Raw genomic sequence first — 116,247 nt, forward strand, 5'->3', positions numbered from 1 at the left:
AAAAACGGCATTTAGAATGAGGTATGGGCACTATGAATTCACGGTAATGCCGTTTGGACTGACTAATGCCCTTGCTGCTTTCATGGACTTAATGAATCAGGTATTCAAGGAGTTTTTGGATCAGTTCGTCATTGTCTTCATAGATGATATTTTGGTGTATTCAAAGAGCCTCGAGGAACATGAGGTACACTTGGAAACGGTTCTACAAACGTTAAGAGAGCATGCACTGTATGCTAAGTTTAGAAAGTGCGAGTTTTGGCTAAACCGAGTAGCATTTCTTGGGCATGCAATTTCCGGAGAAGGAATCTCCGTGGATCCGGCAAAGATTGAAGCAGTGATGGATTGGCCGAGACCGACGACGGTTACTGAGGTTCGAAGCTTCTTTGGACTGGCAGGTTACTATAGATGATTTGTGGAAAGATTCTCGGCAATAGCCACTCCATTGACAAGGTTGCTTAAGAAGGAGACTAAGTTTGAATGGACGGAGAAGTGCGAAGAGAGCTTTCAGGAGTTAAAGCAGAGATTGATGACTGCGCCAGTGCTAACGATCCCTTCATGACCGGGAGGATATGAGATTTATAGCGATACTTCGCTCAAGGGATTGGGATGCGTGCTAATGCAACATGGAAGAGTGGTTGCTTATGCATCGCGTCAGTTAAGGCCTCATGAGATGAACTACCAAACTCACGACTTGGAATTGGCAGCAATCGTTTTCGCACTTAAAATTTGGAGGCACTATTTATATGGAGAAAGGTTCCAAATTTATACGGACCATCAGAGCCTCAAGTATTTGTTTTCGCAGAAAGAATTGAATATGAGGCAAAGGCGTTGGATGGAGCTTCTGAAGGACTATGACTGTGATATTTTGTATAATCCCGAAAAAGCCAACCGGGTAGCGGATGCCTTAAGCCGGAAATCGAGCATCGCGCAATTAATAGTCAAAGAGTGGATTTTATTGGAAGGAGCGCGAGACTCAGAGTTTAAGTTTGAGGTAGGACGCTTCTCCAGTTTGATGGCAACGTTAAGGAATGAACCGGAAGTGCAAACCAAGATTAAGGCGTTGCAGTCTATGGACCCTGAGATTCAGAAAATTCTGGAGATGGATGGCACTAAGAGGAAACCGGACTTCCAAGTGTCCGAGGATGGAATTCTTAAGTTTCAAGGACGTTTGTGCGTGCCCGATGATTTGGAGCTTAAGGAAAAGATTTTATCGGAAGCTCATAGGAGCAATTATAGCATTCATCCGAGCAGCACGAAGATGTACCGGAACCTTCGACAACATTATTGGTGGAATGGAATGAAGGTGGATGTGGCCAAGCATGTGGCCAAGTGTTTGACGTGCCAACAAGTGAAGGCACAGCATTGTAAACCTGGTAGAATGTTGCAACCGTTGGAAATCCCAGAATGGAAATGGGAGCATATTACGATGGATTTTGTAATGGGATTGCCAAGAAGCCAGAGGGGACACGACTCTATTTGGGTGATAGTGGACAGATTGACCAAGTCAGCGCACTTCCTGGCAGTGCGAAAGGATTTTGAGCTAGAAAGATACGCAGATTTATATGTACGGCAGGTAGTCCGATTGCATGGAGTACCGGTATCGATCACTTCGGACCGTGATCCCCGGTTTACTGCTAATTTTTGGAAAAGTTTACAAGCGGCCTTAGGATCAAAGTTGCAGTTTAGCACGGCCTATCATCCTCAAACGGATGGCCAGTCTGAAAGGACAATTCAGACTTTGGAAGATATGCTACGGGCGTGTGTATTGGATTTTAAAGGTAGCTGGGAGGAACAGTTGCATTTGATTGAATTTGCCTACAATAACAGCTTTCAGCAGAGTATTGGATGGCGCCGTTTGAAGCACTTTATGGCAGAGCGTGTAGAACACCCTTGTGTTGGGATGAAGTGGGAGAAAGAAGTGTAACAGGTCCAGAGTTGGTTCAGCAGTCGATGGAAACGGTAAAGATTATCCGGGAACGACTAAGGACAGCTCAGAGCCGTCAAAAGAGTTATGCGGACCGGAGACGTAGGCCGTTGGAATTTCAAGTAGGGGACCACGTTTTCCTCAAAGTGTCGCCGATGAGAGGATTGTCACGGTTCGGCAAGAAAGGAAAGTCGAGCCCGAGGTACGTGGGTCCGTTCGAAGTCTTAGAGAGAATTGGCACCTTGGCTTATCGTCTCGCGCTACCGCCGAATTTATCTCAAGTGCACAATGTGTTCCACGTGTCTATGTTAAGGAAGTATGAACCGGACCCGACCCACGTGCTGAATTACGAAGAAATAGACGTGGACGACAGAGTGTCGTACATAGAAAAGCCAGTTCGGATTGAGGACAGAATAGAAAGAGTGCTGCGGAACAAGAAAATTCCGATGGTCAAGGTGATTTGGGAGCACCATGGAACCGAAGGTGTGACGTGGGAAAGTGAAGAGTTGATGCGACACCAGTACCCCCATTTGTTTGAATAGTTGGGTTGGATTGTAAATTTCGAGGACGAAATTTTTATAAGGGGTGAAGAGTTGTGACATTCCGAATTTTGGCCCATTTTTGGGATTTATAAAACGTGTAATTCGTCAGTGTGCTTATAGTAAAATCTCGCCCGGGAACTGATCACTCTCGGTTATTTTTTTTAAATTAGAGATTTCGCTAGAATCGCACTCGATCGAATTTGGCCGTTATTTAGAGCCCAAACTTTGGTGTCGAATTTCTCTGAGTTCCGGGACGAATTTAATTGGACGGTGTCGATATTATTGTGGCCAGCGTCGCTATTGCCAGGAATATGTGAAAAGTGGATTTTTGACCGGGTGCGAATTTGGACTAGTAGACCTCCCTCGTAGTGTATTTTGGATTAATTTCTTTTGGCCCTTTTTCCTAAATTATTAATTAGAATTATTGTGGACCGTTAGATCGTTTTCGAGTTTGAACGTGGGCCGTCGGATCGCGATCATTAGGTTTGACTTTGTGGTCCTTTCTCTCTCTCTCTCCCTCTCCTCCCCCTTTGCCGCGCACGTTGGCCCCCCATGCACGTGTCCCTTCACGCGCATTTTTCCCCCTCCTGTCAGACCTTCTCTCTCTCTTCTCTCTTCTTCTCTCTCCTTTCCTTTTCCCTCCTTTCTTCTTCTTCTTCCTTCTTCCTCCCGCAACCGCTTCGCTCCCGCTTCGCTAGCCCTGCCCGACGCCGACCGAGCTCGCCTCCAGCCACGTCGCCGTCGCGGCCGTCGCCTGACCGCCGTCGCGCCGTCCGCCTGTCACCACCCCGACCGGCTGTTCTCTCTCTCTCCTCTGCGCGAGCAGCAGCCCGCCGCTGCGTTCGTCGCGGCCGAGCTCTGCCAGCCGCCGGCCAGCTCGTCCGGCCGCTCGCCTAGCACCGCCGCCCAGCCAGTCGCCGCCGGTTCGCCCCTCTCCCTCAGCCCCGATCTCTCTCTCTCTCTCTCTCTCTCTCTCTCTCTCTCTCCGTCACCACCCCCTCCCCAGCTCACCTTTCCTTCCCCTCCAGCTCGTCGCCGCTGCATCACCGTCACCGCCGCGTCGCCGTCGCCGCCGCAGCCCCGGCCGGCCAGCCGGCTAGCCCGGCCAGCTAGCCAGCCCCGCCGGCCAACCCCGGCCATAGCCGAGCAGACCGGGCCAGCCCAGGCCGTGGCCGTGCTCGCCCAGGCGACCGCCCGGCGCTCGCCCGTCCAGCCCGGGCGCGTCGCACGTCCGGCTCGCCCGTGAGCCCCGGCACGCTGTTCGACCACCGCGCCCGTGCGCCAAGCACGCCGTTCGGCCATCGTGCCAGTGTTGGCCGGTCAGCGCGCCCGTTGGCCCGCGCCCGCGCCTAGGTCGGCACTGTTCACCAGGGCCATTTTATGCCCGAGCCGATTTTCTCCGAGCCAAAACCAAGTAAGTGACCTCCTATTCTTTATTTAGGACTGTGGGTATTTTTAGACTTGTTTAGGATATGCTTGGTACCGGATTAGGAATTAAATTAGGCGTGGGCTAATTTGACTGATTGTGCTCAATTTGTGAATTATTGTGGCGGTAATTGTGTGGCTAATTTAGTGATTGACTGAGATAAATAGCATGACTGAATTGTCGTGGCGCTTGTAGGTTAATTGGATTAATTGAATGTGTTGACTTGACTGTCGGAATCGTGAGCTTGTGATTTGAAATTGGGATGATTGTGGGTGCATATTTGTGGCTATTATGGTGAGTCAATGATTGGCTTATCGTGGCGGTTGTGAGTGGAATTGATAGCTGAATGTGACCGACTTGAAGGTCGGGTTTGTGGAATATTGTGGTGAGCATGCCTTGAGTTTGATTGGTACGACTTGTGAGAATTTTGAATTGTGTTGTGGTGCATGTGCATGAGACAAGCCCGGATTGATCGGAGGGCTACGGACTTGGGACGTGTTGACGGCGGTCTGTGTGAAAGCATGAATGGCCGGTGTGCCAAATGGATGCTGGCTTGAGACGTGTTGACGGTGGCCCGTTAAAGGTGTGTTGGACCGAGACGTGTTTACGTCGGTTATTAGAATTGAGCCCAGATTGTGTGATTGAATTGGCTGGTTGAGCGTGTGATTGAATTGGCTGGTTGAATTAGTTGGATTGATTGAGTGCAAGTGTGGTTGGTGTTTGAGCGATTGTGATGTGTTATTTAATTACTATTATTGTATTATCACGTTGTGACTAACGTGTAGAGTTGGCATAGGCTTGATGACGAGGTAAGTACAATGATGCGAATTTTATATGTTATGGAGTAGATTGCATGTACGACTTGTCTGGGTACGCATTGGCCTACGTGGGGTATAGGGGGTTGCTTATTGAGACTCGTTCTCACTGTTATTATATAACCATTTCAGATCCGCGACCGTGATCGATTCGGAGATGCTGCTAGAGCACCACACAGGGATTGAAGGATAGATCATTTACCTTGTCTTTTGAGTACCTTTTGTAGAGGAGATAAGCTTGTCAACCACCGTCCCCTTTTGAAAATTGTGGTTTTAAATTGGTAGCCTGAGTTATCGTTTTGTATAGTGACTGCTTTATGATGGTATGCAATTATTGTTTCGTGCTATCCCTTCATTATTATTTATTGTCTGGGTTATTTAATTTCGCTTCCGCTTGCCTTTATTGTTGGGTGTTTCGTTTGGGTCGGCGACGCGTCCTGGGACGTCGCGTTCAATACGACCGTGGAAGGGGTGTCGCGAGCCCGTTGGGGTTCGGGGTGTGACATTCATCGAATCGCCTTCCTTCGAAAACTCCCCCCATATCCAAAGTTCTGCAGAATCGAAATTCCTGGTAGAAACAATATGACCTCTGAGTCTGAGAGCAACAACCATTACTGAAGTACAAGGGATAAGAACAGCAGTAGTGCCACAACTTTCGTACGGTGCTCACTTGAGTGTCATAATTTTTTCTTCACTCACTTGAGTGCCACATCGAAATAAAATCGATCATTTGAGTGCCACTTTTGACAAATCGTCCTACGTGGATTTTTTTTATTCTTTGTTTAAAAAATATTGATTATTTTATTATTTTCCTTTTTTTTTCTTTGTTTTTTTTTTCTGTGCATCAACCGGTAGCCACAAAGGCCTCGCCCTCGGCCGGCAGGGCCGCGAACGCCCTAGGCGAGGCCATCACTGGCTACAGGCGAGGGCCTTCTCGGCTAGGTTGCCTCACCCACGGCCGATGATGGCCTTCGCACCCTCGCCCGCGGTCGGCAAGGCCGCAATGGCCTCGCCTAGGGCCATGTCCATCGCGCCCTCGTCCAGGGCCATGTCAACCTCGTTGGCCGCAAGCGAGGGCGTGAAGGCCCTTGCCAGATCTGGGCAAGGCCAACAGCGGATTTTTCGGCAAGGCAAACTGCTGATGGCACTTAAGTGGTTGATTTTTCAAATTTGTGACACTTAAAGTGATCGATTTTTCAAATTTGTGACACTTAAGGGAGCAAAAAAATTACAAAAATTGTCCATGTCGGCGCTGACAGTGCTACGTAGGATGACCGGTGTCCACGTCGGATTTCCCAGCGAGGTAAATCCCCAATGGCACTTAAGTGATTGATTTTTCAAATTCGTGGCACTTAAGTGAGCGATAAAAAAGTTACGGCGAGTGAGCGCCGTACGAAAGTTATGGCACTCCTATTGTTCTTATCCCTAAGTACAAGCATCACGAGACTTTGAAGAAGCCCCATCGATGCCTTCTACTAGCGAAGATCAGCATCGCACAATTTTCAGATCTCTATTCACCTCACGATCCCATTAAATGGAAAGACCCACAAGCTCAATCAACTTCCCCAATACTACTAGAAAGCTCAGAACTCAGATCCCTAAATGGAAAAGTTGAAAAGCTTCAATTGGTTTTTTGAGCACATATGCCATCAGGGAAATTCCATGGCATTATTGAACCATACAGATTTCCGGAATCCACAACTATTTACTCTCCGAACAGCAAAGGGAAACAATTGGATGCTGAGTAGAAAGGAAAAGATATTCTCATATGGTCGTTACACAAACTCTTCCGACTCCATCCAAAAGCTCACCAATTTCATTCTTCCGAAAGGTCTTCCACGAGACCATCATCATCCTCGTCCTCATCTCCTGATGCTTCTCCTCACTGACGATCTGCTTTTGGTAATACCCAGGAAGGTCAGGGTTCTTGTCCTGCATGAAGATCCCGGACTCGGGACAAATCAGTCCAGGTAGAACCAGGACAGGCGAGCCTCGACCTCAGCGACGTTCGACACGGTGACCCTTGACTCTCCAGATCTCAGCTAACAGATCCACAACTATCGACCACCCTCGACAACCATCGGTGAAAGTTGGGGCAGAGCTTCAGACCGGCAACCCAATGTCGGCGTCCGTCAAGCTCTCCGATCTCCCAAACTCGGATCCCAGATTGCAGGAAGAGAAGTTGAACAGTGCTAAATTAAAGGGTCAAAGAAGAATACGAAAAATTGCCTACGGAAAATTGGAATAAAATTTTTATTTATGATGTGCTCCAGCATTCTGAAAATGCCGGAATGCCCAGTATTGGTCTATAGTGGCCTTGAAAGAAAGGTCTTTGGAAGATTTTGAAAATGTGTTGCACTTCTCCAATGGAAATGCATTGCATTGTCTAAGGACCTTTAGAGGCCTAAAGGACTTTGGAAATATGTTCCCAGATGCATCCTTAGAACATGGAAGTGAGATTTTAGGGATACTAGTTAACAAAATCCTTTGAAAAATACCTTTGAATCGAGTCATGGACACCTTATACTTTTGTATTTCTCATCCATTTTTTTCAGCAGATGCATCTATGGTATACACCTTATACACGCGGACCTATCACCTTCTCCTTTTCGTTTCTCCTATGGTTGTTTATTTTGATGCCACATGACAATAAGCGAGAAATTAGTGGGACGCTTCCAATCCTGATAAAATCAATTTTCACGATTATGTGGACCCTCACAAATTGACAATAAACATTACATACTTGCAAGGAAAAAGCCAATGAATCTCCACATCTTTTCCTATGAATCTACAAGTTTTACTTTGACTGAGGACTACTACTTTCGCATATAATCAGTCAATGTTGACAAATGGGACAGTCAAATTCTATGAAACTTCAGAACGATTTTTCCAATGCTTACAGCTGTAGGCGGAACACAAAGAAAATCTTGACGAATAAGCAAGGAAATTTAAAGATCCATATAGAAGTAGTCGGGAATCAACATGTGAAGCGATAGAAAACAGCAACCAAGATACACAGGATATGGAGGGCCAAACAAGCTACTTGAGTCTTGCACTATTAGGTTTCCTTCAGCTGGCCTCTACTATCGACACCTCCACCGGTGTACCCAAAGAGAACCCAGCAAAGGAAATGATTCAAGTCGGGCTAATTTTCAGCATGAACTCAACCATCGGGAAGGTGGTGAAGAGTTGTATATCCATGGCGTGCTCTGATTTCTATGATGCGCACCCTAACTACCGTACCCGATTGTCGCTTCTCACCAAAGATCCAAAGGATGATGTCGTCGATGCGGCATCGGCAGGTAAATACATGCACTTATTTCACTTGTGCCGGATATATTGGACTCGCTCTCATGAATTAGATTATTCACAATTTCAAACTCTTATCACCATTGATTCTTTATTCTTCAGAGCTTCAAATACGTTTCATCAACTATTTTAGTAGAAAATTTTTCCTTGTCTGATCGACGATATTAATACACATACGATGAATTGGTTCTTGTCACGCCCCGAACCCCCATCGAGCTCGCGACATTCCCTGCTGCGGTCGAATAGTTGCGACGTCCCAGGAACGTCGCCGACCCAACCCAAACATCAGAGCCACATGCGGAAGCGAGAATAAAAACCCCAGACAGAAAGATGACGACAACGGGGTAGAACACCACAACAATCAAACAACAACATCTTCATACAGCACCAAACATACAAACATCATATTACAGACATAAATACAGACGAACATACTCCGTCACCGTTTTAACAAAAGATTAAGGTTTGGTTAACTTAACTTCCCTATGGGTCAACCCGATTCACACAACCTCTAAAACCCTAGGGACAACCTAAGGATCGCCCTTCTCCATTCTGCCCCTAATTCATCTGGCTCAATCCTCCGGAAATCTCTTGGGCATCGCCTGCGAATCCTGGGTCTAAGGCTGGGGGTCTGAAATTGTGGATTATACAACTATGAGACGAATCTCAATAAGTGTACAACCCCAAACCCCACGTAGGCACTCACGTACCGCCAGACAGATCACGCATCTCACACAACGATCAATCAATCTAACAATCACACACGAACCTACCTGGAATTCCTCATGCATGTCCATGCACGTTAGTCAACCACACAGCCAGTATGCCACTAAAATACATCACAGCTGCGTGCGTGCCCCGATTATAGAGCAAAACTCACTTGGGCACGTCCCATACCATGCCTAGCAGTTTTTACCCCATAATAGAGCATCACACCGCGCAATACAAACACACTCGCACACCAACTCACACCACGCGTCACTTTCTCAAACCTCGCACCTCAAGCCAATTCCCGCTCATTCTCAACTTTTCCACCACCACTACCGCGCCCGCGTAAAACGCATCAGGCCAACGGTCTTCTGACCTCGTCAGGCATCGTCACCCCGTCGGGCCGGGCATCGTCACCTCGTCAGGGACGACATCGTCCCGCGTAAACGAACACGCCTCAGGACGGAATCCTACACACACTTTCCTTCTATCCCGCCCGCGTAAAACGCATCAGGCCAACGGTCTTCTGACCACGTCAGGCATCGACACCCCGTCGGGCCAGGCATCGTCACCTCGTCAGGGACGGCATCGTCCCGCGTAAACGTACACGCCTCAGGACGGATCCTTTCCAACCAATCCTACATTTCCGTACCCTCGTTCCACTCAAACCACACTTACACATGGCCAACAACACTCACGGTCATACACAACCTCACGCCTTACACACAATCCACCACGTATGGTTAAACATACACACCTCACACACATTTCACGATTACTCATTCTCGTCACACGAACACGCACACATAACCACACACTCTTGGTACACAAATTCATTGCACAATTACACTCCCATACTCACACACCTCGCGGCCACACACACGAGGCACACGGCCAAGCCACATTCAGTCCGAAACACACACCAAACCAGCCAACCATCACGAGCCACACAACCACATACAAAGTGCCATTCAAGGCATAATTCTACCAATCAATCGCACAATTCAGTCACAATCAATCCACAACACCTCAGCCATCATCGAGCCTCCTAAACCTCGCAAATTTCCTTGCCAACTCAGTCTCCGATTCAGCCCACAACAACCACACAATCAGCCTTCAATTTAGTCCTAAAATAGCCACATAAACTACCCGAACTAAACCCTAAACATGTCCTACGATACCCGAACTCCTAAATGACATTTGGGGAAAACACTTACCCAAAAAGGCGAGACAGAACGGGGCTGGAACGGGACGGGACAGCGGCAGCAGCGGGAGCAGTGTCGCCGGCGACGTACGAACGGCGTGAACAGTACTTTTCGTACGGACACCGTACGGACAGGGCTGGGACGGTGGCCGGTGACAGCCGCGGCGTCCGTACGGTCCGGCGTGAACAGCGATCCGTACTGACGGTGAACAGTAACCGTACGGACACTGTACTGACGGTGCTGGGCGGCGACGTATGGACGTGCTGGACGGCTGGGTGTCGACGGAACGGCGATTGGAGCTCCGGCGAAGCTCCGGCGGTACTGTTTGTAAAACAGAAAAATGAGAAAAGAGGGAAAAAGGAGAGAGAGGGCTATTTCTGGACTAAAACCGGGGCTGATGGTGGCTGCTCTTGGGTGAAACTAGCTGCTGGTGGTGCTGGCTCGGCGGGGACAGATCCAGCTGGTACTGTTCCGGCGTGAACAGTACCAGAATTCGCAGAAAGTGCACGGCAAAAACCAGAAACGGTGAGGAAGAAGAGAAACGAGGAGAATGGGCTCGGCAAATCAGGGAAATGCATGAGAAAGAGAGAGATTTCTGGTCAATTGGGTCAAAGATGGTGTGAGTGGAATCCATGTGTCTCAATCTAGGCCAATTGGACAATTTTGCCCTTGATCCAATGGCTATCTTACATTCTCATCCAATAATTTAGGGTTAAAATGGTCCTTTGTCCCTAACCAAGGGCTGACCAGACCTGAATTAAGTTAACTCACCTTGGTTAGAACCCCAAAAATTTTCTAAATTCGGAATTGTCCAAAAATGGCCTAGGGGCATTTTCGTAATTTTCCGATCCCGAACCGAAATTCCAATTTTCGCACATACGTGTTCCATATGTGCGTGGCCAACATAATATGGCGTCGGAATCGCGAAATTCATCGCGCAAGCCCTCGAAAATTCACGTCAAAGTCTCGGGAATAAAATAATATTATTTTTTCAATTTTTGTCGAAATTCCAATTTTTGGCCAAAACCACTCTGAATGTGCGTGGCCACCCCAAAATGACCTTGGCCGCGAAAAATAACCTCAAACGGCCTCCGAATCCAGCCTCGGTGCCCACAGGGGCAAAACCGTAATTTTTCCGGCCCCGGACCGAAATCCATTTTTTTGCAGAAATGGGTGGCCCCAAGGTTGGCCAAGCCAAAAACGTCATCGGCCGTCCAAAATTGTCACTTTCAAAATTCTCGATTCCCGGGCCCGAATTCTAAGAAATGACTAAAATTGAACAATCGCGACTTTAGCTTATCTCTGGCTAACGGGTGGTTCTCTGGAATTACGCGCTCTCGACCCGTGACCGACACTAAGTCAAATCACGTTTAAGTTTACTCCATCCGGGACGACCTCGGTTGTCATATAATTGTGAGGTCTGTCGCTAGTTCCCTTCGGACACGATCAATCAAGTAGACCGGTCTCGGTTGGCTCAAAACATTCACTCGTCAATCCATATGGTCGAAGATCGAACCCAGGTCGAGTTCTTTGATCGTGCGAACTCAATCCCGTAACGGCCCTACCCCTAAGGTTAGCATCCCGAGAATGCGCATTTCCGGGTGAGATCTCACTATAAGTGCATTGGTCAAATTCATTTCCTAAATCCCGGGAAAAATGATCGAAAATTCAGACTGTTACAGTTCTAGTGTGAGCTTTTAATGTAGAATAGACTGAAAAGTTGGCTTGAAAGGATCAATCCACATAGTTTAATGAATTCTAAGTAGGTTCTGATAGGGCATCTAACAGTTATAATATTAGTATTATGGTCCAATATAAGGCTCGTCATTGATGAATGGAAGGAGAGAAGAAAAAGATATCTTGCGCGACAGCAGGTTGAAGGGGTGGACTCACCGTAAGGTTTGTTTACCGAGTGATTTAGTCAGGGTTGATTAAAAATTTACCGTACTTTGTTGGGTTCAATTTTGGCCCGCGCCCCTTCTTTTCAAGCGTAATGCGAGAGATGCCCCCAAGGAATTGTGCAGGAAACTACAACTTGACCTGTAAAAAAAGCTGAGGTCAATTTTCTGTGAAAAAAAAAAAACAGAAAATGCACTTGACTTCTGGTCTACTCTTATCAACCGCCGTCGCATATTCCCTAGACTTCAGTAAATTCCTTCCGCATAGAGATAGAAATCGAATCATCGACTTTTCAAACGTAAGACTGACTCAAACAGTCAAAGTCAACTGGTTTCTACTCTTTCAACCACCACACGTGCCCTCCCTTTAGCTGCACTACCTTCCTTCACCATCTCTTCCCCTCTCTGTCTGCGTCTCAAACAAACAAAATGATTTTTCTACATAGGAAAAAGTACGAAAAAAGTTCTAAACTTACTATATTGATACTAATTCAATCCTAAATATTTCGATTGAACCAATTTAGTCATAAATATTTTCACATTAGTACCAATTCAGTCCATTCAATTTATTTAGGCCGGAAATTACTGACATAGACACCGACCGTTCCACGTGGCACGGCCGGCGCTAACATGGATAATTTTTTTATAATTTTAATAAATTTTCAAAATTTTTATTAATTTTTTGCTCTTTTTTCTTTTTTTTCCTTTCCTTTTTTTTTCTTTTCTTCGGCCTCTGGCCACAGAACGGCTGGCGTCTACATAAAAAATTTCTGGCCTTAATTGGCCAAATAGATTGAATTGAAGATTTAGGATTAAATTGATTGAAAGGTTTAAGACTATTAATACGATAAGTCTTTTCCTTTCTACATATGACAAGTTTATCTATACCAACTTTTCTAACACAAAACACTTTGATTTGGGCCTAGGGATAACAGGCCTGAAGCCTTCGGGGTCGGGCTTATATTTTACCTAAAACCCGGCTGGCCTGTTATCACCCTCTTTTCAGCTTTGCGGTGCTTTATTGCTAAAAAAGAGGTTTGTCTCTCCTCTCTTTATCTCTCCCCTCTGTTCTCCCTTTCTCTATCTTTCTTTCTCCTTTGCCTTGTCCCCTCTTCTCTTGCCGTCAATCATGGGGGCTCCTCCATGGTTGTCGAGATCTTGGTCTCGTTTCAATGCTTGCCACAATGGAGGAGCCGTCATTTCGAGACCTAGAGGCTCGATGGATCTGGAGAGAGAGAGAGAGAGAGAGAGTCCATGCAATCCCACTTTTTTTTGGTAGATCAATTGTTTAATCAAATACATCCTGTTTACAGTTTGGGACTTGATGGAGAATGGAGAAGTCCATGCAATCCTAGGCCCACAATGGTCCTCACAAGCCAAATTTGTAGTCGACTTAGGAGCAAACGCTCAAGTCCCAATCATATCCTTCTCAGCCACTAGTCCATCCCTTTCTCCCAGACAAAGACGCTACTTCGTTCGGACAGCCTATGATGACAGTTCACAAGTTGGTGCTTTAGCGGCTATTGTTCAAGCTTATGGTTGGAAAGAAATAACTCTCGTTTATGAAGGCACTGATTATGGCAACGGCTTGGTTCCATACCTTGTCGACGCGTTCCAAGAGGTCGATGCTCGGATCTCTTACAGAAGCGTTATTCCTCCATCTCCGAAAGATATCGACATCATACAAGAGCTCAATAAGTTGTTGGTGATGCAGACTAGAGTGTTTCTTGTTCATATGACTGCAGTGATTGGGTCTAGGTTCTTTGTTCTGGCAAGTAATGCTAAAATGATGAGCAAGGAATTTGCGTGGATCGTCACCGATGGCTTGTCGTCTTTACTAGACCCGGTCAGTTCTGAGGCTTTGGGCTCGCTGCAAGGTGTACTAGGTGTAAGGCCGCATGTACCACCATCGGAGTCTCGTAGAGATTTCGAAGAGAGATGGACAAAGCTTTATTCCGATAGAAATTCACATGACGAGATTGCTGATCTCAATCTCTTTGGCTTATGGGCATATGACACCGTTACAGCACTAGCAATAGCAGGAGAGATGGCATGGGAGCCTGCAAAGTCTAGATACTTAAAGACGAATACGAGCAGAAACAATCTCAACTTTTCGTCTATCGGGATATCGGAGATCGGCCCAAAATTGTTCGACAAAATTCTAAGCATCAAATTTCAAGGTGTCGGCGGAGAATTTAACTTGCCCAACGGGCAACTTCAGCCCATTGCATTCGAAATCTTTAATGTTGTAGGACAGACAGAGAAAATCATCGGATATTTGACCTCGGCGCAAGGACTTTCACCCGAATTGAACCCATCACCGAAGGCAGAGTATCCAGCTTCGGCCAACGATTTGAAGCCTCCCACTTGGCCAGGAGATACATTAAAGCCACCGAAAGGTTGGGTGATGCCGATATCAGGACAGAATCTAAGGATTGGGGTTCCGAAGAAAGACGGCTTTGGCGAGTTCTTCCAAATAGAGTGGGATCCGCATACAGGAGTGCCCAGCTACTCAGGATTCGCCCATGACATGTTTCTGGCAGTACTGGACGCATTGCCTTTTGCCATTCCTCACCAGTACGTTCCTTCCGTGAATGAGAGTAGGCAAAGTGCAGGAACCTACGACGATATGTTGTCCGAAATTAGACTTCAGGTTAGTCAATGCTTTATCTTCAAAATTTTAGCCCGCTGTTCGTTGATAAATGACTTGGTGAAGAAAAGGAATACATGATAGTCCTCATTATTAAGTGCATTCTTTCTTGTTCTTTTTTCAGCTTTTGTACTATTCATGTTAAAAATATCCTTGCAGAAGAAGTGGTCCACACAGCATCAATATGCACAATGTCATTGATATAGCTGGCTAGTATTTATGTATGATTCTTTTTGTTTTGTAGTAGTATAATGAGAAAACTATCAGATTTTACAATTAAATCAATGCGAAACCACCAAAAAAAATAAACAAGGAACAATAAAAAATAACAGATTTTTTCGTGATTCGGTCCAAGTATGGTGTTTACAAACAAAACAACTCAATTGGATGTAGCACAGCATAAATCTTCCTATGTTCGAAGAAATCCTTCGTGTAATTGAAGAAAGAATTCTCCACTGTGTGATCCTTTATCGTATACGGATTTAAACTCGAGACATAATATAACACTTTTGGTAGGCGTCGTCTCCACAAACATCATTAACATGTTTATTACGATAAAGTGAATTTGCCATGTATGTTGAAGTTCATGAGGACGTGATGATGCAGAGAGTCGATGCGGTTGTAGGAGACACGACCATAGTCGCCAATCGCTCGTCCTACATTGATTTTACGCTTCCCTACTCAGAATCTGGTGTAGCAATGGTAGTTGCCATTAAGGATGATGAGCGGAGGAACATGTGGATCTTCTTAAAACCATTGAGTTGGAATCTCTGGTTAACGATCTGTGTGGCCTTCATTTCTACTGGGTTCGTCGTTTGGCTCCTTGAACATCGTACAAATGAAGAATTTAGGGGTCGTCGTCGTCAACAACTCAGTGTAATATTCTGGTTTTCCTTCTCCACACTGGTGTTTGCCCATAGTAAGTTCTTTCAAAACTATCGTGCCTTGTTTGTTATTATGATTTTCTTCATGGTCTTCTGGTCGGTAACGGCTTCCATACTTTACTTTGCATTTGTTGTTTTAGCTCGGTCTTTTGTTAGCAATTTGCTATCATTTTGTTTAATGTAGGAGAGAAGATTGCAAACAATTTGACAAGGCTTGTGCTCATCGTATGGGTATTTGTGGTGCTTATCCTGACTCAGAGTTACACTGCAAATTTAGCTTCATTTTTAACCGTGCAACGTATGACGCCGAAGTTTGTGGACGTGCAAGACTTGATAAGGGATCGTCACTTCGTCGGATATCAGAAAGGATCTTTCGTGAGAGGACTTCTCGTGGGACAGCTCAAGTTTGATGAGTCCAAATTGATTCCTTATGGTTCGCCAGAGGAATACCACAAGGCACTTTCGAAGGGGAGCGAAAAAGGAGGAGTTGCGGCAATCTTTGATGAATTGCCTTACATACAACTCTTCCTTGCCAGATACTGCAACAAGTACAGAATGGTGGGACCAACCTATAAAGCCGACGGGCTCGCCTTTGTAAGTCTCTCTCTCTCTAGGCATGTTTACGGGCAAGTCCACACACAAAAAATCATATATTTACACTACACACGAGGGCAAAACGTAGTAGATAACAGATCACAAAAATACAGCGTACGTAAAATTACATGCACATATGGGTATATGTAATGAAAATGAAGGCCAAAACGTGTCGAAAGAGTAGATGAAGAGCGAAGATGGGTGCAAAGGAAACACCACGTGTCGACTTGGAAGAAGTTGGAGCTAAACCTCTACTCTACACAAAACACATATGAGCAAGAAAATGCACAAAAACATGAAAGGTATTTTCAGATAAAGCCATGAACTAACGTGGATAACTTTTTCATCAGGCCTTTCCATTGGGGTCCCCTTTGGTCTCCTACATTTCAAGGGCAATCTTGAAAGTCACTCAAGATAAAGCCAAAATGGACGCAATCGAAGGAAGATACCTCCGAGGTCAAAGCTGGTGCCAAGAACAAGATGCTACGATCTTTTCAGACCATCTTAGCCTGAGTGTGTACAGTTTCGGAGGGCTCTTCATCATCACCGGCGTCATCTCAGTATCTTCCGTATTGATATATGTGGTTCTATTCTTCCAATCCCATTGGCATTCTTCGAGCGCGATTCATCCTGGTGATTGCTCCCTTTGGTCCAAGTTTTTGGAAACTGCAAACATCTTCTTTCGAGAGCACCGGTTAATTGGTTTTCTGTGGAAAATTGGATCTAGGATAGCTCCGACGTCACAATTGCGAAGTATGGAAGCTTCCACGAATAATGATGTTGGAGTGATTGCAAGGACACCAAATGAAGGAGAGAGGCCAATACTGATTATACACGTTTGAGTTATGAAGACCAATTTTAAGAGAGGCTCATCGAGCATGACAACGATTTATCACATCTAGCTATTTATATACTTATTAGCAATAAACGGTGAATTTTTAGTTTGATAGATCTCACATGTACAATTTTGTTGTTGCTATATATATTGCTATAAAATAATACGGAAGCTAAGGATATTACAGTTAAATCAATGCGATAGATAAAACCACCAAAGGAAAACAACAAGGAACAATAAAGAGCATGAATAATTTAATTGGTTTGGTTCGAATGTCAGAACTTACTTTACGGTAAGAGCTAGCTGAAAAGAATCCATTAACCATTTGGCAAATTGCATAATTACAATTGTTCACATGCTCAAGTGTTTTCTAACCTAGATTATATCCAAATCCACAATATTTAGTCTAACTCAATTGCTTGATAAAATAAATCAGGAAGAATTGCCTCGCGACTTGAAACACTCACGTCTCTGCAAAGAAAACACCTCAATTGGATGTAAAAATTTTCTGCACAAATCCCAACGTTTCTTGGGAGCACCTGCCGGGCGGCCAAACAAAGGAGCTCCACTGTGCGGCACGAAAAAGTCCACAGACAAACCCACTGGTAAAATGTCCTCTGAACAGCAATAACAAATGTACGAAGTCCTTTATTGTGAGGTTGCAAAACAGAACCGTCCTTCAGACAAAATAACTCTTTTGTGTCTGTGTGTGTATATAAATGCCACCGACACAACAAATGCAAAATTGGATTGGAAAGTCGGGCACACCCATTTGAATAGAAATCAAAGTCTAATTGGGATTTTCCTTGAACGTCTAATTGTCTCTGCAATACGGACCAGTCTACATCCTTCCATCTAGTTGGTTTTGTATACAGGCTCAAATTTGAGACATCATATTACAATTCTCCACATTGACTCGACGCTTAACCAAGTCATAGTCCTCATTAGCCACGTCAGCTCTCCCATCGACTCAATGGACATTGATTCTCACCAAATATCAATTAAGCTCCAAGAAAGCTCGAGTTTTGCCAAAGGAACGGGCTTCGTCATTGTGTCTGCTGGTTCTCCGCTGTCACGATCTTCTTCACAACAACCTGGCCCCTTGCCACTATATCCCAATGAAATGGCACTTGATGTTGATATGCTTCGTTTGTTCGTAATAAATCAGATTCAACACATTGGCTATCACATCGTATGGCAGCTCTTTTCTACTCTAATCCAAAGTCCGAGAGCAAACCCTACCCATTTTGTCTCCTTCGTTATAAAGATTAGTGCCACGTACTCTCTCTCAGTCGATAACAAGCCAATACATTCCTATAAGGATGTGTGCCAACTCACTACACTACCTATTAGCATAAACAACTATCCCGCAAATGATATGTGCTCATCCAAGTCACTAGCGTGATGTGTATCCACATATCGTGTGGTCCACTGACATTGCCACCCCTTGGGTATACTAGACCAATATCTATAGTCCCCTTTAAATATATGAGGATATACTTCATAGCTTCCCAATAAGTTTTATGAGGATACTTTATGTAACGGCTAACGCTTACAGCTTGTGAAATTTTGGCCCTAGTGCATACCCAATATCTTCTTTACAGCACCTAAATATTTCATCTCAAAATCAGCACTTAAATGTCGCTTCCGCACATCAATATTAGACATACGCTTAGCCATTATCAATATGTTATCAACATATAATTATAGATAAATTAAAGATCCATCCTCCAATCTATTAAACTAAACACAACTAACTGACTTTTTGAATAGTCTTGACTATTCATGAAAGCATCAAAATGCTTATAGCACTGCCTAGAAGACCGTTTGAACACGTATAAAGTTTTTTCCAAAAATATGATGGCCATTTTGCAGAAATTCTTCTCCTATCAATCTAGGCAGCTTGATTTTCCTCAAGTGCCAAGATTGTCCATTCTCCTAGCCTTTTATGTCTTGATTTTTTCCTTGTTTATAATGGTTCAAGTTGGCAAGGAATAACGCCATACTTGACATGATTATCTGCCATTTCGACTAGAGAGTGAGCTTTTCCTTGGCTCAGCCATGGACCGAACCTCCTTCATGGGCAGCCCAGCACCAAGCTTTTTAGGTTCTTAAATGGGTCTTAGCTAGGCCTGTCTAGATTAGGGCCCTGGAAATTATCCACGCGTGAAAGGTCCCATTTTTATAAAGAATTGAGACGTCCGTAACCTCTAAAATCCCTGTTGACATTCATTCTGATGTAGGGTCAATGATCCTAAGATATATGCAAATGTTGCTTATTTCGGGTTGTGTTGATATAAGGAAAGCTTTATTACTATCAACGGCATCCAAAGTATGCCATGGAAAGACATGTAAATGTTGGAAGGATCTTAATGGAAGGTGAACAAGTCTAGGAGAATGAGAAGTTCGCAAAGACTTGGAAATACCATCATAAGGTGAACGATCGAATGAAGTCTTGGTCACGAATGTACTTGGGAAGACAAATGAATAGTAGTTGGTAAAGGTTATTGAATCATCGATAAAGGCAGCTCTCTATATCTATCCCAATGAACGCGTTTGTTACATGCTTGCGCAATCTGGATAAGAAGACCGAGATATTCCCTCAACTACTTTTACGAGTCAAAAGGAAATTAACAACTATCTTCAGGGCCAGGAATAATGGAAAGAAAGTTCGAGATAAATGAAATCGATTGTTACCTAATTTAGAGGAATGGATTATTACCAAGGATAGTCACCTCTATTTGGGGAAACCTCACAATTGTCAAAAGATTTGACTGTTTAGGCGACTATATCTCTCATGATTGTTTCCATCATTTGTAACGGCTAATTGATCCTTTTGCAGATTATCCAATGGGTAGATTGGAAAGTGAAGACTATATAAGAAAATCGATTCATGTTGAAGGATATATGGAAATAGAGAAAGCTACAAACACTGATAGAGTCACATTCTCTCTGTGAGCTTAATTTTGCTTACTTGTGCTTCTCTCTATTGAGAGTTCTTGTTGCTGACTATAATCTGTGATTTAAGGAGTGTACAAGTGTATTAGTAATGCTTGTTTATTAAAAGTGTGATCTATCTGTTTCAAGGTAAAGTAGCACATGCTACATTGTAACTACTCACATAATTACTAGTGGATTTCAACATTGTTTTTTTTTTTTTTTTTGGTAACCGAGGATCCGCCACCGTTCCCCGGGGACGAGCCCGCGCAGGTAATTGGGGCGCCTATACCTCGGGGGAGACTAGCCTAGCATTCCACCGCTAGGGCCCCCCACTTAAATTACAGAACTGAGCGGAGATTCGAACCTAGAACTTCTGAGGAGGGAAGGAAAGCGCCCACCAACTCGGTCATGCGCAGGTGGGTAAATTTCAACATTGTTGGTAGTTATTATTTTGGAAGAGTGGATGTAAGCTTGATTAAAGCCAAAACACTACAAGATCTGTATGCATTGTCTTCCATCTCTTTACTTATTTTTATATTTGTCTGATAGAAGCATAGTGCATATGATATTATCAACTGTGGTTGCATCTATCAATCTGCACCTACATATATCAAAACTTAACGTCAGTTATTCCGGCAAAAAAAAAAGTGTTGAGTTTTGGGAATAAACCTGTTCACCCCCTCCCCTTCTCTAGGTTGAACTGTTAGCCTCAACAATACTAAAATGCGTCCAATTTCTAAATGCAAGGTTATGCAGTAAAAAATAGGATGCGAGACTATGCAATGTTGATGTTTTTGTTTAGGGAGTATAAATCCTGATGTTATTGCTGGATTTAATCCGTAATTTTCACGAACTGAGAAGAGACCTTGGTGTCAACACTATATTTATGATTTTCTATCATGCTTTTCCACATCTTACTCTTAAATTAACTTGGTCGGGCGGCTTTCGTGCATAAGGTTTAATATATATCAACGTTGACCCATAATGGATGGCAACATGTAAAATAAAAGTTCAAAACAAACTGAAGTGGACGATTCAGTAGATCGTGCTTGGCTCGTGATCGAGTTATTGGTGTCACTCAATGAGAAGATGTCGTCTCTAGAATGATATCATGCTATGATTTATTAATAAGTTCGTGAAAGAGCAAAAGTGCAACAGCAAATGAAGTTGGAGAGCAGCCTCTAAGCAATGAGTGCTGTGTTAACCCACGGCATTCAAGCAAGAGCAATAATAATTATTTCACTCAAGGGAGGTTCACGGAGTTGATTAGTGGGAATAAAGTATGATATATCGCCTCTATATATCCTCTTTCTCAAGGAAAATTCATGCATATCAATATTGGGAATATAATAATAAAAACCATATATTCCTCTATTCTTATTATAGTCATTATTAGTGATATTAGGATATTTACTTGATTTTGCATGTCCCTCAGGATTATGCATTTATATCATTTAATAGTGCATATCCTTGATTGATTATATTTGATATTGTATTTACCTTATTACCTTAGATAATCATCTAATAAAGACTAAAATAGGCTCTCCATATGCTCTTTTTTATATATCAAATAATACAGAAATTTTTCCAATTCACTTTTCTGCATTATTCTCTATTGCCGGGATTGCGGATAATTTAATTAGTCAAAGAAGTCATTTCTCTGCATGTCGATAAACCCTTATCTAGAATGAGAACATCTAACGAACCATTGTCGCGATATTGGCAACAGAACCACCTAAAAACACATAATTCACTTGATTCTATGGTATGCCCACGCTCATAGTCGTCGTACAATTGAAGTTTTTCGTATGGAAGCCATTCACGTACGCATCTTTGTATATACCCCTCTATGATTCACACATAGGCTCTTCACGTAAAATATCGATTGACACGTGATAGATGTAATTCATCCATTTTGGAAATTAGAAGATGTTCCCACCAAAACCCTACATACCGACACCTCTCTTCGTGGGCGTCGCGATGCCTCGACTAGGCAGCGATGGGATCTTGTCTCCTCTGCGATGGAGGAGACTAGGTTTATTCTGCTTGGCCCAAATAAGCAATCAAGAGGGGGTGAATTTGTTTATCAAGAGAGCACAAATTAATGTTGTAGAACAAACCGTACTAAAAATATTACTTTTACGCGGAAAGTGAACTAACAATATGAATAACGAAAGTTAACGAATTTAAGAAAAGGGAAATCGTAAACGAGATTTATGAAGGTTTGGCTTGGGTGTGCCTACACCTCTCTTTCAACTCTAGTAGTCCAAAGAAGCTAAATTCCACTAGTTATGCTAAGAATACAAATACTATTTTGTTACAAGTGTAAAACCTGCTATTAGTAGAACCTGACTTCTTTCTACAGCAACTCCGCTATAGACTAAGTAACTATTGCACACTTCAACAGTCATTCTCACACCCTGTACACACAGCACAGTAGATCTTCTTCCCAAACTATTAACGACACCTCCAAGTATTTATAATGAGACTTTCGCATACTTTGTCTCTCTCCTAGACAAATATCTGCACTCTAAGTACAACCAATTCACTCGTGCATTTACAAATGGGTGTTACAAGCTTACAAAAGAGATAGACTGAAGACCTCTCAACAATGCTAAAATTCTTCTTGAGTAAAGGGAATTCGGATTTCGCATGGTCGGATTCATTACGCCCAAAACATGTGAGGTCTTTCATTTCACCTTCAAAAAGTGTTTGCTTCTATTCAAGCCATCATGCTTCTTGTAATTCATTCTTCCTTTGAAACTTTTACTTTGAAGTAACTTTCGTGCTACTTCATCCATGTCCTCCTCATCCGTGCTTGGAAACTCTTCCTCAGTGCTATCATCGTACTTTAAGGAAATGGACTTTGTCGTTTTCCTATTGACCTCATTTTCTTTGTCTACTTTATAATACGTTAAAGAGCCAACAACCTCTTCTAAGGTCATGGTAGTGAGATCGTGTCCTTCACGTATTGAACTTTTTTGGCCGTCCAAATCATCGTCAAATATCTCAACAGTTTTTTTATTAATTCGCCACTAGAATAGTCTTACCAAGACTGGTTAGACTGTAATGTCCTTGATACTTTCATCGGGCTCCATCTTGAACAATTCAATATTTGATTGTAGGATGCTGATGTTGTTCTTTTTCATGCGGTTAGTTCCTTTATAGGTGACCTCCAATCGATCCCAAATTTCTTTGGTCTTTTGACATGAAGAAATTTGATTGAATGCAATGGGGGCCAGTGCGCCGTAAAGAACACGCTTTGCCTTTGTGTTCAATGATACTCTTCTCATGCCATCCACCGTGAACTGACTTGATCTTTGCGAGCAATATTGGTTTCCCGTCTTCATTAGTACAAAGGGTCCTTTTTGCACAACCACTCAGAGTTCGTAGTCCATTAATAAAATAACATGACCATCCTATAGGGAAAAAGTACCAAAAAAGTCCTAAACATATTGCATTAACACAAATTTAGTCATAAATATTTCAATTGAACTAATTTTGTCCTAAACTTTTTCACGTTGGTACTAATTCAATCCATTGGGTCAATTTAGGCCGAAAATCGCTGATGTGGATTCCGATCATCCTACGGACATGACTTGCACTTACGTGGATATTTTTTTAATAATTTTTTTGAATTTTTTTTCCTACCCCTTTTCTTTTTGCTGGTGGCCCATGCCGACCACCCGCCACAGGTCATGGCCGGCGAGGGTTGCCCTCACTAGCCACAGGTGAGAGTCAACCTCACCGGGCCTTGCACAATGAGAGCAGAGCAAGAGGAGGAGGTTGTCGAAACTTCTCCTGGAGGAGGGGTCAGAGGAGAGGATGAGAGAGAGGGAGAAGATTGAGGGATAGTTGGAGAGGAAGGAGGAGAGGGCAGGGATGGGGGCAGTGTTCGGGGCGAGGCAGAGAGAGAGGGCGGTCCTGGACTCATGGTAGAGGCTAAGTGATCGCTTCGAGACGAGAGGCACCAAAGAAGATGACAATGATTGTGATGACGGTGATAGATGAATGACGATCTCTTAGAGAAGCTCATTGCATAAAACATTGTCCATGTTTCAGTGACTCTCGACTCTCTCACTCCTCTCTGTTTCTGCTTCTTCTTCATCTTCTTCTTTAGTTTGGTTGTGTCGTGCTTTGTTTGCGGTATGGTTTTCAAGCAAAGAATTTCGAGGTTGCCTTGGTCTGGGTGAGAGTCGACCTCACCAAATCTGGCGAGGGGGACCTCGTGGTGCTCACCCTTGCCCAGGCACGACCCGGGGAGACTGACCATCGCTGGCCATCGGCAAAAAGAAAAGGGAAAGAAAAAAACAAAGGAAAAAAAAACTAAAAAATTTATAAAAAATATATAAAAAATTTCCACGTTAGCACTTGTCGTGCCACGTAGGACAGCCGGTGTCTATGTTAATGATTTCTGGCCTTAATTGCCTGGATGGACTAAATTGGTACAAATATGAAAAGGTTTAGGATTAAATTGATCCAATTGAAAGATTTATGACTTAATTGGTACCAATGCAATAGGTTTATAACTTTTTTGGTACTATTCCCTCCTACATGTCTATGAAGATTAGTTAGCACCATTACACAATGGAGGATGGGTAATTGAGCTACCTAAGTTCAAGCTAGTACCAACAACGGTTGCCATCGATCTTTATCTCATAAGTATAATAGTTTTATGGAAAAGAGAACCAACTTTGATACCAATTTTTCTTAGGCCCAAATAAGCAACCCCAACCAAAATATTGCTTCCATGTACAAAGTGAAATAGCAGCATAAATAGGGGAATTAACAAGTTTAGTAAAAGAGCAATTGCAAACAAGATCTATAGAGGTTCGACTGGGATGTGCCTACTCCTCTTTTTCAACTCTAGCAACTCAAAAAGGCCAAATTCCACTAGTTATGTCAAAAGCACAAATATCGCCTTGTTACATATGTACAACCTGCTGCCATGCGGAACCTAACTTCTTTCAATAGTTAATTCGCCATAGATTAAGTAATTATTGGACCCTCCAATAGTCGTTCTCACATATTGTACACACAACACATAGATCCTCTTCCCAAATTATAAACCACACCTCTAATTGTTTACAAAGAGTTAGAGAGATAGGGGTAGAGGGAGAAAGTGTGCGTTTTCTTGGATTTATTTCATGCAAATTGATGCGTTGACATATTGTCACATGGCACATTCTAGCATACTCAACTTTTTGCCAGTCAGTTAAAATTTGCCATATGTGCACAAATGCTTGGGCATATACCTATGTACCATGTGAAATATAAGTTCATCTGAGAGAACTATAACGATATGTAAAGGGTGAATGTGCAAAAATATAAAATAGAACCCCTCTTTTGCTCATTTTTTTTAATATGAATGTATTAAGAGTGGCAGCATCGATACTTTTGAAATTTCTCAAGTTAAATTACGAAGATACCCCACAAATTCTAGTATCAAAGCCCTGTTCTCATTCGCTATGCCTCATTTAATTAATGTTCCAACTTGCGTATGGTGTTTTGTTTATCTCTTTCCCGTTGTTAATTACATGGGCGATACAATTGTCCCATCGTCCCACATATTTTGACTTGCACTTCAGGTGCAAGACGATTTTCCCATCACTCTTTGTTTAGGCTCGTATGTGAGAAGGGGTGTTAAAATACATCACACATCTCACTTAAATATGAAGTTTTAACATACCTACTCCACCTGATAACGCCAACTTTTGGGTTTCAAATTCTGATAAGATTTCTCATCGAAGCAACATATAGTCTCTGAGAGAACGACTTCAATCCAATCGAAGTCAATAAGTAATTAAGGAGTGGGATACAACTGTGGCAAGCTAATTTGTCACATTTATGCTAGTTGATTTACATATAGACTTAGTGGAGGAGTAGTTCCTCTTATTCTCCACTATTTAATGTGGACGTATTATATCTAAGGAACATTTGATGTCCTTTCAGAGCACGCGGGAGGAAAAGAGAGAGAGAGGGGTACCCACCACTCTATTCCAAAAAGGTGATTGAGATGGCGCCGATTTTCTTTCCAACTTCCAATCGTTAAAAAAAGGAACAAAGGTGGTTACAATCTTTGCTTGAACTAATCAATGCTATAATAAAGATAGGTTGAGATGCGATCACGAGGAAAAAGAGAAACTTATTTTGTAACAATTTTAGTACTAACATGTCATATAAGTCAATTTTTCTTCGAAAATGAGAGTGAGATGACGTTTTTGAGTTTTGGATACATAAACTTCAATTGATGAACATACACTACAAAAAAACTGATTTTTTCCAACGAAATTTCCAACGAAAAATTCTGGAAAATTCCAACAAATTTTCCAACGAAAAAAAATTCGTTGGTAATAGGTCGTTGGAAAATTTTCCGACGAAAAATTTCAATTTTCGTTGGAAATTTGCGACGAAAATATTTTCGTTGGAAATTTCGTTGGAAAACTCGTGACTAAATTCGTTGGAAACGAATTTTTTTTTCCGACGAATTTTTTTTCGTTGGAAATTACAAATTTTTTTTTGATCGAAAAATCGTGGAAAGTTTTTTTCCATCGAATTTTTTTTTTTTGGTCGAAAAATTTCAATTTCAAAAATTTTTTTTTTGGCCGAAAAATGGCCCTCGCCGCCGGCGAGGGCCAGCCTCGTCGCCGGCGAGGGCCGAGCTCGCCCAGATCTGGGCGAGCTCGAGCTCGCCGGCCATGGCGAGCTCGGCCCTCGCCATGGCCGGCGAGGCCCGCGGACCGGCGAGCGGCGGTTCCAAGCGGCTCACGCGGCCGAGAAAGGAAGAGAGAGATCGAGGTCGGTTGGACGGTGGCGGTGAGGCGGGATGGGTGGCGGCCTCGCCGGCCATGGCGAGGGCCGAGCTCGCCATGGCCGGCGAGCTCGAGCTCGCCCAGATCCGGGTGAGCTCGGCCCTCGCCGGCGACGAGCTCGAGCTCGCCCGGATCCGGGCGAGCTCGGCCTCGCCGCCGCGACGAGGCGTCGGGGGCGTCGGGGGCGGCCCATGGTGGCGTCGGGAGCGCCGACCGCCGCGGGGGCCTGGCCCTGGATGGCTGCAGCGACGCCTTCGAGGACGGAGCCGACGTCGCGGATGACCTGGATGCTGATCTTGGTGTCCATGGCACCGGAGCCGAGTCGGAGGAGGGGGGGGGGGGGGGGGGAGGCAGCGGGGAGAAGGTGGAAGGCGAAGGAGAGACCGAGAGAGAGAGAGGAGGAAACAGGGAGCGAGTCAAGCGTCGAATGGACTCAGCCGAGTTGAGGGAGAGAGGGACTCGGAGAAGGGAGGCTTGGGGGGAAGGAGATGAAGGAGACGGCCATGGCAGAGCAGAGGGAGCGAGCGAGAGAGAGACACTAAAATAATTGCCCGGAAAATTAAAATTCGTTGAAAATTTCCAACGAAAAAAAATTCGTTGGAAATTTCCAACGAAAAAAAAATTCGTTGGAAATTTCCAACGAATTTTCCAACGAAAATTGTATAAACTGAAATAATTGCCCGGAAAATTGAAATTCGTTGGAAAATTCGTTGGAAATTTCCAATGAATTTTCCAACGAATTTTAAAAATGCCGAACGGTACCGGTTTTTTTTGTAATTCGTTGGAAATTTCCAACAAATTTTTTTTCGTTGGAAATTTCCAATGAATTTTCCAACGAAAATTGTATACAACGAAATAATTGCCCAAAAATTGAAATTCGTTGGAAAATTCGTTGGAAATTTCCAACGAATTTTCCAACGAATTTTAAAAATGCCGAACGGTATCGGTTTTTTTGTAATTCGTTGGAAAATTCGTTGGAAATTTCCAACGAATTTTTTTTCATTGGAAATTTCCAACAAATTTTTTTTCGTTGGAAATTTCCAACGAATTTTCCAACGAAAATTGTATACAATGAAATAATTGCCCGAAAATTGAAATTCGTTGGAAAATTCGTTGGAAATTTCCAACAAATTTTCCAACGAATATGAAAAATGCCGAACGGTACACGGTTTTTTGGAGTTCGTTGGAAAATTCGTTGGAAATTTCCAACGAAAATTCGTTGGAAATTACCAACGAATTTTCCAACGAAAATTGTATACAATGAAATAATTGCCCGAAAATTGAAATTCGTTGGAAATTTCCAACGAATTTTCCAACGAAAATTGCACAAACTGAAATAATTGCCCGGAAAATTGAAATTCGTTGGAAAATTCGTTGGAAATTTCCAACAAATTTTCCAACGAATATAAAAAATGCCGAACAGTACCGGGTTTTTTGTAATTCGTTGGAAAATTCGTTGGAAATTTCCAACGGAAAAAAATTCGTTGGAAATTTACAACGAATTTTCCAACGAATTTTGTTTCGTTGGAAATTTCCAACTAATTTTCCATTGAAAATTTTTTCGTTGGAAATTTCCAACGAATTTTGCGACGAAATATAGTTCGTTAGAAATTTCCAACGAATTTTACGACGAAAAATTTTTTGTTGGAAATTTCCAAAGAATTTTACTTTTCGTTGGAAAATTTGTCGCAAATTTGCAACGAAAATTTTTTCGTCGCAAATTTTCGTGGCAAAAATCCAGTTTTTTTGTAGTGATATATGATAAGTTAATGAAAATGGACTCTCGTGTAAATCACCAATCAAAAAACTTCTCCCCCAAAGTTTTAGTCTATTGGAAAACATCCCTATGAAATTTTGATGATTCAAAAACTATCCTTAGTATAATATCTACTATGATGAATGCAGATATTCGCGGTGATATTTGAAAGACTGTGATGATATCCATGATAGCTGATGCGCTCAGTGAAGACTAGCTACGATGATGTAATTTTCAACATAAGGTGAACAAGTCAGACATGACGAGGTGTTCATAAGAACTTGGGAGGCACATGGTCGATCTATGAAGTCTTCGGAAGCTAATATGCTCAGAAATATCATTGGAAGTAAAATCCCAAGTCATTCTATATGTAAAGCAGCAAGAGATTAACGTTCTATACGCTCGCATACTATTATGATGGAAGGTCTTTGTTGATATTCTTTGTGACATGTACACGATTATATTATTGTTGTGATACACACATGTCATTCAAGCCATGTAATTGGTGGAATGAGAAAGCTAAGTTTTGCTTGAAATGCATTTTAGTTTTAATTGCAAACTAGGAATAATCATAAAATCATGTTGTGTGAGAGTATTGTGAACTCTTGGATTGAATGTTAATTCTTTCATAAATAAGAGTTTGTGGATTTGCCAATGATGATAATTGAATATCTCCATTGCTATTATGAAAAATGCCAAAAGATTAGTGCGATAATATTGGCACTGTCGTTATATAATTGTACATGATAATTGTGGTGTTATGATGATTTACATGTCAATGATGCCATGTGATGAAGACATTTGCCACGATCTATTCATCAATGAGCGAAAAAGATTAGTGTGATAATATTTGCACTATCGTTATATAATTCTACATGACAGTTGTGGTTTTATGATGATATACATGTAAATGAAGACATTTGTCACGGTCTATTTGCTAAAGAGCAAACTCTCTTGTATGAGTATGCATATAAGACTATGGGAAACGATAGATGTTTTACCGTCTAAAACGGGTCTCTACAAGGTTGAGAGGACATGAAGTCATATCATTAATACATGCAATGATATAGCTTGTGTAGCCTATGATGTAATATTATGGAATAGCCACCATCATGCGCTTGTACATTGGTGTATCTATTCTCGTTGATGCGGAGTACATTTGTGATGGATGGGCTGAGTGACGTGGCAAAAATGTGTTTATGATTCCGTCCCCCATGAGTTGGTGGTGATGATGGTGAATTAGTCGAGATGTTATGATTATGTTCCTCATGCGTTGATGATGACTATGCTTTGTTAGTTGAGATGAGTCTTGACTCGTGATAAGTAGGGAGTAGACACTCACCTATTTATATCGGTGAGTTACATGTGGTATTTGCACATCATGAGATTTGTATCTTTATCTGTGTGCAATTGAGGGTTTAACTTAATGTTAATTCACGGCACCTATTTTTATTCCTAACACACATGATTATCATCATAACGCATAGATTCCATTATCTTAAATGAACTAAAATATATATGTTTGGAAAGTGTATGTAAACACTCATTATTTTGAATATATTGATCTCCTAATTACTGTAGTGGGCAAGTGATGAAGGAAATTTTAGTGCTTGTAACTGATTTTATGATATGTGGATTTTTGATATATTTGTAAATCTACGTTATGATACGTGCACACAATTTGAATTGGTTAACATGTTAGATTGGTATAGATTACTAGCGCTTGAATCACGAGTATTACATGTTGTATTGCTCGTGTGATTAAACTATTCTATTATGAATATGAAAAAAGTTAAAAAGCAAACGAAATATATATATAGTACACTCGCTAAATAAGTAATTAGTATTTTTTGAATTATGTGATTCCTCGAAATGATATGTGACTCGTTGATTTTTACTATTTTCTTGTTATTGGTTCGAGTGGTGAGTAGATCTCTTATTTTAGACCTAGAGCTTTCATTTACCGAGCTTTGGCTCATCCAAATATTCTTTAAGGACAGGATTAGAGTGCGCAGCAAAAGTAGGGGTTTATATTTTATCCAGGGAGTTTTGATTGTGTATAGGAAAAAAATAGGTATACATCATATGAGGTTTAATTATTTATTTGGGGTTCAATTTGTATGGAAAATTCAAGTCTTGACACTCGCCCCCACCCAATAACTTCGGCTACTAGGTCTCATTAGGCCAGTCGCCCGGCCTTTTGGCCTGAGTGCCCGTTCATCCATCTTCCCACTCCACAGAGGTCGCCTAACTCATCTCGAACCTATCTCAATGTCCATATTTCAATCTTCACTTGAGTCTGTGGCCTAAACTTAAAATGTTCTCAACAATAGCTAATAAGAATAGTCTTATATGATTACTTTCATAACGTGAAGGTAAAAATGAAATGAAATAGCTCATGTTACACTTGTAGTGAAGTAATTTGTGATTAATACTTAAAATTGTGTATGAGATAAATAAGTGAAACAAAAGGCAAAAATAGACAGAGAAACTCTGTATTAACAAAAAGAAAATTTTAAAGTCAGATAACAGTTGATCGTACATAAATTAAGGGTAGATTTGTTGATATTTTTAATGGGAAAAAACAAGTTCATGCATTGCATCGCTCTTAAAGAAAATTAAATATACCATCCTCAACTTTGCTTCTCCAGATTAAATACCTCCTCACATTTCAAAACCTATAATTACCAACCTCATTTTTTGCATTGGATTTCAAATTGCATCTCCCATCCACACATAATTCACCAAGTTACTACTTTCTTTCCCAAATAATCCATTCCTCAAAATTGGATTTAACGTTTTGAGTGTAGATTTTGGGTGTGCATGGGAGCAAATAGGTCTTTTTAGGTTGGGGACACTAAAAATGTAGGTTCTAAATTTGACAAGGGTATTTGATATGTAGATCAAAGTCGATGATGGTTTTTGCGATCATTCCTTTTATTTATGTATTGGCCTATAAATGGTAGCAATTTTAAACCGACCCAAAAGGGTAGCAGATCAAAACTATTAATTTGAATTCGATTGATATTTTTTCCTACTCGCCTTATTTTCAATAAGGGTCTTTCTAAAGAGTGTTACTAGGGCAATTGTTTACCATACTTATATTGTCACCTTAAAATTGCCAAAAAAGTTTACCACCACTTTGGGAAAGACATTGGCTTTGTGATACATTGATCATATTAAGCAAGATATCAACTTTATAGTTATAACATGTTATTAAAATCATGCCTAGTAGGTCACGATTGGGCTAGGGTTTAGCCAATAGGAGGTTTGTCATGAGAGAAATCAGCATTGATCAATTGTATGGGAACTGACCTACCTTGGAACCGATCACCCCTGGATATGTCACTGATGAGAGTGATAGACCTATCACCTTTTCTCCTTTTCATTTCTCTACGGTAATTTTTCTCCTTTTCGTTTCTCCTACGGTAGTTTACTTTGATGCCACTAGACGATAAATGCGAAATGAGGGGAGCGCTTCCAGTCCTTACAAAAGCATGTTTTACGATCAGATAGACCCTCACAAATTGATCCTTTTGATTGGCTTATTGCTAATAAAGGAAAAGGTATTAAATATTTGCAATTAAAAAAAGACAATGGTTCTCCACGATTTTTCCAATGAATGTACCGGTTTTATTTTAACGTAGGACTAAGACTTTCGTATGGAATTAGTTAATGTGTCCACATCGCACAGTCAAATTCTGGGAAACTTCCTTCCAAAATTTTCCAATGCTTAGAGCTGGAAACAATGTATAAGTAGTCGGGAATCGAATGAAGCAATAGAAGAAAATAACCAAGAGAAGCTGAATATGGACGCCCACATAAGCTACTTGATTCTTGCACTAATATCTTTTCTTGGCCTGGCCTCTACTATTGAAAACTCTAGTGTACCCAAAGAGAACCCGGCAAAGGAAATGATTCGAGTTGGGCTACTTCATAGCAGGCACTCAACCGCCGGGAAGGTGGCAGCGAGTTGTATATTGATGGCGCTCTCTGATTTCTATGACGCGCACGATCATTACCGTACCAAATTATGGCTTCAGTTTAGAGATCAAGAGGACGACATCATTGATGCGGCATCCGCAGGTAAATATATGCATTTGTGGGGGTTATATTGGAAATTGCTTTCCTGAATAATATCACTTGTGTGAGACACGTTGTTCTCGTGCTCATAAATTAGATTATTCACAATTTCAAACACTTATCGCCAATGAAAATTGATTATTCAGGACGTCAAATACTAGTCATAAACTTATTTGTTATCTGCGTTCTCATTGGTTCTTTACCCTATTTTTTTCTATGAGGTAAACTACACCAAAGCCCTCATGTTTTCGGCGAAATTGAGGGGACCCATGTGCTTTGGAAAAGTACTACAATAAAAAAACTCTATCCAAATTAGTCTGATCCACCGTATTAATAAATATAAGGAAATTTTCAAATAATGGCCTGAAATGTCCTCATTTTCTCAAATAAGGCCTAAAGTGGACCTTAGTTCAAATAAGAGTTTGAAGTGACCATATAAGTCTCAAAAAAGAGCCTAATCTCACCTGCTAGCCAAGGGCATTTTCGTCCTTTATTTTTTGATTGTTTTTCTTTTTTCCTTTTTTCCTTTCTTTTTTTCTTGTTTTTTGTTTTTTCTTTCCTTTTCGCCGGTGGCCGATCTCAGGCAATAGCCGGCCACCGGCGATACCAGGAAAGGGCTAGGCGAGGCCGCCCTCAAAAGCCACAGGCGAGGGTAGACTTCGTCTAGGTGACCTCGCCGGCCACAGGCAAGGTCGACCCTCGTCAACGACTAGTAAGGGCTTGCATGCCCTCCCCAGGACTCGATTTTGTGTAAAAATCAAGTCTTTCCGCTAACTCCGTCCAATTTGACTGATGAAAAATACTGACTTGGTTTTTTTTAATATTTTATCTATCCCATATGACTTTAAAGTTAACTAAAGCACTAAAACGACGTCGTTTTGAATCGAAACATAATTTTTACGCAAAATCTTAATTAAATTTGGTTAAAAAATCCAAAATATTTTCTATAAAAAAGGCAAACTCAAAAAAGAAAAAAAAGGCTAAAACTTTTAAAAAAAAACCACAAAAAAATACCCCACCGCCGGTGGGGCAGCGGCCATGGCCAGCAGCCCTCATCGACTAGAGGCGAGGGCCAGCGGGCCCTAGCTAGAACTATGCAAGGGCTGGCGACCTCGTTGGCCATGGCCGTCGCTCCATCACCGATAGGGCAATGGCCATAGGCAAGAGGAGCCCCCCCGCTTGTATATTTTTTTAATTCTTATATTTTTCTTAATTTTAAATCTAATTTAATTGAAATTTAGGTTAGACAATATTGTCTTTGAACGAAAATGCCTTTAACCGGCCGGAATATTTAGCTAGTAAGCAAGGTCAAGCCCTTATTTGAAACTAGCATGGCCACTTCAGGCTCTTATTTGAAACTGTTATGGCCACTTCAGGCCCTTAATTGAACAAGGTTTTCTTCAAGCCCTCATTTGAGAAAATGAGAGTACTTCACGCCCTTGTTTAGAATTTTCTCATAAATATATTGTGATAGGGAATTTTGTTATAAAAAATGAGCAATCAAACACAATAATAAGCAAAGCAAGGTAATAAAATGGTGGAATGTACCTTGCGGGAAAGAGCAGCATAGGAATCCATTATAGAATTTTAGCGATGCAATGGAGATTACAGCCACATTCGAATCATTCAAATACTAAGTGTTTCCTAGCCTCCAAATATATCAAATAACTCACACAATGTTTAATTCTCATAATTACTCGCAAAACAATCTCTCAACCTTACAATGAAATTTACAAATATTACCACAAGATTTATTCAGTTCAAACACTCGGGATGTAATTCACCAACACATTGCACAGTCTCTCCTCTCTCTATCTCTCCCCTCTATTGTCTATCTTCCTCTCTTTCTCCCTTCTTCACGTTTTTCCCTCTTCTCTTGCCGTTGATCATGGGGCTACTCTATTGTTGCTGAGATCTGGGTCTCGTTTCAATGCTTGCCCCCATGGAGGAGCCATTGCTTCGATACCTAGATGCCCGCTGGTAATGGAGATCAAAGCCTTTTGGTCTAGAGGAGAAGCTCGACTTGATGCCGATCTCTGCAATGAGGGAGAGAGAGAGAGTGACAGGGAGGGAGTGAGAGAGAGTCCATGCAATCCAACTTTTTTTGGTAAGTCATTTACTTCATTAAATACATCGTGTTTACAGTTTTGGACTTGATGGAGAATGAAGAAGTCCATGCCAATCCTCGGCCCACAATGGTCCTCACAAGCCAAATTTGTAATTGAGTTAGGAGTAAAAGCTCAAGTCCCAATCATATCCTTCTCAGCCACTAGCCCATCCCTTTCTCCCACGCAAAGCCATTATTTCGTTCGGACAGCCTACGACGACAGTTCACAGGTTGGCGCTTTAGCGGCTGTTGTTCAAGCTTATGGTTGGAGGGAAATAGCGCTTGTTTATGAAGACACTGATTATGGTAACGGCTTGGTTCCATACCTTGTCGACGCATTCCAAGAGGTCGATGCTCGGATCACTTACAGAAGCGTTATTCCTCCATCTCCAGAAGATATCGACATCGTAAAAGAGCTCCATAAGTTGTTGATGATACAGACAAGAGTGTTTCTTGTTCATATGACTGCTGTGATGGGGTCTAGGTTCTTTGTTCAAGCGAGTGAGATGGGAATGATGAGCGAGGAGATTGCATGGATTGTCACCGATGGTTTGTCGTCTTTACTAGACCCTGTCAGCTCTAAGGCATTGGACTCGATGCAAGGTGTGCTGGGTGTTAGGCCATTTGTACCACCATCGGAGTCCCGTGGAAATTTCGAAGGGAGATGGAAAAAGCAGTACCCCGAGTTATATTCACACTACGAGATTGCTAACCTCAGTCTCTTTGGCTTATGGGCATATGACACCGTTTCAGCATTGGCGATAGCAGGAGAGATGGCCTGGGATCCTGCAAAGTCTAGATACTTAAAGCCGAATACGAGCAGCAACAATCTCAACTTTTCGTCCGTTGGGATTTCTGAGATGGGCCCGAAATTGCTTGACAAAATTCTAAGCATCAAATTTCAAGGCCTTAGCGGTGAATTTCACTTGCCCAATGGCGAACTTCAGCCCATTGTATTCGAAATTTTTAATGTTGTAGGACAGAAAGAGGAAATCGTTGGATACTGGACTTCGGCACGAGGACTTTCACCCGAATTGAACCAATCAATGAAGGTAGATTATACAGCTTCAGCCAACGATTTGAAGCCCCCTATTTGGCCAGGAGATACACTAAAGCCACCGAAAGGTTGGGTGATGCCGATTTCAGGAAAGAAATTAAAGATTGGGGTTCCAAAGAAAGACGGCTTTAGGGAGTTCTTCAAAATCGAACGGGATCCGCATACGGGTGTACCCAGCTACTCAGGATTCGCCCACGACATATTTCTTGCTGTATTGGATGCATTGCCTTTTGCTATTCCTCACCGGTACGTTCCTTACGTGAACGAGAGCAGGCAAAGTGCAGGAACCTATGATGATATGTTGTACCAAATTAAACTTCAGGTCAGTCAATGCTTTATCTTCGAATTTTACCCTGCTATTCCTTGATAAGTGACTGGGTGAGAAAAAGGAAAACATGATTGTCCTCGTTATTAAGTGCAAAGAAGCAGTTCACACAACGCATTTGCATACTGCCATTGATATACCTTGCTTCTATATATGCACGATTTCTTTTGATAGACGTTGTGTGCCCAAATATCATTAACATGCTTATTCAAATAAAAGTGAATTATCTATGTATATTGAAGTTTAATGAGGACATGATGATGCAGAAATTTGATGCGGTTGTTGGAGACACGACTATCGTTGCGAACCGCTCGTCCTACATCGATTTTACACTTCCCTATTCAGAATCTGGTGTAGCAATGGTAGTTGCCATTAAGGATGATGAGCGGAGGAACATGTGGATCTTCTTAAAACCATTGAGTTGGACTCTGTGGCTAACGACCTGTGTGGCCTTCATTTCAACTGGGTTCTTCGTTTGGCTCCTCGAACATCGTACAAATGAAGAATTTAGGGGTTGTCTTAGTCAACAAATTGGTTTAATAATCTGGTTTTCCTTCTCCACATTGGTGTTTGCTCACAGTAAGTCCTTTCAAAACCATCCGTGCCTTGTTTGTCATTATGATTTTCGTCGTGGTCTTCACCAGGTAAAGGCTTCCATGTTTTACTCTGCTTTTGTTGTTTTAGCTCGGTCTTTTGTTAGCAAGTTTACTACGATCTACATTGATGCAGGAGAGAAGATTGCAAACAACTTGACAAGGCTTTTGCTCATCGTATGGGTATTTCTGGTGCTTATCTTGACTCAGAGCTATACTGCAAATTTAGCTTCATTTTTAACCGTGCAACGTTTCGAGCCGAAGTTTGTGGATGTGCAAGACTTGATAAGGAATCGCCATTTCGTCGGATATCAGGAAGGATCATTTGTGAGGGGATTTCTCCTAAGACAATTCAATTTCGACGAGTCCAGATTAATTCCTTATGATACGCCGGAGGAATACAACGAGGCACTATCGAAGGGAAGCGAAAACGGAGGAGTCGCAGCAATCTTTGATGAATTGCCGTACATAAAGCTCTTCCTTGCTAGATACTGCAACAAGTACAAAATCGTAGGACCAACCTATAAAACCGATGGGTTTGGCTTTGTAAGTCGCTCTCTCGCACACTCGTGCATGCATGCATAAATTCTAGTGAGCTAACCCTTGCATACACGGGTCTAATATATTCATATTAAACTTATCACAAATAAATTGTATTCAATATAAGCTTCTTCTTTTTTCATTTTTTAGCCTATTTATGTCTCATGATGGGTTTCCATAATGGCATGGATAAAATATTGACTTTAATGCTATCTGTCCAAATTAACAGTGGGCTCACGTGTTATACAGATAATCATGAGTGACCGTTTTTTTTTGGGTCGGATCATAAGCGACCTTCACCTTGCTTGACAATGGAGCTATTATTATTCATTTTTAACTTGCCGAAAGTAAAAAGTAGTCATTATAAGGTTTTTTTTTTCTTTTCAAACTTTTCATTATTTATTTTTCGTAACAGATCGTAGGTGCAAGCACCTTTAAAATTTTTGAAGTTTCAGACATTACAGAAATATCGCACATTGATGTGATTTTTCTAATATTATTATAGTGGACTCGTGTGCTATATAGAGGAGTTCAGGAGGTCCATGTACTTGCATTTTGAATGACAACATACGTACGAATGAATTGTATTCAAAATAAGCATTTTTAAATTTTTTGGACTAATTACGTTTCATGATAGATCATAAGAATAGTCGTGCATAAAATATGGATGTTCCAGACATTAAAGGACAAAATTGCTTGTGGTGGTGCGCTCATGAGTTATATAAATGAATACAAGAGATCTAGTAGATCTGCACCTTGTCTGACAATGCACCTATTTTTGTTCATTTTAGTCCTTCTATGGACATATATAAGATATTTGAGGGCAAAACATATCAGAATATATAGTAGGGATCACAAAACCACATTGATACACGTGATGAAAATGAAGGACAAAACGTGTTGAGAGAGTGGAGACCAAAGACACTTGGTGAGCAACGGGCGTACCACGTGACGACGTGGGGGGAGAAGCTGGAGCTAAACCTCTACTTTGCACACACATATGTATATATGAGCATGAAAATGCACATAAGCTCGTTCTTCTGTTATAACATGCGTGCATGCACCTGATTCACGTCTGATGTGCTCGTGCACAGACAAGATCGTGCATGGAAGGTATTATTAGGTAACGCCACGAACTAACATGACTATTCATCAGGCCTTTCCATTGAGGTCCCCTTTGGTCTCCTACATTTCAAGGGCAATCTTGAATGTTACTCAAGATCAAGCGAAAATGGATGTGATCGAACGAAAATACTTCCGCAAGCAAAGCTCGTGCCTAGATCAAGATTCGACGATCTTTTCAGAAAACCTCAGCCTGAGTGTGTACAGCTTCGGAGGACTCTTCATCATGACCGCCGTCATCTCGGTATTGTCGGTGTTGATATATGTGGTTTCGTTCTTCTATTCTCATTGGCCTTCTTCAAGCGCAATTCGTTCCGGTGATCGCTCCCTTTGGTCCAAGTTTTTGGAAACTAAAGACAACTTCGTTCGCGAGCACGGATTATCTGGTTGTCTAGAGAGAAATAAACCTTACATAGTTCCGACCTCTCATTTTCAAAGTGGGGAAGCTTCTCCTAATAATGAGGTTGAACTTATAGCGAGGACACCAGAATGAAGGAGAGAGGCCAGTGCTCATTATAGACGTTTGAATAATGAAGATGGTGTTTTAAGACAGGCTCATCGAGCATAAGACCAATTCAGCGTATCTAGCTATGTATATGCACATATTAGCCTTTTTTCGTTCTGTTGCTTTTGGAGTAAGGGGTTAAGTTTGGGTTGATAAATGTCACTTGTAAAATATTTTGTTTGCTACATATATATTTTCATGGGAAAATGACACAAATGGTCCCTAAACTTTGTTCCATACGCAATGTGATCTTTAAATTTTTAATTTGTTCAATGTGGTTCATGAACTTTAACTCAATGTGCAATGTGATCTTTAAATTTTTAATTTGTTCAATGTGGTTCATGAACTTTAACTCAATGTGCAATGTCGTCCATGAATTTTTAAATTATTCAATGTGATCCCTGAACTTTTAGTAGATATTCAATTTAGTCATTAGATTAAATATTCAATGTTGTTCCTGAACTAAAGTTTATAAATCACATTGAACAAATTACAAGTGCAGGGATCGCATTGCACATTGGGATAAAGTTCAAGGACTACATTTAATAAATTAAAAGTTCAGAAACTACATTGTATATTGGACCAAAGTTCAGGGATCATTTACGTAATTATCCCTATTATGATCAAGTGTTGACACATGAATTTATCTAGAAAACGCAACTTAGGGCCAATTAAGATAAAATGAAGCCTAAGGGAGCTTGGACTGGTCAATGGGCCAACCCACGAGAAGGTTCATAAAGAGCCAAGGTTGGCCCAAGGGCCCATATGGTGCTCGGCCCACCCTCTTCCTCTCTCTCTCTCTCCTCCCACAAACCCTTCAACATTCCTTGTACTCATTTTTGGGAAAGTGGGCGACTGTAACACCCCGGGTCTACATTGTGTAATATTATCCGCTTTGGGCCCACTGACCCTCATAGATTTAAAACGCGTTATACAGATATAAAACCCCCTTATAAGCTAGTCCGGAACTTTCCCATTAGGCGATGTGAGACAAGAGAGGTACCCTACTTCCCTGCTCACATCTAGGGTAGTGGCGCGAACGCACCGACATCCCTCCACCCCACGCTCCGCCTCTTGACTTGGGCCGTCACACTCTCCACCCCTTAAGAACACAGCGCCCTCGTTGTGGGCCCACACGCGGTCACGAGTCGGCTCTGATACCACCTGTAACACCTCGAGTTTACACTATGTAATATTGTCCGCTTTGGACCCATTGACCCTCACGGCTTTAAAATGCGTTATACAAATATAGAACCCCAAGCCTTATAAACTAGTCCGGAACTTCCCCCCTAGACGATGTGGGACAAGAGAGATACCCCACTTCCCTGTGCACGTCCGGGGTAGTGGCGCGGACGCACCGCCATCCCTCCATCCCGCGCTCCGCCGCTTGGCTTGGGCCATCATAGCGACCAAGGTACAATATCATCTTCTCCTCCTTGAACGCGCCAACTCCCTCTCCCTCTCTCTATTTCTCTCCTCTAAAAGTGGTGGTCGTCCAACCACCCCTCATTCACATGTAAACTATTTCTTTTGCAAACTATTTCTTTTGCAACTTGCCTTTTCGTGCCCGCTACATCTTGCACTTAAATATAGACCTATCAAACGGGTGGGTCGGGTCGGTTTTGATCCTACCCAAATTGACATATTTAACCCATTTTGACTAATTTTCACACAATACGAATTTAGTAACCTATACCTGACTCATGCCTGGCCCGATCCATGTTACTAAAACACTTCCATATTTAATCAAATCTAGGAAAATTTATACCAAACTAAGATGAGAACATGGAGCAAGCGAGTGAGACATCGAGTGAAGGCAAGGGAGAGTGAAGAAAGAGTCTTAGAGGTAGGTTGGGTCTAAATAAGTTGTGAACTCATTTAACACCCATATTATTTTAAATTTTACCATTCTAAACTCATTTATAACTTATATGTTGAATATAACTAACCTATTTAACAACACAACACATCAAATATAGGCTAAGAAATAAGTCTATGATCCATTTTGACAAGTTCACTTAAATGTATTGTTCACGGATGTCCTACGGACCCAATGAGAAATGTAGATAGTCCAAAAATTTTGAAAAATCTACATCGAGCACAATCTGGCCGTGATGAGTCTAATATGGCTACGAATAGATCCATTGTAATGCAAGGTGCAAATATTTTGCACTCAAATATTTTGTACATTTCTGCCGTTGAGACATAATATGAAACCTAAGTAGTTTCAATTTTTTTTTAAAGAACCTAAATTTAACAATCTTTATCCATGATGAATCTAATATGGATAAGGATGGATTCATTATAACGCAAAGTGCAGATACAATAGGTCTTTTGAGGTTATCTGTATTGCTCATGACCAAAGATAAATTTAGATAAATCATCATGATGTCATTATAAAACTATATAAGAATGCTTTTATTTTGTGGAAAATAAATTATTTGAAAGATATTTTCTTAAAAGTAATCGTTGCATCGCTTCTAAAAATTAACTAGCGAAATTTTTTTTTTATTCTCTACAAAAATATTTAGACATAAATTATTATCGATAATGAGACATTTTTAATTAACTAATTAAATAAAACGATATAAACGATTATTTTTAAGAAAATATATTTTAAATTATTTATTTTTCGCGAAACAAACGGAGCCTAAACTTATAAACTCTATCATATTGATGTATTTGATCTATTGAGCTCACACGACAAGTACATGGAAGCCGTCGTAAAGCTGTGCTGATATTGTGTCGACCCTCATCTAAGTAAATCATACGAATGTATAGAAAGAAAGAGTGAATCTACTCATTAATCAAACAGTTGACGTGCAGTACGGGACTGGAACTTATTTTTTGGAGTACATTACACGTGTCATGAATTTGGATAGATTGCATTTATAACGTTCACAGTATCTATCTGTTTAGATTAGCTTACAGGTCGGAGGGTGCACAACATAGAATAGATATTTTCGGTTCATCCATGGAGTATATTTGACTAGCTATTTATTTATTCATTGTTTTTTTCTCTTCATCTGAATTTATTGCACCCATGCTTTGTGATCGTTTTAGTATTTTCTAATTAGAGTAAAGTTAATAGTAACTAATATTACTATATGTTAATAAAATGTGGGACAGGAATGGGCTTGTTTGGACGCTGAAGAGGAGGGGAATTAGTAATAGTAAAAATTGCACGTCTGCTGCCATGAGAATGGAGGAATTGTTCTTATTTTTTATGGGCATCTAAAAAATTTATTGAATTGGAGTGAGTAATCGAGAATTTATTGTATATGCTTTATCTTTATAAAAAGGAAAAGTTTTTTTTTTTGATGACCCGGGAACCGCCGTACAGCCGACAGCCGGCGACGTAAACCCGAGGTGACGCTAGCGCAGGACCCACCACCACGGCGCCACACTTAAGAATCCCTAACGACTACGTTGGGATTTGAACTCCCCACCATGGAAAAGTTTATATATAGGAGAAATCAATTCTATATGTAAAACTTAAGTATGTTGTGAGTTGGTATAATCACACGATGCCTTTAACTGGAGGAAGAAAACCAATTATGATAGGATAACAAACATCGTAAAAGATAATAAATACAAATTCTAAGAGAGATTATAACTTACGATGCCAATGTTAAGCTAATATCATGGATAATTCTGATCTTTTGCTCAATATTCAATATGGTCCCCAAAATTCTTTTTGTTTAATTTAGTTGAATTCCGCTCAATACATTCATTTAGTAAAGTGCAATGCCAGGTCTATGAGCTTTGTCACCGTGGCCTCCCATCCCACTAACACCTCCTCTCATGTATAGGAAAAATTGTTCAAAAATTGCACTTTTACCAATTCAATTCAAAATATTTTAAATTTACCAATTGAGTCATAAACCTTTTTACGTTTTACCAATTGAGTCAATCCAACTAATTTTGGACGGAAATCACTGATGTGGACGCCAGTCGTCCTATATGGGGCGGCCGACGCTGTAGTGGATAAATTTTAATAATGTTTTAATATTTTTTTGAATAATTTATATTTCTTTTCTTTTCTTTTTCCTTTTTTTTTCTTTTCTTTCTATTTTCCTTCTTCACCACTCATTCTATGGCTAGCGACCAGCAAGGGCTTGGCAACCCTCATTGGTCCATCACGTGGTTGCAAGTGAGGCTAGCCTTGCCCAAATCTGGGCGGCACCATGGTGAGGCTGCTCACTCACGGCCGCGATGGCCTCGTCCAGATTTGGACGAAGGCGTCGGGGCCCTTCCCTGCGACTGGCGAGGGCCCAAAGATCCTTGCCTAGTGGCCGGTGAGGGTCAATGGTCCCTCGCCGGCCATAGTAAAAAAGTAGTGAAGAAGGAAAAGAGAAAGAAAATAAAATAAAATAAGGAAAAATAAAAAAATTCAAAAAAAATATAAAAGTTCAAATATTAAAATATCATTAAAATTTATCAACGTCACCACCGGTCGCACCATATAGGACAGCCGGCATCTAAGTTAGCAATTTTCAGCCAAAATTGGCCTGATGAACTTAATTGGAAAAACTCGAAAAAGTTTAGGACTCAATTGATAAATTGAAAGGTCTAAAACTAAATTGGCAAAAGTGCAATAGGTTTATAACTTTTTCGATAATTTTCCCCTCAAAATGTCCATCACCAACACCATTGTCGTTAAGAGTGTCAAAAAAACCCAACCCGAATTGAACCGAATTTTTCAGGTATTTTCGTTTGGGGTCCCTTCCAGTTCAGGTAATATGTAAAAAAAAATCAGGTATCGTGACTCGTACCCAAACCAAGCCGAAACACAAACAAACACCCAACACTCTTCCAGTATCTAATCTTGAAGCGCTCTTTCCGCACTCCCGAATTAATCGTCCTTAAGACCCTTCTTGGAAACATTGTCACCGAGTCTGTTGATTAAAGCAAGCTCCTTTCATCTTCTGGTGAAGCCATCGATGGGGCATGATAGCCATGTTCGAATGTCTACAAACTATTAGGCAAGCTTCCATTCGTTGTAGGGTCATTTTAGTTTTGACTAAATGACTGTGATTTACAATTTAAAGGACCCTGCCCAACAAGCATATTCGAATTATGTCATCATTTAGCTAAATTAACATGGTTAGGCGGCTTTGTTATAGAGGTTCAACATATATCAATGATGACCTATGATGGATGGCAATACAACAAATTGGGGAAAGGATATCACAAATGTCATAACTTTCGTAACAACGGTCACATTGGTGCTATAATTTTTCAATCGATCATGTTACAAAATCAAATCCAAAGTTTAAACTTATAAATGAAGGAAGACCACATGTACATAAGAGCATGTAAGCTCCATAGTTAGGTGATGTGGAATATTTCAACATATCACTTGAGTGTCATAATTTGGGAAAAGTGTCAAAAAAATCTTAAACTTATTGTATTTGTACTAATTTAGTCATAAACTTTTTAATTGTGCTAATTTAGTCCTAAACATTTTGATCTAGAGCCAATTTAGTCCTTCTGGCTAATTTTGGCCAAATATTGCTGGCATGGATGCCATTCGGCCTATGTGACACAGCTGGTACTGACGTGGACAATTTTTAATAATATCTTTTCCAATTTTTTTTATTTTCTTTTTCGTTTCTTTCTTTTCTTTCTCTTTCTTCTTTGTTTCCTTCTCCTTCCTCCAGTCGGTCGCCAGACTTCAGTGTCCGATAAGAAGCGAGGCCAACGAGGGACCTCATCGACCTCTGGCCAGGCTTGCCAGTGCCGGTCACACCACGTAGGCTAGCTGACGTGGACGTCAGCGATATACATGGGTTACGGCAGTTGATGTAGTCATGGCCACAGGCCGGTTTCGGCCCGAAACCGGCCCGATCAAACCCGGACCCGGCCCGTTGACCGGGCTCGCGGTTCGGAACCGGAACCGGCCCATGGCCTACGGGCCCGGTTCCCGTTCCAGCAATTTTGGAATCGGCCCGGAACCGGCAGTTCCAAGCCCGGTTCCAAAAAAAAAATTAAATAAAATAAATTAAAAAATTAAAAAAAAAAAAAAACAGAAAACCTGCAGCAAGGCCTGCACGTCTGCAGGCCTTGCTGCGGCCCATTGCCAAGGCAGCCTTACGGGCAAAAAAAAATAAAAAAATAATAACAAAAATAAAAAGATAACCGGAACCGGTAGGAACCGAAACCGGAACCGGCCCGGAATCGGAACCACCAGGGGCGGTTCCGGTTCATACATGGCCACGAACCGGAACCGCCGGTTCTGAACCGTGGCCATGACTAAGTTGATGTATCCTTTTCCTCGAGAAACGTGTAAAAAAAATGTCCAAACCAAACCGAAGTGGACGATTGAGCCCTGCTTGGCTCGTGAATGATCAAGTTATTGGGTGTCATCCTATGAGAAAGTGTCGTGGCTAAAATGACATCCTCCTACGATATATTAATAAATTCGTTAAAAGAGCAAAGTCCAATTGCAAATCAAATTAGAGAGCAGCCTCTAAGCAATGAGTGCTGTGGTAATGGGAATATAGTATGATATATCGCCCCTACATATATCCTCGTTCTCAAGGGAGATTCATGCATGTCAATAGTGGGAATATAATAATAAAAACCATGTATTCCTATATTCTCGTTATGTCATGATTGCGAATAACCCAGTCGAAGAAGTTGTTTCCTAGCTTGTTGATAACAAACCCTTATCTAGAATGAGAACATCTGACGAACCATTTGTCGCGATATTGGTAACACAGCCGCCTCACACCACATGCTTCACTCGATTATATGGTATGTCTACCCTCAAAGTCGTTGTACGATTGAAGTAATTTGTGTATACCCATCTTTAACATAGGCTCTTCAAGTGAAATATGGATCGACACATGAGAAATGTAGTTCATCTATTTTGTAAATTAGAAGATGTTTCCACCGAAACCCTATGTACTAGCACCTCTCTTTGTGGCCGTCGTTGTGCCTCGACTCGGCGGGGATGGGATCTTGTCTCCTTCGTGATGGAGGAGACTAGGTAGGTCTATTCCGATTGGCCCAAATAAGCAATCGAGAGGGAATGAATTGGTTTTTCGAGAAAACAAAGATTAATTTTCTAAATTTAACCCCAATGAAAATATTTTTTTTATGTGCATAGTGAACTAACAATGTGGAAATTAACGAGTTTAGGGAAAGATGAATCCTAAACAAGATTTGTAGAGGTTCGGCCTGGGTGTGCCTGCTCCTCTCTTCTAGTTCTAGTAGGGCAAATAGAATGAATTCCCTTAGTTATGCCAAAAGTACAAGTACCGCCTTTGTACAAGCATAGAACCTACTGCTACACAGAACCCGACTTGCTTCAACTATAACCCCGCTATAAACTAAGCATTTGTTGGACCTCCGATAGTTGTTCTCACACCTTGTACGCACACCATTGTAGATCTTCTTCCCAAACAATATATATCACACCTCCAAGTGTTCTCAAAGAATCCCTCGTACACTTTATCTCTCACCTAGACAAGTGCCTTCGCTTCACTTTAAGTAGGACCGCTCCATTCGTGTGTTTACAAACGAGTTTGTGTGTCCCTCCACTTGATAACTCAAAACATTTGGGTTTAAAATTCTAATAGGACTTGTGATCCACGCTGCATATAGCCTCCGAGAGAGCGATTTCTATCCAGCCGCAGCCATTAAGTAATCAAGGAGAGGGATCCGATTGTGACATGCTAATGTGTCACATTTATATTCTGCTAATACATATAATAAATATCGTATAGCTAGGATAATCTACAGACTTAGTGGAGGATTAGTGGATTAATTAATCTTATTCTCCACTATCATGTGTTGACGGGGAAAAGTGCTGAATAAGTCCTAAACCTTTTAGAATGGTGCCAATTTAGTCCTAAACCTATTTTTTGTGCCAATTGAGTCATAAACCTTTTGATATAGTGTCAATTCAGTCCTTTTGGCCGGATTTTGCTGACGTGGACATCGGCCGGCCGGCGGCCGGTTACCGGCGCTGACGTAGACAAAATTTAATAATATTTTAATTTTTTTTTTGAATTTTTTTTTTTTTTCTTCTCCCTCTTCCTTCAGCCGGTCGCCGCCGGAGGCCAGAGGCCGGCGAGGTCGACCTCGCCGGCCACTGGCGAGGTCGAGCCTTGCCGGCCACTGGCGAGGTCGAGCCTCGCCCAGCCATGGCGAGGCTCGCCTTCGCCGTCGCCGGCGAGGGCGAGCCTCACGCTGGGCTGGCGAGGCTCGCCCGGCCCTCGCCGCACCTCGCGACCTCGGGCGAGGGCCGGGCGAGCCTCGCCGGCACTGGGCGAGGCCGGACCTCGCCGGATCCGCGAGGTCGACCCTCGCCCGCCATGAGGTTTGGCGAGGGTCGGGCGAGCCTCGCCGGCAGCTGGGCGAGGCCCGACCTCGCCGCATCTGGCGAGGTCGACCCTCGCCCGACCATGGCGAGGGCCGAGCGAGCCTCGCCAGCCCAGCGCGAGGCTCACCCTCGCCAACGATGGTGAAGGCGAGCCTCGCCATGGCTGGGCGAGGCTTGACCTCGCCGGATCCGGCGAGGTCCAGCCTCGCCCAGCCGCCGGCCTCTGGCCTCCGGCCGGTCGCCGCTCCGGCGACCGGCTGAAGAAAGAGGGAGAAGAAAAAAAAAATTCAAAAAAAATATTAAAATATTATTAAATTTTGTCCACGTCAGCGCCGGTAATCGGTCGCCGGCCGGCTGACGTCCACGTCAGCAAAATCCGGCCAAAAGGACTGAATTGACACTATATCAAAAGGTTTATGACTCAATTGGCATAAAAAATAGGTTTAGGACTAAAATGGCATCACCCCAAAAGGTTTAGGACTTATTCAGCACTTTTCCCTGTGTTGACGTGTTATATCTAAGGAACATTTGGTTGTCCCTTCAGGGTTCGCTGGAGAGAGAGAGAGAGAGAGAGAGAGAGAGAGAGAGAGAGAGGTACCCACCACTTTTATACAAAAAGGTGATTAAGATGGCACTCATTTCTTAAATGTTAAGAATGAATAAAGGTGATTACATTCATTCCTCAATCTAATAAATTGCAATTCTATTTTCTTTTTTCTTACTATCAAGATATTATTACAAGTTTAAGATGAATATTATTATTATTATTATTATTTTTGCAAGAGATGATTGAGATGGTACCTATTTTGTTGCCAAACTTCCATGTGTTAAAAATGAATAAACGTGATTACAATCACTCCTCAATCTAATCAATGCTTTTAATAAAGATAGGTTGAGATTCCATCACGAGGAAAAGGCGAAACACCTCATGTGACCGATTTTAGTACTAACATGTCAAAATAGCAATGGGAAAAACTTTTCCCTACCAATGAGGTGGACTAAACAGCATTGTGTGCCCATTTCACTTGAAAGCAGCGAATATTTTATTTTTAATTCATATTACATTTGAATGATTGGTATTGTCATATTAAATTAGTTCAGAAAGTATGGAAGTGATGTATTTTCTTTTAAGAAAAGATGTACTGGGAATTCTAGTGACTTATATATTACGTTGCTGGATCAAAATGATATAATTAAAAGGTTCGGGACTAAATTGACAAATCGTTAAAAGGTTTAGAACTAAATTGGCCCAATTAAAATGGTTAGGACTGAATTGATTGCCTTACAATAGGTTTAGGACTTTCTGGATAATTATCCTGAGAAGCCAAATTGTTAATCCATGTAGAGTTCGAGCAATACCATCGTAGACCCCCATAAGCACCAAACTTCTTTTCCCATATTTCTTTCTTCTGGAACCTTTTTGTTAACATATAGTTGAGATAGTGGGAATCTAATGGCTACGTCTCTAATCTTATCTTGCCAAACTTCTTCTCCTTGTCTTCCCTTTTGCATTTTTCTAATTGCCCACGTATATTCTGATGACTTGTTTAACTTGTTTTCGTACATATTCTTTACTTGATCGATCCCAGGAATCCATTCCTTGGTATCCGTAGACGTCAGCGATTGCTAAAGATTAGGATAATCGCATCGCTTAGTGCTCTCAATATGCCCGAACCCCTACGACATAATATTTCACGGGACCCCATCAGGACCCACCTAGAGGAATTTTTGTCTCTTTATACTCATTTTACTAGCCGAACTCGAGCATCTCTTCTAGCTTTTGCACCATACTAGTTCTTTTTCCCAAGCTAGATTCACATGGGCCATTTATCTTGTGACTCAAATGTCACAACAAGCTAGATTTACACGCAACAAGGAATACAATTAAAGAAAATCTCACTTGACTCCCATCTAAAGAAGTTCAATCTAGAGAAGAATTTCACACGCATCTGATTATGAACAAGAAAGTCTTTTTATCGATAAAAATGTCTTTATTAATCCCATAGGTTTACTCATTGAAAATCCTCAACCTTTTGTGTAGGAAGGAATCATGTCTTAAACCTTTCAATTGGTTCAATTAAGTCCTAAACCTTTTTTTAAGAATGCAATCAAGTTCTTTCAATGAAAAATACCTAAGATTGCCATGGTGCCACTTTTTGCCTAGGGGCCATCCTTAAATTGTAATTTTCAACATAAGCTTAGGACTTGATTGCATATTTTAGTAAGCATGTAGGACTAAACTTAATCGAAAAGTTCAGTACTTAAGTTTTTGGTTTTTTTTTTTAGACAATCATAAAGTTTAGGGCTTGATTGTATTCTGTTCATAAGATTTAGGGTCACGATGCAAAAAGAACGTCTCAAGATTTTACTTGTTTTATCCGAATTTTTGTTGCTTTTCTTTTATTTTACCAAACTCTCGCTCTTGGGAGTTCGATTTGCGCTCATGCTATCCATTTTCAGCTCCTAGTCATCCGTCAGCGTAGTTCATATTCCTTTCCAAACGATAACCATCCAATCAACAATACAAGAACCATATGCTTTTCATATTTGCCAACTCTTAGTCTACTCTTAAGATATATCCCGCTTTTCTTTTTTGGTCGGAAAGATATATCCCGCTTTCGCATGCGACTAAATGACGAAATAAACCATCAGCAGGAGAGAAAAGAAAAGCAGATGACAAGATCCACTTGAGAAAATTCCGGAAAACCCACTCCCTCTGCTATATATGAAGCTCTCTCTGCATCGCACCCACCATCCCCATCCAAAGCTAATTCCTTTCCCTTTTACTTCCTCTTACACCTGCTCTCTTGCTTCTCAGTCCAACGCAAACACAGCTCCAAATCTTCACAATTCAAGCCAAGAAACAAACTAGATCTTCACAGAATAGGAAAATGGCAGCTGCAAGAGGACACTTCAACTTGACAGCAAGAACGCTGCCCGAATCCCACCAACACTCGCCTTGGCACTCCCCCGTGCCGTACCTTTTCGGCGGGCTCGCCGCAATGCTCGGCCTGGTCGCCTTCGCGCTCCTGATCCTCGCCTGCTCTTACTGGAAGCTTTCCGGCCACTTCGATGCCAGAGATGACGGTGAATCCTCCTCACAGAGCCAGCGTGACCTGGAGGCCGGTGCAGAGAAGGAGGGAGAGGATCACGGCGACAAGAAGAAAGACAAGGTTTTCGAGGAGAAGATAGTGGTGATCGTGGCTGGTCGACCGGACACCATGTTCTTGGCCACGCCCATCTTGTCCCCTAGCAGCAGCAACTGCAGCAATTGCAGTACGAGGTTGTCTAGTTTTGAGGAGAGTGAGAGCGGTAGTGTTGGTGATAAGAGAGAGAAGTTGGCGGTCGGGGAGGCGGAGATTGCGAGCAAGCAAGGTGAGTCTGATCAGGTGGATCACGGCAGGGACTTGGAGAACCAGGATGGCTCTGATCAGAGCTCTTGATTGGGAAATTCGTTTCCTTTTCTTTTAGAGTGATTGGTTCTTGGTTTTGGGCATGACTTAGCTTCAAGAATTTTTCTTTTCTCTTTTTGGTCCTTACTATTTTCCCATCTTTTTATTCCCCTGTTGTGGTCCGGGAGCTGTAAATATGATACACCGAGGATTCAAGCATATGATTCTCTCTTTTCTTGAAAGATCAATTTTGATATGTCCTTGGATGAATGTTCTATCAAAGATATATACGACGATCATGGCTAGCGAGATCGGTGAAATTCGATCTCAGCATGACGGGTCGGTTCCGAATCTAGTCGGGTGTTCACAGCGAAGATCTCTCGATAAACAAGGAGCAATAGTGATCGCACAATGACGATGGATTGAGTTCTCATTCACAGAGAAATAAATCAAACTTCAAAAGTTACTGTATTAAGGAAACAGGGTTAGGGACAACATGGCAGCACATTGATCTTGTAGTCCCACCCGATTATTCACTTATTTAAGCAATAAGTTTTCGCAAAACAATTTAAAATACCATTTGAATTCTTAGCAATTATGAAAATGTTATATGTCAATCTGAAAGTCAAAATTTCACGTATTTTGCATCAAGTAAAAGTCAAATTGTGTAAATCAAAAAAATTCGAAACTCAAAAATTACTTCAAACTTATTGTTGTTGCTCGAGCGGGCTCCTCGTTAACGCGATGCGGAAAATAGAAATTGGAAAGTTGATTTCTATTTTGGTACTTACATTTAGAGCCTTACGTTTATAAACTCAAATTATGTATGTCGAGTATAAATGATTTCTAGGATCAAGATATGTATGCTTTCTCAATAGTGTCCCACTATATACCAATATTCTGTTCGGATAAGTACAAAGGAATTTACAGACATTCACGCAACGTACAATTGAATTCTAAGATATTCATTTTTGACGATCTAACTTAAATTTTTTAAAAATCTGCCACGAGATCCCATAATCGAAATTCCGATGTCAAAAATGTCAGATTGGATTTTCCGACTTAAAGCTTTTGTGGGTATTACTTGAAATATTCGAAACTCAATTGACAAATAATTAAAAGGAAAAATGAAACAAATGATCCTTGGACTTTGGTCCAATATGTAATGTGGTTCTTGAACTTTTAATTTATTCAATGTAGTCTCTAAATTCTAGCCCAATGTAAAATTTGATTCCTAAACTTTCAGTTTGTTCAATATAGTCCTTGAACTTTTGATACATATTCAATTTAGTCCTCCAACCATATGAAAATGTTCAATTGTCCCTGAACTAGAAGGACAATATTGAATATTTCATATAATTTGAGGACTAAGTATAACATGCATTAGAAGTCCTTAAATCATATTGAACAAATCAAAAATTCAAAGATCACATCGCACGTTAAGATAAAGTTTAGAGATTAAATTGAATAAATTAAAAATCAAGAGATCACATTGCATATTGAATTAATGTTCGGGAATCATTTATATAATTATCCCATAATTAGATTTCTATGTCTTAATTGTACAGTTGCTCAAAAGTTTGTGATGTTTGTAGTTATCCACATCCTGCGAGATCCTAAAGCAGCACTATTCGTTGGCGTTATTGGTGGTTCACAGCGAAATTATTTGAAGGGCGTCAATCATTGGATATTTTATGAGGTGAGCGTACTATTCGAAGGGGACAATCGTAATCATTCGATAACTTTTACTTAATGCTCCATGAAGTAGGCAACCGCACTGACCAAAAATGATTAGGGTTTTATGCACCTTCCGTGTTCCTTTTGGTCTTGGTTTTTTGTGGGAGAAATTATGTAGGCTTAAATAATGAAAGGTCTCCTACCCTAAAAAATCTCAAATTTTAATTTTTGTTTCAATTTTATCTTTTATCTCATAAAAAAACACAATTTTAGGTCAAATTCTAATTTTACCTTAAACTTTTTTTTGTAACTTTAGGTCAAGTACCAATTTTTACCTTAAACTTTTTTTTTCTCATAAAAAAATCACAACTTTAAGTCCAGTTTCAATTTCAATCAATTTTTTTGTCTCGTAAAATATCACCCACTTTTACTTGAGTTTCAAATCTACTTTCCATCAACCCTTCATCAAAATGGTCCTTAGTGATTTTGCGCTCGGTCTTCGATCTCTCGTTGTTGGGGATGTCTCATCTCTCGCGGTTGGAGAGTTCGTGCTTGGGACACTTGATCAGCTCTTACTTGGGAGTTTTTCATCTTTCTGTTGTCAATGAGAAATTTTGGACAGATGGTTGATGGGAGTAGATTTGTGACTCAAGTAAAAGTTTTTGACTTTTAATAAATTGTAAAAAATTTAAGATAAAATTGGTACTAGACGGTAAATTTAGGATAAGACCTAAAGTTGGGGGTTTTTATCGAACAAAGAAAAGTTTGGGGTAGAATTGAGACAGAACTTAAAATTGAGGGTTTTTTATGGGACAAAAAATAATTTATGATAGAATTGGGACTAGACCTTAGGTTTGAGGTTTTTTATGACACAAAAGGTAAAAATTGGGATAAAAGCTAAAGTTTGAGGTTTTTAAGAGCATTAGGCCAATAAAAAAAATATGCGAGTCCTGTCTCCTTCACAATGCACTAATGCTGGCTGACGCTCATGGGAGCCTTCACAATGCACTAATGCTGGCTGATGATCATGGGAGTCGATTCAACTACTTGGGTGGAATTCTACCCCTTAAATAAGCTTAACGCTCACTACTCATTCTGGTTAAGTTGTCCATTAACCAACTCGATAAGCATGATTAAGATTATCTCATGCGTCAATTGGATAGCATGACTGTATAAGGAATTGAACGCAAGACCACAACTCTGATACCGTCTTAAAATTAAGTATGCGCCTGTTTGTTCTAAAATTTTAAGTTGATGAAGATGGGTGCGTCTAAGGACATAAGTGCCACAACTTTTTTTTTCAACCACTTGAATGTTATAACTTTTAAAAAAACGTCCATTTGAGTGCTAGAACTTTCAAATGATCACTTGAATGCCATAATTTTTTTTAAATGTTCACTCAACTACCATAAATCCAACATGGCATGGTACTTGTAATAAACATTTTTAAAAAGTTATAACACTCAAGTGATCAATTAAAATTTTATTTATCACTTGAGTGATAAAAAAAAAAGTCATGGCCCTCAATTAAGCATTGTACATAAGTTATGGCACTCAAGTATTTGTAAAAGAAGTTATTGCACTCAAGTGAATGCCATATGAAATTTATGAGACTTGTGGTGTCATTTACCTGTTTTTCATGATACTAAACTTGAGTTCAATCAAATTGAATTTCTCAAACTTGTAATTAAGCTCAAAGTTAACTCTAATCAGCTCGATTCGTTTATTAAAAAGTGTAAATTGGCCAAATTCGATTTAAACTAGAACTCTAACATCCATTGAAGGACACTATCGTATGGGGAAAAGTGTCAGAAAAGTTTTAAACCTATTGCATTTGTGTCAATTTAGTCTTAAACATTTTAATTATGCCTATTAAATCTTAAACCTTTTGGCTTACTATCAATTCAGTCCTTTCGACTAATTTTGGTCAGATATTGCTGACGCGGCTGCCGGCCGGCCTACATGATACCGCCGACGCTGACGTGGACAATTTTTAATAATATTTTTAATTTTTTCTTTTTTCCTTTCTTCTTCCTTTTTCCGGTAACCAGCCATGGTTGGGCGGGTTGGCCTAGCTTGGGCGAAGGTCGCCGTCACCCACCACAGGTGCGGCCGACCCTTGCCCAAGCCAAGGCAGCCTCATCGAGCCTCACTTGTGGCGTGCGACGGCGACCCTTGTCTAGGTGAGGCCAGCCCGCTCAGCCATCGCCCATGGCTAGTCACCGGCAAAAGGAAGAAGAAAAGAAAAAAGAAAAGAAATAAAAATAATAAAAAATATTGAAATATTAAAACATTATTAAAAATTGTTCACGTTAGAGCCGGGGGTGCCACGTCGGCAAGTTGGTGTCCATGTCAACAATATTTGGCCAAAATTAGCTAGAATGACTGAATTGGCACTAGGCTAAAAGGATTAGAACTAAGGCTGCGTTTGGTTATCCGGATTTCTAAACAGGATATGACTAAATAGGATAGGATAAGAAATCCTGAGATTTTTTCATATCCTATCCACTGTTTGGTGGACTACGGATTTAAAGTCGAATAGGATTATTTTATTTTATTTTTTTTGCTATTCACGGGTCCGGAGGAGTCGGTGAAGGAAAAAAAGCCAAGAAATTTTTTTGGTGAAAGCGCACGATGTGTGGGGATGAAGATGATGGCGAGTGGAGCGTAAGGTTTTTGGAAAAATAGGCATTAAAAATCCTATCCAGGTTTATCCCACCCCCTCTCGGATTTTTTTATTCGGGCTGTATCCAGTCTATATCCGACCTTATTCTATCTTGGACCACCACCAAACACAGGATAGGATAAAACATATCCTATCCTGGCTTTTATCCGGTCGACCAAACGTAGCTTAAATTGACACAAATGCAATAGGTTTGATACTTTTCTTACACTTTTCCCCTATCGTATGTATTAGGTACATATATTTATAACAGTATAAGTACATTGGTACATTGAAGACAATAAGGCATAGTCGAGTTGGTTCACTCTCAATGCCAACTTGGGTCATATGGAGAATGATCACGGGTTCAATTTCATAAGAAGGAAATTCTCCTAGCCTGAGGCCACCCAGAGACTTCCTGTTGTGGAATTGTCGGGTTCTAATCGGATAGAACACCGTCTTGATCTATTGGTATGGCCATATGCGTGGTGTAGAGTTCGGATAGGCAACGTCTCGAAGGAAAAGTAGCAGACAACTGCTCGAATCACGTCTCGAGCTACTCGAGTCCAACGCGAACTTGAGTGCAATGTATTCGAGCTTGAGCAGTACATTTAGTATGGTTCTAGTAGTGCGTGAGCGGACTCATTGTGGATCCCCATTGTCACCACTCAATCACACATGATCCGAATCCTTTTTTCAGTCAAATTTAGCTCATGAGATCATCTCATTACACCGGTCAACCTACTCATGAATGCTCGGACTCCATCCAGAATAGCTAGAATATGAAGATGTGGCCCTGATTTCATGCGCCAGTACGTTGATGTGAAGCTTAGGCATGCATATACGGCCACAACTTGCAGCAAGCAAGCGTGACTTGTGCCTTTCCAGGAGCACATATTGGGGTCGTCAGCATCGGACATTCTTCATGATTCCGAGAGCTGAAAAACGTCTCTCCTATTCATGGATGGCCTACTAAAAACGATCAGACACGCTGAAAAGATGATAGATACTTGGACATGATTAACCCCGCGTATTGGCAATATAAAGCAATGATACTAACGCGAAATTGTGGCTATCTCTTGGCACCATAATCTGGGTTCATTCGTGTGGTGGATAATGAGACTGAATTGACCCGAACGAGTATTCTTGTGGATGCAGAGTCGATGCGATTCCAATTGATTGTCGACTAGCCATGATGGGTCAATTCATGTCAAATTCAGAACATTCCCATTGCTCATACTTTTTGCAGGAGGTGTCGATAAAGGGTATGGGTTGATGTCATTCGTCTTGAGTGGTCCATTTAGGTGATCCACTACGAGAATACGACAGGATTAATTCGTCGAATACAAGTATATTGTCTAGATTAGTATGATGGATATAATGAAAAAAGAGCGATTTGTATTTGAAGAAAGAAAGACGGGTAGGTTTAGTGTCTATTTGGTATAGCTGTGTTGTTGACAGATTGTTTATAAAACAAACAAAGAAGCGTCTTGTCCCACATAGAAAAGATATGAGTGTGTGGACCAATATATAAGTGTGAAAGTCTTTTGAATCTTATAAATGAAGACTATGGGCTAAATGTGTTGCGTGCTCGTCGACCTTAGAATAGGCACTTCTAAGCTTGTGTGATCTTGAATTGGTACTTAATGACGGTTTTTTTTTTTTAATTCGGATTTATAACTTTTGTCTAACGGTTATTAGGCGTTCTTACAACTTTTGAAAATGTTGTATATGTTCAAACATAACTTTTCGCTATTATAAATTCAACGTTTCTCGTTCAATATATTTTACTTCAATTTTCTTTTCTTTCTTCAAATACAACCTTTATTTGTTCAACTGTAAGTATTTTAGCCTTACAATTAAAGACCATGGGCTAAGTGGGCTGGACCTTACAATAACCGTGTGTGGGTGCTCGAATAATAAGTGTGCTTAGCATGCTTGCTTGCTCATTGACTAGGATTGGCACTTACGGTTACTTTTTTTAAAATTCGGATTGATAACTTTTGCCTAAGGGTTATTAGGCATTCTTACAACCTTTAAAAGATTGTATCTATTCAAACATATTTTTAGGCTATTATATATTGAATGTTTCTCGTTCAATATTTTTCACTTTAATTTTCTTTTCTTTCTTAAAATACAGCATTTATTCTCCAATTGCTTCCTTTTGAGATTCTTCGAGAAATACCAGAATTGCTATTTGGTTTGTTGTATTTTTGAGGAATTTTGCTAGCAACCATTAGCAACGTTGTGAGGCAAACAATTCCTTAAAGATAATGTATTCACACCTCAAAGTCTTATTCTATTCTTCCCAATTATTTGTTCTAACCATTGTTGCTCTAGTGTAGCTGCTGCGATGCTCTATATATAACTATGTTGCGAAAACTAAAATTGGCGCATTAGACAATACAAAATTCAAAATTATAGCACCTCAAAGTTAGGTGAGACAGGTTGTAAGTTGCTATAACTATGAAAGTATTGCAATTCTGAGGAGTTTACCAAACATCTTGTAAAAATGATAGCACCTCTTTTCATTTTAATTACTGCAAGAAAGTTGTATCGGGTAGATTTAGTGTCTAAAACTTGAGAGGTCAATTTGCCTTTTAATGTTATTGTTTCGTCTGCTAGGACAAGTCTACATAGCTATTTTGCAATATCGACTAAAGAATATGTCAGGAGACTATAAAAGAATGAATCCTAACTTTATCGATCCGCGACTCAAACATTCACCAGAACCCTAGGGACAAAAGGTTTCTGTAAGTCGCTAAAGTATAGGGGAAAATTACCAAAATTGTTTAAACTTATTGTAATTGTGCCAATTCAGTCCCAAATCTTTTTTTGAGCGAATTAAATCCTAAACCTTTTGTATTTGTATCCATTCAGTCCATCCTGACCAATTTTGGTTGGCCATGATATGTGTAATTGATCATTCTCCATGATGTTTGTTGCATTTGAAAGTCCATGTTACATAATTCATTAGGATCGAGTATATTTTCATGTATGTCTCGCATGTGATAAGTGTTAGGGCTTGAATCTGGGCAGGCAACCTGTTTGTCTGACCTGGGTTTAAACCCAGATTTCCAAAAACAGGTCAAACCCGTGACTTTCAAGCTAAGTTTGATCATGTTAATGTGTGTTTTAGGATGATTTTTCTTGTTAATCTTTTTCTTGACATTTTTTAGTGTAACCTTGATGATTTAATTTTTCTTAAGATCGGCTATAAGTTGAGATTGAAAACATGAACATAGCTTGACGTAACTGGTGTAGGCAGTGTGATGTGCACCAAATGTTGGACGAAATGCCCAATCCAAGTTTCAATCTTGAAAAGGTTGATTCAAGCTTGGTTATTGTGATATTCATGTTCTGACTGGGTCCGTGTTCATATGAATCAAGCATAAACTTGGTTTAATGAATTAAAATTATTTTCCAAAAAAATTAAAATTTAAAAAATAAAAAAGAAAAAAAGAAAAATCCGAAAATTTTCCAGAAAAATAGAAAAAAAATTTAGGATATTAGTAAATTAGGGCAGAAATGATATTTTTGGAACTTTCCTAATTTTCAAAAGTCAATTTCCTAATTTTGTGCTATTTTATGTTGTTTTATAAATTATAATAATCATTTTTGTAAATAACCCATTTTGCGTAGATTAAAATTATTTAGTGTAATTTATTGCATTTCAAGTAATTCATGAATATTTAAATTTCCACTTTGTTTACTGGGGTCCAATCTCGGGGTGTAATAACAATGCCATGTAATTGTCTTTGTTTAACACTGTATCGAGTTTACTTTCCACACCTTTACTTACTAGTATTCATTATCGTACTTGATGTGTGCGCTTTTATTCCTTACTTCTTTGATTGTGTTCCTTTTAGCTTAGTTGCATGGTTAGACCACAAGTTAAGATCATAATTAACACGAAAACATTGCACGGACTCAGCGAATGACAATTTTAGGACTCATAATTGGTAAAAAATTCCATGGGCACCTTAGTGGACAATTTATCAAGTTATGGTACTAAAGGGCATTAGTTAAATAACTAGTAATGAAGTCCCCGATCCTAGATTTCTGGTAGCGTAGAAAGTGAGGTATCCTCCTGCACCTCACTTAATTTTTAGCCAATCCCAATAGTTTAGTAGCGACTCTCGTCTCATGTAGAATCTTTTAGACTAAATCGAAACCTAATACGAAATCCAACGTCACGTGAGATATGAGCTTTAGAGAGCCCGCATCGAGGGTCATTGTCGTGCCTTTGGGCATGTCGCGACCTCCCTGAACCGGTCTCGCCACCTAAGGGGGTCTGGTTAATAAATTGCTAAGTCTAAACCTAGGACTTAACTCAGGCTCTCCGAAACCTATACCAACTCGCGACTTAAGGTTTAAGTTATTAACATACAAATCAATTTTATTTAGAGTCGCCATTAATCAGTTTTTGATGGGTCGATTGGATACTCAAGGAAAGCGTGGGAGAATTGCTTCACTTCTACAAACCAGAGATTCAATGGGTACGGAGACTTGATTACACGAATTGATCAACTAGTGCCCTTTCGATACCTAACCTTGTTCAATCACCACCTAACGTGTTCATGCAGCAGTCTTATCAACGATGAATCTTAAAGGCCTATCCCTAACCAAGCTAAAGGGTGGAAGCAATCCATATATGGAAGCTGCTCAATCAAGTAATGATCAAAATTGAAATACGCAAACAAAGACCTAACTGTCTCTTATCGACCACATGCAAAGTCGAATTAAACACGCAATTAAAACGTGCGGAACAAGTAACATGCAATTAAATATGGCATTAATCACACCACAAAGGCAGGAAGGGGGGAAATTCCAAAACCCAAATGCCATTTTTTGATTTTTCGAAAAAAATTTTAATTAAAAAATATTTTTTAATATTAAAATAATATAAAAACTGACTCGGGTCGGATCTCCACATCCGATCCGGGCGCACTGACCCGGGTCCACCGCTAGGTGGGTTCCGCGATTAGGCCCAATTTGGAATAAACCTACAACTCAAATAAAACAATAAAGAAAAGAAAACACCCCAGCCCAAATTCACTAACAAGAGACAAACAAGAACCTACACCAATTTTCTTTCTCTCTTACCCACGCCCAGATGGTTGTCTTCTCCCAGCAAACGCAACCACCCAGGAACTTCAACATCCCATATCAATCTCAGAATAAAACGGATTGAACAATAACGCCCTCATTATCTTATCTTAAAGCAAGAATAACGCATTGTATCACTAAGCATTTCTTAAACACCGAACATCCGCCATCGACTAACGCTATCACACGGCAGTTTGTCGGACACCACTAGTGGACTGTCATTGGTAGCCACAAAGCATGATATACAAAACAAAGTAAAACGATGGTGTAGAAGAGCATCTCATCGTTAAAATGACTCGAGGATTGATTAACGTGATGTAGTCCACAGTAATAGCCCTTGGATGACGACAGGAAACGAAATCACTTACACAGAGTTTTTCATGAGCATTTTGTCAAACGAGTTACGTGCGACTGACTGGGAACAAGAACAGAGCCGATTAAGGCTCAAACCCCACGATCACAATCAACACAAAAAATGGCTGGGGAAGGCGCACCGACCCTCGGAAACGAGTGCAAGCGAGCGTCGGCGAGTCTCGGCCCCGGTTGGCCGAGACCAAAAACAGAGCAAAAAAGACAAGAAAAATAGGGGTGTCGGCAGTGGCGTCCCTACACGGCTCGGCGGCAGCAAATGGGGGGCGAGCTCGGTAGATTGGACTACGGTCCGGTCACCCCGCACGCTTCCGAACCAGGATCCTCGGGGAATCAACCTAAAACCAAAAAAAAGAAAGGGAGAATGAACAAACCGAAACCTACCGTGACTTTGGCTCGAGGAAGGGGAAACGTCGGACGACCGTCTTGTCGACTAAAGCTCCGGCGCGGTGGTCACTAGAGAAAGACTCTCAATGTCGGATTCTTCACTCTCGGATCTCTCCTCTTCCCTTATGGTCTCACTCTCTCCCGGGAACTCTCGCTCACCCTCTCAGTCTCTCCCCCTCTGTGCTCTTAAGGGCCACGGTAGGCGCGCATGGCTTCCTGCCACCGCCAGCCTGCTGCGGCCGGCCAGATCCCAACCAGCGGATCGGTGCTGGTCTCTGCCCCCTCTATCACTTCTGCTTTTTTGCTTCCTCTGCCGCTGTCACTGTTCCGTTCTTCCCCTGTGTCCCTTTTGCTTCTGTCGTGCCAACGTTGCTGGGAAAGGGAAGGTGAATAGTTGCGGGTTGGGCCAGTGGGAAAGGAAAAGTGGGCCGGCCCGCGCGGGAAAAGAGAAAGGGCCGGCTGACCCGGTCCACTCGAACTAGGTCGAACCGGCCCGCCTTTTTTTAATAAAAAAATCCTGTGTTTTTTTTTAAATTCTTTAAGAAATAAGCGAATATGTTTTAATAGACCCTATTAATGCAAATTCACCTAATGCCTATATGCCACGTAATTCAATCAAAATATTTTTGACTAGGGGTTAAAAATTAATCCATAAATTTCTATGCAATTAAATCTTAAATGACTAGGTAAAATTTAGGTGTCAACAGGGCAATATCCCTAAACCTCATTCTTTTCCCCTTCCGACGGAAAAGTGAGGTCTCGAGTCGCAACAAAGAGGAAACGAAATGGTGGGCTGGGCTTTCAGAGACAGGGGCTGGGCTGGGCCCATTATTACAGTTTTTGGTGTACAGACTGTTTCTAGGATATTTCTTTAACTGTTGTTGTCTGATGTTCTGCTCTTCCCTTTGTTAAGCCTCGGTGGTATCTTTTTTCTTCCAGGCTTCGATGCTGTTTTGTTATGGTTCTTTTTGACATAGGGATCTGTTTGTAAAATAAATATTTACAAAACACTATTTTTTTTTCATGAAAACCCTCGAAATTTGAATTTCTTTGCATACATGCAAAGTCTTTGGGCTAAACTGAACCAAACAGAATATTGATTTCTTATATAGAATAACTTTTCTTTTATCAGTAAATTTTGGTCAAGCGAACTATTATTTGGATTTCCATTAAATAGATTCAAGTTGGATATTCTATTTTTTATATGTATGAAAGTTTCACTCGTTTTTTTTTTTGTCATAAAGCTATTGTAATTTCATTTACTTAGAAGATAGTTCGTTACAAGATATCATGATATCCGAACAAAGTTTTGATAAAAGGAAAGAAGGGGGGTGCAAGAGCCAGTTCGGTTTGAGAAGGCCTTTTTGATGGGCCCGGGCTAGGCAATCGGCAGCTTGATTCGTTTCTCGGCCGCAAAAAGAGATTGATCCGTGCGGTAATTGGACTAATAAGCTTTGGCAGTCTTGGACGACCGATTGGATTGACCATGGGCTAATTTCAAGGCCCATTATCCACTTAATACACGTGGAACAGTCAGAGTTGAACTCCACTGTTGTACTTCCAAGCTCATGGACTTCTTTGTACTTCCCCTCCTTTAGTTCGTGGACGTCTCTGTGCTTCGCCTTCTTGAGCTCGTGTTGCAGGCACTCTCGAACGGCTAGGGTTTCGGCTGCGGAGGAGTCCGGTGCCCAGATACCCTTGGCGAACCCGTCGATCATCCTCCCTTCGTAATCTCGGCATAGTCTCGCAACAGATCCGTTCCCCGAATCGGCGCTCCAGGCCGCGTCTACGTTCCATTTACGGCTCCCCTTCTCCGGCAGCTTCCAAAATTCGGGGGCTTCCTTCAGCTTCTGCCCTCGTGTTTTCTCTTTGATGATGGTGAACTTTGTGTAGCTATTCCCGGTATTAATGGCTTCCTCTACCACCAGCCACGGGTTCGGCTTCTGCTTGCGAAAAATCAAGGCGTTTCGCCCTTTCCAGATTTGCCATAAGCAGTCCGCTATGCATGCCGGTGGGGAGGACGTTCCACTGTTCAGACCGATTGCGAGGTACGTTGCTAGCCATGCTTCGGTACGGGTAATTTGGGCAGGCTGTATGTTGATGCATATTCTGTAATCTGACCAGACTTGGGTTGTCCATTTACATAGCAGGAATAGGTGCTCTGTGGTCTCAGGATGGTTGCGACAGATGAGACAAAGAGGGTCAGGTACGCAATTGCGTTTGTAGAGGTTTTCCCGAGTTGGGAGAGCATTTTGACATAAGCTCCATAGGAAGAATCGTATTTTTGGGTAAACTGGTAGCTGCCAAATTGAAGTCCATAGGTTTCTAGGTGGCTGGTATGATGATGAGGCCTGGTTGTTATTATTTTGCATGCTATCATGAAAGTTTCACTCTTATTCGATTATAATTTATGCAATTGAAGGATAAAGTTCCCATGAAATTGAAAGTTTCTTTTTAGAGAAAATCTTCTACATTATGTATCTTTACTGACCCAAACTGCTAACCCCCCCCAAGGGTCAAATTCTGAATTTGTCCTTGAATTTACGTATCAACATTTGAGTGATGCGAAAATTTCAAGGAATTTAAAAGTTAAAGAAGTTAAGGAGTATGAGCAGTAAGATTTAGATTAAGTAAAAAGTCAATATAAAGAGTCACCGGAGACATGCCTTTACCTGTAGAGCAATATCGTCATGTTGTGAACTAGCTAGAGAAAAATCTATTGAAACATATTCCTTATCAACTCTGGTGGCATGCACGAGAAAAATGAAAAAAGAAACAGCACACGCCTAATATACAAGTAACTAGCTAGAGAAAGACATGCATTCTTGCATGCGTGAAACCGAGAGGAACACGAACATTCTCCAAAGAAAATTGCAAGCTTGTAAAAGATCAAAGGGCATATTGGTTTTGGGAAATACAAGTATTAGTCCGAGTGCATGATTACACTTTCGACCCTTAGGGATAACAAATAATACGTGGAACAATCTTGGTTCTCGAGAATTCAGGCACATTGAAGGTACGTTTATGCGAACCTCGACAAAGTCAACGAAAGATTTACCTATAATTTATATGGAAAATTGAAATCTACCAATCATAGAGCCTTGAACTGAGACTAATAGTTACATACCTCAACCAACAATACTATAAGCAACTGTCCACGCGGTCCTCGCTGTTCCATTGGCTAAGAATTAACATGTGTTTTAAATTGCACGTGGAACTAGTCATGGCCACGGTTCGGAACCGGCGGTTCTGGTTCGTGGCCATGTCCGAACCGGAACCGGAACCGCCCCTAGTGGTTCCGATTCCGGTTCGTAATTTAAAAATTTTAAAAATAAATTATGAAATAAAAAAATAATGAATTATAAAAATATGAAATAATGAATTATTCAATATAAATTATAATCAAAATGAAAATTATAGGGGTGATCGGTTCCCGGTCGGAACCGGGAACCGAACCGGTAAGACCGATCCTTTAATTTTAGAACTAGGAACCGGACCGGCAAATCATAGAACGGGAACCGGACCATTGGTCCGGTCCGGTTCTAGGCGGTCCAATGGAACCCTTTGCTCTTAACTAGCAAAGGATCGTAGCCACAAAAGGCATACAACTTCACATGCTCATGGCTTGGCTTGGATTTTATAAACAACCCCTTTGATGGTCTCTTCATTCCCATTTGATGTGGGACTCTTGGCATTTGCATGAAGACAAGCCAAGAGTCTCACATTGAAGGTGTTCAAGGCAAGCCGAGAGTCCCACATCGATTGGGAATGAAGAGACCATCAAAGGGGTTATTTATAAAACCCAAGCCAAGCTTTGTAATTAGAGTTCAATATACTCAAGCCAAGCATTGTAATTGGAGATCAATGCACTTATAATGCATGGCAATTAGAGTTCAATTTTTTTTATAAAAAAAATTTTAAATAATGAATTTTTTTTTAAAAAATATTCATTATTATTTTTTTAAAAAAAATAATTTGGAACCGGAACCGGGCCAGTAGGCCACGGGCCGGTTCCCGTTCCGAACCGCGGGCCCGGTCAACGGGCCGGGCCTGGGTTTGACCGAGCCAGTTCCGAGCCAAAACCGGCCCGTGGCCATGACTACGTGGAACAATGAAAATGGTGGATCTAATGTACATCTGATGTGGGTCCTATTGACAACTAGATGACTAATTTTTTTATATAAGTGTCGACCAAAGTTGATCGTGAATAGAACTTTATTAAAATTCGATCAAATGATGTAATTGGGTCTTACTTGTCAAGAACCTTCCAACGATACCTAATTAGCCCAAATCCGATAGCCAGTTTCTCAAGACATCAAGAAGAAGAACATTAGAAGTACTAAAAGTTGTGCATGGCACTTACTTTAGTGCAAAAGGTTTTCTTTGGATCACATAAGTGACAAATCAGAGAAAAAACGATCACTTAAGTGTCAAATCGGAGAAAAAACGATCAGTTAAGTGCCAATTCCGGCCAAATTTATTATGTGGCATTTATAATTAAAATTTTTAATATGATTTGACATGTTTTTTTTTAAAATTAAGTCCACTTGATGTTGACACCTAATTTTTAGCCGACGCGTCGTTAAAAGCAGAAAACTCGAGATTAGGGTTTTCGATCGCGATGGAACCCGTTTTCTTAAACATAAAGTGTCGTTTTTTAATTCTTTTTGTTGGCCTAGCTTCTGTAGACAATTTATCATTCATTTCATGAAAAAACCCAAAAAGTCAAACGGTTGACTTTCGGGTTGACTTTTTGGTCAACCCCAGCTCAAATTGGGGCTTTTCGTATAAAAAAATTCCTTTCAAGTCCGATTTCACTTTAGAAGTGGAAATTTCAAAAAAATTCAAAGATTTTATCATAAAATCAAACTCCTAGTAAAAAGTCAACAAGGGTTTGACTTTTGGTCAAACCTTTGATAAAAAAAATTGAAAAATACAAAAATCCAAAAATCATCTTATTATACATTCAATTTGACTTTGGCATTTGAAATTTTGCAAAAACCGATTAAGAACCTACTTTTCCCCAATTTGCGAAAATAGGTTCGGAATCGGCGAAAACCAAAATTACTTTCATTTTGTTCATATTTTAGCTTAGCTCCTTTTACGACATTTGATCTAGAGGTCATCATAAGATTACTCGTGTGACCAATTTTGTGAATCGGCACTTTGAAATGAAAACCCCCAATTTTAGCTCTAATTAGGGGTTTGAATTAATCGTTCACGATTCGCGAATGGTTGATATCATTTGACTCATCCGAAGTCAATTTTGCGAAAATTCACTTGAGCACTCTCCAACTTTTAGATTTTGCAAAAAAATCCCTTGGTTTTGTAAAATTACAAAAATACCCCTAATTAGGTCCTTAATTGCATAATTAATCAAGACCGTTGATAAGATTAAATCATGACCATTCAAATTAGCGCATGTTAAATGAGGTATTTGCTTAACCTTTAAGTAAAGGATGAGCACAAATCTCGATCGTAAAATTAAATCGACGATCGAGATTGAATCTTGAGGAGGTTATATAACCCATTTTCCTTCCAAAACTAAAGGAGGAGGCTTCATTTTCTTATGATTTTTTTTGGAAAAAATCATAACTCTCTCCTTCTTCTCTCTCTTTCCCACGTTCTCTCTTCTTCCTCCGAAATCTCCTTCGCGCGCTGCTTCTCTCCGCCGGCGATTGCCCCTCCGCCGGCAATCTGCCGCGATGTACTACCTCCGGCCGGCACCACCACTTCAGCCCCTAACCCCTGGTGGTTGGAGCTCCCTCCGACGAGCCGTCGATACTCCCGTTCGGCTTGTTTTCTCCGTCGGCTCTTCAACCGGTTCTGTTTGAGCCGAGCTAAGTTCTGGCGTTCGATCGGTGGTCCCCAGTGAACTAGCAGCGTTCCGATCGCCCTCAGACCTTTCCCCAACGTGTTCCCGGCCACCAGGAGGTCGGGGCATGGCCGGATCACCAACGGAGGAGCTTCGGTGGTCCTTTCTCCCACCGGTGCACAGATCGGGTCCAAACCGAACTCGATTCTGTTTCTGCAGCTTAACCGAACATGTTTAGGTTCATTTTTGGCGATTTTTGTTCGTGATCTCAGGTCTTTAAGCATTCTATAATCATCCATTGGAGGCTGTGGAGTTCGGTTTTGATGAAATCAAGGCTTAAGCGCACAAAGGTATACTCCTCTAACCTGAGTTCGATGAAGCGAGGATGCGTTAGGCGTCCGGGGCTAGAACTCGCCTTAGGCTTGCCATGGATAGATGCTAAGGGGTGCTGTTGATGCATATATGGAGGATGATGAGTTGATTAGTGAGATAGAGATGCTCTGATTGATGAATGATTGCATAAGAATGTTCTGTTAATTTCGTTGCTCTCTGAACACAGATTCTATTAGAGCTGAAACAAGTTCTTAAATGTTGAAATCATGCTTCGAGTCCTTCTAGACATTTGATCTATACTTCCTAAGCTTCGATTCGACATATTATGCGTCCAAAATGAAGTTCATTTACTACCTCAAAATCCCCTCGAAATCTCGGATCTCTGTTCTGCAATATGTTTCTGTTAAAGTTTAAATCTGTTATTGAATGTCTGATTATTTTGCTGATTTTATGCCGATTTTTGTGAGTTGAATTTGGCGATCTTTCTTTCACGAAAATTGTTCATTAGGATCACAATCATGACATAATTTTTTCTCAGATTTTTAGGAGTTCATTCAATAGGTGAAAATTCCTTAATTCAACCCTAGGTCTTGTCTGCCTATACTGGAACCCGAAATGAACTTGCTGAAACATCTTCGTTTGAGTTTGAAATCGACATTTTCTGACTTAGAGTCCTTAACGAAGTTTGTAAAGCACTCAAATCAGTCTTTAAAATACTAAAGATATCCCTGATCGGAGTTCATTTGGCACCTGAAATCAATTTTCAAAGTTGCAGCAAGAGTAAGTTGGTTTTTGGCTGTAACCGAACTGAAACTGCACATTTTACTATTTTTGTACAGAACAGGAAAATCGATTTTCGAGTTGCATCCTTCTGTGAACTTGTAAATTCAGGTCTCATGCACGTCATATATATTTTTTTAGAATTTTTAGACAACATTTGGTACCTGAAATCATCTCATATTCTCAGGTTGTTCATTCTGCCCAGTACTGATCCGAATTGCATTCCTGCAAAATTCATTGTCAAATTGGACTTAATTGTTCAAGTGACCTTCATGAACATCATAGAGCATCATGTTAACTCACTAGTGACACTCTCCATGCATCAATTGCTCGTCATTAGTGTGTTTAATCAATTGAAATTCCTTAACCCCTAAATCTGTCAATTAGGGATTAAGCTGTTTATGTAGCACTCTTGTCAATTTTATAGGAATTTTTCTGTTCACAATCAAAACATGGAGTCTTCTAGACTTTTGTAAAGGGCTATTCAAGCTTCGCATTGACGTATTACATGTATTTTTTGCATGTCATTTGGTAGGTTAAAATCATGCACAAACATGCTACCACGTTCTGTCATATTGCATTTCATGCATCATGAACATTAATTCATGCTTAATAGTTCATGGACTTGTATGGTCATTTGCTCATGTAATTAGGATTAGATGACTATATCCTCTTTGTCATCGCATTTAGTCCTAAACCATGTTAAATTTTCATACATTTCATGCATCATTTTAGTTCATCTTTGCCATCCATAAAATGTCATTGAAACTAGTTAATGCATTGACATGCTTTCATGAAAATCAAACCTAAAGTTGGACTTAATCGGATTCATGCCCTTTTGGTAAGTCGTCATACATGTTATGAAACTTCCATAGACACCAGGAACATGTCATTTGCTTGCCATTTAGGACATTTTTCATTTTTTCTACAAGTTTGCATTAGGATCTGCAACTTGTAAATTCGGAACCCCTGTTCTGTCCAAAGTGAGTTAGACCTCTTGTTGATTTTTTATCGATTTTTCTACAAATAATCAGAGGTCAGACCCCTAATGAAAGTTGTAGGAAATTCATTGAATTACAGTGTCAAAATTTCGGAATTACTAAGCATCAAATGGTAAGGCAAATGGCCTTATCTTTGCAACAAAAACTGCAGCAATTCCCTTTTTCTGACGCATTTAATCGTGTTCCCGAATTTTTATAAAATCATGTGAACATTTTTTAGTAAAACTTTCTCTATGAAAGTTGTTCCTCATTGTGTGCTTAAGCTACCATAATTTTTCCAGAACTTAATTTCGCATGGGTCATGTTCTGTTAAATAGGTCTTTCTTCCCCTGTTCTGCTGTTCTTTCTCTTTCTTTTATGAATTGTCGCATGATGAATGGAATGAAGCGACCCGATGTTGGTTCACTAAATTGAGTGATTGGATGAGAATCAAGGTCTTTGTGACCTACTTGCATGCTTATTTTAAGTTGGATGCATGTGCTTTCTAGATGTATGATAGGAACCGATGCATGCTCAAGGGGATATCCATGGGTTCACATAGAACCCTAATTAGGGACTATGTCACATTAGTCACTATAAACGAACGTGCTTGGTGGCTAATGTACATAAGTCATCATTAAAATGGAGTGGGTAGGTCGTTAGATGAGGACGACGCATGTCTAAATCAAAGGCGGATCTCGAAGCCATTGTTGTGATTACATTTGCATCTTTGCATCTTCTTGCATATTGCGTTCTCTTGTATGGACAATTATTGTGTGTTTTGTGAATATTATGATGTTCATTTCCCTTGTATGTACCTAGTCTAGTTTAGCTTTAGAATTAGAATAGGTCTAAGAAGACGGCGGTCTTGAAGATGACGAAGGTCGATGTCCGTTCAGACCCTATTCCTTGTATACGGTGATGGTCGATGTCCTCTCCGACCATTTCAATTGTAAAAATTCATTCATTACCCGACATATGTCTCGGGCTTTCAATTCGTGTTGTAATAAACACCCGACGAGTTGCGGGTTTTATTTTTTTACACTTAGAATTGGCTTTGTCTTTTCAATATCTTGGTTGTTTACTTTACGCAACGTTTTTTTTTACAATTGTTTGTTTCTTTCTTTTCAAGACTAAGATAGGATTAGCTTAGAATCTTAAATAAAAACACAGAAACAAAATACATGATCACTTAGTGGATCAAGGTTTTGACATGAAAATGGTAAAAAATAAATGCATGACAACTTAGATAACAACCATGATAAGTTTAGCGGTACCGAAATGGTGTTAATAGAAATATTAACGTAAGCTAGTTCCTGAACTCATGATCTCTGGTTTTCGTAGAAATCGAAACGAAACTCCCGCATTTCGATTGGGTATTCTAGCCGACTCCTGACCTAGGCTAGTGGCGACTCTTAAAAAAGATAAAATCGAACAACTGAACCAATGTTATGCGAGGTATGGATTTAGGTAAAGTTCACGTTCATGATCAATGGACCATGTGGATGACCAAAAGATCGATGCTTCGGTAAAGCTGTCTTTTATGATGTGCCATATGGATCGTTTCATGAATACTTACCTCTAAACCCGCCTTATCGAGTTCTTCCCTCGAGAGGTAGGTCGCGACACTTGAACATCCAAAATGATGTCGTACAATCTAACTGGTACTAAAGTGATCATTTTCTAATAACTAGCATCGAAGTGATCACTTTAAATAAAATTTGGCAATCAAGCGATCACTATTTAGAACTTGTAGACGATGTCATTGAGTTATATGCTAACTGGGCACGCCGGCGAGTCATGTAGGAACAAGAAATTAATAAAATATTATCACGTCAGATTTTCGGCAATCCAGATCGGATTTGGTACTTAAGTAATCATGTTTTTAAAAAGTGGCACTTAAGTTGATTCGAAATAAATTTTTGGTACTAAAGTTAGCGTCATACATAACTTTTGGCACTTCTAATGTCTTTTTTCCCGAGACATCGCAACTTTTAATTATGACCATTTGACCGTGAGATGCCAGGTGGTGCGCTAAGCTGATTTTCTGTTTCATATTAACTTCTTGTTTTGTTGTCAATATCCTCCACCGTTTGTCCGACATAAAGCTCGATCTCCTGGGCAAGTTAGAGGAAATTATCTCCCCAGGCTGGTGCAGAGAGTGGCTATGGTGCTGAAGCACAAGAAGTTCTTGGGCAAGTTAGAGAAAGGTACGTCACAAGTTGGGCTGTACTGGAGGTAGTTTGGTACCTTCTCAACTTAAAATAGATCTCTGGAAGAATGTATATTTAGTGTTTTTTTAAGAAGGCTGACTGACTGGTTGGGAATTGCTCTTTCATTCCCCTTCATGAGCATAGTTATCAAAATCAATGTGAAAGCTAACTTTCTCTTTATTTTGAACCGGGGAAATTTTTACATATAGCAACTCTTGTCGAATTTCTTTTGCATTCTTATAATAATTGGGATCAAGATTGATCAAAGTATCAATGTTTGTTATAAATTTACATGCTTTTCTAACTGGGTATCTCCAAGAATAATTATGGAAAACTAGTAAAATTCTCCGGCTAAAGATTGCTTTGCTTTGTTATGTATTTTGTAATTTTTTTTATGTATTTAAGTTTTCTATCGGGAAAATTACCCAAAAATCGTAAACCTATTATATGGTCGTCCATTCAGTCCTAAACTTTCCAACTTAGTTGATGTAGTTCTAAACTTTTGGACAAATTTTCAATATAGTCCATCAGGGCAGTTTAGATTAGGAAATTCTAAACGTGGAGATCCAATTAGTGTCGACCGTCTCATGTGGCGTGGCATTGACGTGGACCATCAACCATCAAAACGATGCCGTTTTCAGTAATAAAAAAAAAATCAAAACCAAAACCCAAAACGATGTCACTTTCCATTTTGCATCGTTCACTCAATCCCGCCCAAATCGCCTATGAACCCTAATTGCTCTCGATCGAAGGACATTTCCCTCCAAATTGGATCCCTTCTTGCCATTTCCCTTAAGTCGAGTCATTCTTCAGTCAAACTGACAGTAATTGACTCTCCATTTGGCTAACTCCTTCGTCCGTCGCAATCCCCGATCTCCCCGTCCAAATCGCGAAGACCCAAGTCACCCATAATTCATAGAGACCCGTTTTGCCCGTAATAGTAGAGACCTAATTTGACCTCAAAATTCTACAGCGAACACATTCTGCTGGCCCATTTTAACCACAAATGTAACTGCAAAGAGTAAATTCTTTCTCAGAACAATTGATAACAGATACAAATTCAATTATCCATCCTATATAGATTGAGGTATATAAGGATTTTATACTTCTTAGCAACTTGGCCCTGCCGATAGTGATGATAAACACAGTATATCTCTAAATAAACATAAGTTTTAGCACCAACTCGTAGAATACTCTCACAGTTAATCCACTATGGACATTTTAGAAAGCAAGATATGGTTTACTAGAATCAAGTAAGCTTTATTTTTATATGTTATCATGTCGTCCCTGCATTATGTGTTTACTTATTCTATATGTTGTCCTTTTGTGTGGGTCAAGATGAGCAACAAGTAGTATTGGCCTACCTCTTCTACCGTGAAAAATTTGTCAGTAACCCAATGCTTGAATATGTTGGGGGAAGATGGATTTAGTACAAGTGTAGTAATGTTAGAAATTCTTTTGTTGTTCAATGCTTCTCTGTTTCAGAGCACACTCATAGATGAGCCTGTACATAAAGCCTTAACCAATTGTATTAGAACAGTTAAAGCCGAATGATTGGATTTGTACAATTTTCCAGAAGGAGAAGTCCTAAATATATTGCATTGATGTCAATTTAGTCATAAACCTTTTGATTTAGAGCTGATTCAGTCCTTCCGGCTAATTTTTGCCGGATATTGTTGAGGTGGACGTCGGCCAACCTATGTGACATGGCCGGCGCTGACGTGAACAATTTTTAATAATATTTTAATATTTTTTGAATTCATTTATTTACTTTTTCTTTTCTTTTTCCTTTTTTTCTTTTCTTTCTTTTCTTTTTCCAAAGGTATACTTCTGTAACATATCAAGAGAAGCAAAACATATGCTTTGTACTTGTATTATATTTTGGTACGTGAGCTTAACAAATATGGCAAGGACTTTGGCAGTTCCTTCATCTGAGTTGTCAAAGTGGCTTCATTCCATCGACATTGTCTGGACAACGTCCTCTTGTCGTTGGTGGGAAACTGCAATCTGGCTTAGAGGTAGCTTAGATCTTTCCTGAGGTAGCTGCACTCTACGGTTGATCGACAGAGACGCCCGGCATTGAGCTCCTCCGACACTGGTAGTGGTGGTGTTAGGCATGACAAGACTACACCAGCAACCATGGCGGTGGTGAGAACCGACGCCGAGCAAATTCCAGAAATTTGAAGGATTAAATAAGAGTTAATACCACGAAAAATCTCAAATTGACACACCCGTGACAAATTTACTCAAAACTAATTTTCTGACCACCAAAAACCCCAAATTGGTATACCTGTGATAGATTTACCCTATGTTAAATTTAATTAATATCATGAAAAACTACAAACTGGTACGCCTGTGACAAACGGAGAGTACAAGTCCAAATTGGTACACGCGTCAACTACTACGTGTCATCCAACTCAGAAATTTGACGATAAAATTTAACGAAAACTAAGCAACCATGGCGGTGGTGAGGACTGACGTCGAGCAAATTCCAGAAATTTGAAGGATTAAATAAGGGTTAATACCACGAAAAATCTCAAATTGGTACATCCGCGATAAATTTACTCAAAACTAATTTGATTAATATAATGAAAAACTACAAACTGGTACGCCTGTGACAAACGGAGAGTACAACCCCAAACTGGTACACTCGTCAACTGTCACGTGTCATTCAACTCAGAAATTTGACGATAAAATTTAACGAAAATTAATGGATGATAAAATTGTCATATATGTATCAGTTTAGGATTTTTTGTGGTCAAAAAATTAATTTATGATAAATTGGTCACTTATATTGAACAATAAAAATTTCAGAGAACAAATTTAAATCTGTCACTTAAATTGAACAGCAAAATGTTCAAAAGCTAGTCGTGCCCCCATCCCAGAAGAAAGAGAACAACATGGTACGCACACTTTTCCTCGCTGTCCGAGCTCTCCTCTTGGCTCTTTTGAGGAGTCCCTTTGATTCTGCCGCCATCCACGTTCGTCGCGCAGAGTCGCCTAGCCCCAAAACCATAAAGGGCAAAAAGATTAAATAATTTAGTATAGCTTATTCTTCAAGCTGCATGTTTAATTAGTCTTCTTAACGTGTTCCGAGGCGCCCAAATTTAAAATTCCTGGAAGTTTCGTTGGCATATATAATGGGCCATTAGAAACCTGTGAAATCGACAGAAGGTGGGTTGATAGGACAATGTCCCATAATGTGGACTTCGCGTCTGCTTCCCCCCCTCGTCTTTTGTCCCCAGATACTGCCGCGAAATTTCATTTTTTATGTTGATTTGACTCCTGAGCTGTCACCCGTGCTTCAACAGTACATATATTGTCCTTTGAACCTTCCTCAACTTCATTCCATTCATCTTGAAGCCTCTGCATTTTATTTGCTCCCCCGTCTTCCGCGAGACATCACATCAACCCGCCTCTTCTATATCTCTCTCCACTTCTCCGGCCAGCGGGGTCGTCACCAAGTCCTGCTGCTCTCCATTTCTGAGGCGGGTCTTGCGTCTTGCTGCTCCGGCGAAGGGATTTGACTGTACCGATTCCGCGATAAGGTAAGCGAACTTGTTAAAATCGTGCTTTCATGCGATGTTGTTGGGAGATACGTGCTGTTGGGTCTTGAATACAAAAGCTTTAAGAGCAATCTCTGGAGGTTCTTTTTTTTTTTTTTTGTCAAGATCTCTAGAGTTTGAACATGTACACTTCACTAGGCAAAGTGAGCAATCACGAAAAGAAATTACAATATAGTTCCACGTTCATAATCTAAATTCAAATAAACAATAGATGAGTGAAAACATGCCAAGGAAATAAAAGTATGTTCATTGTTTCGTCTCCTCCGTCTTTTAATTCTGCAGGTTATTTCTCATTAATTTCTCCGAAGTAAATGTAAATTACTCATAAAGCATAACCACAAAAAAAAGAGAAAAGAATCGATTTTAGGTTGACTTCTTAATGGCCAATTTCCATTTTTCCATCGTCCAAGTCAAGATCATGACGTTCAAACATTCTGAAACTTCTTAATGGCCAATTGATCGTCTTCTTCTATCATCTTCAATGTCACATTTGCTTTGGAACTGGTAAAAGGAAAAGGTAAATCTCAAACTCTTAATGATTTCACCATGGATCTTACACCAATTTTCTGGCCATGGCAAGATTTTTCATTTCGATTCCACAAACTTCCGATTTTAACACGACATCCAATCATCTGATGCTTACATTTTACGAAGTGAATAGGGATTTTATCAACAGGAAGTAAGAATCTTTCACTATTGTTGACTTAGGGGTCAATTATGCTTAAATCATTATAATATGTGAAAGTGTTTCCTGCATTAAATTTCTTGTGGGATAGCCTTGTAATTTCACAAGTCATATGAAGGGCCACTTTGCTTGGTTTCATTCCTTATTATCTTAGGATAAATCTTATAAAGATTGTCACCGCATAGTATAGCTTAAAGTATGCTTCTCTATCAATTGCATCATACAAATGAGATTAAAACAATAAATTGAAAGACTACAATGCAATCTGATGACACTTCAAACATATATTTAGGTCAAAATTAATTGTGATTATCCTGTAAAATATTGATAGATTATGACAAGAAAAATGAGTACCGTAGTCTCTCTTTTCAATTCTTAAAGTATATGGAGTTATATAAAGTAATTTTACAAGTGGTCCAAAGTAGATGAGGTTAAGAGAAAATTTACCCCAATCAATTTTGGTAAGACATCCTTTTGTTTCTCAAGAAAAAGCAAAATAACTCTGTGTTCTATACAAAATCTTTACCTTTCTGTTGATTATTCCATGCTAGAGGTGTCAAATAGGTGGGTCAGATTTGGATTGGGTCGAAAATGGTTCGACTCATATTGACTCATTTAATTCGTTTTGACCATATTCATGTAGTGTAAATCGAGCAACCCATACCTGACCCATATTGCTAAAAGACTTTAATATTAAATCCAATTTAGAAAAAAATTATTTCTTATAAATTTTTTTTAAAAAATATATATTGCTAAAACATTTCAATGTAATACAAATCAGTGGACAATTTTTATAATTAAAAAATAAATTAATTTTTTTTATATTTTTATATATCTTTTAAAAAATGGAAAATTTTAGTTATATTTCGTTTTCTTTTTCTCGGCGACTAGCCATTGGCAAGCTTTGAGCTCGAGCTCGTCTATGGCCGGTCGCCGGCTGTTGTCGTGGGCAGTGACTGGCCAAAGAAGAAGGAAAAAGAAAACCAAAAAAAAGAAAAGAAAAATAATGAAAAACAAAAAATGAAAAGTAAAATAAAAAGAAAAAATAATTAAAAATTCACTTATGAAAAAACAAAAAATAATTTTTTTAAATGACATGATATGATTCATTTAAGCTATTTAGCCTACAAGTTAATAACTTAAATGGGTTGAATATGGGTTTGTTGCATAAAAACTTAGGCTTTAATGTTGCAAACCCATTTTGAGTTAGTAAATGGGTTTCTGACCCATCTTTCCACCTCTATTCCATGCATACTAAGATTTTAATTGAACTTGAAGGTTCCTTGACTACACATGACACAAAGGGTTCGGTTACGACGGTAACCATCTAGCTCTATTTGGTCATTGTGCAATTGCTCTCCAATTTTTTTTTTTTGTTTTTCTAACAAGCGCTCGGTTTTTTTTAATATGTACAATCAAGTCCTTTCATCAATTATAATTGTTAATATTGTCGAACTGCTGACGGGACATGTTGAAGCTATCATATCCGAAGTCCACTAGGCGCTACGTTAAAATGCCCTGCCCCTCCTGTGTGCTTGTAAAACTCTAAGTTCGCCACCATTGTCGATGGCTAGGGGAGGAGCGAGGGAGAGATTTGAGTGCATTCATGTGAATTTGTTCTTGAATTATATATAACGTGAATACACATCCAGAAAAATAAAAATCAACTAAAATTGAAAGCATAATGCTAATTTCTTTTGGCCGAAAGTTCACATTATTGGAATAAATAAATAAATTACCCAAATTAACAACTGTATTTGTTCCTTTTGTCCTTGAGAAAGTTGCCAAGTAGACTGGACCCCACACGAACCTACGGTCGTAGGTAATATCATTAAGAATTCTAAATTTATAACCTTGACACATTTAACCCAAACTAATTTGCGTCTTACAAAATATCTCAAAATAGTCTCAAATGATATATTTATCCTCAACTAATTTTTTTCTCCTAAAAAATCAAAAACTATTACCCCTTACTCAAATCTACTCTCCATTGTAACACATATATATTAACACACTTGGATTTTTTTGTGTCGAATCTACCATTTTCCACTTTAGATTTGTCTTGTAGCCGTTTGCTACATGCATTGACATAATGACATGTATGAATTTTAACATGTTACGGCAGTAAGCGATCGAACAACAAAATAAACAAAACAAGAAAATAAATTGAACACAAGATTTATGTGGTTTGGTAAGGTGACTTACGTCCAGGAGGAGAGCAGTAAAGAATTTCACTATAGATCAAGCGATATAATAGAGATTATAACTACACTTGAGTCACTCAAACATTCTCAATGTTTCTAAACCCCAATTATATACAATAACTCATACAGAATTTAGCCCTAAATTACTCCTGAGATAATCTTTCGATCTCATTAAAAATTACACAAATCTTACGGCAAGAATTTGTCGGCCAAAATACTCTTATTCTTCCTCGACTCCACGCACAAAGAAAGACGCCCAAGATGTAATTACGACAAATTTCCCTCTGCCAAGCCACGAGTAACTCTAGCGCACATCAACATGTAAAGGGCGTGTAATAAACAAATCTTGGGAATATTATATTAAACCCACCGCCAGAAGTCCAACTTGGATCAGTCAAAGTCACATCTAATTTGCAAAGGAAACCACCCAATTTAACTTTCCTTTTATATTTTCTTTCTTCAGCGACTCCAACTCACCAATGGAGGTTACCATATTCGGCTTTGCTGGAAACTTGATCTTAACTTTCTCCTCTTTATTTATTTATTTCCAAAATTCGGATTTTCAATTTGAGATCAAACTCGAGACATATGTAAACCTAACATGATATTGGATGGAATGTTAACGGAATATATATTTGGATCAAGGTATCAATTTGTGTTTTTTTTTTTGTGAAACGAAAATTAATTTTGGTAAATGTATCATGTGTACTAATTTGAAATTTTTAATAAGATAAAGATTAGTTTGGGATATATATGTTATCTATTAATTTAAGATTTTTTGTAAGACAAAAATTTTGATATAAGTTTGAGATTTTTAATGGCATTGGAGATTTGCATAGGAGTGAGGGACAGAGTGGAGTCGAGTCGAATCGAGTGAAGTGAACTCTTGCGCGTGTTCTCCTCCCTCGTGAGTCTAGTCTGCGATATGTGCATGTATTGATGTGGTCATGCGCCTGACAACACTGCGAGTGTGTGACAGGGCCATCTCCCTTGCAACGATTTTTACAGATACAGATGGCGAATCTGTTCCAAGGTTCACCTGACCGGAAGCAATGCGATGTGGAAGCCGGAAGCGGAATCTCCGGAGATTCAGACGAGGGTTCGTCTTCGGATCCGTTCGGCATCACCAGCACGAAGAATGCTCCAGTTGATCGCCTCAAGGGCTGGCGGGTGCGGTACTCTCTGCATTCTGCCTTCGTATCTGGATAATCGGAACTTCATGTGTTGTGAGTTTGAATTGCAGAGTTTAAGTGACTGTGCTTTGCTCTTATTCCTGTTTTTGTGACTAGAGTTTCATGAAGTTGTCGCAACTCGACTACTGAACTCAACGAAGTGTGTGATCACGGAGCATTTACATGGCAAATCTATAGACTTCTTTGCTAGTGCCTGGGGGCAGCTGTTTCTGATTTCGAAAGTTGGATAACTGAACTCAAAATGTACTAACTTGGCACGTCGAATCGTACACACTTCTTTTTTCCATTGTGTTTGTAGTTTGAACAATATTGTAAGCTTTGGCGGAGAATCAGTAAATTACTTTTTGCTTGAAAAAAGATTTGTCTAATTAACCACATATATAATGATATGCTTATGTTCCACTATTTTACGCTCATCGGCTTGTGATTGATCACTTTCTTTTGGAAAGGTAAAGTTCCTTAACACTGATGTATTAGTTAGAGCACACATGTGCATATTGCGCATGTCATGTCGTGTGATGAAACGTCATATGTGATGCCTACTTTTTATGTGGTCATTTATTTTCATCTGACAAAGCTTTCTTAAAATTTATGAATGTGATTATATCCGATTCTTCATCACCAGCTTATTTCTAAACCTGAGGCTGACCCTTTGATGGATACTGTGTGATTTTCTCCGCGTTTTTTGGGCTATTCTTTTGTACTAGAATCCTAATTTGCCATCAAGCAATCATTAACTGCAAATTGATTGCATGGCTAAAATGCAGCAAGCAGCTCTTGTTCGGAATTCCTCTCGCCGCTTTCGATACACCCTGGACTTGAAGGAGGAAGAGAAAAAGCAGATGCCGTGGACAATTGGAGCCAATGCTCAAGCCATACAAGTACGAACGTCGCCATGGATGACTTTAATAGCTTTGTGCCGTTTCAGCAATATAAGTAATAATTTGGGGTTTGTTGGTTTCATGGAATTAGGCTGCGCATCTCTCTCAAGCTGCTGGGGAAGATGTTGATGGTACTCTTCACCTTAACTTCTGTTTGAGTCACAAATTTGTCCAGCAATGGAACTAAATGATCAATTTTCTTTTCAGTCCATAGCTTGACGCGTAGAAATTTCTCATTTCACTCTCACTCTCATGCTGCATGCTTTATGGTTGAATTCATGGGTGCTAATGGCAGAAACTGCAAGATCCCCAGTCCCAAGTGGCGATTTTACAATCTCTCAAGACCAACTTGTTTTGATGACGAGAGATCATGATCATTCTGCACTTGAGGAATATGGGGGGGTAAATTCACTTGAAAAATGTCATTGTCCTTAGACTCGTGAAGAATGAGGTATCGTCTTCTTAATCTTTGCTACTTCTTGATTCAGGTCATGGGGCTGTCGAATTCTTTAAACACAAACTTAGAGAAGGGTGTTTGTGGTGATGATGCTGATTTACAAGCACGGAGGAATGCATTCGGGTCGAACACATATCCTCGTAAACAAGGAAAAAGCTTTTGGGTAAGTAGGTCTGTATACGTACGTAAGATATCCGAATGTATCATGTATCCACAAGAAGGCTCTGTTTGTTTAGCGAGAAAATGAATGATTTTGAAAACATTTTCCCAAAAAATGATCGCTTGTATCGCTTAAAATAATTAGTCAATGAAAAATATTTAATCATCCACAACAATTTATGTCTAAACATCTTCGTGAATGATGAAAATATTTCTTGTTCATTCATTTTTATAAGCGACATAAGCGATGATTTTTAGAAAAATGTTTTTCAAATCATTCATTTTTCGCGAAACGAGTGAGCATCCGAAGTTTTCGAAGCTTCTTTGTTGAAGATGGAAAATATGTGCTGACGGTTTGCTTCACTGTTTTGTCCCCCCTATTTTGGGTCTACTCAGATTTTCCTCTGGGAAGCTTGGCAGGATCTCACGTTGATTATTCTAATCATTGCTGCTGTGGCTTCTATGGCGCTGGGAATAAAGACCGAGGTAAGCTGGGGAGAACATATTAATTCAAACAAGAGATGTCAAATTGTCTCTTTTGTTTCAGAATGCTGGTATTACTGAAACAAGTGTGTGTGTTTAGTTATATTAGGGACATCCCTCAGCATTTTATTAAAAGAATCATGTTAACGAGTATCCAGAAAACATTGGTCAAGTATACCTAAAAGTCGGTGCATTAATAGTGCAAACTCTTCTGACTAAGGGCTTGTTTGTGTAAAATTCCAAATAGCAAAATTGATAAGTGCATTGGAAGTCCTAAAACATGTCATGAAAGTGCAATTGGGTCCTAAAACTTTCAAGAAGTGCATTTAAGTCCTAAAACTTATCACGTAAGTACAATTGAGTCATAAAACTTTCAAAAAATGTAATCAAATCCTAAAGCTTATCAAATTAGTTCAATCAAACCCTTTCTTTGAGTATACTTTTTGAAAGTTTTAAGACTCGATTACACCTACGTGATAAGTATTAGGACTTGATTGCATTTTTTAAAAGTTTTAGGACTCGATTACACTTTCGTGTTAAGTTTTATGACTTATTGTACTTTTTGAAAGTTTTAGGATTCAATTGCACTTTTGTGATAAGTTTTAGGACTTCAATGCACTTATCCCAATAGCAAAAAGTACTTTTTTTTCTTTCCCTCCCAAATTTGAAATACTTATTTGTGAATCTATGTGTCAGTATTTGTAGGTAGTGAAAATTTCTAGTATTTTGGATTAAAGAAAAGTCAAAGTGGGTGTGCAAGATTTAGATTGAGCAAATAGTAAAAAGCAAAGGCTAAGTCCGGACATATTGTGAGTTTGTTATAGGTTCAACGTTTGTGCTACTTGCTTTCAATTATGTGTTATTTGTGCTATCAATTTTTTTGATTTCTGCTTGCGATTCCTATCTAGGGCATTAAAAAAGGATGGTACGACGGTGTGAGCATATCTTTTGCAGTTATCCTCGTGGTTGTTGTCACCGGTATGAATTTCTTTGGTGTTTGTACTTGGTGTATACATGTATTTTTCCCCATTATCTTCACAATTGCTAAAACTTGCTAATAATGTTTCTTGATTAAACAATAGTCACTCATCTTGTGAGCCAGATATCTGGATGTTCTTGGGAATTTTAAGGATGATCATACTTTATGGTACCTTAGATTTTTTATTAGACTAGGATTGGTAGGACTGATATTGTTTTCGTGTTCTTTTTCCTTAGTTATGCTTACAGCCTTGTGAATTTTTCTTACGCACTACTCTAAAGAAAGCGAAAATAAAGAACAGCCAGCTTAAAACTTTCTAGTTTGCTGTGGTCATCGGTCCATTTTCAAGCAGCAGCTAGATTGGTCCTCCCAAACTCTGTGGATTCCGTAGAAAAGATGAAGTAGAGAGAGAGAGAGAGTACCGGATCGTGGTAATCTAATCCAGCCCTCGGTGTTCGACAACTTGCAGATAACGGTGATTGAACAGCCTAGATTGATTGTGAGTACATCTGTAGTTAGCGAAGCGACCCATGCTGAGCCAGTGTTTGCAGTGATGAATGTGGGAATTTGAGGTATCTGATCTTATAACCGGATCTATCTAGGTTTACTTGGCCAGTAGTTTGTACCCCAATCTAGTCCAGGTTTATTTGGTTCAATCCAAGCTAATGGATACTGGAGAACGATGCATATGTACAAGCCACTAAAGCGAACATGGCCTTAGGGAGGTTCCATTGTGATTAAACTAATGCATCATCGAAAGAAAAGCAAGAAAATTGCTTCTCATCAGCGTGTTTCCCCTGCTTTCTGGGACATTATCCATAGAATAATGATTTGCCAATGCTTTTCTATGTTGAAAAGTCTTTCTCTACCTTTGTTTCTAGGACTTGTCGATGTGAATCTAGCTTCTTTCATGGATCTGTGAAATTTTGTAGGGTCATTGCCACAATCAAAATCTAAAATCTTTCTCTAGCTTCGTGTCTAGGTCTTGTTCGCGTGCCTCTAATCCTTGTGATAATCTTGTGGAATTTTATGGGACTATTGTCAACTATTTCAAAAGCTACTGCTATTTGATGAAGGCGTGACTTCTTTTGTTTTTTTTCTTGGTCAAGGATGAAGGTATGATTTCATATTTTGATATTCTAACACTCCATCTCATGTGTGGGCTGGACTTTGGCCTGGGATTGAAGCTTGGAAATATATAACCGGGTGGCAAATAAGGGAGCTGAAAGATTTAAACTCATGATATTCTGCTCTGATATCATGTGAAAATTTGCAAAACTACTAACAATCAATTTTGTTAAAATCGCTAGGTGCTAGGACCTTGTAATGCATAAGGTGCTAGGTGTTAATTTAGGCAAATGCCTGAGAGAAGAGAGCTGCGAAGTTGAAAAGAGAAGAAAGTCTTATCGATTAGCGAAAGTTTTCAAATGATGAATTGTGTTAGTGTTGACGTTCTAAAGGATACAAGCTGGTTTATTGGTTAATCAATGCTTACTTTGTACTTTTGGTACCGTTAATTCATATGATGTCCGAGAGGTAAAATACATTTGAAGTTACTAGTCTCATCTGTCTATATTTATTTTTTTGTTATCTATATAACTGATTATTATTTGAATTTTTACAGAGAGAGACAGAGAGAGGGGAGGGTAAAAAAGTCTGCAACGATGCTATACATATTCAATGATATGTTGAGACTATATCGAGAGAGAGGGGTAGCAGAAAAGCTTCTGTATTATTTCTGCCGAAGACAGAAGTTGTCCACCTTTTCTCATAAGTTTAAAACATAGATTAGCCTCTTTACGAAAATAAATTTCCACATTTCCTTCACTTTTATTTGAACAGAGATGAAAAGGTCAAAAGAAAAAAAAGTATTAGGCGAAGAAAAACAACTTTACTGAGGTGTTGCCTCAGCAGTGAAGCGCCTCACCTTGAAGCGCTCGTCTAAGCAGCTACTAGGTGATGACGCTTCGGCTAAGACCAAGCGAAGCGCTGAGCCTGTGCTTCACCTCGGCAGAGTGCTTAGGCGAGTGCTTTTTGCAGCCGTTAGATAAAAGCATTGTTTAATATTTAAGTTATCGTGACAGAATCAATGATGGTTAGAATAAGTTTTCTCAACTATACACTTGGAATTTTATGATGAAAGCATGTGGAAGCTGACTGAAAAAAATAAGTAGCGGTTCACCTAAAAGGATCTTTCATACCTCTGTGAATACTTTGCAGCTATAAGCGACTATAGACAGTCCCTTCAATTCCAGAACTTAAATGAAGAAAAGCGAAACATTTACATGGAGGTATGCTATATACATTCAGACTGATGTTTATGAACCTTATACTTTTTTCTCTTGCTTTCAATATGGCGGAACATACTTGTAGGTTGTCAGAGGTGGTCGTAGAGTTGAGGTGTCAATATATGATCTGGTGGTTGGTGACATTGTACCCCTTAATATTGGCGATCAGGTAAGCTGCGTCATATTCTTTGAGATTTCTAGTCGGTGTTTGGAAGTAATTCAGCCTTATATCCACTTTGATCATCCTTAGGTACCTGCTGATGGAGTTTTGGTTTCTGGTCATTCTCTTGCAATCGATGAATCTAGCATGACTGGAGAGAGCAAACTTGTATGGCTTTCTACTGGTTTTTCTGAATCTTATATCATGTAATGCAATTCTTATTTGTTATTTTTTATTTTGTACAGGTTCATAAAAATTCAAGGCAACCTTTTCTAATGTCCGGATGCAAAGTGGCTGATGGCAGTGGTACCATGCTGGTAACTAATTTTTTTTGCAGTTTCTTTTGTTTTAAATTCTTCTTGGTCGTAAATACCTCATTTCTGTGAAAATTTATGGAGTCTCATGTTAGTTGTTAAAATGAATATAAGTCTGTACAGTGGATTGGGATAAGTCCAGTTGCTCCTAACACTTGCATCTGTGACAGTCATAGTCCCCCATTATGCTCCCTCGTTGTTGACTGACAGTTCTTCAAATGCACAACAAATGTATCCATTTTAATGGTTGCTGTTGGCTGCATAAATGTTATATCGTGCTTTTCCACTCTATTTGATGTCATATTTTACAAGATATATTGACAAGAAATCAAGTCCTGCTGATTGACTGACGAATTGTGCACCGTGTTTTAAGATGTTCCCATTAGTTTTTGGATCTGAATGTCCTCTAAAAAAAATCTATGACGTATGATATCAAGAGTTCAAGACAATTGAATTTGGTAATTTGTTTAAGTGCAATCCTTGAGGGAATAAATATGGAAATATAGTTAAGCTCCAAGTTAAGTACTAAACTGTCCTTTCTGCTGTATTGTGTTGCATATGCTTTCTGGATGATATTTAATCGCACATGGTAGTAGCCTTGGTCAAGTAATATTCATTGTTTTCCACAGGCAGCTTCTTTCTTTGATGTAACTTTAGCTGCACATACTAGTGTTGAAGAAATTCCTCATAATTCCAGATTGTGAAGTGCTTACTGAGCCTGAAAAAAGATTGCTGTTTCTCACATTCACGGACACATGCTCATGTCGTTCCCTTAAATAGACTTCAAATTGCCTACAATATCTTCGTTCTGCTAGGTGACAAGCGTTGGAATTAATACTGAATGGGGGATGCTCATGACCAGTATTTCAGAAGACACGGGTGAAGAGACACCCTTGCAGGTCCTTCTTTAATTTATCTTGAGTTGTACTTATTTGTGCTGTGTGCTTTACATGGACTTGTTGATAGATGGAGTGGTTTCTCTGTTTTTTCTCCAAGTTTTGTGTTGGCAAGCATTTAAAATCCTTAAGGATAAATTGATATGATTCAATAAAATTGCTTTGGTATTCTGGAAACTAGAAAGGTGTCTGTTTTAGTGGATAATGAGATTCAGGGAGAAAATGAAGTGCATTGGCTATAATGAGGCAGAGTCTGGATTGGAGAGATGTGGAGGCGTTTACTTGACATGATGGATTGCAGTACAAAGATGAGATAAGCTAAGAAAGCAATTCATTCTTTAAGATGTAGAAGTTGCCTTGGAATATCGAGACAAAGCTCCTATATTTGACGTTTGACAATTGGAGTTGTGGAAGTTTGCCAGGCTGTGCTTAGAGAAGCTGTTCCAAATAATTCCATCGATTTCAAATAATTCCATTAACTTCGTTTTGGCAAAAAGTCTCAATGCTTCTTTTAGTGCATTGTTTCCTAATGTGGCAAGTGCTGAGGATGGGTATGATTCATTAATTGTGTATCTCTAAGGTTTTGGCTTATAGTCTATAATATGATACGGCGAAGATCATTTCCCCCTATTGCAATTAAAAAAAAAGATTATTTCCCCTATCAAAATGCTATATCTGTGGGAGATATATTGAGGATGCCATTGCTAATGAGCACTTGGGTGCTGTATAGCAGGATCAAGGCTAGTATTTCTGGAATTATAATCTTTACCAGATTTAGGAAAGGATTATTTGCGAATGATTGCTTGGGTACTGCATAGCAGGATCAGGTTCTGAAATACTTGCTGGTGTCTTCTGTGATATTCGGGGTTCACCTTTTCCTTTATCATTGTCGAGAAAGTTCTTCATAAGATTTGAAAGCAATAGGAGTGACATATTCGGCTGGTTTAAGGTTGACCTGAGTGATATTAGCCTTATTCAAATCCCTCATCTATAATATGCCGGTGCTTGAAGGTGATCAACTAAGATATTTAAGATGCTTGCTTCTCTGTTTTCAAGCCATGTCTCATTTCGAAATCCATTCAAAACACAGTGAGGTTGCTCTGCCGAAGAGATTGATAATGTGTTTAGTAAGCTGAAAGTTCGGGTTGGTTCATTGCTGATGAATTGTTGAGTCTTCCTTTGGTTCATCTGGGAAAAGCTTTTGGTTTGGACCGACATTTTGGTGAGAGTGGAAAGGAAGGAACAGGTCTTAATCACATTTGTTTGTTGAGGGGGCAGATCAACATTGATTGAGAGTACATCCAATCTTCCTTTAGTTCTCTTTATTTCCTTTTTCCATCTTCAGTTGCACAAAAGCGGGAGAGTTGTGAACCTTGGGAAGATGATAATGAAAGCAGTAAGTTTCAGTTGGTTAACTGACATGCTATTGACAATCATGTGCAGAAAGATGGATTTGTGAGAAGTCTTAACAAAGATTTCTGCACATTGTTATGTAAGTGGGTTGGAACAAATCTAACTACTTGTCAGTAGACTTGATCAGTGCCAATGATCATAGACAGATTTTTTGATTGACTGTGGATTCCTTCAATCATCAATGAGCTCTCTTTCGGCTTTCGGCTCTTTCGGTAAATGGGTTGACCCTCCCTTGGTGTCTTGCAGGGAATTATTTCAGACTTATTAAAAGACAACCTAATCTTTGATAGGGCATTTAACATGGTACAACTTTCACCATGAATCTTTTTTACATTGCCCCACAAGGAGGAGGTATTAACTGTAATTTCCATGGAAATATTTTGGGGGAACTGCTGGAACTAAGGTAGCTTTCTTCACATTAGGACAACAAGCTAGGGAAGGAAATTTATGGAAAGAGGTTTGTCATCACAGATTGGTCTGGTACATTCTGGAGGCAGGTGAAACAGCTGAAATTAGGCGTTTCTGACAGATAGATGGATGACTTCGGAGCACTCTTTGTTGCAACATTTTGTGGAATATATGGATAGAAAGTAATAGGAGAGGGTTTAAATGTGAGATCCATCCCAGTCCAGCTAAAGAGTAAAGAGAAGATTGATTGTGATTGGGTTCCATACTCGGTCTTATATAATTCTTGTGGTGTCTATGCGCGTGTGCTTATATGTGTTTTGGCTCAATCATATCCTTGTTTAATTTAGAGAAAATGACACAAATGGTGTCTGAACTTTGATCCAATGTGCAATGTTGTCCCTAAATTTCTAATTTGTTCGAAGTGGTCCATGCACCTTTAAACATTTTCCTACAACAAAGGGACTATATTGAACATTTACCTGAAGTTCAGGGATCACTTTGAACAAATTAAAAGTCTAAAGACAACATTATTCATTGAGCCGGAGTTCATTGACCACATTGCACGTATCAAAAGTACGAGAACAATATTGCACATTTGACCAAAGTTCAAGCACCATTTGTGCCATTATCCCTTTAATTTAGTGGACATTGAATATGATTGCCTTTCATGAATAGGTACGCTTAAGTGGAGTCACCACGTTCATTGGGAAAGTTGGCCTGACTTTAGCTGCAGTGGTTTTGATCGTGGTTATGGCGAGGCAAGCACCATTTAGTTCATGATCGTCTTCTCTCTTCTCTCTCTCTCTCTCTCTCACAAGTGCTTATGTGCGCATGGGTTGTCAACTTGTGCATGTGCAGATACTTTACTGGCCATACGAAAAATCTAGATGGCAGTCCCCAGTTTCAGGCAGGAAAAACTAGTGTTAGTAGCACTGTAGATGGAGCCGTCAAGATTTTCATGATTTCGGTGGGTAGCATTCAATATTTTGCCTTTGTACAGCCAAACCTTCCTTTCTTTCTTCCTCTTTTCATGATGGACGATACAATGCACAGGTCATAATTGTCGTTATTGCAGTGCCTGAAGGGCTCCCTTTAGCTGTTACACTGACGTAAGCACTTTCAACCAAACTTGTTTCTTCTCGAGTTCATTTACGTAAAAATTGCACAGGAATTCAAACCATGCAATTCCTTGAAGTATTCTTTAGGACCCTGTGGGGATTTGAACTTAGCAACATAGGTCTGCCCTTCATTCAGAATATTGGTTCGTGGTCGAACGCGTCAATGAGGAACTCTATGTGTACAATATTGTGTAGTGATTTTACAAGGAATGTTTGAATGTTGGACACTATGAATATATGTGATCATCGAAGTTATATTACTTTTATGAGAAATTAAGGCAATTTACAAAGAAGACAAGAATATGTCAATGGATGGCTGAACTGTGAGTTGATTGTTTTTTAAAGATGTCTATGGATAATCTTAGGAATAAAGTGAAATAACATATCCCCCAAGTCGTGTTCATCTTGTATCTTTTAGCAAAGTCCCACTTGTCCTACTGACAAACATTGCATGCCTGCATCTGACTGACAAATCTCAATCTACGCTTGCTTGCGTGATGGTGATGGCATCTTCTGATCTTTCTGCAATAACTAATAGATTTGGACAATCATGATGTCCATTTTACTCTAATCTCTCCATCCGTATCCTATTTTCTTTCCCCAACTTTGCAGACTTGCTTACTCAATGAGAAAAATGATGGCGGACAAGGCATTGGTACATATTCTTGAACTATCAAACCTGTTTCATGGAATATAAAATATAAATATGGAATGAGGTTTAGAAGTAGTAAATTTTGCAGGTGCGAAGACTCTCAGCTTGTGAGACTATGGGATCTTCCACGACCATATGTAGTGACAAGACTGGCACCTTGACTTTGAACAAGGTAGATGATTACTTTTTCCCCTTTGTGTTGCAACTTCTAAAAACTCTGGGACCCTTAGTTTATTCTTTTTGAAAGAAAAGACAAACCATTTTTCTGCTTTCTTGCCAAAATTTAAAATATTATTCAAATTTCAAAAGAATATGGAAAAAAATTATATGTGAATTTATGTGTCATCATTTGTATATTGTGCACGTTTAAGATGCTTCGGCCTAAGAATAAGGCAAAGTATATGCCTCGCAAAATTTATATTAAGCATAAAGCAGAAAGTAATAGTTTATCTAGTCGTGTCCCTAACTTTTTAGTATCTTATTACATTTAAATGGTTTCCTTTTTCCAATTTTTATTATTTACAAGATTGAAATATTTCAAGCAAGCTTAATCTTTAACAACTAATTTATTGAATTCAAGGTTTGTTGTCGGGAAGAAGGTTTAGTTTGATGATGGTTCTTCATTATCTGACAGATGACAGTGGTTGAAGCTTATGTTGGTGGGGAGAAAATGGACTCTCCTAATAGCAGTTCACAGCTACCCACAACAATGGTTTCTTTACTCACTGAAAGTATTGCTCAGAATACCAATGGCAGTGTTTTCACCCCTGAGGTATGTCTAACGGTCTTAAGTTATTGGAAAAATGACACCTCAAGTACTATAGTTTTCGTATGGTACTCACTTGAGGCCATAACTTTTTTTGTTTAAAATCACTTGAGTGACCTAGTATATGTACGATGTTCACTTGAGTGTCATAACTTTTTTTTTCAATTACTTGAGTTCCATATAACCTTTTCAATCAATCACTTAAGTGACATAATTATTTAAAAATGTAAACCACAAGTGCCATGCCAAGTTGGATTTTTAGGACTTGGGTGAACGTCTTTCAAAAAGTTACGGCAGTCAAGCAATCCATTAACAGATATGGCACTCAAGTGAGCGATTTTTAAAAGATTTTGTCACTCAAGTGATCGAAAAAAAGTTACAACATGCAAGTGATCACCGTACTAAAGTTATGACACTTATGGTATTCTTATCCCAAAGTTATCAGAGACAGAGTATTTGACATTGGAGTTTATAAAGCATGGTTATCATTTGTTTTCTGACATCTGCAGGTTGGGGAAGATGTTGAGGTTTCTGGCTCACCGACAGAAAAGGCCATCCTTTGTTGGGGACTTAAGGTTTTCAATCTCAACTTAAATATGCTACATCTGCAACTCCTTAGATTCTGAAGTTCAAACTGATTATATGCTGTTTTCTTCTTGGTAGCTTGGTATGAACTTTGAAGCGACCCGATCGCAGTCCTCAATAATTCATGTTTGCCCGTTTAATTCTATGAAGAAACGAGGGGGTGTCGCATTAAAGCTGGTAATTGTTGAATTTGTCTTTTATATGCTATTCTCGACATATGTACAGTAATGTTGGGTTTTTGGAGCTCTGATGCTACGCTAACAATTTGAGTGTGCGAAAGCATGATTTTGATAGATAGTTGTTGTTAGCGACGCGCTAGTATGTATGTGCGTAGGACATATGTGTTAGAGGATGAATAAGGGAAAAATATAGGATAGTTTAAGAAATATAGGCCATGGGATATAGTTTATTTAGTTGATAGAAATGGTAGTGCAAGAAGTTGGATTGGAGGAGCATACGATATGTGTTTTAAGCTCACCTCCACAAGCTCTCGACATGAATGAGTAATGCCTATTTATAGGCATCCTAACTGACATGGTAGCGCACAATTTTTTCTTCTTTGACAAGTTCATTGCACTCAACATTTGACTGAAGCTTTCCTTCTTCAATTTGACATCTCTTTGTTTCACAAGCTGTTCGTTGCTTTGTTTTACTTCTTGTCCACTTTCTTGGTTCTTCTTTCTTCATGATTAAGCAGTCTTTTTTTTCACTTTCAAGTTTTCCTCTTCAACTTGGACACTTGTTGTTTTCTTCGTGATTAAGTTAGTTGACCACTCTTGAGAAATCTAGAGAATTTGGGAAATGGATCACAATTATTGTCACAGCCCCAGAATATCTTGTTTTACATCCAAAGCAGAGTAGTCGTTCTGATCTTCTTGTACATTCTGCCAACTTAATGGTTATAAAGTAAGTTGAAAAACTTAAACATGGTACTTCCAATATGCCAAAAGTTCTCTCTTCCCTATCATGTCCCTGTCATTTTGTGTGTGCTGAAAGATTTTTTTCACTATGGTCAACATTAGTCATTGAAATCGAAGTTCTTTTCTAATCATTACAGCTTTTTTAATTCTTCTTCTGGTCGATAATTCTGTCATCTCTGGTCCATATTTTGCTTTGCTTATGACGAAACAGTTCTCAGAGTTCTCTTTTACCACCTCATGCCTTATATCTAGATGAATGATTTCAGTCTCTCTACATATTTCGCTTTAACGCTTTTTCTCTTTTCTTTTCTGAGGATGCTTTACTGAGGATTCAGAATGTTGCATCATGACATAGTTGAGCAGTTTAATGTAGGATTAAAAGGTTGCCCATTTTGTTGTATGCACAGACAAACTCCGAGCTTCATGTACACTGGAAAGGAGCTGCCGAAATAGTCTTGTCCTCATGTACCCAATACATGGATTTAAATGATCAGGTGGCTGCATTGGACGAAGAAAAGGTATGTGAGATTAAGCCTTTATGACACGGATGTCTTTGAGCTAGTTAAAGTGTGGTTGAGCTCGAATCTGATAATGCAAATGATTATTTGTGAGAGGGCGCTGCACTGGTTTTGAGGAATTATTTTTCCTTTTTCCGTCACAATTTTGATGGAAGTATGTTAAGCCGTCTAGAAATAGGGTCCCTTTCTGTATCTAAAACGATGATAGTACTCTTAACTAGACACTTTCTACCCAATAATTGGAAAACATTCCATCAGGATTCACCAGATTCTCTTTGCACTAGTGTCCACCTAATTCATTCCACTATGATTCTTAAACAAGTGGTGGAAATGAAGAATGCTGGAGTCAAAAGCGTGTTGGCCAAGCTTTGTGAAATATGCAAGCAAGATATGTAAAAATTGTTATACCACCAACAATGAAGAAATGAAAGATCAGTTACCTGCAGCTGTACATGCACAAGTTTAATTGTTCTTCTCACTGATAGTATTGTTAATGATTGTCATACTAAGTCCTGAGGATCAGTATATCTCGTGTTTCTGATAAATTGTACTTTATATTATCTAACATTTCCTGATCATAACCCCTGGTTGCAGGTGATGCTTTTTATGAAAGCTATTGAAGATATGGCTGCTAGTAGTCTACGCTGTGTCGCCATTGCATATAGGACTATTGACTTGAAAGACATTCCAACTGTTGAAGAACAATTAACTAAGTGGGCACTGCCTGAGGACGAGCTTATTTTACTGGCTGTTGTTGGACTAAAGGTACATATCCTTCACTCAAGTCTCTTTATGTTTCATTCAGATATATTCTTTGAGAAATTAGCATGAAATGCTTTTATGAGAATGTTCTCTTTTCTATACATATATCATGGAAAATGATTTAGATTGCAATTATTGTGTGCAAATTATTGAGCATGAGAATGTTCTCTGTTCTAAACCTATATCATGGAAAATGATTTTGATAGCAGTTATAGTGTGCAAATAATTGCCGTTGTCATCGTTGCATTTTTTAGTATATCCTTTCACCTTATAGTTAATTTTATGTTGCAATATATAACGTTTTCACCATGCTTTGAATGCCTATGACGAAACACACAGCTGTTACACCACTATATAGATGCTTATAGCATTCAGTTCATAAAAGGTGGGGATTCTGGTTCCCAAGTGCACTCATGATAAATGATAGTGACTTGGCATTGTATCTGATGCTAAATGAGGAATTATAATAATAATAATGTTGACTCAGGTGTAATTCATCTATGCTAGTGATAGTTATTCTAGTTTTACAATTAAAACCGATCTATTTTTCGATTATGGCTTCTTCTTATATCAGGTGACAAATAGAATAGACTGATGACAAGCTGTCTTACATCTAAATGATTGAGTTTGTTGCTACTTTTTAACAGTCTCTATAACTGATCGACAACTTCTGTTTTTTGTTTATTTTCCACTGCATTGCAGGATCCATGTCGACCTGGTGTAAAGGATGCTGTAAGAGTATGCCAAGCAGCTGGTGTTAAAGTAGGTTCTTTTCCCATTCATAAATCTTTGATTTAAGTCATGTTTAAGTTTTTCATGGATGAACATTCGTTTAGCTCTGTTAGATCTAGACTTTTATGAAGACTGAGACCTGATGTTATTTTCATTGGTGACAAGCCGTGAAGGTAACAATGCCCCACTAAATCCTCTGAAGACCAAGCTTGGCTTTTTGCCACTGCTATGTTTGGGCATTTTCCTGCAGTCTCATAATTTTATTCATCCTGTGACTCATGCGAATACTTTGTTTTGTCCTTTCCATTAAGGGAAACAGGTGGATCATTGCTATTAGAGAATAATTTTCTCTTTCTTCTTATTGTTAGATCACTCCATCAGCCCTGTTAAGCTTTTGGACATTTATTATTCATTTTGATGCTAGAAATTATGCAAATTACGTACACATATATCCACAAAGCATCTTCCTAAGTCTAGAAGATGGCTGGAAAAATTAGGTCCTCCAATCTGTCTTTTTTGTAAAATGCATCCTTTTTCTCAATGCGTAGGTACGCATGGTTACAGGCGACAATCTTCAAACTGCTAAAGCAATTGCTTTGGAATGTGGGATATTAGGTTCTGATGCAGATGCTATTGAGCCTAATCTCATTGAAGGAAGAGTATTTCGTGCCTTATCTGATGTCCAAAGGGAAGAAACTGCAGAAAAGATATCCGTATGTTTTCGTTGATTAGTTTTCCGTTATTTTCCCCTCTTCTGGTGTAGAATGAAATTTGATCAGACCTTGCATTTTTAGGTGATGGGACGATCCTCGCCAAATGACAAGCTTCTGCTTGTGCAAGCTCTGAAGAAACGAGGACATGTAGTTGCTGTCACTGGAGATGGCACAAATGATGCTCCTGCTCTACATGAGGTTTGGATCTTCTTCTTCTTTTTTATGGGAAGGTTCAGATCTATTTATGATGTGGTTATACTGGCAGCCACATTTGCATTATGCTGCTCAATTGTCCATAGGCTCTTAAATCCTCTGGTTGACTGGCAGCAGTCAAAGTATTGAAATATTATCCCACATCGATTGACAATGGGTCCTAAATGCTCTTTATATTCATGCGGTCTCCCTCCACCTAATAGCTTAAGCTTTTGGATTAGACTTTCTAACATGGTATCAGAGCCAATGTTATCCTTTTCGCTAATATGCGAGCGAAAAATTCTATGTGAATATGCGTAGTCAAAATTGGGAAAATTTCATTTTGGTACCCAAAGTGGGGCCTTTTTCTCAATTTAGTATCCAAAGTGGACATAGTCCCAAATTGGTACCCAAAGTGTCCATTCAGTCTCAATTTGGTACCCAAAGTGCCCATTCGGTCTCAATTTGGTACCTGAGTTCGCTGGCCGGTCAAATGCTTGCCGGCCGGCAAGAAATTTACTAGCCGGAACAGTATTTTTTTTACTTTTTTTTAAAAATTTTTTTCCCTTTTTCTGTTTTTTTTCTTTTCCTTTTCTTTTTTTTTTCCTTCTTCCCTCCACCGGCCACAGCCATGGCCGGCGGAGGTCGCCGGCGTCGGGCGAGGGCGGCCCTCGCTTGGGTCGGCCCTCGCCCGACGCAGCGAGGGCAACCCTCGCCCGGCCCGAGGCGAGGGCCGCCTAGCCCGACGCCGGCGAGGGTGACCCTCGCCCTCGCCGAGATCTGGGGCGAGGGTCACCCTCTCCGGCGTCGGGCGAGGCGCAGCCTCGCTGCGTCGGGCGAGGGCCACCCTCGCTGGGCGGGCGAGGCCGACCCTACCCGGATCCGGCGAGGGCGAGGGTTGCCCTCGCCGGCGTCGGGCGAGGCGGCCCTCGCCTGGGCGAGGTCGCCCTCGCCTGCGTCGGGCGAGGGCCGACCCAAGCGAGGGTGGCCCTCGCCCGACGCCGGCGACCTCCGCCGGCCATGGCTGTGGCCGGCGGAGGGAAGAAGGAAAAAAAAAAAAAGAAAAGGAAAAGGAAAAGAAAAAAAACAGAAAAAGGGAAAAAATTTTAAAAAAAAAGTAAAAAAAATACTGTTCCGGCTACCGGAACAGTAAATTTCTTGCCGGCCGGCGAACTCAGGTACCAAATTGAGACTGAATGAGCACTTTGGGTACCAAATTGAGACTAAATGGGCATTTTGGGTACCAATTTGGGACTATGTCCACTTTGGGTACCAAATTGAGACTGAATAGGCACTTTGGGTACCAAATTGAGACTGAATGGGCACTTTGGGTACCAATTTGGGACTATGTCCACTTTGGGTACCAAATTGAGAAAAAGGCCCCACTTTGGTACTAAAATGAAATTTTCCCGTCAAAATTTCACGTTAATCCGGCTTGCGTGTAAGTGGGGGATTGACAACGGGTCCTAAATTGGGGATGTTGAAATATTATCCCACATCGATTGACAATGGGTCATAAATGCTCTTTATATTCATGTGGTCTCACTCTATTTAATAGCTTAAGTTTTTGTGTTGGACTTTGTGTAACACAAAGTAACTTGGGTGCAATAAATGTTACCAAATTGGTTTGTACGCTCGTTGGGGTCTTGTTGTCTTATGGTACATTATCATTGGTACATTACACATGTTTTACATTTCCTGCTCATGGTATAATATTCATTGATTGGATATATTTTCTCTCTGGTATTGTTGTTGGGATGTGAACTTTTTATGGTGCTTAGGCGGATATTGGCCTTGCAATGGGTATTCAAGGGACAGAAGTTGCTAAGGAGAGCTCCGATATCATTATTTTGGATGATAATTTTGCTTCTGTTGTGAAGGTTAGTACTTACCACCATGATTAGCTTATGATCTCACATCTCATCAACAGAGTGATATTGATGGAAATTTTCATTCTTTCCTCTCACCGCTTGGGGCATAGTAGTTCCTATATCTTTTCTTGTCAAATACGGAAATGACCCTTGTTATTCTTATTCCACCAACTAAGGTTCTATCACATATCGATCCATTAGAGATTTCTTAATCTCTTATATTTGAATAATTATATGACCTATGAGACTTAGATGTGTGCTGAACTGCATGAGCTGTGATGTAAGATTGCTCTTTTTTGGTCATTATTTTCTGTGCTTCTTTTGCTTTTCGTTTTTGATTCAGTGCCTCCTTTTTTTCTTTGGCAGTATACATTTAAATACATTGGCTGCAAAATGCGGCATGCGGTTGCATACACCAATTTATAGGGTGGAAGGAGGATGACCAATATAATATAGTTCTTATCGTGCTATTAATTTTTCTCTTTTTCGTAATCTTGAGTTCTATCTTGTCGACAACCCTGTTGATGCAAAAGGAGTTTCAACGGAGTGCCTTTTATGGACAAAGTCCTTAAATTTCTTAAAATCATCTTCACCTATCATGTACACCATGCAGGTTGTCAGGTGGGGACGATCTGTATATGCAAATATCCAGAAATTTATCCAGTTCCAGCTTACAATTAATGTTGCAGCTATTGCGATAAACGTCATTGCTGCTGTTTCCTCTGGCGAAGTTCCACTGAATACAGTGCAGGTTTGATCCCCTCTCTCTCTCTCTCTCTCTCTCTCTCTCTCTCTCTCTCTCTCTCTCTCACTCAGAGATTGTTCGATTTATTCCTACACATATTTGTCTCTGTATAAATCCTATGCTTGGCTGGCTTCCTCTTTGGGCAGCTTCTCTGGGTCAATCTCATCCAGGACACTCTTGCAGCACTTGCATTGGCCACAGAGCCCCCTACAGATCACCTGATGCATAGGCCACCTGTTGGTCGGAGGTAAAAATTAATTGGTGGTAGTAATTATATCAGCGGTTGAGCTTTGTGTTTTTTTTTTTGGTCAAAACAAGATCATTTCATTTCATCAAATAAGCTTAAGCACATACAAGATTCCAAAAGGTTTGCGGGAGGGTTAAAGACCCAATTATAGGGCAAAGATTTGCACCTTTGAGTCTTAACAATCCAATCTGCCACCTGATTTTTCTTCCCTATTACAGTGGGCTAAAAGAACATTTTGTGTGTGGGATTCATGCAAATAGTTTTTGTTTTTCTACAGTAAAGCTTTTGTCTTAAGCAATTCTCCACTTTTGCGCCCATATCCTCGATATCTTCATTTTTCTTTTCTGAATTCCTCACCCATTTATACAGATAAGAATAAAGCGGAAAATTAAGTCGTGGAATTTCTATGTATTTCGCTATATATTGAAGAAGAATACATAAGCCTATTCATAGACTTTATTATTTGACTATCTAAGATATCATATCAATTAAGATATACATGCAATTTGAGAGATATGGAGAATCAACAAAATTATCAAAATATCTCTAACATGGGAAGTTATCTTCCAGAAATCTCTTAGTATCTCTAACATATAGATTTCACTGTAAGATGTATGATGCATTTGGTTGAATCTTGTATGACCAGAGAACCTCTCATAACCAATATTATGTGGCGGAACTTGCTGATACAGGTAAAGATCAATTTAAATGCCTCTGTGCTAAGTTCTATCTACTGTTTACCAAAAGTTACAAATGTAAATTTTTTATTGCAGTCTTTTTATCAAGTTTGTGTCCTGCTTGTTCTCAATTTTCGAGGAAGGAGCCTGCTAAATCTAGAGAATGATAGCAGTGATCATGCAAACAAAGTGAAGAATACTTTGATCTTCAATGCATTTGTCTTTTGCCAAGTAAGTGCCATTCTTTGAGTCAATCTTACATTGGAATGAAATTTGTGCATGAGTGATTATTCCATTTTGGCACTTGTCTTTTACTTTTTTTTAGAAGTGAATAGTGTAGACAGTTATGAAAACTTAGCTTAAAATGCTACTCTTATCCAGGACAGAATTGTGCTATTGTTGTGCATCCAAGTTCTGAGACATGACAGCGAATAGCATGCCCTACTGCATCGTCCTGAAAATGGATCATCTAATTAATCTGTTGATCTATAGTGAAATTTTCTGTCATATATGATTTCAAAACTTCTCTTGAAATTGAAATAGTGGATGCTCTTGTTCTTTTTCGTAAGAGGGTGTTGTGAGAATCAGAAGACGAAGATGCATAGCTCTGCTTCCTCATGAAAATTTGTTTTATTCTCAATTTTATATGATGTGGTTGCATAGTAACCCTTTTCTTGAATGAACATTCTTTCGGCACATATGGGACAGGGAGGCTTGTAATTGGATGGTTTTGGTGAACTGCTCTCTTTGCTTGATAAGAGGCTAACGCTAAATGTTTTACCTTGAACATCTGATGAATAGTATATCATTTGCACTGCAGATTTTCAACGAATTTAATGCTCGGAAACCGGATGAATTGAATGTGTTCAAAGGAGTCACCAGAAACCACCTCTTCATGGTAATAGTGGGTGTAACACTTATTCTTCAGGTAAGTCATGCTTAGTCTTATTTGATGTGTTTGGTGTTCCTTCATGAAATCCTCCATTATATAACTTTTCTGTCTGTACTCCTTCAGGTCATTATGATCGAGTTTCTTGGAACATTTACTTCATCAGTAAAGCTTGATTGGAAGCAGTGGCTGATATCGATAATTATCGGTCTCATCAGGTTAGCTGACAGATTTCAACAACTCATATGGTGAAAAAATTAGTTGGTTCCTTTTCTTTCTATTCGGTCCACGGCTGGGCATACCGTTATGCTTTTTCTGAAATTCTCGTCGTCCTTTTGGGGTGAGCTGGTTCTGTGTGTTTGGTTCCTGAACAGTGACAGATTTTTTCTCTTGCCTTTATTTTCCTGGGCTGGCTTAGTACCAAGCTCGAAGTGTCGTGAATTTCCTGACGCAATACCCTCTCAGGGCTGGTCCTGACTGATTTTATTTGCTCGATGATGGAATTTCTTTTTCTCTTTGATGTTTTGTGTGTTTTCTTTAGAGTGCATTCAACCTTGTTCAACTGATGAACATGTGTGTTAGAGAGTATGTAAGCTTTTTGGTCATGTCCCATCTACACTAACGCCAACTTGTTGCTTACTTCTCTTGTTATTGTTCTTGTTTGTAATCCAGTTGGCCTCTTGACACTGTTGGGAAACTGATACCTGTCCCAAGGACTCCCCCGAGCGACTATTTTGCCAGGACATTATGCTGCTGCAAAGGTTCCTGAGGTATTTTACCAAGAATGTTTCTTTGGTTTCTTTCCACATCCAATATGCCCCTCTAACTCTGTGATTTTACACTAGATAATATTTTGAACTAAACTAAATAGTTCGTAATAAAATGACATATCTAGACAAGGACTATTAAGATTATTAATTGCAAAACCTTAAAGCAATTTTAAACAAAAAAATAGGAGCCGTAATCTAACTTTGTTATGTATTTATAATTTTAAATAGTCAATAAAGTTTGTGTAGAATCCAACTTTTATGATATACTACTTAAATATTAAACCACGCATTTATCTAACAGCTTAAATTTTGAGAACTGCTGGTATTGATCTCACAAAATCTCACATTATAAATAGGCACATACATTGCAGCCTTCCTACCTTGTTACGACTTCACTCCATTTGCTAGCCCTGCCTTCCGTATTCCCCTCATTGTGGTTAAGGCCATGATTTGTATGGTCATCTTCCATAGTGTGGAGAGCAGTGTACAAGGCCCAGGAAAGAAGTCACTATCATATTACTAACCCGCGATTATTAGTGATTCTAACTTCATGCAGATTAGTTAAAGCCTGCGATTTGAACTGAGAATGGGTTTTTGGAGTTAGCTTACCCTCATGGGATCACAATTCTTTTGTCCCAGCCATTGTAGCACGTGTGTTGCCTAGGGCAAAAGGGACATGATGGCTTAATTTCATCCTCACCTTCCTTCAGCTTATCACCGACAAGGTTTCAAACTCAATGGTGGCAATTAAATACAGGTAGGGGTGAGCATGTTTCGGGCATAGAACCTAATATCGGAGAACCGGATCGGTGAGAACTTATCCGGTTTTAGGTTCCAAGGTATACAGGGTGGTTCTAGGTTCTAAAAATTAGGAAACCTATTTCGATAGGTAAGTTTCAGGTTCTAGGTAGGTAAAATTTGGAACCTGTAACAAGTTTTTATATTTTTCTTGTTCTATGTCTTCGCGTGATCCTGCAGTATTCAATATCGTTTGATGATGTTTGTATAATCTATAACCAATAATCTAAGCTTCCATTTTATGACTAAGAATTTTACTTTGTTAATGTCTCACATTTTTCGTGTGTCTTAATATAAGTTGTTGTTAATGGATTGTAGCAATAAATTATGGTCATTAAAGGTGATGGTTCACCACAATCAATTAATTAATAATACTGGTAGAACTTGAGTAGATCGTGGAACCAACCCTGAAACCTATGACGTGGTAGGCTTCAGGTTCCAGGGTATGCATGGTATGTTCCAAGTTCCAAAAAATGAAGAATCTATTCCAGAGGGTAGGTTCCAAGTTCTGTTCGGTGGTGAATCTACTCGGTTTCAGGACTTGTTAGATAAATGCGTGGTTTCAGGACCTATTAGATAAGAGCGGTTCCAGGTTTGAAGAATCTACTATGTTTTCGGGAATTCGAAGAGCAATCTCTTTTGTTTAGCAATATTTCTATAAATGGAGGTGTAATCTCATTGTAAAAGAACATAAAGACTTAAGTGTATGAATATATGAGATTTTCCTCTGTGTGAGCGAATTTCTATCCCCGATTTCTTTATCCTTAAAAAGTGGATTCTTCCTTGGTGGTGAGCCGAGAAGCCCTTTATTATTGGCCGGTGAAATTTCCTTCAGACCTTGGTGGTGAGTTTCTTCTATCTCGATTTTTTTATCCGTGGAAAGTGGATTATACCTTGGCGGTGAGCCAAGAAATGCTTTATCCTCTGCTGGTAGTTTGTTCTTTAGGCTCTGGTGGTGAACTTCTACTATCTCGAAGTCCTTTATCCTTAGCGGGTGGTTTGTCTTTTAAGCTTTGGGAACTCCATCAATTCCGGTCTTGATTCTTGGCTAGTGGCATGTCCTTTAGGCCTTTGTGGCAATTGTAATTTATCCTACATTTACATGCAATAATTGACATCAATTCCATACACTCTTATCTATCATTGATTCCTTCGACATCTTTCCTTTGTGAATGATTCATAGTATTCATTGTGGATTTACTGAATATGTTGTTAGGAATTTCTCTGCTTCGTGTATGTTTGCTCCGAAATTGTGTCCTCTGCAAGAGCAGCGGTGGTTGATGACCGGGGGTGATCGATGGTTGGGGGACCGGTGATGGGTACATTTTAATTGATGGTGAGACATATACGTTCATGTGTTGGTGTAGCAAGCTTTGATTGAGGTGGTTTGTTGAGAGTACTTGGCTAATAGGGGCATATTTATCTATTTCCTTTATTATTTTTACGTATTACAGTAATAAGGGTAATATTGTAATTTTGGTGTTTTGGCTTTATTATAAATAGATAGCTTGGGGTCACATAGACCTAACCAAGCAATCGATTCAGTTTTTTTCTCTCAACATGGTATCAGAGCCAAATCTGAATTGAAACCCTAACCCTGATCTCTCCTCTATGCAACCTTTCTTTTTTCTCTCTTCACGCCTTCACTCTCTCCCACCGCAGTTCCTTCTCATCTTTTCTTTTGCTTTCTTTCGCAGTGTAGGGCGGCACTAATGAGGTGATTCTTTGAATCTAGTGTATGCCCTAAACTTCACCTCTATGAGACAAACTAAAACTTCTTTGTAGTATGCAATAAGTGGTTCAACCTCTTTTGCGATTTTTTGGATTTTCTTGTCAGGAATTGTTTCTGCCTTGCAATTGGCCTACAATTCTCTCGTGTGTGAAGACCAAACCATTACAATTCGTGGACCACCATATTTTTTTTTTCAGATTCTTTGCAAATATTATAATTATTTTTTTTTCAGGTTTTCAAAACCCTGAAAAAATCGATTTTTTTTCCTTCCTTTAATCTGATCTAGCTGATTTTTTTGGAGGATAATTTCAGCCTACTGCCAGAGATAAAATGTCTGACGGTTCCGTTGAGAACCCTCCACCTATAGGAGATGGTTGTACGGGTTATATTACTTTCGCTACGATCTCTGTGAAGCTTGATGGTACAAATTATTTGATATGGTCTCGATCTGTATTCTTGACCATTGCAGGCCGTGGGCTTATAGGACATATCAATGGCACTTCTGTCACGCCCGGCACCCTATCCTCCCAAGCCTCGGGCGCGCGACAACCGCCTTGGTCATTGAAATGCAACATTCCAGGAGGCGTCGTCGACCCGTCATTTTTACCTTTCAATTAAGCACATGCGGAAGCGTACTTAAACAACACCCATTCAACAACAATAACCGGGATAGTAAGGAAAACACATAGACAAAACACGCTTGATATATATATATATATATATATATATATATATATGCATCATTAATAATCGGAAGTTAGTTAAATACAAATCCGTTACAACGGGCCTTTTTTCGATTCGATTAAAAGGGTCAGGGTTAGATCTATCTCATCTATCTACGAGGGCCTCCTCAAAAAGAACATGACTCCTCCATGCTCGGGCATGCTATGGCTCGGGGTCGAGGTCATAATCTGGGTCCGACTCTAGATCGCTAACGAGACCATCGGGGACATTTGACATGGCGGGATCCCACGCGATTGCATCCGGTGCACCCGGTGGTCCATCAAAGCCCCAAAGAGGCCCCCAAAGTTCACCTCCAAACCACACATACCACGCCTTAAAGCGATGGGAAATCAAGTTCGAAAGTCCCTCGTCGACCCAGATGGTCGTTGTGTACTCCTCGTACACTGTGTCCGTCCCCAGTGCTACGTACTCGACGATCTCTACGTCTTGGTTGACCGGGACACTGAACGCACTATCCGCGTATCCATCCTAAGGTCCTAAAAAAGTTTAAGCCACAACACATGAGTAAAACTCAATAAGCAGAACCTCTAAACCTCGAGTAGGATGAAACCTCGCCTCGGAAACACGAAGAGTAAACCCACCATCTTAATCATGCCAAGAACACAATCAACAATCATACGCGATGCCTTGCTTTTAATCGGCATGCGGCAATCACACATAGTAATCAAAAACATGTTACACTACATAGTTCATGCACAATGCATCCACACGTATTCCGATTATTACGACCGCTCACGGCCACTACCAACACTTGCATCAATGGTCTTCCAGCGTGACCGGGCATCGTCCGGTCCCATCGGGCACGGCAACGTCTCGACCTCATTCGAAGACGGCATTGACTTAAGAGCATCGTTCCGAAATTAATCCGCGAATGGCATCCGAAATCCATCAGGCATCGTTCCTCGCAATCATACGAGTACGGAACCATTCATGTGATCAAGCAAGTATATCAATTATTCAAGCCAATTATTATTTTCCACTTAGGCCAACGCAAGAGTGTTTCATGCTCATGCACTTAGAACATCTGACTTCCGCACACATAAAAATGCACTAAAATAATCACATGTGAACAACCACAACTCCTCTTCATGCGAAATTGCACACACTGCACTTGCAACCTTACCTTGTAATAATGGACACACGCAAGATGTCATATGACGTTGTTTTCTTATAGACTCCTAACAATGTGCCAATATGCGACTTTTATAATAACAAGCAATCATATGAACACGTACCCTCCATTCGATCCCGCATCATAGATGTGCATTAGAGAACCATATAAATCCACCCAGCAAGCAACAAGGATAGGAATAGCTGAAGCATTTCATGAACAAACCTTACAAAATTGCTAAACGGCTTCCTCTTCCTAGAACGAGCAAAACAAAACAAGACAAACCTTACAAAATTGTTAAATGGCTTCCTCTTCCTAGAACGAGCAAAACAAAACAAGACAAACAGTAGCATCACCCATCGCCAGTTCCCACTAACCTTCCATTTCGACATATTTCATCCATGACAATCCCTAGCCAAAGATCGCCATACCCACGATAGAACGAGTTCAAACAAGACTAAATCTAAGTCCAACATGCGTAGAATAACGCCCTATCCACGGATTAGAAGAACTACTTACAAAACCATTCAAATTACGGGTGGCGAAGAGCGAAAGGTGACGGCGAATGAGCATCAACAAGGCACGGACGACGGCGATGAGCGGCTCGAACCGTGGCATGGACGGCGCAGCGCAGCGCGGACGGTAAGTGGCTCACGGCGACAAGGCGGTGGTTGGCGCGGCGTGGACGACGACAACTCGGCGAGCGATGAGCAGCTCGGCGACAAGGCGGCACGGCGGCGACGGTGAGGACAGCGACAAGCGGATGGCGGCACGATGTGGCGGTAAACAGCGGCTTGGCGGTGAGTGGCGAATGGCGGCGGCGGCGGCGGCGGTCGGCAGTGATGGTGGCGTGAGAGATAGAGAGGGAGGGAGAGAAAGAGAGAAATGAGAGTGAGTGAGAGTAAGAAATAAGAGAAAATGAGAAGGTTATCCCCTCAAGTAGTCTTGTAAGAAGACCCCAATAATACAAGTGCATTAATGGCTCAACTATCAAGCCTAGCCTAGTCTCCTTAATTTGCTCCCAACCAAGCAAACTTATCGACAAGAAGCCATCTAGAAATGTCTCCATCAAGTCTCACTCCTAAGGTAATCATGTCTACTAGAAATAGGCACTTGTAATTAGTTAGGGACTAATCAAGGTAACCAAACTAGAAACCAACCAAGTTGGTCTCTTCCCCTTCCATTCCCCAAAGTGGCGCCAACCCTAGGGAAGTAAGACTAAATTTTGGTCTTTGCCCAAACTAAGCTTTTAGGAGTTGCATTTAAATGAAAACTATAGGTTAATCAATCAAAGGATACTAATCAAGCACATTGCACTTTAAGGTGCAATATTCTAAAAATCAATCAAGGTCAAATGTGGTAAGATGGGCTTGACCCTCTTGATTGGTGCCTAAACGAGATCGAATGAATCCAACAATGCATAATTAAGCAGTGACAGATTGAGAATGTCACACTTCTGTGAAGCCGGATACATCAGGTGCTACTCAGGACAAGTGGATTTCGAATGACTCTTTGATTATGTCTTTTTTGCTTAACTCGATGTAGCCACATATTGCAAAAGGATATTTACTTCTTGATACCGCGGCACAGATTTGGTCGGCTGCTAGGGATACTTATGGTCAAATCGAAAATGATGCACAGGTGTATGAACTTCGAAAAAGAGTTCATGACACCGCTCAGAATGAGATGATTATATCTCAATATTATGCCGAGCTTCGGAGTTTGTGGCAAGAGCTAGATCATTATACTGATTATCACCCAACCAATGATGCAGACATTTTTGCTTACAAGAACCATGTAGACAAGATCAGAGTTTTTGATTTCTTGGCTGGATTGAATTTTGAATATGATCAGATACATGTTCAAGTCCTTAGCCGCTCTCCATTCCCTACTCTAGAAAATGCCCTAGTTCACTCAGAAGAAAGTCGTAGGACATCAATTCTCCACCCCTCTACTATTGATCGATCTGCTCTGCAAATAAGTGCTGGCACTATTATTGAATCTGGTTCATTCTCTCGATTTAATTATACCTCTAAGGAGGTTGTGAAGTGTGAACATTGTCATAGGCTGTATCATACTAAGGCTACCTGTTGGAAGCTACATGGAAAATCCGTAGATTTTGAGGAAAAAAAGGCACAAAGAAAGGCAAAAAACAAAGCAAACCATACTGAAACTATTCTTGTTACACCTAATAGCTTATGCTTTTGGATTGGACTTTCTAACATTGTGATATCATGTCGATATAAAGAGCATTTAGGACCTGTTGACAGTCAATGTGGGATAATACTTCAACATGGTTTCTTCTCAGTATGGTTGAAGAGTTTTAGTTAGAATTCGCATTTCTGGTTTGTTGAGGAGAAGATAGTAACGTAGAAAGGGATAGAAAATATATAAAAACATGTGAGCTTAATTAGGTTTTGATGTTCTTTGGGCTTAAATTGGCTCACTGGAAATTGGGCTTAATTCTGGCTATAGTTGGGGATGGGCTTAAGGTTATGTTTTAGTAGATTTGGGTTTGGTTTAAGTTAAGCGGACTTGGGCTTGGCTTAGTTTATGGATGTTTGGACTGTTTTTAAATTTTCATGAAGTGGATTTTTTAGAGTTGCCTAATTCATGTTCTCAATCCAAGCCCACAAAACTCCACAACTGCCCATGTCTGGACCGGGCCCAGGGCCTAGCCCGAGTCCCTATATTTTGGATTAGAATAATGTTAAAATATTAAAAAAATTCAAAAATTTGTAAAATTCAAAAAATGGCTTGGAGATAGGTCTTGACCTAGTCGTGTGGTTTTAGTTATAGATTTAGCCTTGTTTTATTTAGTTAGCATACCTTTAGTTTTTCTTTTAGGGGTTACTTTTGATAAATTTAGTCTTATTAGATTAATCCTTTAAGTAGGAGATAAACTTGGTTTGAATTTAACTCATAGGGGATCATGTCCTGGGGCTTATAACATGGCCGTGTATATTCTTTGCCTGACGAGTATCAAGTTTTCATATGCATTTTCACTTTGAGTTTTTAAATACTTGGGTGTTTAATTCGCGTCGTTTCAATAGATTGTTTGTTAATTTTCTTTACTCGAATGATTAGGGCTAGTCTAGAATCATAATAAACATCTCAAGATCACTTGCATGATCACTTAGCAATGTTAATAGACTTAGGGACATAATTGGTAAAATTAATGCATGACCATTTAGATTACAACTTTCAAGTTAGGGACGTTAATAGAAATATTAGCATAATCAAGTCCTTGGGTGTAGAGTCCCTGGTTGCATAGGAAATGAGACAAATCTCCCATGTCTCATTTAGCTTCTAGCCAACGTCTAATGGCTAGTAGCGACTCCTAGAAATCATTAGGTTTAAAAAGAACTTATAATTAAATCCAAATGTCACGGAAGGTATGGGCTAGAGAGAGCCCGCACTCTTAATTGATGGATCATCTTGATTGTCATCTTGCGGTGAACATTTGGACCGTCTTTTGAGCAATACTTCTAAATATGTTCCCATAATCTTTAGGAGGGTCATGACATACATACAATAGCTGCAGCTTCAGCAACTTGAGCTTCTTGTTGAGCAGTAGCTTGAGTTGGTACTGCTAATCCATTTTCAATCACATCCCACATAACGGGACCCATTGCTTCAACATAGGCTTGCATTCTTTGTTTCCAGTAGCCGTAGTTGCTGCCATCGAAGTTTGGAGGCTTGCTAGGGGCCTAAGAATCACTTGTACAGAAATTACCAAAGTTAGCCATTAATAAGGATCTTTATGATTAGAAGTATTGCACTTCAATTAACAAGTAACAAACCTCAGACACTAATTATTGGGGCTAACTAGGCAACCTAGCCTGAACTTTAGGTCTAGTCAAAAAAAAAAAGCATGAAATTTAGGTCCAGTACCATATTTGTTCTGAACTTTATTTTGTCTAAAAAAAGTCACCAACTTTCATCAGTATCCCAAATCTGGCTCCTGCTAACGCTCCATACATAGTCAATGTTAGTCATCTAACGTGGCATTTTCATGTCAGCAATAATATCCACCACAGCAACTTTACATGGATATAAAGGCAAAAATACACATGCATTTTCACTTCATCTTTCTTCGCATGATTTTTCTCTCTAAGGTTTCCTTCATCATTGGATTCGCATGCCGAAGTCTTCAATTCGTTTGAAGATCTCGCTCACTCATTCTTTCACTCAGAGACGGTCACTCTTGCACATACTCACACTCGGTCGCTCAGAGACATCGTTTCCGTCTAGAATTTTGGGCTCAAAGGACGCTTGCTTATGGGTCGAAGTAGACAGAGCATTGAAGGCATTGAATAGAAGGTCTTCTTCTTCTTCTTCTTCTTCTTCTTCTTCTTCTTCTTCTTCTTCTTCTTCTTCTTCTTCTTCTTCCTCCTATGTTATTGGAAGGCATTGATCAAATGGATTAGTTCAGAAGGTTATGTATTTCAAATGTGTTCTCTAGCTATGGGTTGTCACGTGTTTAGATATTAGGAACCAGAACTTATTCTTTTCTTTAGAGTTTCTAATCAAAAGATGTTGTGTGAAACTCTTCTTCACAATGTGAAGTGTGTCATAATTGCTTATTATGTTGTACAATTACTAAAGCTATTGTTGTCTTACTAGCTATTTAATTAGTGTCATGAGTTTGACTTTGAATTCAAATGTCCAATTTTTTGCTCTATCTCTATTTATAGGATTGGGCCAGTTGGGATTCCATGTCGACTGTCGGTTTGCTCATGGAAAATTAAAGTGTTGCAAGTTGAATAAGAAACAATGGTGAGTTCATTCAATTGTTGTCCCTTTACATTTAATTATTGTTTTTAGTTTCCACTGTATGACTTTGTGTATTTTTTCACATAATGAAAGTGTTGACACCTGAAATTAATTAGAGATATCGACGCTTAGGATAGATGAATAAAACGACAAGAGATGACGTCACCTGTACTAAAATGACAACTGGTAGGTACGGGCAGTCATAGGCGGGAAATTTGAAATTCAGATGGATGGGGATAAAAAATGCTGAAGGTATTTTCATCGAAGATATCGACAAGGAGAAGAACGAATGTCAAGCTAGGAAAGATTCGATGAAAGCCTTTGCTCCAGAAAAGACAGATGTCCAAGTACCAAAGGTGCTTTTCATCGATAATATCGATGAAAAGGATGATGGATGTCAAGTCAGAAAAACTCGACAAAGGTCTCTATTTCTGGTGGATAGGTATCAAACGGAGAAAAGGCTCGATGACGGTTATCGTCCCGAGAGACAGGTGTCAAATGAAGAAAAGGCTCGATGACGGTTATCGTCCCGAGAGATAGGTGTCAAACGGAGAAAAGGGTCGATAACGGTTACCATCCCGAGAGATAGGTATCAAACGGAGAAAAGGCTCGATGACGGTTATCGTCCATCGTCCCGAGAGACAGGTGTCAAACGGAGAAAAGGCTCGATGATGGTTATCGTCCCGAGAGACAGGTGTCAAACGGAGAGAAGGCTCGATGACGATTATCGTCCCGAGAGACAGATGTCAGACGGAGAAAAGTTCGATGTTAGTTACCGTCCCAAAGGACAGGTGTCAAACAGAGAAAAAGTTCAATGACGGTTATCATCCCAAGAGACAGATGTCAAACGGAGAAAAGTTCGATGACGGTTGCCGCTTTAGAGAACCAATGGGCTCGATGACGGTTATCATTTCAGAGATTAAAAGGGCTCAAGAGTGGTTATCACTTCATACAAAAGATAAGATCGATAACAGTTGATAAACATGTGTCATTAAATGAACGATGAAGATGAAATCAACGATGGATATCGAATACAACACCAAGAATGGTTACCAAGTCTGTGCTATAAATAGCGTCTGATTATCAACAGAAGGGCCCCGCACACATGAACAAAACAAAATGTTGTCTTTTATCTTTACTTCCAAGTTTCGCACCTTCAGTTTCTATAGCTGTAGTCTTTATTCTCCAGTTTCACACTTTTAATTTCCCTAGCTGTAGCTGTTTAGGTCTTTGTGAACTTTGGACGCCATCAGCAATTGGATGGTTTTGCCTGAATATTCTGTAAAAATCAAGTTTTTTAATCACGCCTGGATTGCTTCTGTCCGGAATTGGATCTAGAACTCAGTCTCCTTTCATTAAGAGCCGAAGAACGACTTTCGGTGAATTATATTTCGTCGTGCGAACATTTTCCGACGAAACAGAAAGTGACAGTGTGTCACGCCCCGAACCCCAACGGGCACGCAACATTCGCCACTGGTCGATTAGTGCGACGTCCCAGGAATGTCGCTGACCTCAAATCGCCATCAGAGATTTACAACCATAGCGGATACTAACAATTAATCCCTGACAAATAAAACTGGGGAGAATAGGGAGAATACACATATTTCTTTTCCCATTGCCAAACTTAAACCATAATATTTACAGTTACAAAGCCACCACATATGCAAGTACCCCAAAAACTACAAGTCACTAAATATACAGGTACACACCGAACTACATCTACAAATACTGTGGAAGTGTGCTTAATCCAGGTGAAGTTATCGCCCATCGGAAACTCTGCAACGTCCAACTCGGTGTGTACGGGTACCCTAAAACGCTCTGGTGGCTGCGGTGGAGGATTCATGGTTCCTGTCGGGGTTCTGAAAATGTTGGTTGAAACAACCATGAGAACACTTCTCAGCAAGTTCACCCCTAAACCCCACCTAGGCTATCACGTACCTCCAGACAATTACCCAAACACACAATCACACACATACCATCATCACATAGCAGGTACATCAACACAATCACAAGCATGCACAATTCTCATGTCATGCACTCATTCCATTCTCATCATATCTCATCCACATTCCTCGCCAGTGACCCGCGTACACGTACACGCCTCAGGTACACTGCGACCTCGTTCTCATCATATCCCATTCACATTCCTCGCCAGTGACCCGCGTTACAGTACACGCCTCAGGTACACTGCGACCTCTTTTCACAACACTTCCAGGCCCGCGTAAACGTACACGCCTCAGGCCACGTTTCTTGCCAGCGTAAACGTACACGCCTCAGGCTCCACATCTACCACCTACTGCGCAACCCGCGTAGAAGTTCACGCCTCAGGCTGGCAGTCTTCCGGTAATACCGGGCATCGTCCCGCGTTACACGCCTCAGGACGGGTTCAATTCCCCGCGTTAAACGCCTCAGGGATTATGTGATCAAACGAGCATACCACACACTATATTTTATCTGGACCCCACGTTAAACGTCTTAGGGTTTTTAGAGATTACACACACATCGCTCCACGTAAATTCATACATACCCACATGCTCAAATATCACATAAACATGCCCAAATTTCAACTAAATCAATTCAACCCAACCTTTCACAAACAATTCCGAATTTCCTTCATTTAATCCATAAATCGACACGTACATTTTTCAACCAACACACCAATGATCACAGCTCATAAACACACATATAACCATCACAATCGCGAGTAATTTCAGTCACAAGGACCCTCACAATTCAGCCACGACCTCACACAACAATCCAACACATATACACCACAAATCAAGCCATAAACACATTATTCCGAACCACAAATTCCAGCATGTATACTTCTCGTAGGCAGCCCTTATTTACTCTCTAAATAACTCTCAAACCATCATAATTCCAGCCATAATTTCACCCAAGGTGAACTCGATAAATTCGCCCATGAAACAAACCCCAAAATTTGCCAAACACTAGTCCGTTAATACCGAAATCGTTATTTTTCTTCCACCAAACGACGCCAAATCGATTCCGGTCCTTCACGGGACTTTCTCACCGTAAATTCTCGGTTCTAAAAATCCAACTTGCATCCCGATCGACCCATCACGGCCCCATGAACAGTAGACCACAGCCACTGTTATTTTCGAATTTCCAATAAATATTGCCCGAATTTAATCCTAAGGCCCGCCATAAAATTTCCACTCCCTATTCATGCAATTTCACACCTAATTTTTGCCAGATTTCGCCCAAAAATCGCTCGTCGATACCCGAAGTCCTAAGTTGGGTTTAGAGCGCGACTTACCCGCGTTCTAGACTATCGCGGCTAGAACGGAAAGCGGCGGCACTTAATCGGGAACGGCGGCGACGGTGTACGACTCCCGGGTGGCGGCGATCGGCTTGGGAGGCGACGGCGTGGCTTGGGCGGTGGCCGGTGGGGCTCACGGCCAAAGGGAGGACCGAAAAGGAAGAGAGAGAGAACGGCGGGATGGGGGCGGTGTGAGGGGTGCGAGGCGGCGGGGCGGCGGCGCGGCGCGGCGGTGATCGAGAGAGAGAGAGAGAGAGAGAGAGAGAGAGAGAGAGAGAGAAGAGAGAGAGAGAGAGTATACGGTGGAGGGGGAAGGGCTCACGGCAAAGAGGGGATTTCACGGGGAGAGGGGAGAAAGAAGAGAGAGAGGAGAGAGAGAAAGGGGGTCAAGGGCTTATATCCAATTTTGACCATTTTTTTTTGGTAATTTACAAAAATACCCTTACCCTTTAAAACATGCCCTTTGATAAATCTCAAGGGTAAAATGGTCCGATTCTCCGTTTCTCATCAAAATCAAGTTTTTCTGAAGGATTCGGGCACAATAAAAATTACACGCTACATTCGCAACGTCGTCCTAACTTCCCGTTGTGACTTCCAAATTTTCCGGTGTCCGATTTGGGTTAAATTAAATAATTAAATTCTATTAAACGTAACTCGAGCGTTTCTCAAACTAACGGGCGACTTGTTGGGGAAATTCGCTTATTCGACCTGTGACTGACACTAAATCGAGTCGCGTGCAATTTATTCAGACCGTCACGACTTCGGTTGTCAATAAAATCGCGAGGATCAATTACTAGATCCGTGGGGCACGATCGTTTGGTATAGGTTCATGATCGTTCGTCAATTCATTTCGTGGTCCAGCGATATCACCCGCGATCCACTACTGTGACAGTGGCGAACTGACCCCTGACTATCCTTAGATCGGCCAATAGTGGCTCAAAATATCACCTCGGCGATTTAATGGTCGAAAGTCAATCCACGATCGAATTTTCTTTAGTCGTACGAATTTAACTCCCCGATTAGCCTTTCCCTAATGGTTAGCATCCCAGGAATGATAAGTTCCGGGCGAGAACTAACTACGAGCACATTTATAAAACTCAGTATTTTATAAATCCCAAATGGACTATTTTTCAGGATGTCACACAGTGACGATGGTTCATTAGACTTGTGTGATGATGAAGTATATATATCAGATGACGAAGAGATCAAGACAAGGAAGATGATGAAAGAATTTAGGGAAGCAATAATGGAAAAGGTAGATGATAGTGGAGAATTACCTAATGGTTCCATCGATGTAAGAATGTAGGAGGAGGTTGATGTTGTTCCACACAAAGGTAGGGATGATGAACCTCTAAGTGGTCTTGATATTGATAATTTTGAAGAAATTAGTGTTACAATTGGATGAATGGTTAATAGGTGTGATCCTATGTGTGACCATAACGAGAATGTTTGTAGTCTAGGCATGAGATTTGAATCTCATGAACAGTTTATTGTAGCTCTGTAAAAATATGCAGTAATTAATGGATTTGACATTTTTTTGGTAAAGGAGTCAAAAGAAAAGAATGGAAGCAAAGTGTGTGTATGGTTGTGGTTGGAGGTTGTATGTGAGAAAACTTTTGAAATCAAGACAGTTGGAAATCCACATAACTGCGACAGAGGCCTTATAAATAGGCAAGCCACTTCTACTCAGCTTGCTCATGAGTACATGCCTAAGATTAGAGCTAGACTCACTTATTCAGCTACGGAAATGCAAATATATGCGAGATAAAAATTTGCCCTAACCCTTAATAAAAAAAAATTACAAAGCCATATGGAGAGCCCTTAGTTGTATAAGGGGGCTGATAGGGAAGCAATATGATATGCTAAGATATTTAGAGGAGCTCAAGAGAGTTAGCAAGAATGGAAGATTTGAGATGAAGTTCAACCCAGCAACCAATGTATTTGAGACGATTTACATGGGCTTTGATGAGTTGAAAAAGGGGGTTAGCAGGATGTAGGCATGTCGTAGGCTTCGATGAGTGCTTTCTTAAGACTGGATTAAAAGGTATGTTGTTATGTGATGTTGTTAGACAAGATGGAAACAATCAAATGTTTTCAATAGCTTGGATAGTTGTAGAAGTTGAGTCCGAGATATTGTGAACTTGGTTTCTCGCTCGGTTATTTATTGACTTGAATGTGGGCACAGACGAAGGTTGAACTTTTATCAATGATCAGCAAAAGGTAATATCTGACATTTGTCTTTATTGACTATTACATTACACCGGTGCAATCATTGTTTTGATGTGTTTGTTTTTCATTGGTTGATTTTGGTTGTAGGGACTAATGAATGCCGTTTCATGGCTATCTCCACAAGCAAAGCAATAAAATTGTGCAAGACATATATATACTAATTTTGACAAAGGGGACGCTTTAAAGAATCTCTTATGGAGGGCTGTGAGGTGTACATTTGAAGCTGATTTTGACCTAGTAATGACAAATTTAAAGATAGAGTGCCCTAAAGGTTATGAAGACTTCATGAGACAAGGCCCGAAGCACTTTTGCCAGGTACCAAGTGTGATGCCGTTGAAAATAATTTAAGTGAGACCTTTAATGGATACATTTGCATATCAAGAGCAAAAGCCCATTCTTAAGATGCTTGAAGAAATACCAGCTATGTTGATAGAGAGAATGATAGAGAGAAGCCAGTTAATGATTGATCGAATAGATCCAATTTGCCTAAGGATTAGAATGAAGTTGGAGAAGATTAAACTCGAGTCTAGGTATTGTTTTGCTAGAACGTCTTTAGGGAATAAATTTGAGGTTAAAGGGGATGACAATAGATTTGTGGTTTAATTGGCTAGGAAGACTCGTGCTTGTAAGGAATGGGATATCTCTGGAATACCAAGTAGACATGCCATATGTTGCGTTGCTTTCATGAAGTTAGACATCAATAATTATGTTGATGATTGTTTTAAGAAATATGCTTATGAAAAATGTTATCAATTTCCCTTCCTAGTCATGAATGGGGAAAAATTGTGGCCCAAAATCGGTGGTCAGCCAATCAAAACCCCACCTTATTGAAGGAAAAGGGATATTCACCAAGCCTACGTCCGCTATTCAAACGAATAGCCTCAAGTTTGGCTAGATTGCACTAGTAATAACCAAGATAAGTTATAACCAGCAAGCACTAATTCTATTAGATGATACCTCAAATTATCAAGACTCAAATATTGCTATTAAGCCTGTACAATCAATCTTCTCATGATTACAATGCAGCAAGAATATTCTTATGGAAATCTCAAAGAATGAAACACAATTTACTCAAAATACAATGATGAACACTTTCAGCTTGTCTTAGATTTTTTGTCAAACCCTTTTCGACTTCAACAATCTATTCTTATATAGACATCTTCAATCTTTTTGTTGGAGATTGTCCAGAGAAGCAAGTAGTCGTTAGGATTCATCCCTAATTGCTGTTTTAAAGTTAGATTGCTCATACAATCCTTTTCCATGAACATCGGCAAGCTTTCTCAAAAGTGAGTTCTATTGCTGCTGTCACATCGCTGGTCACTTTAACAATTCTAACAAAAGCTATTTACGGTTCATTTGCTGTGATTTTCCAATTGCCAATAGCTATATTTAAGTCTTCAGTGAACATTCTAGGGGTAAGAACATTAGCAGTGCCATAACTTTCGTACGTCGCTCACTTGAGCAACATTACTTTTTTTTTTGCTCACTTGAGTGCCGCAAATTTGAAAAAATGATCACTTAAGTGCCATCGGCGATTTGCCTCACCGAAAAATCCTACGTGGACGTCGGTTGTCCTATGTGGCATCGCCGGCGTTGACGTGGATAATTAATTTAAAAAATTCAAAAATAAAAAAAATCCATGTCGGAATGAAAAATTAACGTAGGAAAATTTGCAGGGAATGGCACTTAAATAATCGATTTTACTCCAATATGGCACTCAAGTGAGCGTCGTACGAAAGTTATGGCACTCCTGCTGTCCTTATCCAAAACATTTTTATTTATAAGCAAAAAGGTTGGGGAGGGCCAATCAATGCCATTCCTTTTGAACTCTACCATAAGGGTCTTACGTAGATAAATACCTTGCATTAATTAATTCTTTATAAAAAATATTAATAGAAAAGTAGGTGCCATATTTATAAAACTACGTACTTCTCATGAATGAGGCCCATTACATAGAAAATCCAAAATATTTTAAATTTAATTTTCAACAAAGATCAAAATTAAAATATCATCAAAAACATTATTATGTATTAATACATAAGTAGTATTAATTATAAATTATATCATTCGAATCATTCGACTCTCCTTTTTCTCAACCACCGTACAACCCATGATTTTGGAAACCCATCATACTCTCTCATTATTTTACTCGTATCAACTCAAATATAATTAAGTTGGTTAGGTTTAACATTTAAATGACTAATTATGTGAAAATGATAAATGCAAAAAGGCCTTTTTCCATCCATTTTTTGACTTTCGACGCCCCTTGTTACCTTAAACTAACCATAATATCTCTTGCTGGTCTAGATTTAAGATTATTTCTTACCTTTCTTTTCTTTTCTTTCTTTGGTAATTCTGCATTTAGAATTGACAAAAAAATATGTATTTGCCAATGGTTTGATTTGATTGTCTTATAATGCAATTACAATTATCATAATTTTCTTATTACTAACTAATTATTCCACTTAATGAGCCATACTTTTTAGTTTTGTCAATGTAGTCCTAAACTTTTGAGCGACTTTTCAATGTAGTCTTTCTAGCCAATTGCCACAAAAAAATCGATGATGTGGCATTTACTCATGGCTGGCCATCCTAAGTGGAAAGTTAGGATGGCAATTTGTTGATTTCCACGTCGCAATTTGCGACGGCAAT

At 40.0% G+C, this 116,247-nt stretch overlaps 4 protein-coding genes and 2 long non-coding RNA genes across 10 annotated transcripts; 5 read left to right on the plus strand and 1 right to left on the minus strand.

Annotated features, from left to right (window-relative positions):
* Window positions 1-7,719: 7,719 nt before the first annotated feature.
* LOC115679509 (glutamate receptor 2.1-like) lies at window positions 7,720-16,904 on the plus strand. The gene is made up of 5 exons (XM_030603111.2): window positions 7,720-8,009; window positions 13,141-14,480; window positions 15,084-15,396; window positions 15,546-15,955; window positions 16,306-16,904. The coding sequence occupies exons 1-5, from the start codon at window positions 7,730-7,732 to the stop codon at window positions 16,795-16,797; spliced, it is 2,835 nt and encodes a 944-aa protein (XP_030458971.2). The 5' UTR covers window positions 7,720-7,729; the 3' UTR covers window positions 16,798-16,904.
* Window positions 16,905-34,544: 17,640 nt separating this feature from the next.
* LOC115679508 (glutamate receptor 2.2-like) lies at window positions 34,545-37,171 on the plus strand. The gene is made up of 4 exons (XM_056310382.1): window positions 34,545-35,867; window positions 36,137-36,449; window positions 36,600-37,009; window positions 37,154-37,171. The coding sequence occupies exons 1-4, from the start codon at window positions 34,545-34,547 to the stop codon at window positions 37,169-37,171; spliced, it is 2,064 nt and encodes a 687-aa protein (XP_056166357.1).
* A 12,389-nt stretch (window positions 37,172-49,560) lies between these two features.
* Window positions 49,561-50,602, plus strand: LOC115679432 (protein GLUTAMINE DUMPER 5-like). The gene has a single exon (XM_030603024.2). The coding sequence runs from the start codon at window positions 49,854-49,856 to the stop codon at window positions 50,403-50,405; it is 552 nt and encodes a 183-aa protein (XP_030458884.1). The 5' UTR covers window positions 49,561-49,853; the 3' UTR covers window positions 50,406-50,602.
* A 9,393-nt stretch (window positions 50,603-59,995) lies between these two features.
* Window positions 59,996-60,899, minus strand: LOC130138043 (uncharacterized). Its single transcript, XR_008816468.1, has 2 exons — window positions 60,556-60,899; window positions 59,996-60,479 (listed from the first exon to the last, which is right to left on the minus strand). It is a non-coding gene; the product is annotated as an uncharacterized LOC130138043 (long non-coding RNA).
* A 5,248-nt stretch (window positions 60,900-66,147) lies between these two features.
* On the plus strand, window positions 66,148-69,535 carry LOC130138079 (uncharacterized). Its single transcript, XR_008816490.1, has 2 exons — window positions 66,148-66,561; window positions 66,646-69,535. It is a non-coding gene; the product is annotated as an uncharacterized LOC130138079 (long non-coding RNA).
* Window positions 69,536-73,974: 4,439 nt separating this feature from the next.
* Window positions 73,975-99,776, plus strand: LOC115679481 (calcium-transporting ATPase 10, plasma membrane-type-like). Of its 5 annotated transcripts, none has more exons than XM_056311026.1 (35): window positions 73,975-74,227; window positions 78,143-78,304; window positions 79,095-79,208; window positions 79,300-79,339; window positions 79,504-79,610; window positions 79,697-79,828; window positions 80,221-80,310; window positions 81,216-81,285; window positions 83,507-83,577; window positions 83,660-83,743; window positions 83,825-83,902; window positions 83,980-84,051; window positions 84,864-84,947; window positions 87,441-87,523; window positions 87,624-87,732; window positions 87,819-87,874; window positions 88,496-88,538; window positions 88,624-88,707; window positions 89,170-89,307; window positions 89,811-89,876; window positions 89,965-90,063; window positions 91,214-91,324; window positions 91,919-92,089; window positions 92,789-92,848; window positions 93,367-93,531; window positions 93,613-93,729; window positions 95,505-95,603; window positions 96,208-96,345; window positions 96,486-96,586; window positions 97,233-97,278; window positions 97,360-97,494; window positions 98,084-98,191; window positions 98,279-98,370; window positions 98,825-98,922; window positions 99,460-99,776. In XM_056311026.1, the coding sequence occupies exons 2-34, from the start codon at window positions 78,149-78,151 to the stop codon at window positions 98,919-98,921; spliced, it is 3,216 nt and encodes a 1,071-aa protein (XP_056167001.1). In that variant the 5' UTR covers window positions 73,975-74,227; window positions 78,143-78,148; the 3' UTR covers window position 98,922; window positions 99,460-99,776. The 5 variants fall into 5 exon arrangements, with proteins under 5 accessions (XP_056167001.1, XP_056167000.1, XP_056167002.1 ...); XM_056311025.1 differs by having other exon boundaries at window positions 99,479-99,776; XM_056311027.1 differs by having other exon boundaries at window positions 99,633-99,776.
* Window positions 99,777-116,247: the final 16,471 nt, after the last annotated feature.

The sequence above is a fragment of the Syzygium oleosum genome, unplaced genomic scaffold (genome assembly GCF_021117445.2).
Source record: "Syzygium oleosum isolate NSW1041296 unplaced genomic scaffold, Sole_v2.1 Sole_v2.04, whole genome shotgun sequence".
Lineage (NCBI taxonomy): Eukaryota > Viridiplantae > Streptophyta > Magnoliopsida > Myrtales > Myrtaceae > Syzygium > Syzygium oleosum.

Bases quoted from the DNA above. Each gene is read 5' to 3' on its own strand.
- LOC115679508 (XM_056310382.1), top strand. From the start codon at position 34,545: ATGAAGAAGTCCATGCCAATCCTCGGCCCACAATGGTCCTCACAAGCC. The intron at 35,868-36,136 runs GTCAGTCAATGC...ATGATGATGCAG, and splicing joins TGTACCAAATTAAACTTCAG to AAATTTGATGCGGTTGTTGG. The intron at 36,450-36,599 runs GTAAGTCCTTTC...ACATTGATGCAG, and splicing joins CACATTGGTGTTTGCTCACA to GAGAGAAGATTGCAAACAAC.
- LOC115679509 (XM_030603111.2), top strand. From the start codon at position 7,730: ATGGAGGGCCAAACAAGCTACTTGAGTCTTGCACTATTAGGTTTCCTT. The intron at 8,010-13,140 runs GTAAATACATGC...TCCTGTTTACAG, and splicing joins CGTCGATGCGGCATCGGCAG to TTTGGGACTTGATGGAGAAT. The intron at 14,481-15,083 runs GTTAGTCAATGC...GTGATGATGCAG, and splicing joins TGTCCGAAATTAGACTTCAG to AGAGTCGATGCGGTTGTAGG.
- LOC115679432 (XM_030603024.2), top strand. From the start codon at position 49,854: ATGGCAGCTGCAAGAGGACACTTCAACTTGACAGCAAGAACGCTGCCC.
- LOC115679481 (XM_056311026.1), top strand. From the start codon at position 78,149: ATGGCGAATCTGTTCCAAGGTTCACCTGACCGGAAGCAATGCGATGTG. The intron at 79,829-80,220 runs GTAAGTAGGTCT...GGGTCTACTCAG, and splicing joins AACAAGGAAAAAGCTTTTGG to ATTTTCCTCTGGGAAGCTTG. The intron at 89,308-89,810 runs GTATGTCTAACG...TGACATCTGCAG, and splicing joins GCAGTGTTTTCACCCCTGAG to GTTGGGGAAGATGTTGAGGT.